General features: G+C 47.6%; 1 protein-coding gene across 1 annotated transcript; it reads left to right on the top strand.

The window, feature by feature from the left end:
- Positions 1-243: 243 nt before the first annotated feature.
- Positions 244-112,877, top strand: SppL (signal peptide peptidase-like protein). Its single transcript, XM_050172894.3, has 13 exons — positions 244-1,253; positions 81,716-81,793; positions 85,381-85,436; positions 89,894-90,013; positions 93,412-93,490; positions 94,727-94,839; positions 98,987-99,093; positions 102,914-102,985; positions 104,298-104,386; positions 107,248-107,293; positions 108,754-108,901; positions 109,356-109,465; positions 111,336-112,877. The coding sequence occupies exons 1-13, from the start codon at positions 1,237-1,239 to the stop codon at positions 111,402-111,404; spliced, it is 1,104 nt and encodes a 367-aa protein (XP_050028851.1). The 5' UTR covers positions 244-1,236; the 3' UTR covers positions 111,405-112,877.
- Positions 112,878-121,896: the final 9,019 nt, after the last annotated feature.

Genomic DNA, 121,896 nt, shown 5'->3' with positions numbered 1-121,896 from the left:
CGTGTACGTAGCGGCTGTAGCTATTTTGCCACTAATATGTCACCGATTTCTCTGCGCTGTCGAATAAACACAGGCGGCAACGCGGGGGATTACTTGGCTATGAACACGCGAAGCCAGAACATGTGTTTTATTTTGGCTCAAATTTATCCCGCTGTAGCGCGCGCGCAGCGCTCTCCATTGTTTGCGAGGAATTGTGGGTAGACATCTGAGGTCGCCATCTTTTTTTTATCACGTGACCCCCCGGTTGCGTAGTGAAGGCGAGGGAGGCTGGTAGGGAGGGCAAGGCGAGCTCGATCAAAAAGCTCGCCGCGGCCTTTAGTGGGTTTGTGCCGTGTTGTGTGACGCTGTGGTGGCTGCTGCACGAGAATGCTGTGATGTAAGCAACGAGATTGAGGATCGTTTGACCCGAGGACCGTGCTGCTAGCTCGCTCTGCTTCCTCTCCGTGTGTGTGTGTGCTGTGTTGTTGTTGGCCCCGCGCGCGGTGGTAGTATCCTCGCTTTTTATCACAGGGCGCTATGCGACTCTCGTGACCGTCGGAGACGCGGAGCATATCGTCGCCCGAGACGCTGGCCGAAGCGGCCCGCAGCGGAGGAGCTTTCGAGTTCACGCTCTGGCGACGCTGGTGCTCTAGCAGTCTGGGCTAACCCCGCCGGGCAAGGCGGCGACGGCGGTGGAAACAGTACCGGTCCTGTGCGATCCGCGGCAGCAAACCGTTTCACGAAGGTGAAAGACCTTGGAGAGAGCTGCTCGTCGTGCCGTTTTGTTGTCGGGCAGCGCGGATTCGTCAGCGCTCTGCCGTTAAACACAAGGGTAGACGGCAACATCGGCTGCAGGAAAGTGGCGCCCGCTGCTTGAAACTCGACTGCTCCTCCGATCGACCTTCTTTTACATTTTTTCTTGGTTCCGGGTCCGTCTGCACAACGGTGCGGGCCGAACGGCCACAACAAGCGTCGTCCCTTGCCGCGCCGCCGAGTTTCGTGTGTGCGATCGGTGTTGTGTGCATGTGCTGCGTGTGAGACCTGCTTGGATTCCCTGCGACGAGAAAGGAAAGCGCGCTGGCCTCGCGGTGATGTCGGCGGGCGCAACGGGGGGACAGCACCGGCGGAGACGCGAGTTTTGGCGGCGGACGCCGTCTACGGCCCTGTGATTGTGCTTCTCTCGAAGGGGGACCCCTGTGCCCCCCCAAGAAAGCATCCAAGCTGGCGTCGTTCAGTGCCCGAGAGAAGGCGGCCGTCATGTCTGAGTACCAATGGTGAGTTGCCGTTTTTAATCTCCCTTCCCCTCCACACTCCAACCGGACCAGCGCGCTTTGCAGCTGACCAGCGACGCCTGCCAAAGCTCGGTCGGTTGTCCCGAATGCGGCGAGATCAGTCTCGCGATTCCCACGTTATAGTGACAATAACTGTGCCACGAGCTCGAGTTGCAGCCTGTCGCAGCGACCATCTCCGTGTTTGATCGCCCCGAGAACAAAGGCTCGCGTACGACTCGATGTTGCGTGCAGCTGCTAAACACGGCGACCCGTAGCTTGTAATGGTCCGGCGTGTCTCAATTTATTTTCCCCTCCCTAGGCCTAATGCTGAGCCGAAACTGGCCCCGGCCGTGTGAACGGCGTCCCCCAAATGTGGGTCAGAGGCCGCGTACGTCAGACAGGTGTGAGTGGCCGCCGTGGCTGGCACTGTAGCACGCTCTATGGAAGCCGTATCCTGTGATGAAACGGGCCCATCGTACGAGCATCCTGGTCCTTGCGTTGTAGTTTTTGGTCATCCGCCTAGACACCCGGAGTCTCTCGGTATCGCGTGTTGTTTTGCTTGCGGAAATGGCATCGCCGGCGTCTAACATCTGCCCCGCGATGGGAAAGCGCGACGGAGAGGACTGCGCTGCTGAGAGGGGAAAGGGCCAGCCTTTGAGCGGGTGCGCTCTTTGAGAGGAAGTGCTGCTCCCTTGGGGTCTGTTTTTCTCACGGGTTCTTTTCACGTGAGAGCAGCGGAGCACTGTTTCCCAGATTGGATGTCTTATCTTGCATGCATGCGCCTCCATTGACTCCGGGCTCGCCGCTGGATGTGGTCGATGCGAGATTAGGAGGGCAACGCGTGAGACAGCAGGCACGGTTGGAAAGTTGACTGCTGAATCGGCGCGTTGAAACGACTCGATTGTTCCTTTCTTGCATCCTTCGGAGGCACCTGGCGGCTTTGTTCGCATTGCCTGTTGATTTCGATCGTTTCACCCTTTGCGTGGGCGCATCACACACGTCAAAACGGGTGGTTGAAACTACGTTTAAACATCTCGCTGCTTCATGTGCACTTGCCAATTTTGTTGTTTGGTTGTCTGTTGCAGACGTAAAACAAAAAGGAAATAAATAAAACTTAAATTTCGTCGCCGGTCGATTCTGCTGCCGAAAAAGAAAAGTTAGCAAAACGGTGTTATCGCATCCTGTCGACGATTGCGGATTACCTATCGTGGCTTGATCGTAGCAGCACTTTTGAACGGACGCCGCTTCAAGAGTGCGTCTGAGCTGGAGACGTGAGCGCCACGAGCGCTCCTCGTCATGTAGCTGAAAAAAGGAAGTGAACGGAGGCGTCGTTTGATGATTGAATCACCGCCGGTTGCGCTTCGTCGTACCAGTGCGTGCCGCGCGCGCTCTCTCGCAAGACAGTCCAGAGAACAGCCTGCCAGGCTAGTTGATTGTAGTACTATACCTTTGTCATCTTTTAGTGCTGGACAAATAACCAACTGTCGACATACCGCCCATGATTTGTCAACCGTAGGCCATGTGGCAACATAAAGACGGCTGCGGGGCAGACCGCGTCGTCTGCTCGCTGCCGCCCGGGGGGAGTACGAAGGATATAGAGTAATGAACCGAGGCCTTTCAGAAGGAGCGCGTGTGGTTAACGGGTGCCGTCAAAGAATAGCTCGAGCGCTTATCGCACAACCCATCGAGCGTCGTGGTCGCGCAAACCCGTCCTTTGTCAGGGCAGTTCGGTCAAGCCGGAAAGCAGCAGACGGCTCTCTCCATCGAGCGGCCTTCCCTTTGTTGTCGTTAACGAGCGCTGTCTCGCCCGGGTCAAGAACCCAAAGTAGCGGGACCGGTCGAACGTTTCGGCGTAGCCATTTCTCGTTAAAAAAATAAATAAATAAAGACCGGGGACCGTGGCCACGCCGTCGCAGACGGTTTGCTGCGCGCCCGACCTGGCCCTTCGTGGAATCTGGGTTGCGGACGGATTCTGCGGAAGGAACCCCCTTTTCCCAAGTTCGAGTCACGGAACCGTGCCGCCACTCCGCTGTTGCAACCCGCGTTGTCATCGCGAGAGATTGAATACGTGTAATTTTACACTGTATCGATAAGCATTGGCGGAACATAGCTGACATGGCTTCTCCGCGCGGTTGTCTTGTTCGGGAGTATTGAGTTTTCTCGCCAAGCGTTGCGCAACGCAGCGGACAGGCAGGCCGTACGTAAACGCGTACATCTGTGAGTCTGCTTGCAAGTCCAATAGAGGTCATTTGGGCTTGCCAGACCGATTATCTAAAGATAGCAGGCATCTACAAGACTGCAAGTCTCGCTGTCGCTCCGCAAGCCTTCTGGAAACGCCATTAGCTTTTTCGTATGCGTTAGATCGACAATGCAGTTAGAACAATGAAGAAAATGGAGTATCACCCATGGAATAGTGCAGCCACTAGCCTACTCGCAACACTGACAATAATAATACCGCATTTTCGAAACTCGCCTGTTCGTATTCTTCGTGACAGACCGCTACAATGGGCATCCTGTCCGCTACCTTGTATTTTCCACTGAAATCGATATCCTCAAAAGTGATCGACCGTTATTCAGAAGCATCCACACCATTCACAGCCGCTGAATTTAGAAATACTGACATTTTTTCTTCTCTCTCTCTCTCTCGCGCGTGCGTTATGGCAAGTGTCAGACTGCCCTAATAATACCGGTGTCAGGCGGTGCATTTTCGATGGGGATCGAATTTCTCGACCGCAATCGGCCTCCCTTCCGCAGCATGCGGAAATGAGTCAATCACCATCGACCGGACACGTGCCGCGTGACAGTAGTTTCGGTACTCTGGGTCGCGATCGGGGATCGTTGCTCGATCGCGCCCCTGGAGGTGTATGCGTACTGACGTCATTATACATTATTGGCTCGCTCTTTTTGAGGAGATTTAGTGGGATTTCGAGGGGATTTTAGCGCAGCCAAACTGAACTCGCCGGAGCATTCTTATTTTCTTGCTTTCTTCTTTTTATGTGTAACGTCGTTACAACTAGACCTGCTGCTACGTATCGTGAGCCAGTTTCACCATTAGTGACGACGTTATGATGACGTCGCTGACGCCCGGTCCGCCATTTCGAGACCAACCTTTGTATCGAATTAAAATACGCGCTTGTCAGCCTCCGCACCTGGAAAGCATCGTCATTCTATGCGCGAGAGACGTGCGGCAGAGATCCTACAAGTCCGCGTCAGTATACTCGTCTAATTAAAGCACCGAGCCCGCCCTCAGAACGGCAAAGAAAGGAAAAAGAAAGTTTTGTTGAACCGTGCGGATGAGCTGCGTTGGCAGCCGTGAGCCCCACACTCGGTACAACTGCTTCTGCTGGTGATCTGCGGAATATTCGAGATGGCGTATGCAAACGAATAAGCCTGTTATAGCGGTGTCTGCAAGGCGGGATTTAAATTCTCGAACTGCAGCTTCGTTGAAGTAATACGGCTAATACAGCGAAAGACGTTGGGCGTGTATACATGAACGGGAAGAAAGGAAACAGAGGGACCCGACTTTTATTAGTCATATCATGACGAGCCAACAAACAAAGACACTAACCACAGCATTGGGGAAATTGCTTGTACTTATTCATCTTATTAAAGAAACGATAAATTAATGTAAAGGAAAAATCGATGAAAAAACAACTGGCCGCAGCTGGCGCAGGTTTTTTCATCCACTTTCCTTCCTTGCCATTAATTTATCATTCCTTTAATTAAGAGGAAGCTCGGGTGCTTCTAAGTCCAGGTACAAGGAGAATTCGTTTTTCTCGGCAACCACTGCACCAAATTTGGCGAGGTTTGTTGCATTTTAAAAGAAAAACTTAAAATGTAGTGACTGTTGGTTTCGAATTTTCGATTTAGGTCGTAAATTTTTTATTAAAAAGTGGCAAAAATCGAACATTTTGAGAAAACGAAACTATCATGTTTACAACTCTTGTAACTCAGGTATGAAAAATGGCATCACAATTCTGGGAATTGCATCTCGTAGAACATCTAAAGGGGAGAAAATTGATATGCTACGCATGAATCTAAAAAAAAAATATTTGTAATATGGAAATACAGCTTTTGCAGAACCCTTGTACACAACGTAATAAATTCACGTAAGATATAAAATGACATATCAAATTTGTCCGCTTTCAATGATCTAGTGGATGTCGTTTACAGAACCGCGATATCTGTTTTTGATGCAGAGCTATTAATTTGTAAACTTCGTGCTTCTATTTTTTTCAAACCTTCAAATTTGTGAAAATCTTTTTAACAAAATTGAGACCCTAAATCGAAATTTCGCTTCCAACAGTCACTGCAATTTAATTTTCTCTCACAAATGCAAGAAATTTACTTAAGATCGTTTGAGGGGTTATCTCAGAAAAATGTTCTTGCGTTTTACATGTATTTGAATATGCCGCGTCGGTGTTGGGCCCTAGCTTTAGCTTCCTCTTAAATTAATAAGTACAAGTAACTTCCCCAATACTGTCCTTGTTGGCGTCTTTGTTTGTTGGCTTATTATGATATATATATATATATATATATATCGCAGATCGCAGGGAGAGGCCTTCGTCCTGCAGTGGACTTACAATAGGCTGATGATATATATTAAGAGAACCTTTATTGCCGAAGTAGTTTCATGTCTCGCTGTGCTTTTCTCTGAAAGTGTGAAAGCCGCATCGTGCTTCTGTCTGTATATTTTTCGAATTGAGTTCTTACTTTGGATCACCCGGTTAAAGTCCCTTTCGGAAGCGCAAATTACTTCTTATCGCAAGTAAAGAGAAGGCAGCCGAGGCATGTCTTCAATGTAAGGCCGGCCCATATGGATACTGTAGCTCCAACATACTGCACCAACAGAAGGTAACGTAAAAAAAGGAGAAAAATACATTCTTGGATATATATATATATATATATATATATATATATATATATATATATATATATATATATATATATATATATATATATATATATATATCACCGCACCAAAGGCAGGGAGAAGGAAGACACACTGACAAATCAAATCAGCAAGTTCAACTGACACAGGCGGCTAACGCAACAAAACCAATCTTGCCGTCGATTTCTTTCGCCGTCCGTGTGCTTCTGCGCGAATAATGCCGCACCAACTATAGCCCACCAGTCTGCCCTTTTGAAATTGTTGGGTGTCACGGGCGAAAAGCGCGATCTGATTATCAGGCGCCCCCCCGTATTGGGGGACCCCGGTTCTTTAGCGTGAGCCCAGTGCACGTTACACGGTAGGCTTTTGTAAAGCCTCCACCATTGCAGGGTTTACAGCGGTGATTCGCAGAGGAGACAGAGAGAAAGCTCTTCATTGAAAAGCACTTTAGCCGGCGTGTGTTCATGCTACTACGCGATACTCTGCAGGGAGTGGGTCGAAGGGAAAGTGAGAAGACACTCTACCCCATAGTCACACGGGACGCTTTGTATCGCGATCAAGCCCGATCGGAATCGAGATTTCTCGGTTGCGGTTGGCTCCCTTCCGGTACTTGCGCTGTAAGGAGCCAATTTTGAATGAGATGCCAAATTTATTTAGTAGGGCGTGCGTGTTCGGTGCCAACCACACATGCGTTGGCTAGCGCTTAGTGCTGCAATTCGAGCCTAAGTACAATGCGTTTCAGCGCCGGCGTCCTTGGAGCGTGGGTGTGTTTGTTGGCATAATTGTAACTGGGCTGCGAGAAAAAATTTAAACCGTTTCGTGCTATACAGTGCGTAGCGAAATGTTTTATATAAGGGTCACGCGCTCGATATTGTGCCCTACTGTTACATCTGCGTCGATTAACGGGTGGACGCTGTGCGTGTGTGACGTTCTGCATCGATTTCGCACGCGCACCACGTATCCGGTCACCGCCGGCAAACGACCGGCTTGCTTTCGTGAAGCTTCTTGGTCGCAAACAAATATCCAGTGGCAACCGCGATCGTCACTCCAATTTCCACTCGGGCTGCGCTATATTCTGCACGGGCACACCAGGCGAAATCGAGCCTTTTTTTTGCCGCCGCCGCCGAAAGCAAGCACAAGGATGTAAAGTTTCGTAGTTAGTCAACCTCGTCGGCCAAATGGCGGTCGTAATTGAAATTCCGGCGAAACCGCGAACCCCCCGATATTGTGTTCGCGGCAGCGATGTGTCACGACGCGATTTGCGCAGATTTTAGTCCGAAAGTTTTAACAAACCCTCGTTTGGCGCACAAAATATCGGCTGCCGTTTTTACATTGGCTTTATGGCGCCTGTGGCGACTACGAATAAGGCCGAATGATCGAGCTTGTTCAAGATATTGGTCGGTGAAGCAGATCGGATCCCAGTAAATATTTTTGATCCCTTTATCGTTTTCAAAAATATCTTAGACTGTTTTTCTCGGCGAGCGATGTGATACACTGGCCAACATGCAGCGACCAGTATTTCACATTTATACTGCGGTATTTTGCTTTCTTAACTTCGCGAACGGCGTTCACATTACCTTGCTGGGTGTTGTTCGTGGTGGTTAGTGTGAATATTTCTCGTTTCATTGTGCGCAAATACGTTTAATTAGCTTAATTTATAAATTCACCTAGTCAACGAGATGTCAACGAAAAAGTTGTGGATGAATTTGAGAAATGACCTATAATGTCACCCTCAGCTAACCTACCACCCGCCGTGGTTGCTCAGTGGCTATGGTGTTGGGCTGCTGAGCACGAGGTCGCGGGATCGAATCCCGGCCACGGCGGCCGCATTTCGATGGGGGCGAAATGCGAAAACACCCGTGTACTTAGATTTAGGTGCACGTTAAAGATCCCCGGGCGGTCTAAATTTCCGGAGTCCTCCACTACGGCGTGCCTCATAATCAGAAAGTGGTTTTGGCACGTAAAACACCATATATATTATATATTAGCTAACCTACCGTTGGTAAAGATTTTTTTTTGGGAAAAAGAAAGCCTCTGAAATAAAAAAGAAAATTAAAGACGCCGATGTGACCGTGACGACGCTTCCGCGCACCAAAGATTGCACCGATTTTTGCTCGACGCATCAGCAATCTTTTGGCGCGTATCTTCGGTCCTTATTAAGTGCTTGTCAAATGCGAGGTAGCGCGATCTTGTGACGGATCGCTTTCCGAACCGTTGTTAAAAATTATGGGGTTTCACGTGCCAAAACCACTTTCTGATTATGAGGCACGCCGTAGTGGGGGACTCCGGAAATTTCGACCACCTGGGGTTCTTTAACGTGCACCTAAATCTAAGTACACGGGTGTTTTCGCATTTCGCCCCCATCGAAATGCGGCCGCCGTGGCCGGGATTCGATCCCGCGACCTCGTGCTCAGCAGCCCAACACCGTAGCCACTGAGCAACCACGGCGGGTCCGAAACCGTTGTAAGACCGCGGCCCAGGTTTGCACGTTCGTAATATACGCAATGTACTAGATGACGACGTCTACCCCTGACACCGCTTTTATGACTGGTGCAGCGACGATGCATTGCCACGGTAATTTTTTTTTTTTTTTTTAAATCTCGAAGACTTTTGTTTTTTGCTTGGCTTGTTCTTGTAGAAAGAACGAACCACATAAGACCTAGGTTGCTGTATACGCTGTTATAGGTCATTGCTCGGCATATTGCACAACTTTTGCATTTTGCACTGTTACGGGGGCAGAGACCTCGTCAGGCAATCTTGCCTTTAGTCTCTGCCACCCGCAGGATGATGTGATTTTCCTGCAAATAAAAACTGACTGACTGACTGACTGAACCTTATTGAATAAGTAAGATTCTAAATGTTACCTCGTTAAACTTAAATATGTGTTGCTTGTTCACAATGAAAAAAAAAAGTGAGAAAAGCTCAACTGAGCATTGACACAAGCCTGTCAGCGTAGGCGTTGTTCACACAAAGGCCTAGGTTATTTTTTTCTTTTCCACATTTAGTTAGCACATCTGGTACGCAAATTAATGGGGGTTTCTGAGAAACGCCTATAGGCTTCCTTTGTAGTTTCGTCCTACAGTCGGGTGTATGACATTTTTTTTTTTCCTTGCCACGAATTTTTGTCGCCTAGCGGACTTCCGAAGAACAGATTTACCGTAACTTGGTAGTGTTCTGCAAAGTCAAGTGAACGACACATTTTCTTGATCTGCCTGTACTTCACTTGTATTGACATTTACCAAGTTGCGCCAAGACGCGTATTTGCTGCTCCAAAACGGTGAATTCATGCTCCAAACCTGTTCCAAAGTGCACAGTTTGCTGCTCCAAAGCATCCTTGGCCGCTTCCATCCCTGCGATATGCATCCCAATCGGACTCGATCGCGATCCGAAGTGTACACCCCGTGACTGAGTGGTTAGAAGGGGGCTACGGGGGCGATAACGCTCGCCTAGTTAAATTTAGGTGCACGCTAAAAAAGAAAAATAACCCCAGGCGGTCGAAATTAGTCCGGAGTCCCCCACTACGGCGTGCCTCATAATCGGATCGTGGTTTCGGCATTTCGAACCCTAGAATTTCATGGATTAGGAAGAAGGTGGGCAGCAGAATAAGGCTAGGTGATTATTACCGCGAACCCACTTCTCCGCGTCTTCTCAATAAATTCTCCCTTCCCCCCGTCCCTCTCTCTCTCTCTCTCTCTCTCTCTCTCTCTCTCTCTCTCTATATATATATATATATATATATATATATATATATATATATATATATATATATATATATATATATATATACACACACACAATCTTGAGAAGCCAACAAACAAGGACAACACAGGGGAAATTACTTGTGCCTACTAATTCAATTACAGAAGTGACAAATTAATGACAATGAAAGTGGATGAAAAAACAACTTGCCGCAGGTAGGGAATGATCCCACGTCTGCGCATTACGCGTCCGATGCTCTAAACAATTGAGCTACCGCGACGCGGTTTCCACGTCCACTTTCTTGGGTGGTGTTTGTTTTACTACTACAACCACCCTTGGGAGGGTTAGCCAGCGCCACCACTCACAAATCCTGGCACAGTGGTGGCGCTGGCTAACCCTCGGCTAACCCTACATATATATAAGGAATAACACGACCTCTTCAGCAGCCAATTAATTTTGTCCGTTGAAAATTTAGTTTCACCGCATTTTTCGCATCTTCAGGATCTTGAAAGGCGTACATCTGCAGAACGAATTAAGAATTTTCAGCTATTCAGCGAGTTTCGTCGGGTTTACGAAATGCGGACTTCATGTGAGAACTCTCGACAGGGGAACACCAGACTCTCGATTTCTTGCAGCTAACCTCCCTTCAGTGTGATAGATTGCCGGGGAGTTTTCGTAAACATTCGCGGAAGACACGGAAGAACATCGGGGAAGTTGAAAGTGGTGACGTAATAGACGCGCGCCCCGGGTTTGGTTTAGAACTGCGTAAAAAGTGGCGGCGATCTTTCGTTCGGGCGGCACTTGAACCGCAGAGCCAACAGCTGTTCACACTGAAAGGAGGAAAGCCCCGTGGCGTTGACTTATTCGTAGACGCGTAATGAAAGTCAGCGGGCTTGCATACTGTCAGTCTGGGTTATTCCGCGAACGGTGCACCCTCTAGCCGTCGCGTCGCCTTAGCAACCGTTTCTGTTCGCCATCCGCGGTTTCGCAATTGCCGCCGTGTCTTCCACTGTAGCCACCGGCACCCTTTGCAGGGAAAAAAAAAAAAAAAAAGAAACCATTAGTGGTGGACCCGCTGGGAACGCCAGCAGCCGTGCCTCGCCGGCCAGCGGGCAAGCGTGGTAACGATTATTATACGCGTCGTTTTGTGGCCCTCGAGGAAGTCGAGGAACCGCGTCGATAATGCGCGCGCCGGGTTTCCGAGAAGCATAACGGACCCCGAGGGTGTGCGGCGATCGCCCCCCCCCGTCGCCCGGCGCGCGCGCACGCACGCACCAACAAACCAACCCCGAATCGTGGCGTTATTTCCCGCTGTACGGAATTTGGGGCTGCGGGATAGCGCGTGCCGGAGCGACCCCGCGATCAGCCCCGTTTTCTTCGTCTTTTTCTTTTTTTTTTCCTCGCCGCATAAACCATATTTGGGCTTCCAGACACCTCGAAGGCGTCGGGAATGTGAACCATCCGTCGACTGTGGCGAGTGCATCGGAGACATCATCGTGCGACGCCGTCTTAAGCGCTATTCCGGCACAATTCGTTGTTCTGTCTCGAAGGAAGGAAACGGGCCGAGATGGTGGAAGCACGACGTCGGGCAGCCTCCAAAGCAAAGCAGCCTCTTCCTCCGACGCCGCCCTTCCCACTCCTCTCTTCGGGCCCTGTCGTGCGCGTTACCCGCCGTGGCGGCGCAGTCTCTCTGACATTGCGCTACTACTGAAAGCCCGAGGGCGCGGGATTGAATCCCAGCCGAGGCAGCCGCATTTCGATGCGGGGGGTGAAATGCGAAAAACGCCCGCGCGTTGTTGTGTGCACGTTAAAGAACCACAGGGGCTCAAAAAATAATACGGAGTCCCGCACTCCGGCGTACCGCGCAATCGAGTCGTGGTTTTGGCCCGTAAAACCCCAGTGTTTTATTTATTTATTTTTTGTCGGCCCGAGGTTTTGTCAGCCGGGCGGTGGGAGGCCTCGACCTAGGTTCAGAGAGGGATCGCGTGCTGTCGTTTCACGAAATCGCTATGCACTACCGCGAAGGTAGACAAAAAAAAAAGACCATCCACATAGATCGCAGGGTAAACTGCAAGAGGCTACCGGCAGACATTTGCGGACTGGCACATTTGCGAACCCTATACAAGTATTCACTCATATATCCGGGCTGCTTCTCACCTGAATGCAAAAAACGGCGACGCCCACAAGGCGGACCTGACACATATGTCGAGTGACTTCTCCGGGCTAAAAACATACGGCGGAACTCCAACTTAATGGTACTTCGGACGGGGAGGTAGCGGTGTCCAGCTCGGATCCCGCCGTCCAGCTGTGGACCGTCAACTGGGCTTTGGGGAACGCCCAAAGTGAAGGGCTTACGCCCACCTCACTTTGGGCGTTCACACACCTCACACCGCCTGCCAGAGCAGAGAACCCAGTAATTCAAAGAACTCTTCAACATGTGACGAAAGTAAAGTTCTTCCTCCCCCTGCTGTCCGCGCGTTGGCTCTTTGGAAGTACGCCTTTCACGGTTGTCGGATCTCTCGAGTTTTTATTTGCTGGGACATGTAGTTAGTGGACGCGCTCGTCACCACCAGTGACTCAGTCACTGAGGGAAATTTGTTGTTAAACTCATTTACCGTGGGCCCTCGCCACCCAAGATGCTATAGCTTTAGCTTAGCCGTTATTCGGGTAAACGCAAGCGTACTGGGCATTTTTCTGGAAGGGCCGAGGGAAACGTGAGCGGCCTGCACGGTGCAGCCACCTGGTGGCGCAGAGCTCAACCAAACACAGAGCTAATGTAACCAAGTGCATTTTACTTTGCTGCGGGCGTAAATTTTCGGCAGCAGCACGATTACGCCACTGGCGAAAATTTACACCCACAGCGAAGTAAAATGGGCTTAGTTACTGCAGTATTAGCTCTGTGTTTGTCTGGTTGAGCTCTGCGCCATCAGGCGTCTGCACCGTGCAGGACGCACACGCTTCCCTCTCCGCCCTTGCAGTAAAACGCCCAGTCCGCCTGCGTTCAACCTAATTCCGCCATGCTGTCAAATTCGCGATATTGTCAGTTTTGATTGGCCCAGAGGGCTGCTACGGCCTCTCTGATTCGCTCAAAATGCCGCCACTACAGAATTTGGCAACATGGTGGAATTGGACGACGTACAGAATAGGCAACTCCTGCTCTACTCCCCCCGCGCTCGGCTGCTAGAAGTTACCGCTTTGCCTATCACGTGGGGAGGGCCTGTTTGCCCCGTGAGCCTTTTCTGTATATTTTTTATCACTATACTTCAAACATTGTCACGGGGCGCTTCCTCCTAGTCTTTCTTTTTCTTTCATTCCTCCATGTATTCTGGGCACTTTCAAATTCCACGGTGTCGTGAATTCCGCCTCGTTGGCATTTTGAACCAATCAGGGAGCGCGTAGCAGCCAGCCCCGTGAGCCAATCAGAACTGGCAAGATGGCGGAATTCGACAGTGTCCAGACGCTGCCGGACTGGAGTACATAACTCCTGTGCAGCTCGCGTATAGACGCTAGTGCCAGAGTTTCCTCTCGTAATTTTTTTTTTCATACTATTTGGTATGGTCAACCGGAAACTACAACATGTCACATCGTGTGGAGGTGAATACGCTTCTCTACAGGACGCGCTACTAGCAGTCAAAGCAGCTTCCAGGGCGACCATCAGGGCGAGAGAAGACAAGGATGTAGCTGCAAATGCTCACATCCAGACGGTCTGGCACGAGTTGTCATCGCTAGATTTCGCTGGCGCAACCCAAAGGACGCGGCTCGGACGTTCCATGATAAGTGTCGTCACATCTGGGCTCTATAGCGATTCCCCGCGCTCTCACACATTTTTGCGCCGATGAAAACGATGTTTCGCGCACAACGGGCGCATTGCGTTGAGGCAGCGCACCATCTATAGTGGATCTCGAAACTTTTAAATACTGTTGAATGTCGAAATGCCATTCTTGAAAGCCTCGAAGATCCTCGCCCGAACATGTGATTGCCGTGGCGTGATGTTAAGCGGATCCACCAGTGCGCGGCCGGTCGCGCGGGCGTATCTCGGAGGCCATGGCTCGACATTACTATACGGCGACGTGACTGGAGCTGGAAAATGCGTATTGCAGCATTCGCTCCATAAATACGCGAGTGAAAGTGTGATCGCGCCTATACGCTGAAGTGCGTGTGTTGGGGCGTGTACTGACTTATTCCTCTCTCTCTCTCTCTCTTACCCCGCTCCTTCTCCCCCGAACTCGTTGCTTTATCAGTCACTCTTTATTTGCGTCGTCTTTTTTGCGGTCGAGGTTGTCGTCGCTTCAAAGTGCGATTCCTGCAGTAACCTCATAGCTGCACCTAGGAATGTTTTGCCTCTACACACATCTGCTCTGACTGCGAACAAAAAAAAAAAAAAAAGATGTTTACGCGGATGAGCGCGCACGCGCGCGCAGTTGCTGTGACGTGTTTGCATTTGCGCGTTGCAGCTCAATGTTTAATGCGCCCCGAATTTAACCCCCGGCTCTATGTGGGATAAGCACGCGCGCGCGCAGCAAATAAATAAACAAGTAGAAAAAAAGAAACAGAAGGACATGGAAATAAAATGGCTACCAAGTAAAAGAAAGGAAATAAAAATAAAGTAAATGAGGCCAAGAAGGTCGAACGATTTTTCGTTGCGGCGCGTTTTCCTTTATTGCGTCCCGCTTGCCTCTCTCGTTCTCTCCCTCTTCATGCGCGTTGCAGAGCACGGTAACCTCGATCGCTCCTGTGTGACGCGATATAAGCAAATATGTACAGTAAAAAAAGAAAGACCAAGGCTAAAACAATGCCCGGGCGTGCGTCCCGGTGCGAGCACAAGTCGTTTCCCTAAACCTATCCGACCCGCGGCATCCATTGCACACACAATTTCATATATATACGGAGAGAGAGAGAGAGAGATAACGACAGACAGATGACACCTTCCTTCAAAACGGGCCGGCGACAAACACTGACCAATACAAACCTTGGGCAAGTTGGCGCGATTTGGAAAACGTGATTTTTGGGAGCTAAAAAGACACCCAAGGGAGAAGAAACAGACACACACACTGGCGCTATGTGTGTGTTTCTCCCTTGCGAGTGTCTCTTTTTAGCGTCCAAAAATAATGTTTTCCAAACACTGACCTAGCCTATCTGATCTAATCAGGTTTTACTACATCTGTTGCAGTGCTGTATCTCCTTCATGTTTTCTTTCTCTGTATCGTACGGCTAATCAGCCATGCCTGCAACGCCCCTCGATTCATCGATCGAGGACCGTCTCGTTTCTTTTTTTTTTTTTTGTCCACCAATGTACTTTAAACGTTTCTTTCTTGTCTTGACCGCTCCCGAGTTAATCCATCCATCCGCTTTGAAACCGAGTGCTTTCGGCAGGTGAACGCTCTCTGTACGGTTTTTGCTGAGTGAATGGAGAGTTTTCAATTAGGGAATACGAGCAGCACCGAAGCGTTGGAGGACGCGCATTCCATTGTGGGCCCTTCGCAGTCTTTTGTGTTCGCTTTGGCTTCTTTGGGAAGCTTTGCGCGCCCGGAGATTTGCGTCCCCCAACGCTTGGGTGCGGCTTGCGTTCCCTATGTAAAGCTACCTAATACCTTGGCATTCCATTACGATGTGTCGAGTCGTCTCCTGGCGTTTGCGGCATCAGAGACAAGCCTCACCCTGTTGCGAATATTTCCTCCTGTGTGTTTTTTAGAGCGCAGCCCTTTGGTGCCCGTTCTTGCGTTTCGCATCGCCGTTGTGCCTCGCTGTAACCAAGGTCACCATCTGCGCACTGCTCTAGCTGCGCGCGATCCTGCTGCCATCTCTCGCGCGCGGCGCGAGTCTTGCTTTCCCCTTCTCCTCCAAAGCAGGATCACGTGTTCTCGCCTATACTCTCGCCACATTCCTCCGTGCAGCGCCGTTGCGGTGACTCGCCGCTACCGTCCACTTCGCCGTCCCTTCTCCCGCTGTCGCGGCACTGCCGAGGTGCCGGGGGCGGCCGCTCCTTGCCACCTCGTGCGTGATCCACGGCTTTCCACCCGTCAGTCTGCGTCGCGTGGCTGTAGGTCTTTCAGCCGTGTCTCTCGCTTCCCAGTTTGCGGGGCGCGTTCCTCAGTGACGTTTGTTGCCTGTGGCAGTGCTTGCGCCTGGCTGTTCTCCCGCCTCCACTCTTGCCCTATACCTCCCCTTTCCTGGCGCATTGCCGTTGCGGTGACTCGAAAGACAGTAATAGCGTTTCGTCCCCTTACTTCTACTTCCCACCCCAACCTTGTGCGGCCACATTGAAGCCTATGAGTGAATGAGTGTGTGACCTCTACTCAATACCCTCCTCTCCACCCGTTCCCTCATCCCACCTCAGAAGGAACATTAAATAATTGCTAATCTCCCCCCCCTCCCCGCGACGGTGACCCAGTATAATAGAGACCTTTAGCTTGTACGCTATTCCGGTAAACGGGAGCGGTTTGGGCGGATTACCGGATGGTCGGGGCGTAAACGTGAGCGGTGAAGCCGCCTTGTGTTGTAGAGCTCAACCAGACAAACGCATAGCTAAAACTGCAGTAACTCACCATATCCTGCTTCCCCACTCGTGCAAATTTTTGGCAGCGGCGTAATTGTGAACACGATTACGCCACTGTCGAAAATTTAAGCCAGCAGCTAAGCAGAATATAGTAATTAGCTCTGTGTTTGTGTGGTTGAGCTTTGCGCCACCAGCTGGCGCCACCAATCTGGCCGCTCACGTTGACGCCCCTCTAAACCGGAAAACCGCCCGCGCTTGCCCGAATACCGGACACGCTAAAAGTCTCTAATATGGCGCGTCGCCGCAGCGCCGGCTCGATAGCGGCGGATCGCGGAGTGTGCTGCCCAATCCGAAACGCAGAACCGCCTCTGTTCGGCACTGCGTGGTCTGTATGCGGTTGCCTGTTGTTGAAATAAGGCAGCAGCTGCGCTCAAATATCGCTTTACCAAGAAGCGTAATCGTCGGCCCATTTTGTTGCCCTCTGGTAGCCAGCTGGGGTCTCGAAAGGCAAGGCACTGCCCTTTGTAGGAACCGAAGTGTGTGGCACTCGGATTCTGCTTTAGGAAATCGGGACTGGCTCGGGTTGGGGGGAGGGGGGGTCCATACCCGGAACGATTGTCGCTAACCCTATCACTCCTTTTTTTCCCCGATAATGCAGGGGTCGCATTCCTTTTAATTTTGAAGCAACCGGGAATGCTCTTCTTCATGCACAGACATAATTGCTTCCTAAAGAAAGTACCGTTAATAAACTGTCGTTGCCAAGAGTTAGAAGAGACAAGAAAGTATACCCTAGAGGTAGATGTTTCCACGTTTGAGTACTTTTAGTCCCGTTTAGTGGAACAACCCTCAACTGTGTGGTCTGTACCCTCAGTACGACCTTCAGTTAATGTCTCTTCTTCTTTTTTTTTGGGGGGGGGGGGGGGGGGGGACCCACGCCTACTTGTCTGTTCTGCGGCGTCATTAATAAAATGACGCGTGTGTCATGCAAATGACAATTGTGTTAACATCATTTATGGTTTGCGGCCGACCGCTGAATCGATCTGCTCGAAGAGCCACATAAATGCGCCACTCTTCTCCCTTCTTTCTCTCTCATCCCGACTGGCTGCGCGCCTGCGGGTCATGTGGGGTGGCCGTCGAGGGATACATAGGCGCAGTTATGAAAGCTACGAGGGCGCGTAGTTTTATGACGCGCTTTACTGTCGCGGCCGGTCATTAGATATGCACCGACCTTCACCGACAGCCACTCGCGCGGCCCGCTCCACTCTTTTGAGATGACGCACGTCTGGAAGCTATTCGCCCCGCGAGATCGCATCGTCATCAACGCAGGCGCCGGCACCGCGCTCGAGCGTCGTGGAATTTGGAAGACGGGAAGAGGCGCGTTCGCGAGTCGCGTGGCTTCTGTCGTAATCGGTGCGGGGCCCATTTGACAGAAAACGTAGAAGGCCGCCGTCGCAACGAGCGCGGCGACCAAGGTTCCAGAGTTTTCCCAGCTTTGTTGAGGCCCGACCGAACCCCCTCGCGCTTTGTTAACCATTAGATATTGGTCCGGTTGCGAATCTCCTCGGTCGTACGATTCCATCAGCGGCGAAATAACTTGAATGAAATGTGACTGCGAAGATACACGAGTGGTTCTTTCTGCATTCCGATCTAGCATGCGAGTCCATCGTAAACTGTGCAACGCCGTAAGTCGCAGCAAGCCAGAAGTCTTCTTCATCACATTTAGGTGGCGTAAGTTATTGTGTGGTGTGAGAATTTACGTTAAGATCCTTTTTTAGAAGTCCCTTGGAGAAAGTCCCAAAATAAGAGGGCGTCCTTGCAGCTAATAAAGCAGTGTTCTATAGTTTCCGGTACATCGCAGAGACGAAAAACAACCCGCCGTGGTTGCTTAATGGCTATGGTGTTGGGCTGCTAAGCACGAGGCCGCGGGATCGAATCCCGGCCACGGCGGCCGCGTTTCGATGGGGGCGAAATGCGGGAACACCCGTGTACTTAGATTTAGGTGCACGTTAAAGAACCCCACGTGGTCCGAATTTCCGGAGTCCCCTACTACATTTTTTGAAACAGAACAGCGCAGTTTTGACGGGGACAAGCAGGGAGAAACGACACGGACGAGCGACACTTGGACAGCGCTCGTCGGTGTCGTTTCTCCCTGCTTGTCCCTGTCAAAACCGCGCTGTTCTGATTCAAATATGGCTTACCAACTCGCCCAAACGTCCGTTTTAACGAGTTCCCCTACTATGACGTGTCTCATAATCAGATCGTGGTTTTGGCACGTAAAACCCCATAATTTACTTAATTGATTCATAGACGAAAAGTAAATGTGCTGTGATGGTCTACGTAAATAACCACGGCCTCCGAGATCTTGAGGCTTGCGCTGTCCTTGAGAGGCAGAGCGCTCCGCCCCGATTTTGGAGGACACGGAATAACAGTCCTGGGCGTACAAACTGTAGCGACGACGCGAATCGCTGCTTTCGTCTGTTCAGTGCGAAATGAAATTTCAGGGCTCGAAAGGTCCCGCGGGTGTAGAAAAGCAAAAGTTTCGGGCCTGACCAGACAACGAAGCAAACAAATTTGGAGCACATGGACAGGAGCTGGGCTTTTACGTAAAGTGCGGTATCGTAAAGTATCTTCGTTTGCTATCGCTCTTGTTTTTTGCGTACTTGTCACTGTTCATTCGAGCTGACTGCTCAAGATATTTCTGCGCTTCTTACTTTCATTTATTCATTGCGAACGTTATTATTTTTTAAATTAATTTTTCTAATACATATCTTTAATACATTCACGGAAGGCACCCGACTGTTGATCAGCGCCCCTACTTGGTACGTCCCACTGCCAAGGTCATCACCATCTTCGTGACGTTTGCATTCATCGCGTATAGGGCTCGCGTGGCAACGCGTATGCTAATCCACGGCGCGCGCGCGTCGAGACCGGCCGTGGTTAATCGTGGCTAATTTTAGTGTAGCGTTTTTTTTTTTTTTCGGAATCCGTACGCTGCTGTACGTCAAGTTTTCTTGTTTTTGATGTGACTTTTGGCAGTGACTGAAAGGGCGTATTTGCCTTATTCAATACGTGGCGCTGCCGCCATGGCTTCAGAGCAGCACACTCTCCGAAGGACCTTTGCTCAGAGGGGAGTGCCAGGCATATGTAACGGCGTGGAAATTTTCTCGTTATCCGTTCTCGTATTCTTAACAGAACAACCTATTATTCGTTCTATACATTACAAGACCTGCCCATTTGCGCTTCTTGCTATTCGGTCTCAACTAGACTGTCAGCCACCCCCGCTTGCTCTGTTAAACGATGCGGCCGTCTTCCCTTCTCTGGAACGTTATACGCCTGTCGTTTAGCGTTCCATCGCTTGGTGCGCGGTTCTTGGTTTCGCCACAATGTTTTTTGTTTTTTTTTCCTCGCAGTTACGGCCGCGTACGTACGTTAGCACTGGTAGAATGCATTGGTTGTGGGCTTCGTATCAGTTTGTTCGTATCGGGTTTTACTCGAGTGTTTCCAAGGTCTTTGTCTTCTATTTGATGACCTTCTTGTTCTTTTTCTTTTTTGCGTGACTTGACATATGACACACGATAGTAAGGTCAAACGAACTAGTGTGTGTGTGTGTATATACACACACTTGGCATATCAAGTAAAACGACAGCTGAAAGCGCTCACCGGCGCGCACGTGGTGTACAATAGGCCTCAAACAAGTGGCTTTCACCAACAAGCACGAACACTAAGTATAATTTGCTAACGCAAATAACATGCGAAAATAAGCACTTGTATAAATTTTGCCCTGTTACAAATAGTACAAGATTTACATTTCTTTTACTCCGACAAGTTATTGCGCGTTATGTCCGGATATCATGAATGCGTCACACGTGGGTGTTATCTTTTATATTCACCCAAAATATTAATAAGACATTTGCTGTGAAAAAAAAGAGAGAGAGAGACTTCCGGTCAACGCTAAGGCTCGAACGCCTTAGTGTGAGCAGAGCGGGCGAAAGGGAACACCTGCTTTCCATAGCGCGCCAGGTGTCGCGTGAGAGGAGAGGGCATCGCCGCGACGCCACGTCACCCTTGTCGTCACTTTCGGAAGCCTCTGTTATCGGCACGTTCCTTGCCTGCGCAGATGCGAGCAGACGGCGAAAGCGATCGGGATCACCTGTGTTCCATGTGTTCCCATGTCGAAACTCAAATACACGGCGCGTCTCCGCCGAGCAGAGCAAGAGAAGCCGGGGCACACAAGACTTGCAGTTCGCCTTGGGCTATATTGGATACAAACAGCCAAAACGAGTACAGCTCGGGATCGGTAGTTGAAGCGTTAGACGTGTGTGCAGGATGGTTTTTCGCCCAACCATTCCGGCCTCGAGAAATCGGAATCGATGCCAGCGAAAGTGCGAAACATGCAATCCGTATAGCGTGGGTTGACTTGCGAGGATTGAGGGAGCGGGCTAGGTGAGGGCAGTGGATGGGAGTGGAAGGAGAGGGAGAGTAGGCTCCGTTTTTATAGCACGAGTTAAAAACGGGATTCGCAGGACTCGCCAACCCGGGGTCCGAGCGGTGTTCAAACTTTCATACTCAATCTTCTTCAGCCGTGCGCCCGGACCGCTTTCGCGTCGGACTTTCGTTCGGCGGACCCGTTTCCTTCGTGCTCGCCTTGATGCGCGCTAAATTTTAATCCGGCTCTGGGCTCGGCGTTGTGTCGTGGTTACGTGGGGCACGGGCGGTCGCGACCAGCGACGACTTCGCCAGAAGGCAACCGCAGCTTACTGCGCCTGTTTGTGCGTGCGTGGGCTGCGGCTTCGAGAGAAAAAAACCACAACGAGCACCCAGCAGGGAAAACCGACGAGGAAAGCTGCTGGCGGTCGTCTGCCCGTGGATGCATAATGCAGCAGGAACGCGCTTCGCTTTGCGCGGCTGGTGTGTTTGTGCGCGTTCACGTAAATATGGAAGCGTAGTGCTTTGCCCCCGTCTTGCCCGCCGGCCTCACTATACGCGTACGGGTGCGAATGTTTTCTTTCTGTCTATCTTTATCTATTTCGCGTGCTCTGAGGCTCGGCATCGAGACGTCGAAGGCGATTTGTCGTTTCTTTTGTTTTTTTAAATGTGTCTTGTCGCCTTCACCCGATCTTTCTCCTTTTGGTTTTTTCTCTCCTTTTGCTCCTTTATTTCCTCCACATCCTTACACGGCCCCGCTGAGGAATCGGAATGGTTGGTTGTCCGTGCCTTTCCGCTGCTAAGGCGTCGTTGATGCCCCCTTTTGAGCCAAGCGCTTGTACCAGCGATTGAGCCAGGGCTCTCAATCTCGTGGGTTCGGAACGGGAGGGTGCTGATGGCAACGTTAACGACCCTCGATCGGGGTGTGAGAAGATAAAGAAGAAAAATAAAGTAAACGTTTACCAGATGTTGACGCAGCAGCCGCGAGCCACGGTTAAGACACCGGCAGACTTCCGGCACCGTGGTCTCTGCTATTGTGTGAAGATGATGATGTTCTTCTGCACAAATGGCACGTAGCCACCGCGGGGGATCGGCCACGCATTGGGCGGTTTGGAGGAAATGGATGAAAAAAAGTTTAGAAAAAAAAAAAACTAGGGGAAGTTGGATTCTGCTCTGTATTCAAAGTGACACAGTCATCATGCTAAAGTGGGCCGAAAGATAGGTGAATAATTATTATAATTTACTGTTTTAGTTAGGAAGGCAGCCGATTGGTGTCGAGAATACAGGCCTTCATCGCGGTGCTAAACATCATCACGGCGTCGTCATCGTCGCGCGCGGATACGTGCCGGCACGGCAGGGAGGTCATCGTGACTGCGGGAAAAATCGTCCGATGGTCTATGAGGGAAACGGGATGTTCGCTACGTAAAAAAAAAAAAAAAAAAGAAAGAAACGATCACTCGCAGAATTTTTTTTTTTTTTTTTGTCGTTACGGGAAGTCGGTAGACCTCGAAAGCCCACAGAACAAAGCAGCAGACCTGAGCGATTCCTTCTACTTTGAACACATGCAACGAGACAGCATCATTCTCCCGCTTTAAAGACCGCCATGTTATTATCCGCACTTTTCTTTCTGTAATGTCACATTTATAAGTAGAATCGATACCTTTTCAAATTCTTGCCTTGAAGTGATTGATAACCGATTTTCATAATACAATTTTTTTAGTGCAGTAGAAAGCTTACCGGCCAGAGTGTCTAATCATGATAACGCGAAAAACGCCGTGGCACGTTATCTTAATTGCTCTGGAAGCATGCTGAAAACTGTCATATGTGAGCGCGATAGCGATTATACGCCGGCATTGGTGCGAAGCAGACAAGTGCGGCCGCAGCTGCGAGGAGGAAGAGGATGAAAATGAACGAAGGAAAGATAGAGAGGTCAACCAGACGTACGTCCGGTTTGCTACCCTACACATGGAAGGCGAGAAAATGTTATTCAGTTTATTAAGCCGATGTTCCTGCGGTTCATGTTTTCCAAAGTGTTAAATTGTTGATGCGAAAACATCGAATGGCCTGTCGAACGAAAGAGCCGACGTCTGTCGTCTGGCCGAGTGAAGAACGGCACCTAAATTCCACCGGCTGCGGCGCCGCGTCGGAGCAGAGCGGGCGAAAGGGAGCACCTGCTTACGCGATGGCGCTACAGGCGTTGCGTGAGGGGGAGAGGGCATCGCCACGACGCCACGTCACCCGCGCCGTCGCTCTCGGAAGCCTGTGTTAACCGCACGTTTCTTGTTCGGGCAAACTCTCGCCTGCGTTCCAACTGCGCCTCGGTGAGGCCAAGCCAAAACGTTCCAAGCTGGCCAAGCGTCTGAATGCGCTCGCTTGCCCGCGAGGAGTTCGTCGTTAATGCTTTCGCATTCTCAGCTCGTGTAAGAAGTGCTTAGGTGTCCTCGGTTTCTTTTTCTACGGTAATTCTTGTTTTCGTGGTTTACTGTTCTACTGATTTGGTCATTAACCAGGCAAGAGTGTTTTTTTTTTTTTTTTTTAGCCAAGCGTAGTTAAGTTCCCGAAAGCGAAATAACGCTTTTACCCGTGATAGTAGTTAATCGTGTTGCCGTAGCCACGGGTCTGCTAGTATTGTAGTGCCGGCACCCATTTACGGCACAACTATAGTCGACGACATTTTGTCTCTCACGGGGAGACCGCGCAGCTTTTGGTACTTTACTCGCAAACTCGCCCGCGCACAACGGCATGTGCGTTTCCATGCACTGTGGGAGTCATAGTTATACATGTGATATTGCGGAAGAAAGAAAAGTGCGAGCTATGAAACTTTCGTAGAATAGACAGTCAGGCTGCTGTGAGTCTTGTCAGTAATTCCTTGTCACGAAAAACACGATGGTTTAACACCATTGAACGCAGCTAAGGTTAACATGCAAATGCAACGTATAATTCCCAGAAAGTAATCTTGCACTGCTTTTCTGGACAACCGTGAGACACGTACAGACTTGTTTGCGAAACTGTCGGTAGCTTTCCCCCAGACGTCACGGACGCGGCATCTCACCCGAACATGGCGGCCACGATGACGTCATTGCACCACATGTCACACGTAAATCGTTTCGCGTTTGGACAGGGGCGCCATTTATCACGGGAACCTCACTGTTATCGATTTGTCGCTGGGCGCAAGACGCTACGTTCGTGCTGTCATGTTTATGCAGCTTCTAGACTTGATTGTGCCCCAAAATGGCGGCCACCGCGGTGAGGTCAATGCAATTGTTTAGCATAGGAGCCAAGCGGAGTATAGGTGTACGCTGTGTACCGCGCCGACGGGTATTGTACACGGCAACAATATCTTTTTTTTTAGCTGCGGAATCTCAATTTGAGATGCCTTATTCTTTCTCTCTTTCTCGCTCTCTTTTTCTATATGTGTTATTCTACGGGCAAGCGCTAAAATCGACGCATCTGAGGTCTAAATCACTGGTGCCGTTATCAATATCGTGGCTACGACGAGCGGCTCTTCTGTGAACGAAAGGGTACTTCCTTTTCTTGCCTGTCCGCATCTTGGAACAACGAACTGTCTTTGTCAAATATAACTTGTAAGAACTTGACCGCATAACTCATGTCTCGCGAGAAAATATACGTAAGTAGTGCTTACCTATATTTCCTTTTTCAGCACGAAATTTAGCATTTTTCTGCTCTACTGCTGCTGTGACACGCGCGATGTCGTTTTGCGATGACGTATACGTGGCCTGTCGAGGTTCGGTTCACGTAACATTACCCTCTTCCGATGAGGTACTACTACAAGCACTTTCTTTATATCTCCTTTTTATTTTTGCTTTTGTTGATAGCTGGGGGTTCGACAGTCACTACGTGTGACCTCAATTCCTTGAACGCGGAACAGGTCTTTAATTGCGCCTTCGTTCAGTGCGGCCAATTCATTTCGGTGCGCCCAGTGGAGCGCGACTTCGGGCTTGTCGAGCAGGGATCCTTCCGTACGTTACGGAAATCGGAGGTGGTCGCCATGGTCACGTGGTGTCGCGAACGACGTGCACACCGTGGGTTAGGGTGTACCCACGCGGGTCACTATTCCCCGACGCACTTTTTGGCAGGCCGCACCGTGGTCGTCCAGCGGTCTCGCCGATGCTACAACAGGGAGAGGGGAGGTGGATGCGAGAGAGGAGCGTCGCAATCGGAGGAGCAAGCTTCTGCGCAGAGGCGCAGAATTAACGGCCCATGCAGCACGGTGGGTGTGGCTCGCGTACTGGACAGACCGGACCGGACCATGGCGCCGAAATGGCCGGGGGGGGGGGGGGGGGGGGGGGGCGTCGGCGTTTCGCTGTGCCGCGTGACCGCCAGTTCCCATTTCCGTGGCGCAAACGAGCTCGACACACACACACCCTTCGTTACGATTCCGCGCTCCACTTGGCGCGCGTTTTTTGAACGGGTTTGCAATTGCCAGCCATTTGTTGCACCCGTTCGAGGAACTAAGCTCCGTGCCGTGATTACGGAGTCGGTGGCTATATCCGATAAAGCCAAAGAAAAAAAATAAGGAAAAGAAATACGCAGAGTGTCGTTACTATGTCATTACCCATATAGAGATTCCTTGAGTTACTATCGGGGCAACCCTGGCCCTGCGATCGTTCAGCTACTGTGGTAATGATGGGTAGTGCACTGATTTGTCTAATCTTTGCGCTTGGGGCTTCAGACGTTCCTGTAGCTTCGTTTATCACGCTCTGTGTGGGCCTAAATTGGACTAATTTTCGAAGCAATTTATACTTTCTTTTTAATGCGGGAAGTAAGACTCCGTGAGCGCGCATAATTGCTGCAAATTGCAGTGGTTCCGCGTGTCCATGCGTCTGCGGCGTAATGGTTTCAATATCGGGCTTATGTGCTAGAGGTCCTGCGTTCGAATCCTGCCGTCGGGCAGTTTTAATGCGGTTTATTTAAGTACCTATAACGCACTTGTTTCTTAAAGAATGATCACGTAGCCCCGTTTAAAGCCAGAAGGACGAAGTTTAGGTAAATCCATGTACTACCCGTCATTCCCATGCTGGCTATAAACGGCTCTGCTTGCTCCGTCCGCATACACTATCGCCACAGTTCCCGCTAGTAATTGTATGAAACTCTGTCACTACTCCTTCAAAGGATGCCAGGAGTGCGGTGTCCCCACATTTAGTCTGCGGGGCCCTGTAGATGCGAGCCTGGCCTCCGAGATCGGGCGGCGCGCACAGCTCGTTCTCTGAGGCCATGATGCGAACGTGGGTCTTCCTAGAATAGTTTCCAGAAGGAACACTGCCGCTGCGATCGTTCACCTGCACCGTGGGAATGATGTCTGCTACGCCACGCATATTTGTCAAATCTTTGTGCTTGTGGCTTCACACGTTCTAGCGGCGTTATCTATGACACTTTATAGTTCAAAGTTTTCCAAGAGATATTTCTAAACGCACGAAGGCCATAAGTTCCTGCGCGCACGAGTAGTCGTTGGGAGTTGTTGCGTTCGTAACGTAATGTCTTGCAGAAAATTATCGATGTGCAAAGCCGCAAATTCGTTTGGAGCCCGATGGGCGACGTTTCGGCCAGATCCGTATGCTAAACGATACAGAACAACTCAATCTAGAAGGTTTCGATATCTTTTTTTTTTTTTTTTTTTTTTTTGTACGACGAAAGGACCCAAATACGAGAAAATACTTAGTAATCCGTTACGTCACGCTGACGCATCGACTCTGCGTTTCGGGCGCGGAATTCAAGAAGGAAAATTTATACCTTCATTTCCCCCTCTAGTGGTAGTCAATGTAATCATCACTTTTCTGGCAAATGGGGTGAATGATTACGAAGGTTACAAATCATATAAGTATAGACTGATTTAAACCGAGAAACCACTTATGTATTAGCAACACTGGTGTCACGCGGTCACTTTCGATCGCGATCTTGATCGCAATCGTAGACTGGCGAGCATGTGGTCCTGAGAGTTGCAGACGATCGGCTGACGACGATAGCCAATTACCCACAATGACAAACGAAATAATATTTTACTGGACAAAAATAAAGAGGTTTACGTTACGATTTTTACAGCACGTTTTTACAGCTTTCTGTTGCTCAATACGTGCTACATAGAAGTGTTTTTCCGAGCGTGAAAGAAGCCAGCGAATACACGCAAAATTGTCGCGCGACTGGCTGCTGGAGGCACTTTGCGTGTATTCGCTGGCTTCTTTCACGTTCGGAAAAACGCTTTTATGTAGCACGTGTTGAGCAACAGAAAGCTGTATCGGTAATTTTTCATGTCGCTCTAGAATTTTCTCGTAGACAATTTTAATCTAATTGTAACTGTTGAGAAGCGAATTAATTAATTAAGACTAGTTATCTAATTAGGCGGACCGAAAAAAAAATTATTTGAGTGTCTCCAAGCGACGGCAAACAACATTATCATTGTTCTGTCCGGCTACGTGGCATTTGTATATTTGTAAGGTTTGGCTAAAGTTACGTGGGATAATACACCCTGTACAGGGATGCCCAGCCTCTATCCGGATGGTTGTTGGACCGCGTATAGCAGCGATCGTTGTCGATCGCGATCAGGAAATTCGATCCCAATCGGGCCCGATGGCGACCTAAAGTGACCGTGTGACACCGGTACGAAGCATCCAACTAAAGAATGAAATTATCAAAAGGAAAAAAAAAATGACAGGGAAGGAGGCTTGGCTAAACGAGGAAAGACGCAGGAACGAAAGACGCGTGACGGCGTCGCGCGCAGCCCGCCGTGACGTCACGGATTTCGGCGGCTCTAGGGTGTAGTAACCTTTTCGTGGTGAGAGCACTACAGGGGGGCTTCAGCCACCTTGGGTGGTATCACCGGCTGGCCTGGAAACGTGGGCAAATCCCGAAGGCAGTGCCGCTCAAAGCGCTGTCCCGCCACGCGGGAAGAACGCGAGGAACTGGACGTTTGAAAAGAGCGCCTTTGGGCACGAGAGAAGCGTGCGTGCGACGTTAAGAGCGTCGGGCTGACTTGCCGGACGACAGAGGTTCGATCCCACCCTTGGTCGCGCGTTTATTTATTTATTTATTTATTTATAGCGTTATAAACCGACTCGGCCCAATTTGTTGGAGGGTCATAGGGAACGCGAGGTGTGTCGAGCGTTACGCGTGACAGTGTTCACGAAATCGCGGAAGAGGTGCGAGCTGTCTGTAGAAACGTCGCCCTGGTAAACGAGAGTGCATGAAGTGCAAGGTCACTCCTGACGCACGCGCGGGCAGCCGTCAAGACTGTCAGACTCTTGGGCGCTGCGATAGCGATAACCGTACTTAGAGGGTTAGCGCTGCTAAGTTCTTGCCCAGTGTTCTCTTTTCTTTTCTTTTTTTTTTTTTTACCTGTTGGCATGGATTACAAGGCATTCTATGAAAGGGTCAAATGCTGCGCAAATTTTGATACGTTTTATTGCTCCGCGTCGGCCGAAATCGGAGAAAAACGCGTCAAAATTCGTGACGTCGCACTGACGTAGCGGCGCTCACGTTGTAACTCGAAATAAAAGAAAGATCGAGCTTATGACCGTCATTTCCTCCATCTCTTAATCACCCTCTTGCCGCGAAATCGACTAAAATAGCCTCTCGAAAGGCTGCTTTATCGGCCCAATCTCGTTCGGTGCGTCTCCCTTCGTGTGCGCCTTAGATGTCCACCCGAATAGGAGTGCGCTCGCATGCCGCGCGGCTTCGCTTCTTCTGAAACAGATGCGCGAGTGATCGCCCTTCGCCGCTGGCGGTGTCCACACAAGCTCCCCTCAAGGACGTCGTGCGCCGACTACGGGCGCGCAGCTGCCGATTACAAGACGCCCACGTGGTTGTGTGGCCGCCGAGTGGGGCCGGGATTGCTTCACGCAGATAAGGCGGACAGGAAAGGACGGCGGTCTCTGGAGAATAGGTTGCGGAGCACTTGGCAGTTCGCGCGGGGGGACATGTAGTCACATCTTTATGCAGAGAGAGAGAGAGAGAGAGAGAGAGAGAGAGAGAGAGCCGCGTAAGCTGCAAGTCGGCTGCAAGCGCAAGTGGTTTTCTAGATTGCTAAAATACAGGGCGACTAAAAGGTGTAAATGTTATAAATAGCATCCTTTAGCTTCTCCTTGCCGTGTTTTATTTTATTTTCCTCCCGCCGCGTTCGCCCTCTCTGCTTTCTCCAATGCCGTCCACTTTCTTTACCGCGCGCTTCCTCGGCCGTCGCCTAGAGACCGTGCGGCCAGCCGAATTCGCCGCTCCATCTCGTTCTGCTCACAACCGCAGGTAGCAAATAATAATAATTAGAAATGTTCCGTTAAGGTACGGGCGGTCGCCGGTGAGAACTTGTTCGGGTGGTAATTAATCTCGTTGAGAGGTCGATTCCTCGTTGTCCAGCGCATAACGTTACGGCTGAAGCCTCCCTCTCTCTCCACGACGTTTTCCGGCGGCAATGCAAAAAAAGCTGCCGAAGGTGCGGCGTCTTCGAGACCGCGCTGCACTTTCGGGACGCCTTCGCTATTCCAGTGCTGCCCCACGATAGAGTGTGTATGCGCGACTGAACGAGGGCGTATCAAGAAGCAGACACACAGAGAACAGCGCTATTTTTAACTGTCGATTTTATTTTCGCACTCATCGATAAATATATACCGTACGAGCGGAAACAAACGAGACAGCGAAAAAGAACATTCAGTGCTGCATGTCGATGAACGGTACACGTGTCCAAGGCATGGTCAAAACATACACTGCAACGGTTACAGCGATAAACCGAGGAATCCTATCTCTTTTTCAGATAGCGGCACTGACGGCTTGCTCACCTTTCCTCTAATTGTGCAATTTCGTAGGTATGCTGGCCTCGCGGATCGCACTTGACGGGATCAAAGCGTCCGCTGTCCAGCTAGATAACGGGTCGAACGCAGTTGAACATTTAAAACAAACTTTAATTACACTGAGAAGGTCAAAAAAGCAAGTTAGAAATACACAAAACGTTCAGTTTTAGCCCCGTAAAAAAGTGGTCCGGTCTCTAGGGCTGGTGGGGCGAGTCTGCCCGTCCCGCGCTTTTCCAACCGCAGTTTCCATCCCCGTCGCCGCCCCCAGGCCCGGGAAACAACACCCGACACCCCGAAGCGTCGTCACTGGGTCACTTCCAGGAACCGAACGGAGGGAGCGGTCCCTTTCTTTCGCGCACAGCTCGGAGTCCGCGGGGGGCCAGTGAAAGAGAAAGCAATAAAAGTAACGAAGGCTCGCTTCCCTCTTGAAGGAAAAGTCCGGCCGTGCATTCGCGATGCGCACAGAACACTCCCCGTCTGGTGTCTTTCGTTGTTAAGACGCCACCACTATATCACGGTCACAGCAAGCGCACAACTTCTGTTGTTGGTCGGAAGAATGTTTTCACAACCCCGTCTTTGGCTGTTTTCAGCTCGACCTTGCGCACCCTTCCATCTGCGCTGGGCAGGGTTCGTGTAATCACTCCGACGGGCCAGTCGTTGCGGGTTGCTTCTTTATCCCTGAGTAGAACGACGTCGCCTTCTTTGAGGTTGGGTTTCGCTGCTTGCCATTTCCGGCGTTGCTGCAAAGTAGTGACATACGTTGGGCGCCAGCGCTTCCAGAACTCGTCAGCCAGGTTTTGCACGAGACGCCAATGCCGTTTGTAGAGGTTGCTTGTATCTAACTGCCCAGTTGTTACAGATGCGCTTCCGTGTTTTTGGGTTAAGAGTGTCGCCGGAGTTAGGATTGTGGGATCTTCGGGGTCAGACGAAGTAGGAGTTATGGGACTGGCATTAATGATGGCTGCAACTTCTGCCAAAAAGGTTGCAAGAATGTCATGCGTGAGCCGTTGATGACGTGACTGCATGAGCATTGAGTCAAGAATTCGGCGTGCAATGCCGATCATCCGCTCCCACGCACCACCCATATGGGACGCGTGCAGTGGATTGAATATCCATTTGCAGCCGTTTCCGCTGAGGAACTTGCCTATTTGTGAGCGATGAATGCCCTCTGCGCTGATTCCCAGTTCTCTGCAAGCTCCGATAAAATTGGTCCCGCAGTCAGAGCGTATTAGCTTGATGGGCCCTCGCACTGCTAGGAACCTTCGGAAGGCATTAATGAAACTCGACGTATCCATTGATTCGATCAGCTCAATGTGCACTGCGCGAATGCTTAAGCAAGTGAACATAACTGCCCAGCGCTTGCTGTTTGCAACACCACCTCTCGTTCGGCGAGAGGCAATCATCCAGGGACCGAAAACATCGATTCCAACATTCGTGAAAGGAGGATCTGTGCTGATTCGGTCTGCCGGAAGGTCAGCCATCTTCTGGTCGTGAAAGCGCCCTCGCAGCTTCTTGCATGAAATGCATGCTTGCAGCATGGATGAGATGCACCTTTTCCCTCCGACGATCCAATACCCAGCAGCTCGTACGGCTCCTTCTGTGAAGTGTCGGCCCTGGTGTTGCACGCATTCATCGTGGTGGCGCACGAGAAGCGTCGCCACATGGTGCCGACCCGGCAATAAGAGAGGGTGTTTCTCATCGTCTGGAAGGTCGCTTCTGTTCAAGCGGCCGCCGACGCGGATCAAGCCGTTGGCGTCTAAGAATGGGTCAAGCCTTCGAAGCGAGCTTGTCTTGTGAACCTGCTCTCCTCTCTGGATACAGCATATCTCTTCATAAAATGCGTCCTGCTGTACTGCGCGAATGATGACGAGCCTGGCTTTGGAGAGCGCCTCAACGGGAGCTACCTCTCCCTGTGATGCGTTCTTTGCGCGATGGGCAACCTGGATCAGACTTGCTACAGCACGGGTGAGAGATTTCCAGTTCGAGAGCCTACGAAAGCGTTCGGCTCCGAGTCGCTGTCGCTTGTTCACCTCCGTGGCCAGAGTGCAGACCTCAGGGCGTATTTCTTTGTCTTCTTCAGGATTTAGGAGGATGAAGCTCGACGACCGTGCTTGCTCTTCTCGTCGTGAGAGAAAATCAGGTCCGGACAACCAGTTCGTGCTCTTAAGCTGTGCCGCTGGAATCGCTCTAGTGGCGTGGTCTGCAGGATTTTCGTCAGTGTGAACGTATTCCCATTGTTCAGGTTGCGTGCTGCTACGTATCCGCTGCACCCTGTTGGCCACGTACACGTAGAACCTTCTTGTTTCGTTGTATATGTAACCCAAGACCACTTTGCTATCCGTGTAGAACGTGACCGAGTTCGGCTGGAAGTCCAATTCTCGTAGTATAGAATCGGTCATCTCTACAGCAAGCACTGCTGCACACAACTCAAGCCTTGGGATGGTGTGTTCTGGTTGTGGAGCAAGTTTGGCCTTTCCCGTGACAAATCCGACGTGTCTGTTTCCTTGCTTGTCAGTCACGCGTAGGTATGCCACCGCTGCGACGGCCCTTGTGGACGCGTCTGAAAATACATGAATGTCCCTACGTTCGGCTTCAAGCGTCGAGACTGGCGCATACGTTCTTCGCACGTGAAGGTGCTGTAGTGTCTGGAGAGAGTCCTTCCACTCGTCCCATCTCTGCTTCTTCTCGTCCGAAAGCGGCGTGTCCCAGTCATAACCCTTCGTTACGAGGTCACGGAGAAGGTACTTGCCTTGAACCGTTATTGGAGCCACAAACCCTAGTGGAACGTAAAGGCTGGTGACGGTCGACAGCACTCCTCGCCGCGTATATGGCCTGCCCCGACGAGGAGCCCTGAAGACGAAGCTGTCGTCGCCTATGTCCCACAGTAGACCGAGACTTCTCTGCGTAAGCGACGCGTCTGTGCCGAAGTCGAGGTTCTTCAGTCCCTGGGCGTGGTCCTCTCGAGGAAATGCATTCAGCACATTCTGCTTATTCGAAGCTATCTTGTGCAGCCTTATGTTAGCTGTTGCAAGCATTTTCTGCGTTCTTTGCAGCAGACTGATGGCATCTTCTTCGCTCGGAAGAGACTTAAGCGCATCATCGACGTAGAAATCTCTTTCAAAGAACTTCCTGGCATCTTCACCAAATCGTGGGGCAGCTTGTTGGGCAGTCCGTCGAAGGCCATACGTTGAAACAGCTGGCGATGGGCTGTTGCCGAAAACGTCAACCTTCATTCGGCACTCTATGATTTCTCTGGAGATATCGTTGCCCTTAAACCAGAGGAACCTCAGGTAGTTCTGATGGTCCTCGCGAACCATGAAACTGTAGAACATTTGCTGGACGTCCGCTGTAACCGCAACTGGTTCTTGCCGGAAGCGTATCAAAATCCCCACAAGGTTATTCGTCAGGTCAGGGCCGGTCAGGAGAACGTTGTTCAGAGATACCCCTTCATACTGAGCGCTGGAGTCAAATACGACTCGGATTTGATCAGGCTTCTGGGCGTGGTGAACGCCGAATATGGGCAGATACCAACATTCTTCGTCCACGTGAAGTGGTGGAGCTTCCTCTGCATGACCCTTGATGAATAGCTCGTTCATGAAGTTCACGAAACGTTCCCTTGTTTCAGGATTTTTTCGCAGGGTACGCCGTAGCGAGAGCAGACGAGACAGAGCTTGTTCTCTGTTGTTCGGAAGTCGACTTCTCGGTGTGCGAAAGGGGAGAGGGGCGACCCAATTGTTTAATTTGTCTTGGGTGAATTCACTATTCATTATCTTGAGGAATGTCTTGTCTTCCATGGAGAGAGCACGCTGGTTGTCAAGTTCTGTTGTCTCGAAAAGATTCGGGGCGAGGGTGTCATCCAATGCTGCTGCCAATTGTAAATCCTTTGAGAACTTATCCGCAGAGTAGAGAATCGGCACCTCCCTAACAAAGAAATGTCTTTGGCACGGCTCAAAAAGTGATGGTCGCCCACTGTGCAGCACATGGGTCTTGAACACGTTGACGCTGCCCGTTTTCCGCGTTCGACCAACGCAAACGTCGCCGACAATGACCCATCCGAGGTCGAGCTTCTGAGCATACGGCGCGTCGTGGGGTCCGTTGATTGTCTGACGAACCTTGTGAGCTCTTAGGATGTCCCGGCCAAGGAGGAGCAGTATTCCAGCCTCCTCAAGAGGCGGAATGTGATTTGCTACAGACTTCAAGTGCGGGTAGTGCTTCGCAGCGTCAGGCGTTGGAATTTCATCTCTGTTTTCTGGAATTGCCTTGCACTCGAGGAGAGGCGGAAGAGGGAACTTAACTTCGCCTGAAATGCTCTGCACGAAAAAACCATGAGCGACTCTTCCAACCACTTCTCTACTGCCGGAGCAAGTGCGGAGCGTGTATTGCGTAGGCGTCCCCTTCACTTTGAAATCGTTTAGAAGTTCTGGCCTAACCAACGAGCGATTACTCTGGTCGTCAAGAATCGCGTACGCTCTGACTGTCTTCTCAGGCTGAGTCTCATGGGTCACCTCTACGAGGCAGATTTTAGCACACGACTTTGTGCTGTTGCCAGCGTTTGCCACTTCAGGACGCCTAGATGTGACTCTTCTTTCTGAGTCATCTGTGGTACTGTCATCAGACCCACTAGCCCTTGACGGCTCTGAGGTTGGCGGTGCTGGGTGAAGCGCTGTGGCGTGGTCGGCGCTTTCGCATATGAGGCATATCACAACTGCCTGACAATGCCACTGCATGTGGTTCTTGGATAAGCAGCATCGTAGGCAGATCCCCTGTTTCTTTATGAAAGATTGCCGCTCTTCCAAGGTTTTGTCACGGAAGGCGCGACACCTTTCCAAAGGGTGAGGTTTCTTGTGATATGGACACCACCTCTTCAAGTCCTTCGATTCCGGTTGCTGTTCGTTAGTAGTGGCATCTTGATTAATCTTGGCAGAAGCAGGATCCACTTCTGTTTTTCTCGCTGACACAGATGATCTTTGCCGCGTGGTCTTGGTAGCATTGTCTTCCTTCCTTTGATTGAAATCAGACAAGGCATTTTGTGGATGCAAGATGAAACTCGGGTCGTTCCTCATGCTGGCCTGATCTCTAACAAATTTGCTAAAGAAAGAAAAGGGTGGAAATGCAGTGTCATGATCTTTCTTGTATTTCGACCCCGCCGACATCCAATTTTCTTGAAGTCCAGATGGCAACTTCGAGACAATTTTGTTCACCCCTCTTGCGGTGTCCAAATAGCCAAGACCGGCAAGATACGGGTCAGCTTTCGCAGCCTCGAGTTCTAGCAGGAGGTCGCCAAGTTCCTGGAGTCTGGTATTTTCCCGGTAAGATATCTTCGGGAAGTCTTCCAGCCGCTTCAAAAGTGCATCCTCAATTGCTTCAGGGCGCCCGAAGACTTCGTCTAGCCGTTTCCACACTACGTTCAAGCCCGTTGAAAAGTCATCCACGTGCACCGATTTCAACCTCCGAGCCTGATTTGACGATTCAGGGCCAAGCCATTTGATGAGAAGGTCGAGTTCTTCCTGGGCAGAAAGACCTAGATCTCTGACGACACCTTTGAACGATGACTTCCAAGCGCGAAAGTTCTCAGGTCGATCATCAAACTTGATAAGACCGCTTGAAACAAGATCTTTGCGGCACAGGAACTTAAGCCCACCGGCTAGCTCGGAGCTTGAACTGTTGTGTGTCGGGGCGTACACAAGCGGCTGCGGATCAACTCGTAAGTCCATAGGTCGACTCGTAGCTCCAGCATGCTTATAACTTGGGTTGTCAGGGGCAGCATTGTAGTCAGGTGGACGTTCATCAGCTCGCAGACACATCGAATTATTCGTAGCTGCGTTGGCCCTCGGCAACGTGTGAGCATTGTTTACGTCGTCGCTTGAGTTGGTAACGGCCTCCTCAGTAAACACGAGCGCTGAGTTGCGTAGGGCTTGCTGCTCATCGATATAACTCCTAGTCTGCAGCGTTCGGTCCACAGGAGGGAGCGCGCGCATGCGCTCCCCGCCATCCTGCTCCACGGCTGCCTCGAGCGCATTCGCCTGTGCGTTTGCAGCTGCCGCTTCTTTTTCATGCTGCAAAATATCCAATTCAGCCTCAATCCTTGCCTTCTCAATACGCATAGCGGCCTCTCTGCGACCGAACTCTGCTCTGGCCCGGACGGCTTCAGCTTGTGCGCGTGCTTGTACGGCGGCTAAGCTGATTGTTGACGAGCCCGATCGTCGTGACTTCGAAGAAACGCTTGAGTGGGCCGATAGAGAATGCTGCGACATTACCTCTTGTAAGCGGTCGCGTTCTCGTTCTGTCGCCTCACGTAATTTGTCGCTCACAGTCACATAACGATCTGCGTCGATTGCTTTCTGAAGTTCTAATTCCTGCTGGGCTTCAGATCTGCTCGTTTTGGCGAGGAAGGTAGCGTATCTGGCGGCGGCGTGCTCGTAGCGCTCATAGCTTGCGCGAAGCTGCGTTGCGGCGTTGTTAACGTCTTCCTCTTTTGCACATGACACTTGGAAAATAGCTGTCTCCACGTTCTTCCAGGCAGCGTCTATTCTCCGGCAGTGCTCTTCGCGGCTCGTTTCATACGTTTCTTTAGCTTTCATGGAAAACGTAGTTGCTCTTTGTGGTCGAATATTTGCCGTGGAAGCTTCATGCTCTGCTGTCATAATTTGAGACGTTTCAGGCGTCAGCTTGTCCTGATCCATTTTGGCGTGCGTGCTTCACGACGTATCTCACTCAGAGCGGACGTATGCCGTGAAGCCTGCTAAGCTGCGCGATGAAATTTGAAACGAGCCCACCTTGTCGTTGCCCTGTGTGCCGTCAGCTGCTCAACTTGTAGGCGATGCCGTGTCCTTGCAGTAGGCGGATGTCATGGTCAAACCGGAGGTCTTGCCGTGCGACGTATTCCACTGCAGCGGATGTTGAGTTGGCGGCCGATGGCAGTCGACTTCACTTTTTTACTATGCTGGCCTCGCGGATCGCACTTGACGGGATCAAAGCGTCCGCTGTCCAGCTAGATAACGGGTCGAACGCAGTTGAACATTTAAAACAAACTTTAATTACACTGAGAAGGTCAAAAAAGCAAGTTAGAAATACACAAAACGTTCAGTTTTAGCCCCGTAAAAAAGTGGTCCGGTCTCTAGGGCTGGTGGGGCGAGTCTGCCCGTCCCGCGCTTTTCCAACCGCAGTTTCCATCCCCGTCGCCGCCCCCAGGCCCGGGAAACAACACCCGACACCCCGAAGCGTCGTCACTGGGTCACTTCCAGGAACCGAACGGAGGGAGCGGTCCCTTTCTTTCGCGCACAGCTCGGAGTCCGCGGGGGGCCAGTGAAAGAGAAAGCAATAAAAGTAACGAAGGCTCGCTTCCCTCTTGAAGGAAAAGTCCGGCCGTGCATTCGCGATGCGCACAGAACATTAGGCCTTCACAATTAATCTCCCTCGTCATCCTGCTATGAGCCCAATACAAAGTAGAAGTAATTTCAAACGTGGGTTTGCAGGGACAATCTCGGGAATTAATTCCCAGATGGCCCTAGATTATACCTATAGTGACGTTATATTTATGCTCTTTTAGTCTCTGATCGATGCATCTGACCTGTATAGCGAAGGATGGATCATGTCCCGGCTGAAATCCCATGTTTCCTACGTATGGTGGTCGCCCCTAAAACGAATTCGCCTCTACAGCGAAGTAATTTGATGTCCTCGGCAGCTGATTTGCTGCTTTACAACGAACGCCGCGTAATAGCGATTGCCGTGGCTGATCTCCGCAGACGTCACCGAGGTGTACGCTCTGCGCTAGCACTAACGGCGGTGCTATATAGATGCGTACTTGACGAGCCTGCCTATGTCGGAAGTAGTCATGCTGCACTGCTCAAAGAAATCGCTCAATTCGTATGCGCGGCTTATTGCAACGCACGAGCGGGTGCGACGGTTGACGAATACGTCGCTTTTGGTGACGACAAAATAATGTAATCGTGACTGACGACCGACGACGTCGCTAAAACAAACTAGGGCGGAAAGGACGCGGATGTGTATACGCAGGCCGGCAACAGTGACGAAGGTCCTGTAAGCGAACCGCGAATTTTGACGCCGAGGGAGGCGATCGATAGCAGCGTTGGGCGATTCGCAGCTTTGCTTTGCCTCCCGCTTTTCGCCGCTAGTCATGCTGCGTGAACCTCGATGCGATCAGGTTGGCCGCATTTGCCAATTCTGTCACATGGATTTTGCACACACACACAAAAAATGTTGCCCACCTATTTCACTAATTCTGTCTTGAGTTTATGCTAGATAAATGTTTCTGTTATTGCGCGTACCTGTTTCATCCGCATCATCATCACCATCAGCTGTTTTATATGTCCATTGCAGGACGAAGGCCTCTCCCTGCGATCTCCAATTACCCCTGTCCTGCGCCAACCGATTCCGACTAGCGCGCGCGAATTTACTAATTTACTAGTCTTCTGTCGTCCTCGATTGCGTTTCCCTTCTCTTGGTACCCATTCTGTAACCCTTATGGTCCAACGGTTATATAACATGCGCATTACATGACTTTCTCAGCTCCATTTTTTTCTCTTGATGTCAATTAGCATATCGTCTATACCCGTTTGCTCTCTGATCCAAACCGCTCCCTTTCTGTCTCTTAACGTTATGCCTAGCATCATTCTTCGTTCCATCGCTCCTTGCGCGTTCCTTAACTTGTTCTCAAGCTTATTTGTCATTCTCCAAGTCTCTGCGCCATATGTCAGCACCGGTAATATGCACTGATTGTATACTTTCCTTTTCAATGGTAACAGTAAGCTCCCAGTCAGGAGCTCACGATGTCTGCCGTATGCGATCCAACCCATTTTTATACTTCTTGAATTTCCTTCTCATGGTCAGGGTTCCCTGTGATTTGTTGACATAGGTAAACGTACTCCTCCACAGACTCTAGAGGCTGACTTGCGATCTTGAACTCTTGTTCCCTTGCCAGGTTATTTATCATTATCTTTGTCTTCTGCATATTAGTCTTCAACCCCACTCTTACACCCTCTCTGTTAAGGTCTTCCATCATATGTTGTAACTCGTCTGCATTGTTGCTAAACAGAACAATGGCATCCGCAAACCGAAGGTTGCTGAGATATTCGCCGTCGATCTTTACTCCTAAGCCTTCCCAGTTTAATACTTCTTCCAAGCACGCAGTGAATAGCATTGGAGAGATTGTCTCTCCCTGTCTGACCCCTTTCTTTATAGGTATCTCCCTGCTTGTGTAGAAGTAAGGTAGCTGTAGTTAAGATAGCATTAAGGTAGCTCCTGCGGTCGCTTGTACGACGTCATCGGTCATTGTGTATAGTAGTCGGTTGTTCCTTCCATCGCGATCAACACTCGACTTGCGCTCCCGCACCCGTCGTCGCTTTCTTCGCGGTCACTGCGTGCCTGTAGCCCGCGGAATGCACGCAACGGTGGGAAAAGAATGCGACTCGGCCGTCGCGCGCTGTTGGGACAAGCGCTCGTGAGGGCGAGGTCTGTTTGCCACACCCGGAAGATTTGAATTAAAAGAGTTGGCACCGAAGGCGAACTGGATGCACGTTCTTTTATTATTTCTCCCTCTCTCATTCTCTCTCGTTGCGTTTAAACTAGGTCGCCGGGGGAAAGACGAGCCTAGAGCGCGGCCGGGGTGTGATGCCCGACGGCGGCTCGCCACTTTTTTTTTAATTAAACGGCGCCGCTGCCCCTCGAGGAGGCGGATGGAAGGGGGAGGTTGTTGCGGCTGGTCTCGCCACGGGGTTCATCTCCTTTCGAGGCGGGCTTGTGCCTGTTTTGTTGCGTAACGAGCGCCGTGGCGCGTGCTTTCTGCGAAAGGCGCTTTGTCGCAAGCGGTCGTGTGTGTGTTTGTGGGCGGGTGCTTTGGTACGTGCGCGACTGGCGCCCGCCTGTCCCCGGGTACGCGGCGCTGGTCGTGCCTTAAACCATTCCACGGCTTCATTACGAGGAGGTCCGCGCGACCACTCTTGCGTCATTCGCCGACTTTGCTATGCGTCTTTCTTGGCGTGCGTGTACACACACACACACAAAAAGGAAGAAAAACGATAAAGGAATGAGAACGGAATCGACTTACACGGCGGTGTTGCCGAACGACCGTGTTCGGAGGCTTCGAGAGCTGTCGATGCTTTTTATTAACGCATGTAGCAGCGCCTATACTGGATGCCGGGGGACAAATACGATTGCTCGTTGGCAGGAAGTCTTGGCGTCTTGGCAGACCAGCTGCTACGAGCAGCTTTTATATTTGTACGAGCGTGAAGTAATAAACCAACAAACAAAGCAATGAAAAGCAGATTTAAACAACATATTGCTTAGTAGACGTCACCACGTAACGTGCTGGGATGATGTCTGCGGGACCATGTAACGAAACGACGTCTGCGACGATAAGTTCACTAAGCTACTACAGTCTCGACACCAGAAAAGGGCTACGGACTCTCAAGTACGCATCTGTTCTGCGAGGCAAGTACAAACACACACAAAGTGTGAACTGTAAGGGTAGGTGTAAATGATCTGACCAATTTGACTTAGTCAAGGACTCTCCGCGCTGTGCGATAGAGTCTGTCTGTGACCTTCAGAAAACTTCTGGTCGCTCATTTTCCGCACCTAGGTTTGCCAAGGAAGCAGAAGTGCTTTGTGACGTGTAGTTAACTATAGGCACATTCTTCCATCCATTCTTGATCCCGATTCATGAAGTCTGTGTCTCCTAGCACCTCCTCCTGCATTTAGAAACCTGTCGTAACAACATGTGTCAATAATAAAACTCGAGTCTGATAAGTATAACACGCCTCGGGCGTCGAGCTCATGTACGTACTTTCTTGGGCATATTTCGGAGTAAAATTAACTTATCACCTTTCTTAGCTACACAGCAAAATAGGTGCCAGTCTTGTGCTGTCAGCCTATTGCAACTTGCTATTCTCTTGGTTACTCGCTAAATGGAAGTCTAAACTGGAAGTCTTTTGGGACCTCTCGGTGTAATCGTGAAAGTGGTCTGTATAGCTTCGCAAAACAGTAGTCCTTTACTTCTCCTCCTATTGTCTCTCCCGATCCTTTAGTCCCTTCCTTAACGTGGTGTAACAGTCCACACCACTCGGGCCGACCTCGACACGTCTCTCTCTCTCTCTCTCTCTCTCTCTCTCTCTCTCTCTCTCTCTCTCTCTCTTAGTCCCATACACTCCCCACTCTGCAGGCCACCGTTCACCTGTCAGCAGACTCGGATACAGTTGCAGCGCGGCCAGCGGTAATTCACTCCTTCGTTTTCTTATTTTTGTCTTCCTAATAAATAAACAACAATTACTACTAGCACTACGAAGAACCGCGTCTGATGTGAAGCGGGAGTTTAAAAAGGAAGGCCCACGAGTATTTTCAAACGCAGTCTTCGGCCAATGCTGATGAATTCACATATATAAGTCGACCGTGAAAATGTTTACGCGATGACGGTTAGAAATTTTGAGTAAGCCCTTCGCCTAGTGGCCTCGCCGACCGCTTTTCCAGGGTCCCTTTAATATTTGTCGATTATACGGTTTGCAGGACTTTACCAGGCAGCCTTGGGGGCCTCGCTAGGATCCACACTAGGTCTACTCCATCTGCAAGTTTCCACACTTGTCCTGCCTGAAAAGTATTTTTGCCAATACGTTTACGGGGACGAAACCATTCAAGCCATCTAACGCATCGGATGACATACGTACAGTCACCCGCAAAAGTTTACGGGGCACGGGCTTCACGACAGATGTGCATTTCTGCTCTGTTAAGGCGTAGCGCTTCTAATTTAATGGATCACAGTGTAGTTCGCGAGAACTACCCGGCCCACGTGAACGATATAACTAACCAAGCGGGTTGCAACCCTAACGAGCGGGCCAACTGCCTGGCGCGTGAATTCACGAACCGCGCCCGAGCTAACGGTCCGGCTCTCCCACACGATTGCCCCTTCAACGATCCCCTTACCGCATATCACGAAATTACGTCGCATTACAGACACACCAGGAGGAAATTCCCTCCCCCCCAGCCCGAAACTGAACAGGGCTCGGACCGTTACTTTAAGGCTCGCGAGATCCTACCTCGCCCCCAGAGCGCTTAGTTGTATATTCCTCAACTTCCCGCAGTCGTGCTCCAAATGCAGTCACGCATGCTGCTCCTTCGACCACATGCTCTGGCTGTGCCCGTACAACGTGGGCTCCGACCTTCAATACAAGTCCAAGTGGGAGGCCTTGCTGAAGAGCTCGGATTTCACGAACCAACTACAGGCCGTCCAGAGGGCCCGCGACGTCGCGGAGAGTCGCCACCTCCCTGTCCCGTCGTGGGCGGAGCCACCAACTTGACTGGGGAGCCTTCGGTTCCCCGCTATCAAGTTTCTCAGGAAACTCCAATAAAGTTCTTGTCACTGCTACGGATCAAAGCTTTTAATTAGAGGCTACGTGCACAGGCTTCGCGGAAATTTGGCTCTTTCGCAAGTCCCGCGCCTCGTAAACTTTTGCGGGTGACTGTACATGCCTGCTCCGCGCCTGGAGTGCGTCAACGGAGGCTTCGCACTGCTGAGCTCGCTCGGCAAGGCGAAGTGAGAAAAAAATAAAGGCACGCCCTCGTGCTTATATTTAGGTGCACGATTAAAGAACACCAGGGGTCCTCCCACTACAGCGTGCCTCATAATCGGATCGTGGTTTTATTACATCAAACGAGAGAATGGAATCGCGTTACCGGAGGCTTTCGTTTGTGCGAGTGGACCATATGGAGAGGTCGGAGGTGTCGAAGCGTGCGTCGAGCTCTTAACGGCCGACGTAGAACTCAGCGCGGCCAAGTGAGCAAACAGCTTGCTTGTCGGCGTCATCGTTACAAGTGGTGAGGCAGAGCGGCGTCCCCGCGTGTATGCTGATGGAGGGCGAGTACGACGGGAAAATGGTTCTGGCGGCCGCTGCCACGGCTAGCGGTGTGTTGATCACCGAGCACGGCCCTCTTCAAATGCCGCGCTCTGCGTCATCACCTTGAGGCGAAATCCGTTTAGGGGGAAGAGGGCGAGGGGCCGTGCAGTCGTGATGGGGGTAGAGAGAGTCGGCGCCGAATGACGCCGCCCGCTCCCGGGTCCCTTTCCTGCACGGGACGGCCGCATTCCTCCGACACGGGCTTCGGTAGTGCGGCCTCCTCCTCGCGCTGGTTGTTCGGCTTTCGGGCTATCGGCCGCCGCAACGGAGTAGGGAGGGTGGGGGGTGCCGACCGGAGCGAATTTGCATCGGGAATTGGGTTGTGCTCTCGGGCCGGCCCGAGTGGAAAACAATGGCTCTCGAAAATTGAGTCTCGTTCCCTGGCCGTCTCTCTCTCCTGTTCGGCTTCGTGATTGGAAAACGGCCGACGTTCCTGTTCGCGTGGCATGCCGCGGTCGCGATGCAGTCTTGACAAATGCGCAGGGTGGTTTGGCGTCTCGTTTAACACCGTGTACGTACAATGGCTGCGCGACTTCCTTTTCTTTCTTGAAGCTGCAAACAATGATTCGTTTTCTTCGTATGAGCGGGCTCTTTCGTTTTGCGTGGCTCTCGTCTTATTTCGGGTGCTGAGAGACTCGTAAGCCATAGCGCGTCTATCTATGCAGGGCAATATAGCCAAATTGGAAACGCCTTGCAGGTCGTCAAAATAGAAGGGGGGGGGGGGGGGTGATAAGAAAAGAAAACGGAAACAAAAGAATTCGAACTGGTAAATAATGTTCTCTATACCCTGCGTCAAAATAATAATAATATTAATAATCAATGCAATAAATGAATAATGTACACCTTGAGTTGTCGATCTGTCCTGCTATAGAGAAAGCTTTTGCGTCGTCTTAAATCCTGCGTGACCTCGAGCTTTTGTTGAAACTTAATGCGCGGAAGTCATGTTATCATGTGTGGCTGAGCGCACTGGATTGGCATTCAATTCGTGCTTCTTCTTGCTTATTATTAGTTTTTTTCTTGTCGGCGTACGTAATATTAACATTCTCAATGTGAATTTATTCGCAAGGTCGTAGGACGACTGTTGTGAATGTCACATGCTTAATGCTGTTCGTTTACAGTGTCCTCCGCCGCTGTGTCGTTGCGCTTCTGAGCTCAAGGTCGCGGTAGCGGTAGCAATCGCGGCCTAAGTGCAATAACTATTGTGTACTTCGATTAACGTGTACGTTAAAGAATCGCCGGGTGGCCGAAATTAATCATGAGATCCCCGATGCGGTGTGTCTCATAATCATATCGTGGTTTCGGCATGTAAAACTCCGGAATTTAATCATTTATAATGAGTATCACCCTGATCCCGTAAGATAAGTACGATAGTTATACAGCTGAGCTACATGTTTGACTCATACTTTCCGGGAGGTCAGCGAAAGTACTTTGGCAGGACGGAAGGATTCAGTCATCGGTCCTCATATATACCCTTTGAATGTAAATATTGATTCAGCTGGTAGTTCAGCAATGCATCGCCGTCTTCCTTCCGTCCTGGAAGAATAAGTGTCTGCCTATTTCAGAGCTCTGCTCTTAAGCTCCCGTTCCTGCGTTGAGCGTTGGCGTGCCTCGGCTTCGTACCTCGCAACCGAGCATAGCGAAAGCCAACGCGGAGCGCAACGGAAGATGAAAGAAAGGCGCGCGAGGAGGAAAGTGCAGGCAGCAGCAGGAGGAGGCGGAGGCTACAGCGAAAGCATGAGGCGGAAAGGGCAGGAGCAGCGGAGGGGAGACGGCCTGCACATGCGGTGAGTTGCCGGCGGCCACAGTATCTGCAGCCGCGTGGGCGATCTCACCTGCGCCTCCGAGGGGGCGGCGTGAGGTGGGGAAGGCTACCTACACTCGTCCGCGGCGTCAGCTGCTGAAGTCAGTCCACGGCAAACCAGCGTGTGTGACGGGTTTCACTGCTCCTGCAAGGGGCGACGGCGAGCGGCTGCTAGCAAGGCTCGATGTGACGCTCCCTTGGGCGTTGTCGCCGCTGACACTGGTGGCACGATTTCGCCGCTGTCGTCGTTCGTGGAACCAGAGCGTGCGAAGGAAAGCGGTAGTGCCTCGCAAGACGGGCTGTGCGGAGACGATGGCTACGGGAACAAAGCGCTGCATGAGCTGCGTGGCGGCTGCTGTGAATCGCGCCCACGCGCTGCCTCTCGCGATCTACCCATCAGCGAGGTAGTCGCGCCATTCGCAAAGTGCCACACGAGACAGATTTTCCGCGCCAGCTACGCTACTCACAGCGTTCCGTTCCTGATACAAACCGTGTACGTATACAGCCATGATACAATATATTGACCCGCGAAATGAAAACACGTATAGAGCTGTAATCGTAATCGTACTCATTGGTTAATCTTTTTTTTTTTTCGGAAATTGTACGCAGAATATACTTGTCGGTGCTGTTTCGGTGTGCACTGTTTTCTCACGACTCCATTGTCAGCTCCTTTCTTTCTTTAGCTCTCTCTGTCCTATCTGGTATGAGAATGTGTTCAGTGATGGGGGGCAAGGGTTTCCCTTCACTCTCTTATCTTTACTCGGCAGACATCGCGAGGCGGGTGCAATGCCCTCCGCCCCCGGAGGACGACGCGAGCGCGCGATGTGAATTGTTTACAGCGGGCGTCGCCTTTTCGTTTCTTTTCTTTTTTCTGCACCGGCTTAGTAAACGTGTTCCGGTTGCAGTGTTGCCGCTGGCGTGCTACGATGTGAGCAACGCGGTCTTCAGTGTGCGCGGCGCGGGCTGTCGGCTTTGTTCAGCGCAGTATTATGGCTGGGTGATTGTGCCGGACGGGCGTATGACGGGCAAACGGGCTCCAATTAGAGTTAATTTGTCAAACGAAATCGATAAATTGTGCCTCTCGAAGAGCGATTAGGGGCGCTGTAACTTAAAGCTATTCCAAACTTTCCTATTCCAATTCTGCAATCAGCCCACCGCGATTGGTCAACAACTTTTTTTTGGACCACCCCCACACCACCTGTCTGTCACGCGACGTCACGAAAACCGTGATAGCTCCCCATCTGATATGACGTCTACACACTGATTATTCGCAGTTTGACCTAACAAAACAAAAATAGTTATTTCTGATTCGACGTCTTTCTGCCATTAGCCCTCGGCTATTGGCCAAAGTTTTTGGCCTGCACCCACTTCACCTGCCTCTCACGCGACATCACAAAACCGCAAAAACCGCGTCAAAGTGACACGTACGTGTTAAAGATGCATTAATATGCCGAACAAAACTGAATTTTCTTCCGAATAGCCGCAGGCTGCCCCGTTCCGAAAGGAATAAAAGATGGCTGCCGCCGATCGCTCCGGCACTGGCTACTCGCCCCTCCCGGAGAGCATGTGTTTATATGCGTGTAATAAAACTTTTTTACGTGGCTGTGTAACGTTTTCGAAAACTTTCGGCACGTTTACGACCTCCTTCTGCCAACTCTTCTTTGCTGAGGATTCGTTTTAGCGTCATTGTTAAGCTTCCGTTGCATGCCACCGCGATTGTCGACGAGCCACCACAAGCTAAGTAAGAGAAAGCGGACCAATCGTAGACGCCGGCACCACCCTACACATCCGGTTATCGATATTCATTAGACAGTTTTAGTATAGCGTAAAGCAGCAAACGCAAAGAGTTAGCGTTGCGTGCACCAGACTGCGCATGCGCTATACGTAAACGCTGCTGGAGCTCTTACGTACGTACGCTATTGGACAGTTTTAGTATAGCGTAAAGCAGCAAACGCAGAGTTAGCGTTGCGTGCACCACACTGCGCATGCGCTATACGTAAACGCTGCTGGAGCTCTTACGTACGTACGCTATTTTCAGGATTTAGCGTTGAACGCTAACGCACGCAAGGGGAGCCTTACGTACGGCAAGATGGCGGCGCCAGTCGAAGTGAGAGCAGCCCGCTTCGGATCTATCGAGTCGTCTGCCTGCACTGCTAGGCTCTATCCTTCCCCACTAATGCTCGTGTTCGCCTTAGATTTGTGTGATGATGCTTCGGCAGCGGCGCACAGGTGACAAATGGGCGTTGTTTGCGATATACGTCCTCGATTTGCCGGGCAGTAGGCTTAACTAGAGGGTTTGCTAATGTTTGCTCATGTTTGCTGTATCCGCCTCGAGATGACGCCCAAGTGTATTTCGCTCGTTCGCTTGGTGTAAAGCCGCATGTGAAGCCGATGCATGTCATGTTTTCCGCGGCAAAACACAGTAGTGTGGTCGGTGCTGTGGTCACAATGCGTGTGCGTTTTACCAACGACGACGATATGAACCTCGTGAAGGAGGTTTTCGCCTTGAACCCATTCGGATGGACGTCAAGGTGGGCGTCCGTTGCAAAAAATTGGAAAGAAGTGGGAAATCCGCTTTCTGGAAGCGAAATTGCCGGCGAAACGTCCCCTCCGGTATAGCTTCGACGTTGAGTGAATCTTGAGGACACGTATAACCTGCGCGGTCGCTCTCATTCCCGAAGCATGAGGGCGTCTATGTCATCCCAACTTAAAAAGGACACGTAATATGGGTCCCACAGAACACTCGATCGCGGCATGCCAAGATTAATCGGTGTGTTTCGCGACTCTCGACAAAACAACGCTCAAACCAAACACCTACATGCGTAATTAACGCAGCGACTGTGGCTTTCGATAAGCTTGACTTAGGGACACACTTGCGGATTCGGCATTGGATAAGCTCGACATTTCGTGTGGATTTGGCTTTCCAGTACTTTGTGTTTTTACATCTAGATGGCGCTGTATTTGTTTGCGTTAACGTTAACGCTTTTCTCCGTTCCGCTATTCTAAAACACTACCTTGTGCCGCGCAGTGCAGTCTTTCTTTGCGTTAGCGTTGCGTCGCACGCTAACGCAAGGATTTTACGCTATACTAAAACTCTCTATTGCAGTGGCTCGGCCCCATCGAATCCCTCTTCACTTGAGCATGCTCCTCGCCTCTTGTGAGCCAATTAGATAAGACAAGCCAATGTTATTCGTTTTTCAAGCAAACAAAAGTGACCTCCCATGTACGAGGCGAGCATTTGATTCGTTTGTCCAGAAAACCGTGCGGGTGACCGCCCGATGCTTGCTTCGGCGGTTACGCAAATTTGACGCCAGTAGAGTGGAATAGAAACATATTGGAATAGTTTTGCGTTATACGGCCCAGGTTGCGTCTTCTCGAGCGCGCACGCCCGGTATACAGTTAGGAAAGACGCCAACAAGGCGACGAGAGGGAGGCAGTAGAAGAAAGCAGAAATAAAACCAATGGGGGTTTGAAGAGAAACAACGCTAAATAAATTAAAGTAAGTGATAAAGTATTCTCTCAAATCTCTTTTAATTTTTTTTGTGTGTGTATGTGTTAAGATGTTTATTACTTCAAGAAAACTTGAGCTTCCTTTTTTTTTTTTTTTGCGGATTTTGCGCTGAAACCTCAGCTCGGTACGTTACTGTGACGTCACTGATTTCAAAGGGTGTTTTGTATTTTGGCTGTTGTAGCGCAGTAAAATTTCTCTAAGCTTTTCCTTTGGCTTCCTCTAGCTAGAATACACTGGTCTATGCTTACGTTGCCTAGGCCTGAGCAGACTACGTCAAAATACATGACGTCATGGTGAACTATAGTGCGGAAACTTGGAGGCTGAGTCGCCACCAGTCGCTTCTGGTTTATCGAGCACGCGGAGGTGGTCCAGCTAGCTGTGTGCACCTAAAGTTAAGGGGGACACGAATCGCCGGGCGTACACATGAATGAGAAAAGAAGGCATACAAAGTAACGTGGAAACGGCGTCAACGGGCATATACGTTAAGACGCTTGGATGCGTTATTTCTAAAACTCCCTAATGACTCTTTTTGTGTTTCGGTATTGTAAAAGAGTAATTTACTATTACAGCTCAACTTTTATTTGTCTCTGGTGCACCTATTACATCCCAAATTGGCACACGTGTTACGTAGTCGGGAGTATTCAGTGTTTAATTTCGACCACTCGCGGTCCTTTTACATGCACCTAAGAACACGCGAGCTTTTCTTTTTTTTTCAATCCCCCCCCCCCCCCTCTCATAGAAGTGCTGTCGCCGCGACAGGATGCTCTCGAAAGAAGAGAGAGCGTGCTGCGCGTTCCTACGCGCACCGTGTGCACCACGTATAACAACCATATGCTGCTACACGAGTCCCGAGCTATACTTGCTGTACAACGTGGCTCGGGCTTGCACGACGTGCAAGTGCGTGTTCTGCAGAGGCCCGTCGCGGTGTTGTGCCTGCCACATTCTGCTGCTCGCGGCGGCGAGACATAACACGTGTTCAGTTAAACGTGCTTCCGAGGGGATCGGCAGTATCGGCACTGCATTCAAGCAGTGAAGGCTGGCCGTAAGGTGATCTCGAATTGGCTACGCGAGAGCGTGTACAGGAACACTGTGGTAATTCTCGCCGCGGCTCTGTCTGGTGAAACCTAGGAAGCTCCGTAAAGGCTTCTTTCTTTTTCTTTCTTTCTTTATTTCTTTCTGAAGTGCAAGCTCCTGTAGTTTCTTACCAGCGGAGGTGAAGGCAGCTTCCGTTGTACTTCACCTCCGCTGGTAAGAAGCTACGGGAGCTTGCCTGATATGGAGTGCGCTCACATATCAAGGCCTTTAGTTCGGTTAATGTAATTGCTAGGTTATTGGATTAATGTAAGTGAATTGGTAATAGAATTGCAAGTGTAATTAACATACATTAATAAAACCTTGAATCAAGCCATAAAGCTTCTAGATACACGTGTCGTCTCACGTAGATGTCTCTAAAGCACACATATGTCTTAGCGGAATAGCGCATGATATTCAACGCTTCCTTTTATTTCCTTGTGTTTGGTTAGAACACGTTGGCGGGCTATAGTTGGTTTGAATCCACAACAGAATGTGTGAGCGCGACCGAACGAAGACGTAGAAGGAAACAGACGCACAGAGACGGCGCTTGCTCGGGCTGCCCCGTTTTTTTGCACCGTCGTACTTACGTGTGTGGCGCTGGGTGTGTGTGTGCCCGTTCCCGGCCAAGCGTCACAGCGACACAAGCTGCATGCTCATGTATTTTCTACTTCCCTGTGGATATGTACACCTCCCGTCCGTCACCATTTTTCACCCTCGACAATCGCAGGGTCACCATCGTGACACCGCTGCGTCGACGTCTCGCAGTATTTGGTGCTTGCATTTCGGCATTTCTTGCGAGAAGCTTTAGTTCAACGCCTGGTGGAAGCTTTGTCGGGCGGACGCACGCGTGGACTTGTCGAAAGGCGAAGGATTCCGCGACACCGTCGTTCCCTGTATGGACAGCGCAAGTACACCACAGTCCAGCAGATTCCGTTCGGTCATTACCGTGGCTTCGCGGCGAAGGCGAACTTTGAACATTATGCAAAAAAAGAGGTGAGGCGTGCAGACAGGACACAAGAGTAGAGAAGTGGACAACACGAGTTGTCCACTTCTCTCTTGTGTCCTGTCTGCACGCCTCACCTCTTTTTAGAGCGCAGCTCTTTGGCGTCCGTTCCTGGGTTTCGCGTCGTCGTCGGCGTTGTCGTCGGCCTCGTAACCAGCTCCGCCCCCCTTTCATCCCCCCAGCGCTAGCAGCGACCGACTGATACCGCTGGATGCCGCTGACGCCGCTAGAGAGTCAACATAACGTGACTGCATAGAACACCGTCGCCGCCATGCAGAAAGAGGAGGAAAGGGTCCCCCCCCCTGTTCTTGTGTGGCGGATAGGGTGCTCTTCAGTTGCCGACGCGCCGGTTATTTCACGTAGGCCCCGGCACGTCGACGAATACGTGACCACCTTCCCACGGCTAGACCTGGTTCTTAGCGCTGCGGAAGCGAGGGTATCATATTGTTTGTGTCGACATCGGCGGCGTTGTCCCTGAAACCAACTCCGCAGCTGGGGTTGACTCACTATCGGCGTCAGCGGCATCAGTCAGTCGCTGCTATCTCTTCCCTCCTCCCTTTATCGTGTTGTCCGCTTGCTGCGCGCGCTTCTGCCCCCATCGTTTGCCGCTGGGTGTACACGCCGCCCCCCTCCCCCCTCTTCCTGCGAGTCTCCGGTTGTCAAAGCGCCGGCTCGAACTTAATTCCTTTCTTCGCTCCTCCTCCAATGCAACCCCTGTGCGGTGGCAATCAGAGAGCCAGATCGGTGGCGGCGGATGTGTATATGTGCACCGCCCGAGCCGAAATTGCCGCTGCCGTTCGCCCTGTGCGGTGGCAATCAGAGAGCCAGATCGGTGGCGGCGGATCTGTATATGTGCACCGCCCGAGCCGAAATTGCCGCTGCCGTTCGCCACTGCGAAATTATCTTGCTGGTAGTAGCTGCCTACTTCGCCCCTACCGCACTCACGAAAGACGTCGTGCACTTCCTGCAACTCGCATTAACCGTCCATCGATCCACACCGATGTTAGTATAGTGGGGGACTTTAATGTTGACATAAAGACAAACAGCAATTTCCTAACACTTATGCGGGAGAACATCCCGTTCCTCTCGCTCGTAACGCGTCCCACGGCTGTGACAACCTCGCGAGGCACTTGTATAGATCTCGTCTTTGAGAATCAAGCATTGGTGTACCAAGTCGAACATATATCAGTCTATTTCTCCGACCACAAAGCTTCCTTCATGACTGTCAAGAACTGTTAGTGGAGTCTTTGTTAAAGGAATACGTGTGAAAAAAAAAAAATTATGTGATAGCGCATACATGTGTTGCTCGATTTCTTTGCCTCAATCTATCGAAAAGGTGAAACAGCTTATTTGCTGCGCTCAAATTTCGCATTAGGAAGTAACGTAATCGTCGGTAATTTTTTGCATAATGAATCCTTACCAACTAGCTCAGCTTTCTGTCGTTCTGAACTTTGAACATCGGCGGGGAACTATTTTTATTGTTATTATTATTTTGTATCGCGAAAGCATAGTTAGAGAGTAGGCGCTCTCCGGTTTTGTGAGTGGAGCTCGCGCTGAATGCTTAAGAGAAACCTTAGCGAAATTCTCTTCATTAAAATACTTTTTCTTTCTTTTTTTTTTTTGCTGGCGTGCCTATGACCGCTGACATGCTGCGTTGCCTATTATAATTTCTTATACGGTTTTCTTTTTTTCACTGTCCTCTGAAACACTTGGATCCCCATCCCTACCTACCTGATGAATTATTAGGTTGCCGCCGAGTATACTTTGCGTCGATATGCGGCGCTTATTGGTTGTTGCTTTCATTTTCGCGTTGTAAACCCACGCCTATACCTAAGGTAGGGTGGCTAGAAGGGGAGGTGTGAATACCGGCGGCGCAAACGTGACCCCACAGCGCACCGATGCCGCGGGGCGGCGCTGTTCACCAAGGCGGGGTAAGCACGCAGCCGAAATGAGCGCCTCGCCAGCCTCGCGTCGGCTGCATCTCTACCACCGAAGTGAAAGTGAGCCCGTTTCGGGTATCGCGCGCTTTCTGCGAGCGTCAAAGAATGAATCTTTATCATGAAAACAATGTTATGTCAGCCCACATCATTACTCCTGTGAAATTTTACGGGCCCAGTTCGCACTGTATCGAGATTCAAACGCGTTTTGTCTGTGCGCATTTCGTGAGCTGGCTTTGGGTGTTAGGGGCTAGTGGGGGGCTTCGAAATAATTTCGACCACTTCGGTTTCTTTAACGCGCACTGACATCATACGGCACACGGGCGCCTTGCATATCGCCTCCCTGAAAATGCGACCGTCGTCCTCGAGATCAGCAGTCAAACTGCAGACATTACCTGATAAAGTCTGGACGTATTTACAAACCACTTTTTGTCTGCTCTTGCAGACTTGTAGCATGTCATTTTGACGCTCATATAAGCAATTTACTATGATTGCAGACAGTGAAGCAACAGATCTGGTCATGAAATCGTTTATTTACAAGTGAGGAAAAGAAATTTACAACACACAAGGTTTCAGTGTTTTCCGTTTCTTCTCACTGCTCTGCTGATTGACACCTTTAAGCAAAAAGTGAATCCTTGTGAGGCAATAAAAACGTATAACTGAGGCTGTCAGGGTAGCAGAATGGTCTAAAGCAACCAATCTTTGACATTTAACCAATTGACTGCAAAATCTCGGCCACAGCTTTGGCATGCTAGCGTGTTACACTGAATTAAAAATTATGGGGTTCTACGTGCCAAAACCACTTTCTGATTATGAGGCACGCCGTAGTGGAGGGCTCCGGAAATTTTGACCACCTGGGGTTCTTTAACGTGCACCTAGATCTAAGTACACGGGTGTTTTCACATTTCGCCCCCATCGAGATGCGGCCGCCGTGGCCGGGATTCGATCCCACGACGTCGTGCTCAGCAGCCCAACACCATAGCCACTGAGCAACCACGGCAGGTGTCACACTGAATAAACGAGTGAGTTTGTTTTCAAGGGCATTGTCCAGCTTATAGAACGATTCTGAGGGATATAAAAGGCCCTCAAGGTCCCACTCTTTGGAAGCTCTCTGGGTACAGTGGCTCTGGGTACAGCTACTATACTCTGGGGATATTGCCTTTATGGTGCTTCGCAGTCTTCATGAACAATGTGTGGGCAAAACACGCCTTCTCGCCACGTAACCTGCAATGTAATAAACTAGCCGTGCGTCGCTGCGGTGCTCAACATAACTTTGGTGGTCCACAGCATCTCGCCCTCGAATGACGGAATGTCGGGAGGAACACTCCAAAACAGGCGACGAGACCAACTGACAGCGGAGGGCGCAGGCCAGCGCGGAAGTACCACGCCGTAATACGGTAATACCACACCGCGAGCAGCAGCGCCGCGTTCCCCCTGGTGGCATCGGTGCGCAAGGGGGTCACGCGCGCCCGCAGGAAAGCGCCGCCGGTATTCACACCTCCCCTTCTAGCCACCCTACCTAAGGTTTCAAGCTCAGGTTGGCAATATTGAAACATTTTTAAAAATATGCCCCTGTGAAGAAAGGAAATGGAAGAGGCCGGATTTTGTGCAGTCCTCCATTTTGCCCTTTTCGCAAGAGGTGTGCTTAGCAGCGGCTCGCTGTGCCAACTGTTCGCGCGCCCACTGCGCTTGCATTTTATGCGGGACGCTGTCCACGCGGGCGCGTGTTTAGACCAGCTGGCAATGTGACTTAAGGTTATGAAGGTATTTAGACATATACATTCAGCACAGTGTTTTGAAAGGGCGAGCTTGAGTTTAATATTTATTTGCAGCGGTGTCTTGCTTATTACATCGTGTTACCTATACCAATGTTTCTTATATTTCTGTGTTGCTTTGTCGCTGACTGACCATTGTATTACCAGGGATGTTGACCGTTGACACGAGGCATGCAATGCTTGACTCCTTTTGTCACAGCTCGTGGACATGTAAAAAAAAAAAAAAATGTCCGAATAAACTGAAAATCAAATTGGGTGGCACGCATACACCGCCGTTACCACGTTTCAAAAGGGATACTCTCATCATCATCATCATCACTCCTGAACTATAGGGGAGAACGAGTCGCCCCTTAGGTCAAGTTGGGCCGGCCGCCAAAAACTCTGGACACTTGCAGGTTCCCGCCGCGGGCGCGGACCGTGCAGCGTTGAACAGAGAACATTGTTGGGCGGCAAGCAGCCCACGAGAACCAATTAGGGCCGATTTACGCTCAAACCGCCCATCGCCGCACGCCGCACCGCATGCATGCGGTTCGTGAAAAACGGGCGGTCGTCGCGATCGGTCACAAAATTGCATTTACGCTCAAACCGCATGATGCGGTGCGTTTCGCATGCGCCCTCTGGTTGTCCAAATAGGTAGCCAGCAACTGGCAACATGCATCAGCGAGTTGGCAGTCTCGTGTGCTGGCGACCAGCAAAATTTCGCGCCGTGCCAGAATTTTACTATTACGTTTGCTGTGTTATTAGTTATTTTTTTATTATTTAGCTCGAGCGGTTCGAATGCGCCTGCATCCGCACTTCGGTTTGGGGACGCGACGTCTGTTGAAAGCTGGCAAACATTCGGCAGTGCGCAGAGCAACACTTCGAAGTCGGCAACTATCGCCAACAGCAGACGACACTAGTATATTTTTGTCGATGTAGGTTGAAGCTTCCGCATCGTGGTGAAAACGCGACTCCTGCACTGTCACATTCTGTGCTGCATGTGTGGCATTGACGTGGTGACCCACCTTTGGAATACTGTGCAGTCGTCTTACCTGTGCCGCTTTTTTGTTATTTGTTTATTGCTACCGCATAATGTTGCGACAACATAGGTCACTATGTGCTCGGTTGTGTACGGCGCGCTGGCGCACTTTTTGTAGCTGTGCTAGCGAATGCTTGTGTTGTGGACAAGCGACGCACCATCGCTCCTCGGCTGGACGAAGCACCAGCGCGGAGAAACGGGAAGCGGCACCATCCCGAGTCGAGTTCTGAGAATCCTCCGTCGCCCTCAGCGTCTCGGCTACCGGACAGGGACCGAGAGTTTGCCCCCTCGAACACATGCAGCTCTCGCCTGCGTCTTTTGTAGAAAATAAACGCAGTCTGTTTTCTGCCACCAACCGATGCGCACTCCTTTCACGGATGGGGCCAGAACCCGTACGTAACACTGGCGATGAGGCAGGAGTTGCGAAGCGGATAATTTTTCGACCGTGGCTACAGGACGAATGCACGGCGCTGTCGAGCCTTTCTCGGGCAAATCATGGGAATCGTGGATCCAGCGCCTCGATTTTACTTCGTGGCGAGCGACGTCAGCGACGAAGCCGTGTTGAGCCGACACTTTCGAACACCGTGTGCGCGCGCTGATAGCGCCGAAGATCCCGGCAGAAGTCAACTTAAATGATTTAGTGACACTTCTTAGGCGTCGCTTCGACAACAGGACATCCGAGCTTTAGAGCCGGTACGTGTTTCAAAGACCCGACCAACGGCCAGACGAGTCGATCAGCAGCTACGCTGCGGCCCTCGGAACCTTGACAGCCGACTGCAACTTCGGAGCGCTGCCTTCGGCTACAATATCGACGACGTCACCTAACACCCAAACAACCGCTTCAGCGGCGAACCCAACTATGCCGTCCCAAGATGTGATACTGCGGGACAGGTTCGTCCGCGGCGTCTGGGACGAACATCTTCCGCAGAGACTGTTCGCAGAAAAAGCCTGACATTTCAATGCGCTGTGGACTTAGCCTTGTCAGCGGAAAGTGCGTCAAGGCATCAGCGAGATATCAAAGGAGTGGCAAACTCGGGGGAAATTAACAGGACGTCGCAAACCAAGCCAGGAGGCAAGCATACGTCAGCGCGACATCGCTATCGATGCGACGGCTTGCACGACCCTGAAACATGCAAATTCAAGACAGCCGAGTGCCGTTTCTGCTCCAAGGAAGGTCACGTCGAGCATGCCTGCATCTCAAAGAAAAAGAAAAACACGGAACCACGCTCCGACAACTAGCAGCTACGGGCACACAGTGCCAAACCACCACCTGTCAGCAAATCCTGCTGCAAGCTGCACACATATAGTGTACGTACACACTGCCCCAAGTCCCTCGTGGACTTGATAGTGGAGGGAAATCCAGTCCAGTTTGAGGTGGACACAGGTGCGGCATGCTCCCTGATAAGCGAGGACACGGACTACAGAAGGTGGAAGAAAAACACTCCGTGGTTTTCATGCGAGCCGCTCGATTTGTGCACATGGTCAGGTAAACAATTGCACGTCCTGGGCTCCGCACAAGTTCATGTGATGTTGAGATCAAAGGACTATCTGCTGCCATTGTTGGTTATGAAGGGCACCGGGTGCAACCTCCTAGGAAGAGATTGGTTTTTGGCACTTCAAATTCAGGTGAAGGGGATCAACCACGTTGGAGAGCCAGCACTAGAAATTACAGAGGTCGTGGGATGACACCCAGATGTCTTCAAGGAAGACATTGGAAGCTATACAGGTCCTTTAGTTCACCTGGAACTCGAAGACGGTGCGACAGCAATGTTTTGCAAGGCTCGTCCGATTTCAGTGGCGCTGCAGGCGCTTATGGAACATAAGCTTGACCATCTACAGCCCCAAGGCATCCTAAAACCAACGCAGCATACCAAATGGGCAACCCCATTGGTACTTGTTCAGAAGACCGACGGTACACTCAATGTCTGTGGTGACTATAGGAGTACTGTTAATACTGTTACTGTTAATGCAGCAGCGAAGAAGGCATCTTACCTGCTACCAACTACAGATGAAGTGTTTGCAAACCTACATGGTGGAACCCTCTTTTTAATGTTGGTACTTTATCAAGCATATCAACAACTGAAAGTTGATGAAGAAACAGCAACACTGCTCACAGTGAACACCACAAAACGACTATTCAGGGTGGAATGCCCCCCGTCCTGAATTTCCGCTGCACCAGCTATCTTCCAGTGCCTGAGGGAGACACAGATACCTGGAATTCCAGGGGTGAGTGTTCACCTTGACGACATCATTGTCAACGGGAATAGTGCAAATGAGCACGCACAGCGTCTGAATCAGGTTCTGTCGAGACACTGAGAAAGGCTTACGCCTCAAGAAAGAAAAGTGCAGGTTCGGAATTACGTCAGTTTAGTTCCTGGGACATCGAATTGATGGCAGTGGTGTTTTTGCAACACCGAGAAAAAGGTTGAGGCTATACTTCAAGCACCCAAACCATCTAACAAGACATCCCTAAGGGCTTTTCTGGGCCTTATTTCATTTGACGACTGCATTTTGGAGAACAGAGCAATGGTCGTGGTGGAATTGTATAGGCTCCTAAAGAAAAACACGCCCTGGAAGTGGAAGAGCAAGCATCAAGACAATTTCGAGGCACTTAAGGAGATGATTCATGCATCTACAGTGCTCGCTCACTACGACGGGACGAAGCCCCTTCTTTTGTCTGTGGACGCATCGCCGTACGGTGTTGATGCCGTCCTCGCTCGGGAAGATGCTATTTGCTGAGAGGCGCCCATTGCATTCAGTTCATGAACACTGGGAAGTGCCGAAAAGAGCTACTTCCAGCTCAACAAAGAAAGTGCAGCAGTAATCTACAGCATCAGTCATTTTCATAAGTACATAGCTGGCTGGCATGTGACCATAACAGATCGCCAGGCATTGACTGGAATCGTGAGTGAAACAAAGCAAGTACACCGAGTCTTTTCATCAAGGATTATGCGATGGTGCCTTAAACTAGCAACGTATGATTAGAAGTTGCTGTACAGGCCTGGCCTACTGCACCAAAATGCGGACACTCTAAGCTGACTTTCACTACCGGCACAAGTTGAACCTTATCCCCCAAGAGACGTGCTCATGTTGGGTACCATGCTCAGCTTTGAGCATTCACCGCGTCAACTAACACGAATGACTCGAGAGGACTCAGTTCTGTCCCAAGTGCTGGAGGCTGTTTCAAATGGTGAAGTTCATAAACTGCCAAAAGAACAGTTTTCATCGTGCCGGAAACTGGAGACTGAGCTTTCAGCGCAGGAAGGGTGCCTTGTTAGAGGCTCCCGGATGGTAACTCCAAAACAAAGGCGAGAAACTACCTTCTTAAACTCGCACCTGCAAACCACCATATAATTGTGGTCATGAAGGCATGTGCACGAAGGTACTTTTGTTGGGCAGGCATTGACGCAGATATCGAACGGCTCACTAGAAACTGTGCAACTTGTTGTCAACACCAAAGGGCACCAGCCAGGGCACCAGTGCCCAAATGGGAATGCACCAGAACGCCTTGGGACACAGTTCACGCAGACTTCGTTGGTCCCATAGAAGGCAGAATGCTGGCTAATTGTTGTGGACACATACAGCAAATTGTTGGAAGTGTGCTCCATGCATAATACACAGTCTGCCACATTGATTGAGGAACTCCGGAACCTTTTCGCAGCTTTTGGGCTCCCCAAAAAGCTTGTGACTGATAACGGGCCATCCTTCGTTTCAGCAGAAGTTGAGAGCTTCCTAAAGAAAAATGGCGTGACCCATGTAACAAGCACACCGTACCATCCTACAACAAATGGCCAAGCAGAAAGGATGGCTTTTGATACAAAACGAGCATTAGCCAAAAACAAGGACAGAACATTCGCATGTAGGCTGGCCCACTTTTTCTAGAGCAACACACCACCATCTGCACATCAACGGGTGAAATGCCAGCTGCACTTGGGTTCGGGCGTGAGCTGGATACAGCTCTCACGTGCATTCAGCCCCAAGTAAAAGCGAATAAAATCCATACGAACTGCAACAGGGACACAAAGTCGACAGTACTCGCTGTCAGACAAGCAGTTTTCTTTCGAAACTTCGGAGGGAATCCGATCTGGACAGAGGGAACGGTTTTGGAAAAGCTAGGCCATAGATCGTGGCTCATTAAGGGCCCCAACAGGTTGGTGCAATGACAATGTGACCACATCAAGCCCCGTGTTTTGAGACACCCCACAGAAGATGCGGCGACACAGGATAAGGGCTGTACGCTAACCGCGAGCAGTGTCCCGCTCCCATTTATGCTTGGGGTAAAAGCAGATAACTCCACGTCGTCAGAGGCCACTCTCTCAGGAATGCTGAAGCCTTCGCAATCATCGGTGACCAAACCAGAGATTGGCACTGCCCCTGAGACCGTGCCAAACACAACTGCAGAGTCATGCCCGCAGCGGTAACGACACCCTCCGGATCACTAAGGCGACTCCATCTGAGAAGGGAGGAAAATGTTGTGTACAAGTGATGCACCACCACTCCTCGGCTGGACAAGGCACCAGTGCAGACGAAACAGGAAGCGACCCTGCCCCAAGTCGACTTCCAAGAATTCTCCATCATCCCCAGCATCTCGGCCACTAGACAGGGACCGAGAGTTTGCCCCCTCGAACACATGCGGCTCTCATCTGCATCTCTTGTAGAAAATAAACTCGGTCTGTTTTCTGCCACCAACCAATGCGCATTCCTTTCACGGATGGGGCCAGACCCTGTACGTAACAGCTTGGAAGAACGTGCATACATGAACACACAGGTGTATCTAAGCCAATGAGCAAGGGATCTGTCACAGCAACAGCGTAGCCTGCTGAAGCGCCGCAGCATTATCTATTAACATACTCCTATACAGATGGTTCTATTATCACAGAATACAGCTGTGTTGATTGACAAGTCACTTCGTCACTGAGCACGCATGTGAATCATCAAAAGTGGCTTGTTGATTTAGTTGCACTTTGCTGCTGAGGTCTCTTTAGTAGCTGTCAAGTTAATAGTGAGCCTACAATTGCTTACATGATGTAATATGGCATCGCACTTCTGAACAATGATGTAACACCGAATGAACATACATGAGCGCACAGAGCTAGCATTTGTTCATACTATGTTACATCATTATTTCAAAGTGCACTGCCATGTTAAGTCATGGCTAAACAACTAGCCATCAGTACGTCCTGAGCAATTGATTACAATTATGACATACATAATAGTGATATGTACATATCACAGTTACTTCTTCAGGCAGAGATGCTTGTCAGATATGCTTTCAAGAGAAGAATGTTTGCATGAAAACAAATATTAATTCATATTGCTGAAAAGACACCCCATATAGGCGTGAATTCACCTAATGTTTACATTTCTTGTTGCTGCTAAAGATGTCCCTGCCAATAGAAGTAGTGTTATGTCATTCATGCCTTAAGAGATGACAGAGGTTTATGGGGCACGCAAGGCAGCAATGCCCATGCATAAAGGCCTGGGTGGCCAATCTGCTGCCCCTTCACTATTTATCCATACCTCTATCAGCATTTAAACAATGTACAGCCTGTGGTCAAAGTGAATACAGGCATGCTTGCTCTCTCAGCAATGGCGACAATCAAGGATGATTGCCTTGAGACCGTTTGCTGCTATCAACATCATTTATGCATGCATTCTCTTTTTATTCTTTTCCCTAGATAAAAAAGAAGCTTGCACAGTCAGTGAGCTATAGCAAAGGAATGTTATTTGATAGCGTTAGGCATGGCCCTAATCTCATTCATGTAGTGACAACCTAGCTAGCTAATGCACAGCCACATTAAAAAGAAAGAGAAGTGCATAGACTAACAAATAGGTGCACAGTATGTGTACTTCATCTCAAAGCAAAGCAAGATTATCAAGCGACTATAGAGATCTAGATTAAGGGGACACAAGCATTGGGGCCCCCTAGTACTTAGAGCCTCAACGATTGCATCCTCCTGATCTAAAACTCTCTAATAAGCTTTGCAATGAGTGCAGTGATCTTGCATGTGAAATGGTTGACGTAGTAAGTCGTTTTATATTTGCCTTTCTGAATCAGTAACAGCTTAAACAGGTACACGACAATGAAATGAAATGCTGGCTCATGTGGTGCACAAGACACAAGCAGGGGAGAACATTTACCATGCCTGCTGTAACACCAATTCCAACATGCAGTAGCTTGTAGGCAATGAATGCATGTTCATTGTGTCAGGGCAACTTGCACCTGCCCCTAATGAAAGAACAGAATGCCTGCATCGTAGACATTAGTTAATTAGCAGCATTTACGGGGCAGCACAAGAAAGTAAGGGAATGTTTGTTGCCATTTTTTGTTTTCATAACCAACAGACAGTTTCTCGGGTGGAGCTTTACGATGAATTCATATTCTGTTCTGTGTAAATCTGTAATGTGGGCATGTTCTATTGTCCAATCACTTCATAAGTAGTCAAATGAATGCAGGTAGCCCCATAAACACTGTGAAACGGAACGCAGAAATTTCCAGTTAAGAAGCCATAGTGACTCACACTCTGTGCTGAACATAAAATAGAAAAAATGCGTAGTGGCAAATTGGGTGCACATTCTCATCTGCCATACAAATCCATATATTACAAGTAATCTTTCACTCGTTCTCGTATTGCTTACAGTTGCACAAACCTTACTGCAGCATCCTCTGTGGAGCAAAATAATCTTGCCAGTCACAGCTACTTGTTAACTCTATTAACATATATTAGCCCCCAGGCTCTCCTGTATTCCTTCATGCATGCTACAATAGCATGGCTGTGCTCAATCACCTCTTTCCATTCCACTGAAATGAAGATGGCATATATTTGTTACCAAAATATGCTCTAAAGCATAACTGTTTATCACTCTAAGCCTCTGAGAAGTAAAGATGGATGTTCAGCCTTGCTGTAGTGGCATTTCATAGGTTCTAACTCACCATCATATTTCTAAACAAGCAATGATGAAATTATATAATCAAGCCATACCATTAGTACAACTGAGGTATTGCTTTCCCAGGGAGTCTCACTGCCATCTCCCCAATTTCGTAAATAATTAGACATGTTGACAACCTCGACATGTTGAAGTTACCTTCACAGCCTGTGTTTTAAAACGACAAATAAACCAGATTAACCAAACAGCCCTTACATCATTCTCTTAGTCACTTGATATACTAACTAGCACATGGCATTATGGTCATATTATATTCTGTTTGTATGTTTGGTGAATTGCACCAATCATTTTTGTTGCCCTTACAGCCTAGCTGATGCTGTCTTTCTTTATAACAATGAAGCAACCACCTTACTTGGTGCATTGCTGTGAGAACTATAACTAGCTTCACAGTAGCACTGCACATGTACCCTCAGACCACATCATAGACATGCTTCTGTACATACTGGAGGCTAGCCACAATCAGCATAATTTTGAAATCTGGATGAACAGGGTGCAAATTCATGTGTATCAAATAAATGTCTGTTCCATTGAGAGGCTGTGTGTATGCGAATAGTTATCAGTTCACTATACTTATGGCAGAAGAACAGAATACACAGAACAACAAAATCAAGTTCTCTCTGAAAAGCTGCTTTTTGCCACTATTATATGCAGCAAAGTAAGACTTCAGAAAGCACAAATATGGGTTAGAACGACAGAAAGTTGAGCTATTTGGTAAGGATTCATTATGCAAAAAAGAGGTGAGGTGTGCAGACAGGAAACAAGAGTAGAGAAGTCCACTTCTCTGCTCTTGTGTCCTGTCTGCATGCCTCACCTCTTTTTTACATCACAAATATGGCTTGGGCGCATCTTCGTGCATTGTGAGGTGGGCGAATGTTAATTTTTTTCAAACAGAAATTGAACAAAAATAGTAAGTGTCAGATATTGAATAGTGACACGACGACGTGAGTACTTGTAGTAGCAATATTTATTTCCATATATTTAGGTACTACATCTTAACCAACTAGTGCAAAATAGAGCTAACTATTGGGGACAAAGGATAAGTTTTAAATGCAAGGCTACTAATGTTATATAAAAAAAAAATACTTGAATAGTGTATCAACAACTTTACAGCCTCGTTGCAAAGAAGCTTTCCAAGAAATAATGGCTGCTGTATGAAGAGCTTCCAAAAATGCAAAATAAATTGTTTCCAAAAAAAACATGAAAGTTGTAGAAAAAACAAACATAATGAAGGGCCAATGTTTTGCAGACACATGTAAAATGACTTGCTGCAAGGAAAACAACACAGACTTGTCACATAAAAGATAAATCTTCTAGATCGAGATGGGTGGTTGGCTTTAGGCAAAAAAAAGCCTATTGGAAAGTTTTGTGCCAATACGGCTAAAAGATACATTCGTTACCGTGCTTGCCTTTGGAAGGCTGCATACGCTTGTTCACCTGCAAGTACTTGTCACATATTCGTTGTTAAAAAACTTCCAATTTATATATTGACACAAAAGCCTCCTCTGATCACGAAAAAAGAATAGTATTGTCATATAGTATACATTAACATTTAGAACATCAGGCTACTATTTTTCACATTATGCAAATACTCATGAAAGACAAAACTGCAAGAAACAGCATAACACTTTGGCATAATCCGTAACTGATTATATCAATGAGTTTCCCATTTCATGAGGCAAACTTGCATAGGGCAGATTGGATGTGATATCTGTGATTCAGAGATGCGTTATCGTATCTGAGCACAAGTATTATACAACTGATCATTGTGGGAATAAAGAAATAACAGGCATTGATTACCAGTATGTCATCATGTCACTTCTATCTGAAAAGTGACTATCATATCAAGTCAAACTTGCAACTGGCAAACTTGCATTGGGAATGATGTTTATGTGCCCATATATGTGGGCCCCACGAACCGTTGCTTTAAGTTATGACCAGTGTCATGTCATTCCTGTATGTAAATGTGGTTTTGCACTATACAACTATAAAACTTTTGATCAGCATCCTAGTACATTTCCTTGAATTTGCACCACAGGCTTTCTGTCGCAACACCCTCTTCGCACCCATGATAAATGCTGCAGTCAGTAAAATAGAGCTTTAGATTATTTCCTAAACTGCTTTCATTCCAGCAAGTAGATGCCGAGCAGACGCTGCGCCGCAAGTGAACATTTATGAGGGCGTTCATACCTGCTGTTTATTAAGGTGGCTGCAAGGTAAATGAAGGGAAAGTGTACAGGTTAAGCGAAGCTCCGCTGTCGCATGCACGTAAACAAGGCTTCTGGTTATGGCGTCAAAACATTTTTTTCGTCAATCCTCCAACAATGGAGCATGTAATGACAGGATGGAAAGCAGACACCGAGCAGACGGTGCGGTGCGATGAAGACACCTTGAGGGCCATTCAGCCTTCCTATTAACTAAGGAGCCCTGCAGCTTCCCCAGTGCGGCAAGGAACTACTGAGATGGAGTACAGCTCACAGAACAAATTTTGAGCGTGAAAGGTTGGTGTCGTGTTCCAGGGCTTCCGTGAACGAAGAGGCAGACTGAACTTGAAACATGTTTTATTGCATGGCAGCAACTTAACGTGGCAGAATGACAGCCAAGGAATATAAGGACAAAAAAGTACACCACAGCTTGGCAGCCAACAATTATATACACATAGTGAGCGAGAGTGATGTGATCGCAATATGGCCCGCATGACAGAAAGGGAAACGCTATCACACATGTACACGTGTACAGATATGCGACGGTTCGGCAGTGGCAGAGAAGGTGTTTTGCTGTGTCGCCACGTGTGCAAAAGATTGCATAAGGAGCATTTGCATAGCTTACATTACAGCACATGACACCTAGCACAAAATGAATAATTGCAATACATGGAGCAGTGATATAACTTCTAAGCTGTTCCGTAGCCTCCCCTCTTCATAAAGTGTAAAATGTGCAGAGACAGCTCTGGAAACAAATGTGTACAAAGCAAGGAATCTGCTTTGATACAATACCTATATTGAGAGGCATAAGAGCATAAGCGACCAACGATGCTTCTGCAATGTTTATTACTGCACAGCACATGCAATTGACAGAAAAAAGTCACAGACAATTACGATACTCCCTAATACGAAATTTTAGTGCAGCTCTACATGTGTTGTCATTTCACTGGCAAGGACAATCGGTCTCGTGTGGCATGTTGCAAACGGAGCGAAGTGTGGCGCCACTGCCTTGCCAATCTCGAATCGCGTGAGCCAGCGCATGGGTGATGCGTGGACGTGGTTCACAGAAGCCACCGCCAACAAACCTCCCAGACATTGCGTGCTACTCTGGCACCATCTCGTAGCTACCGTCACTGCACTTCGCTTTTATTCGCACACTTTTGCCATACACTCCTCTCCTTTCCGCCTCATGGTTATGCTGCACCTTCCTATCCACTTTCCTCCTCATGCCTCTTCTTACTTGCCGATTTTTTAATCTCCCACTGCATGCTGCCTTCGCTCTCATCTTTTGCTGAACTCGTTCGCTCAGTTTAACCGAGCGAACGAGTGGTCCTCACAGCACGACAAAAGCTAAAGGAAATGTGCTCAAAAGTAAATGGAATGACCAGCGAAAGGAATACCCTGAATGCATGCACTATAAACCACATTAAAGGATTGACTGAGTGCACGATAGACATGGTCTACAAGATACCTTTGACACGTGGGGCTGATTACATGCGCCAAACAGGCAGGTGCGTAAATGATTGGCTGTGCGACCATCTATACAACTGCAGTCTGATACAAGCACCCAGAGACCTTGCCATACATTGCGCTTCATGCCGTATCTTCCACAGGATGGGGATCTTGCTGAAATGTAGTAACCAAAGAAAAAGAAGTCATGGAAGCTTACAACATCAAGATGACCCCATGTGCCATCTATATCACTCAGCAAAGAGATTAGCTTAATGAATGACAATAGATGGCGTGGTTAGACTGGGAAGAACATCCCTGAACATGCGAGTAGGCTATATGAAGGTCTCATTTTCTGAAAAATAAGACAGTTGTTAGTTTGCACTCGGGTGTCGTGCATTGTTTTTCTCTCTTAAGTCCTGTCCCTTCGTCACTTTGCGCAACAGTGTTATGTCGAATCAACTAGCCCACTGGGAAATTTTCTTTAATTATATGTAATATGCTCTGAGTGCACATTTATGTGAGTCTTGTTTGCAATGCACATGTGAAAGGCAGCACAAAAAAGATGCAATATTACAGGTGAGCAAATAAGTATTTTCAGGACCAAATAGTATAGTGCCAGAAGCAAATTGAATTGAATACTTTTCTAAAAGCGAATAGCCATTACCATAATTAATACAAACTGATGTTTACATCCCAGTATTTTTGAAGTTAGAAAGTTTCTATCATATGGTACCTTATTAAGTATGGTATTTGAAAAACACAAATTAAGCATTAGGAGCAAACAAGTACTTTATTCGCATGCACGGGGTCCTTCAGAAGATGCAAATGATGCAAATGCAAATGACCAACAAGCACACTGCCGGTGGCCTTGACAAGGAAGGAAGTCACCTTTTTGAGACAGCCTCAGATATATGAGAAGAGATATGGCGATGAAAAAAAATTAGAGGGAATTTCAATAAAGAAATCAGCTGACAGTGCAGCTGTGTCCTTATCTCCTCGTTCTTTCTGTGTCCGTGTTCCTCAAGCTCTGCTGCTACTATCCTCAAAGAATGGAACAACTGGCCCCGTTAAACACCTCTTTGACATTCATTTTCAGCACTCTCAGCATTTCTACTTGTTTCCTGGATCTGCTTGACTCACGACAAATATGTCTTCACATTGCCTTCTTCACTTGCTGGGCCCGCTTATCCTCATGTTGCATCAAGAAGAATGTTTCAGTGGAAGACGTTAGGTTGCTACTCAGGATGTTGTCGCCTCCCCAAGGACACGCAAGAAGAATTATGAAGATACTGCGGGCTGATATATGGAAACAGATTCGCCTACTCACCGACTTCCTCAAGGTGCAATCCTCTGGCAAAAAATACTATCGTCTTCACTTGGCCAGCGGCAGTTCTAACACTGAACACATGTGGCATAAGTGGTTCCTGCCAATTTTGAAGTCAACAATACAAGGTCAAAAAGAGTACGAGAAGATAAGCAAGAACCCAGTGGTCACAGTAGGACAGGTGCAGCTCTCACAACCTTCTGAAGTATTGGAACTCTGTCCAAAATTTGCGCTTCCCCTGAGACTAGACGCAGCAGTGAAGCTTGCCATTATCAGACGAGTAGCAGAAAAAGCGAATGAAGAGGACGCTAGCAGAGTTGTGGCTGACAGAGTAGATACACTGGCTCATTCAAAAGAATGCAAATGCCATGTGCACAGTTTTGTTAAAACTGTAAAGGAACTGAAAAAAGAAAACTTCATATTGTGCCTTTCAGACAAAGAGGGATTTGTAGTATTTGATGCCAGCAGCTACAATACAAAAGCATTAGAAGCCATCAACAAGAACTTCTGCAAGGTAGAAAATAAAGACCTAAAGAAAGCGAAAAGAAAGGTCAAGATGCTTCTAGGAGAAACAACTAATGGTAGCCAGCTGTGCAACAAAACCACCACACTGTCGGTGTTCTTCAGTGAAAAAAGCCATAAAATTGGTACGTGGCAATTGCTGCTTTCAGCACACCTTTTCACGCAACTTTCTCAAGTTAGGGTAGAAGATCAGTTCATGATTAGGAACTCCGCACAGAACTAACCTTCGAGATAAGAATGTACGAAATGAATGATTGGTATGGGTCCTCGATTGACATCGAAGATATGTATTATTCAATACCGCATGTGGATTTGATGAATGTATTGAGAGAGACAGTCATGAAGCAAGGAGTCATTCCATTTCAAAACTCTGTAGGAATGTCTGTGGAGACCTTCTTGGAGCTGTTGAGCGCCTATTTCGCTGCCACAATCACTGTACATGATGGTACCTTGTTTGTCCAAAACAGAGGGGTCTGCATTGGATCAAAAATAGCCCCAATCCTGAGTGACTTGTACTTGGCAGCATGCGACAAGAAAATTCAAGGATCCATCAAGGAAAGGCGTGTCACACGGATCTATCGATATGTGGACTTCTTGATACTGTGCCAAACAGAGAATGCAATAAAACATGTTGTGGGGCTAGTTGGTGCATAGCTTTCAATAGATGAAGCGCCAATAGTGATGGCACACTAGGAAGGAACAAAGACAGGACAAGGCGCTACTTGCAACTGTTTATTGAAATCGAAGGAGGCTGGTTATATAGCCATGGGAAGAGGGGGCGAGAAAAGAGGAACACTGATTATGTGAATGCGCACGTGCGAGAACACTGAAGATATATATGAAGGAAATCACATTTAATCTAAATCTAAAACTTATCTATGAACATGCTTTCATTTGTGTAAATATTCAGAGACGGGGTGCTGACACAGGCGTCCCCTCTTTTATTAATCTGGTTGGCCTCCAACAATTAATGCGCCACAGAATCTTTACTTTTAAACATGATTGTTGTATCATGAAGCCTTGCTTCACATACTTGTTTCTTCTCATTCCCGCAGGCCTTTCAATGAAGCGGCAAGTTTGAACCTTATCAATTTTTCAATGAAAGCTTATGTTCCCGCAGGCATTCATTAATACATCGGCCAGTTTGGCTGATATACTCTTTCCCACACTTCAGCGGTATACAAACCCTTCTTCACACTTAACAAAAAGGTTCGTATGTTTAATTGAGCTTTATTTGTGCTCAACAGCTGTTTGTTTTCAAGGCTAGTTTTATGTGCAAAAGAAAGGAATTTGTATTGGCTCAGGCGTGGCTCCCGTACTTTGCAACATTTTCCTTGCGGGCATCGACAGAGTGCTGTCCAAGGTGTTTGACGGAGGCAAAGTGCTCAAGGTATTTAGGTATGTTGACGATTTTTAATTTTACTGACGGAATGATCCCCTGTGACTTACTCGCATACTGTGCAGGGCATTTTATCTGATTTTAAACAGAAAGGCAAAGGCTTAGATTTTACTTTTGAACTAGCCAAGGATAACAGCTTGCAGTTTTTAGATCTTGACATAACCCTTACTGACAAAGGTTCCTGCTGGATGTGCTGACCCTGCGCCCGCAAGGAATTGTTGCCGTATGAGTCTACACACTCCAAGACTGTTAAACGTGCGACTGCCAGTATGTGCCTCGAATCCGCACTGAAAAATATCGTGCTGTCATAAGGCACAAGCAAGCTTTGACAAACAGATTTTGAAGTTGAGGAAGGCTGGCTTTTCTTGCTTGGTTTTAAGCGCAGCTTCGGAGACATTATTGAAAAAGGTGAAAAAAGAAAGAAAAAGAAGTGAAGGTCAAACATTCGAAAAGAAAGCTAAACCAGTGGTGATACCATAATCTCATAAAGTGGCGCATAATCTTAAACACATCGCCGTGACATACAAAATTCCTGTGGTTTTTTTCTGCGCCCCGAAAACTTGCTACTTTGTGCCGCCCGATTGGTTCAGATGGCTCTAAGAAAGTCGGGTGTTCTATTAAACATACGAACCCTTTTGTTAAGTGTGAAGAAGGGGTCGTATACCACTGAAGTGTGGGAAAGAGTATATCGGCCAAACTGGCCGATGTATTAATGGATGCCTGTGGGAACATAAGCTTTCGTTGAAAAATGGATAAGGTTCAAACTTGCCGCTTCATTGCAAGGCCTGCGGGAATGAGAAGAAACAAGTATGTGAAGCAAGGCTTCATGATACAACAATCATGTTTAAAAGTAAAGATTCTGTGGCGCATTAATTGTTGGAGGCCAACCAGATTAAGAAAAGAGGGGAAGCCTGTGTCAGCACCCCGTCTTTGAATATTTACACAAATGAAAGCATGTCCATAGATAGTGCACATTTACATAATCAGTGTTCCTCTTTTATCGCCCCCCCCCCCCTTTCCCCATGGCTATTAATCAGCCACCTTTGACTTCAATAAACAGTTGCAAGTAGTGCCTTGTCCTGTCTTTGTTCCTTCCTAGTGTGCCATCACTATTGGCGCTTCATCTATTGAAAGAGAATGCAACTGATTACCAACAACTTGAGGACACCGTACTGGAGTCCTTTCGATCAACGTGCCCAGAGTTGAACTTCCCTTATGAGCGTCTGAACCACAGTCCCCTGCAGTTCCTCGACATTTTACTAGAATTCCAACCAGGACATCTACACTGGGGGTTCGAGCCCAGAGCATAGAGACAATTTCTTCCCTTCACGTCAAGCCATTTCAAGACTGTAAGAAGGGCAATAGCGAGTGCAGAGTTTAGTTCAGCACTAAAATCATGCCAGCATCAAAATGAACAAAGTTTTCAGCGGCAGTTAAGTAGGCTGAAAAATGCAAGGAAAGACATGCCGTGTGAATACTATGCAGCATAGCTGAAGGCCTCGTAGAGAAGACTAAAAGAAAACAAGAAAGCAAAAGCGGATCTGAAGTTGTGGATGCCAAAAACAATTCTGCAAAAATTACATATGTGCATGGACTGACCCAGAATGTCATCAAGGTTGGTGAAAGACACGGCGTCCGAGTAGTGTGCTCAGCACCAAACAAGGGAAAAAGTATGTGCTCATGAGTGAACCAGGAAAAAAAGGAACCACAATGCCAGATCATGCACCAGAGCAGATACTGCGATTGTGTCAAAGGAGTAGTGTACGCCATCCTCCTGTCCTGTGGAAAACAATACATAGAGCAAACAGGAAGATGCCTTAATGTTCGAACAAGAGAGCACGCATCATCACTTTCAGGGACCCCTGGCAGCAATCTGGCCTTGCACTGCAAATGTTGCAAAATGAACATGAGACAAGATAGCTAAGTAAGCACATGCACCTCCAAATTTCGTTAAGTGCAAGTCCTGAAAAAGAACAACAATAGGCTAACTCATGAGATTCTTGAGGCATTTGAGATGAGTAAAACAGGAGCGCAATGTGTAAGCACACCGTCAGTCGCCTTGACAAGAAAGGAAGTCACCGTTTTGAGACAGCCTCAGACAGATAAGAGATATGGCGACGAAATAAATAAGAGTGGTAATTTCAATTAAGAAATCAGTTGACAGTGCAGCTGCATCCTCGTCTAGTCGTCCATTCTGTGTCCGTGTTCCTTAAGTTCTGCTGCTACAATCCTCGAATCATATATTGACCATACCAGTTGTGTTGTCATCTTCATGCTTTGTTACATGCATATGGCTTTTTATCAAAAAATGCAAATTGTCAAGAATCAAAAGGAAGTATGTAATTTTCACACATTATATGCTTATCATGCCGTGCCACTGGTGTTGGCACTAACAGTGTGTACTCAGATACTAACAAGAAACAAGCAGCTGAATTTCTTGCACATGCAAGATGCTCACATCCCTCAGTATTAGACTGCATAATTTGCTTAATCTAGAAATATACCTCAGGAATTTTGCTGTTCACACCAGTGTCCACATGACAAAAATGAAGGGTGCCCGAAATTTGCGTTCATGAGAACAGTGCATAAGCGCGCCCACATTTCACGACAGCGCGCATGTACTTATGTAACTTTTAAGCTGTTCCTTATATTGCCCTCATTGATTACAAACACCTTCATAGCACGGAAGTAACTTCTGAAAAAGCACACAAGATACGTGAACGAGGCAGAAAGGGCCGGAACCAAAACTCACCCGCAACGCTTATGCACGGTTCACTTCAGAACATATGCATATTGCATGAAACGAACACTTATACGCGTAGCACCACTGCGACACATTGCACGTACACATCACAGTACACTTACGCTTCGTAAAAGTAAGAACCCTAGCGCTCGAACGTTCTGTACGTGTTCGCGGTCACCAATGCGCATCGCAGCCCGCAAAACAGCTCACACGAAGGTAGACACAAACAGCACATTACGAATGACTGCGATGAGGCGATAATGAAGCTCATCGCTACACATCGTGCCATCACTTCTGAAACACAAACCAGTACTGCACAAACTTGCAATCTTCGTATCGATGAAGCGCGCACACACAACACCTACGAACACCATATGCTGAGGAGGGCGATCGCAATCTTTTCATTTTGCCGCGTACCAAACTAGTGTCAAGCTCAGAATGCAGGTGTATACGATGGCTTTCGCGTTTGTAATGCACATGCAAAAAACGGCAAAACACACGAAATCGGCGGCTCCATAACTTCCGACCCTCGCGTAAGCACAACACACATCCGTCTGTTTCCTTTGGCGATCGCACGTACTGAAGAGGTCAGGAAGAGTACAGCTGCTTGTTGCATTAGACAAATAGCTTTGCAGGTGCTGAATAGCTCTTGCAATGATCACAATAAACCACACAAAAAACAAACTGCCGCTGCAGCCTAGGGGCCTAGGCCTCGCGCTCCGCTTCGCTTCGAACCAGCGCCATGTTTAAGCGGTCGCCGCACGGAGGCGAAAGTTCACGACCGCCCCTCGTGACGTCACGTCGGCCATTACTGGCGGACCGCTGGCTTGCGGTGCGGCGTGCGGCGATGGGCGGTTTGAGCGTAAATCGGCCCTTAGGCAGCAGCAGCAGCAGCGGCTCCTTATCAGCGGTCGTGCAGCCCCGCATGCCGTGCCGACGGTGTATTATTCAGGGTTCCAGGCTTCATTCCCTCCTCCCTGCGCAGCTGCCGTGAAAAATGGAAGTAACAAGCCCCTTCGTCGTGCTCGTTTTCTTGCGTGCGCGCATTGTTTTCTTCACTCCCCCCCCCTCCCCTTTTATTTTTTTCGCGCTGCTTACCGAATACAGTGCGTACGGTACATATGGCAGCATGTAGGGCGAAGCATTGCTGCCGTTGCTGCCTGCGTCCGGCATTCTCGAGAAGTCGTCGTGTCTGCGCACTACTCTGAAGTACTGGTAAAAGAAGGGTGACGTCGTGGTCGAGGGGGGAGGGTGGCACGCGCACAAAGGACTCATTACGAGAGACCGGTGGCTCTCTCGCGAGCGCCCTTTTCTTATGCAGAAGAGGGTTAGCGGGGCGGCGTCGTCGTCTGTCGGTCTCGGGGACGAATGCATCTCTACACGCACACGCGCGCGCTCGCCTCGTCGTCTTTGTCGTCGAGTTTCTTTTATTTATTGCCTTTTTTTTTTCGCGGACACGATTTGCTCAGCCCCACTGCACCACTAATTCACGTTCACGCCAAGTCATCGGGGCCACGGAGAGAGGGGGGGGGGGGACGCGGTTGAGGATGGTAGGGCAAGATTTCTCAATGCTCAGCCGGAGGTGCACACAGGGTCTTGTCGCAACGGCGGGACGCCTGTGGCACAGCTTGCGCGACTTTCGTTGCTGCTCCGGGGGAGGGGGCCGCGAGGGAAGGTGTCGCAAGCAGACGTGCGCAGGCCCGGTGTTGGGACAGTGCCGTGGAAGAACGACGATGCCGCGTACGCCTGTCTCGTTCGTCTGCTGCCCGCCACCCCGTTAATGAAGGAAGGAGTGGGTTGGTGGCGAATTTAAACAACTGGGAACGCGAAGTACTGCGACTAACGTGTGCGCCATGAGCAAAGAACGGAGTCGGGGAAGTCTTTTTGAGCGGCGTGTCAGCCGAGAGCCAAGATCGGTGCGGAAAGAAGCGAAGACGTCGACTGTCTTTGCCTGCACGTGGGAGAGCCTTTGGGATGTCGCCGAGGTGGCGCGGGCTTTATAATCAAATCCGGGCAGTGCTGAAATTAAGCTTTAATTTCCTCGTCGCTGCTCTCGCCTTCTCGCGCGCTGTCAGTTCGTAAGCGGATTTGTGCCGGGCGCTTTCTCATAATTAGCGCCGGCGTTTCGACACGAGCGCGCACCGGTTTTGTGTGTGTGTTGGTGTACGTCTTGTCGCAAGTGGGGCGGATTTGACTCTCTGGCTTTAGAAGTGGAGACGTTCGCCGTTTCCTTTAGATGTGCCTGGGTTCCTGGTGTTACGACGAGAAGCGACTGCTCGGTTTGTTTTGCATTACTGTCCGGAGGATCCGAAACTTCTTCGCAGGAACTGCTCGAGTCGACGGCGCGCCGTAATTACGCGATACGGCAGGGAAAAAAAACAGAAGAACAATGCCTAGGAACAAGACAGCAGTGCGCTGACTTTTCTGGTCCCGAGGCCTTAGCGCGTTCTGGAAACGAGTTAATAGCTCTATCCAAGAAGCGATTGGTGCATATGGTATGTTATGGTACATTCGACTGGTCGCTTTAGCGCTCTGTGTGCGCGCTTTACATTCGACAGGTCGAAATCGAGCGTTCGGAACCCATTCGTCTGGTCCATTCGGAGCGCCCCACTCCAGCTTCGAGCGCGCGGAGGTGTCCTCATCTTCGAGATGGGAGCGCGACCGAGGTTCGACATGGCTCCTCCGATTGCTCTGAAGGTTCGGTTTGTGTATGCTTCGTCTTTATCCAATCTGGTGGACTCCGAATTGCTGAAAACCAAACGGAGCGCGGTAGGAACCAGTCAAACGTGTCCCAAGGATGCCGAAGTGCGGAATCACGCTGCATAAGCTTAGAACATATGCGCCATTTGGCCAGTATTGCACCGCACCGGAACTCCACAGCTGGCGCGTCACCCAGTCGGAAGCACGGTTGTACGAATGCACGTGACCCTCCGCGTCAGGGTGTCGTCGTCTGCTCAGTCGCGAGTAGCAGGAGGCAGAGGTTATTTACAGCACGTTTCCAGAAGGGCCCCGCTCCTGCCCGTGCACGCTCCTCCCAGCTGTTAGCTTCTGTGCAACCGTTAAACGAATATATTGCACGACAACCAAAAAGGTGCGAGGTTGGGGGAGTGACAACTTATCGTTAAGCGGCCTCAATACGTGGCCCCTCCTTGCTCTGTCATGGAGGGTTCCGCTTCCGGCCAAACCTTATGGTGAAGCATATAAAACAAGAACGTGTGCTGCAGAAGCCAGAGCATAGTGTACTAGAAGCCATCATTTTAGTGTCCATGGAAGAAAAAAAAAAGGATGTTATACAGATACGGGTCTTTCGTAACGTGCTGTAACGAACCTTTCCTGCAGCAGGAGCTTGTCTGCAGCGATAAATTCCACTCGTCTGCACTTGCTCAAGTGGTCGAGGAGGCGCCTTTCGTTCCATCTCGGTGAAGGTTCGTGGCATTTCCTGCACTTGAGACGGTCGTGGAGCGCAGAAATAGTGCAAGGCGCGTGCAGGAGGTCGTGCCTGCACGAGCTTGAAAGTGGCACTGAAGTTGCTCACGAAGTGCTAGGCGCATTCGAGGGCCTGTACTTACTCTGAGCCCTGCTTGGTAGGAGTGAGTGGACAGCTAGAGGTACTGCGTACGCTCGGAGGCCTGAGAAAATCGATCCTCGCGCTCACTGCAATTTGCGAGGCTTCTTTAGATGTACGTTTCTCTCCAACGATCACCACAATTTTAACCAAAACAAGCTGCCTGTGGTTCCATTTTCTTGTACTGCTGTCGTGTAGTACGCGTGTGTGGCTTCTTCGAATCATTTATTCTATTTCTGCAACCATGCACAGAACACAGGTGTCCACTTCGAAGTCAGCACATATGCCTACATTCAAACAAGAGAAAAATTACTCGCCATCCCGGTCCTGCGGCAGTGGGTGTCCAGCGAAGCTGTGGAAAACCGCCACTACAGCCGCTGAGGGGGTTATTCTTTATAAATACGAAATCATTATACGGCCCATGACGCCAAAAATCCGACGTTGACATCCGCTGGTACCAAACTCATTTGACCAAGCGCTGACGTCACGTTCGACATGATGACTAATCGAAATTGCGTCATCACCTTAAACGTCGCATGGTGACATCGCCACGTCAAACGTTACGTTACGTGATCACGACATCGTCACGTCACTATATCACCCAATGAGTTCATCTCATCAAACGTGACGTCGTCGTTATGTCACCCGATGACGTCATGTGATGCCTCTTGGAGAAGCAACACACTGTGCGCTTCTCGCTTTTTTGGACTGTCTCTGGGATCGGCCCACATTTTTGGTTTAGTAGAGGTTGCGCACGCAGACACGACAAATCCCCGACCAACTAGACGCTAACAGCTTCGCTGTGAAACAAAGTGCCAGATCAGACGCCGAACATAGGCCCTAGCTCGATAATAAAATGAATCTATTGCTGTCCCTTCACGCGCTTCGTCAGTGGTTCCAACAGCGCTTCGTCTACATTAACGCTATAGGATCGTGAGCGGCGATCGAATGATGAGAAAGCAAGACTCGATCGAAAGCAATAGTTACCTGATCCCAGCCCCGTTATCTTGTAATGAAATGTATTAGTCCGCATATTCCTACGGCCAAATTTAATCGGTTGTAGTGCCTGAATGGCCAAAGCGCTCCCGTGTGGCCTCCATGGACATGGAGAACCTAAGCCCTCTGGCGCGTATCTGTTGTCTGTGCACAAAGGCCTATAAAAGCCCTTGAAGCCTTTACACTGCTCTCAGCACCGTTGCACTATACTTTATCGCCATTGTATAGCTGCGAGCGCTTCAGCCTGGGCGGCGGATACTCATGCATGCAGGCAGTCGGCTAGCTCTTTGATCTCCGTCTCTTCGGAACACCACCGCCAACAAAAAGGTTTTACCGTATCTTCCGGCGTATACGTCGCTGTTCTTTCTCAAAATTTTCGCGTATTATACAACGGTGCGACATATATACAGTGGGATCATTTTTAGCTTTACAATATATATTTTTTTTAAACACGCCTGCTGCAGATAACATAATTCTAGTCCGTGAGCTGGATTATTCACAGAGGCGGACATTACATGCACGAGAATTCGAAACACCTATTCAAGTAGTTTTCAAAAATTCACCAATTAACTTCTGAATCAATAAATTTACAGCACATATTGCAATTTACTAATTGTAGCCGGGGAGTTGGCAAAGTGTATCCACGTGGAATGAATTTCCAGAACGACGCCAGTTTGGAGGTATGCACCATGAAAGTCGCCGTAAAAATGCACTGTTGTTCCACTTCAACGCTCTTATATGCGTTGGAACACAAAAGTAACTGGAACGCCCATGCATTTCGTCCCACACATTGGGAAATATCTCGAAACTGGTGGCATCCTGGAAATTCATTTCAAGTGGATACGGCTACAATTCGTTAGTTGCAGTATGGGCCGTAAAGTAATTAAGAAATTAATTAGTGAGTTTTCGTTAACTAGAGGATTAGGTTTCTCGTGCTAGTAATTGTCGCCTCTACGAGTAATCCAGCTGAAGGACAAGAATTATGCTACCTGCCACAAGTGATTTTTAAGAATTTCATAACCCGCCGTGGTTGCTCAGTGGCTGTGGTGTTGGGCTGCTGAGCGCGAGGTCGCGGGATCGAATCCCGGCCACGGCGGCCGCATATCGATGGGGGCGAAATGCAAAAACACCTGTGTACTCAGATTTAGGTGCACGTTAAAGAACCCCAGGTGGTCGAAATTTCCGGAGTCCCCCACTACGGCGTGCCTCATAATCAGGAAGTGGTTTTGGCACGTAAAACGCCATAATTTTTAAGAATTTCATAAAACTTAAAAATGATCATCCCACACACGCACGCACGCACACACACAAACACACACACACACACACACACACACAGCATGCGTGCTGGTGCAACCAATATCTGTTTCTTTTTTTTTTTTTTGCCTAGTGCAAGAATCCGTGCGCGGAACCATTTTAAAAGAAATGGAATCTTGTATCATCAACAGTGACGTTGGTGAAGGTGTGTGCAGGGAGCGCGGCGGCGGCAGTAGGGTCCAGCAGCAGTGAAGGCGGCCACAGTGGCGTCCGTGATATAAGTGCTTCCCTTATTGGAGGTCGTGATATCATAGTGTAGTTTTTTAAAGAAAAGGTTAAACCCGCAGAACCGACGCAATAAGTAGCTAAAGGGTGCAGTAATTCTTTTACTGTTACGTTGTGTCGCACGTGTTACAGAAAGCACCACTTGATTATCATCAGCATCAGTTACCCGTGCGACAAGTCCCTGTACTTGCGGCTTCCGGTCGCCATTTCGCTTTAATTGTGATCGCAAGTATATGGACACTCCAAGCGCATTTTTTCCGTCGCCGTGATGTTGTGTATAAAGTCTAAGGGGGGGTAACACCGTCGCCGCGCGGTGTGCGAGTGGAAAGCACGCGAGGAAAGCGGGGAGGAAACGCGCCGTCTTCCGTCGCGCGAGAGACCGTGGGGGGGATGGGAGTGGGCGTTGTGCTCCGGCAGCAGCTGCGCATTTCGCGACCGGGCACGAGGGGAACTCATGATCGCGGCTCAATTGGCTCAATCTCGCGCGCCGTTGGGGGCAGGCGGGAAGCCAGCGTGGGAGGGAGTGCGGGGAGGCGGCGGCTTCGACTCCGCCAACGAGTGTGTGCCTTGCACGGTCGCGCGCGCTGTGTGCTCTCCGCTCTTGCGTCGATGCGGAAGACCGCACAAAGGTCACTTCGCTCGCTGCTGCTACCGCGTTGCTCACACCAGCGTGTTGACAGCGGCTGTCCGCGCTCAGCGTGTGATGTGTTCATGTTCGCTGGTGCGCGCTGATACCATATGCTTGTCAATTCAGTTAGTAACTGAATGTTTCTAAGTTTATGCGGCCGCTAAAGCTACTATGCCTACTTCCTATAGCTGTGCACTAATTTGCTATCGTAATCGAAGGTTCGCCTTGCGGGCGAAACTGCGGCTTTTTGCATGTATGTGTGTGTTGGAGTAGGATGGCTAATTAGAGGGAAGTGCAATAAATATTGGTTTAAGAGGAGCGTTGGGTGTTGGTTGAATATTTTTCCTGCTAGAATTTGCGACTCGTAAAAGTTTTGCTTATAAAACTTTTGTGTTCTGAAATGGGTAAGTGCGGAATTTCGCGAAGAGTGTGCCTACGGGCTTGGTTTCATTATGCCGAGCGAGTTAAAATAGGCCATTTGCTTTCTTAGGAACTCGAGAAAAATGGCAGGGAGTGTGGGGGGGGGGGGGGGGGTGCGACTTACAATCCGGAAAATACGGTATATGGAGCCTCTACTCCAAGGCCCATACGACATCAAAGTTTCCGCTACGGCGTAATAAAAAAAGCAAGAAAAAAGAAAAGCACTGGTGAGAAAGACAAAGCGATATCCTGGTGCGCCTTGCCTACAACAGCGGCGTACGATAACATTTAGTAAAGCAAGCAGTGAGTGGCGTACGATAACGAAGCCTTCGGCCGCTTATCTGGCTGTCGTCTCTCCTTCCATACCCTTCCATCTGCGGCGGAGCGGGCGACAGCAAAGCGCGATTCTTGACCTCGCCTGCACAAATCAAGCACGACATCGGATTGCATTGAGCACGCTCGTTTCGCCTAGGGTGCGCGTCGGCAGGGTTGCCAGATCTTCGGGAGAAAAAGTAGCCGAACATTTCCGGAATGTAGCCCCAAAAAAGTCGCCAATTGTGGTAAAAGTACAGTTTACTATAGCAAAAGCTTTATTTGGTAGCCGACAAAGTAGCCACAATCACGACAAACCAAGAATTGTAAATATTTGACACAAAAAGAAAGAAGGCAATAAAGAAAAGATGTAGTTTTCTGCTTCACTTAGGGCAAACGAGAATCGCAGAACAATAACATAAGCTCACTGTATGCTGTCCTTGCACCGCTACGACATCTCTCCAAATGTTCCCATGCAATCTGTATGACATAACACACATTCTACTCTCCCTGACATGCAGTTGCAAGCACCTCTAAAGGAAACTTGCATAGACACTGGCACCTGTAGTGTCATCGCTGCCATGACATGTTTTCGGCTGTTGTAGTCATTCTTGGTGCCGAGAAGCATGGTCTTCAAGATTCGCTATTGAGGTAACTGTTGCTGGGGGTGGGATTAGGACAAGTCGAAGAGGCCAGCTGGTCATATGGCAGCTATGATATATTTTCAGCTTCTAAATTTGCTTCCGGCACTTGCAAAACACAAAGTCATTGACTTTGAGATCTAGCTTTTGGGGCTATTGCTTCAAGGCAGCCATCAGAGGGAGTACAATTTGAACCTTACCTATACCAGTTACCACCGCCAAAAGCAGCCAAGTCGCTAACTACAATTTTCGGTCACAAGGAGCCTCTAAATATAGCCAATTTGACTAACAGTTGCCGAACCTGGCAACCTTGCCCATGGAAGAAGGAAAAAGACTAGAAAGTAGTGTCGCAGGATAATTTTGAAGCCTAATGTCGTGGCTAGGGTGGCTCCTAGTCGTTGTCCACGCCACGCTGACGTCTGGTTAGGAGGTTTGACACGTGGCAAACGTTAACACCCTTGGTGGTGTTGAGACGTAACTTACACTAGTCATGAAAAGTATTAACGAAAGTTCATGGGAAATGACCCCTAACCTGCACAGAGAGTATGGGGAGAGCTGAGCGGATGGCGAGGACTGACCTTCATAGGGCGTCTCAATATATACTGTAAGGTTCGGCACCCTTGGATTGCCTACTTCCCAATCGTCAACACGCAGGTAGGCCCCGAAGAGAGGGAAGGACGGTGTCAGAGGAGGTTGGCTTACCAAGGCTAACTGTCTAACATCATTCTCCCTCCTAGTTTTTTTTTCTTGCATGTATGTATTCTAGACACTCAAATTCTGTGATGTTGTCAAATGCCGTCATGTTGGTGTTTTGAGCCAATGAGATTGAGACTTAGCAGCCCTGTTAACCTATCAGAGCTGACAAGATGACAGAATTGCACGGGTGGTAGCCACTATGGTACCTTCAGATGGCTGCACCTCTACGGCGGTTATGGAGGCGGGGAAGGTTTTGTAGCATAGCATAACCAGATTATAATGATGTCGAATGGAACCGAATACCACGGGCAAACCTGAATTTTGGCAGGCGCTGGACCTGAACCGAATTTCTTTGAATGTGCCAGAAAATAAAAGTACACCTAATAACAATTGCCACTTTGGAACTGGATGTTTCAGCTATGGTGGGTGACAGCCTTCTGTTTTCGGCTTTCTATCAGTGAGCACCTTGTGCACTTTTACAGCATAGTATTTATGTTTGCTCACATAACTAGCAAGCGAGGCACTGTCCTGAGCATGGGAAGCAAGATTTGCCTTTCTGTCATGTAGTACAGTGTGCAGATGGTATATCTCTTTGTCGTCATTGCCACGTGAATGTGGGGAGGACACATGCTTAATGCAAAATAAAAAGTGCGTTGTGTAAGCAGTTCCGAGATGCAAACAATGTAAGATGTCAGTGTGTTGTGGAAACTGAGGATCTAGCCTGTACTCAAGATGTGTGACAACTGCATATGAGATTCCTAAGGCCTTGTAAGATGGACTGTTTGTCAAACTGAGACAGGGGATTAAGGCAGGTCTCCAAACTGTCATGAGCCGCTTTTGTAGATGAATCCACAATTTCATTTTCTTTGATTCCGCAGTAGTTTGCAATCACTGAAATACTTTTTGTTGTCTTAACTGTGCAGCTTGAGGAATATCGTTTAGGGATGCGTAGGTCACACACGTGTCTATTTGTTCTGAAGTGGTGTTTTCATTTTAGTTAAAGCCACCAAGGATTCTGTGATGATGACCCTATTTCACGGCTTCTTTGACAATTTGATGAGGCCGAAGGCTAGTAAAAAGGGCTATAAGCTCTGATGTCGATGAAGATGAATGTCCTTACCAGCACACATATTCTTCATGCAACTCTGGAATGACAAATGCCAATGTTTAATTTCCTGTGGTTTGGTTTTTGGTTTCTCAACCATGAACGTGACTTCATAGGCTGGACCTTTTTAAACAGCAGCTGCGGCAGATTTTTGCCATCCATGCTGATCACTCCAAGGTCGCGAAAAAGAAGCTTAGCAAGCATGTTCAGCACACCAGTGAATCGTACACTTCATATATAGAAGATGTCTTCGCCCTTTGTCATCGTGTCAACAGCTCCATGGTGGAGAATAACCACGTGCGGCATTTACTCAGGCATTGGGACCGTTGCATTGCATTGCATTGGAACCCCACTACTGTAGCCGACATAATCGCTACATGCCAGCACCTCTATGAACTTCCTTGTCATATGTCATTCACATGTCAGCCTTGTCCGCATGCAAACCAATTGGTGGGAGAAAAATAGTTACCTTCAAGTGTATAGCATCTTTCACAGAGCCAGTTGCAGCATTGGAAGGTAGAACACTGCAAGTTAAAAAAATTTTTACATCATCTCCATCTTGTGATTGTCTTGTGCTGTTGTGCTCACTGAGTCTGAATCTTAATACTGCTGTCTCTCTCTTTCTTTTCATTCTTGCCATGCAGGGCGTACTCCTTGGTGGACTCATCACGCGTCTCCACCTTCCTCATCTCCATTCTGCTCATGGTGTATGGCAGCTTCAGGTGAGGCCACTTGTCATGTGCAAGCCACTCAGAATGTTGGTTCGGTACTCTTGTCCGGTCTCACGTGTTTGGGTGTGAAATTGTTTTTCTTTTTTTTACTTAGTCATGAAAGTGAGTGACAAAAAAGTACTGACACAAAAATATTGTGCACCGCTTTTTTTCTTGCTTTCTTTTAAATGTCAAAGCATCAAATGAGGCGTTAAGCAAGATAGCTGGCATCTGTCATCTGGAGCAGGGAAACTGCACCTAAATTGCCATTAACTGTGCCGCTGCATCACGAGCGTGCCTCAAGACTGAGCAGAGCAGATGAAAGGGAACACCTGGTGCCGCGGTAGCACGGCAGGTGTTCCATGGTGTAATTAATAGGTAGATAGCTATTCAACAAGGAAATAAATATTGGACAAGTATTTTCTGTCAGTACTCTTTTAATACAACCTGAGTGCAATTTTCTACAGATGTGCGCGGTACTGTCAGGAATGTATAAAAAATTGCATTGCATTTAGATGCCATTGCTCCGTATGGTCAGTGCCAGTACACATTTATTTGTGTGTTGAAGGAGCATGTAGGAGGCACATCAAACCAGCAGCAAAAATATATCTTTTATTTGCGAGCACATGCGGCTTGATGAATCGGCATAGTACCGATTCGTCTGCTGGATGCATAATTAAGAAAAATCTAGTATAAATGACTTGTTAAATTGAACTACTAGCTCTTCTACACCCATGTCTCGCTCAGAAGTGTCATTGTGCAGGGTTTTTTTTATTTGATATCATATTTTAGTGCTGTACCTGCCTGTATTGTCTTGAATTGCCATCGTTGGCATTGGTGTCAGATGAAAAGTGTAGACTTTCTCAGTGAAGGAACGGTGCCACCACCTTTCACTGTTATGGCAAAAGATGGGGTACGCCACAATATTTGTTGTAACAGGGGAGGATGGCACCACCGTTTTGTAGAGGCAGTTTTTCAGCCCCGCACGATGCATAGTTGTAGTTTATTCTGGATGAATTGGGTAATTACTGCATCCAGACAATGGTATTAAACAAAATGCGCTGCAAATTACCTTACCTATATTGCACAAAGCTTTGTTACAAGCAAGCGAGTGGTTGATCTAGATGAGTACTGTACATCCAGCTCCCTTATTTAAGCATGAGTTGGTAGCAATATGCCAAGGGCTGAAACAGCCTTATTTAACTCCTATTTAAGTCCTTTGCTCTGCAACTGCCTGTCGTAGAATGTCTCCAAAGCATTGTAAGGACACACTTTTGCTCGTCAAAAACTAGTGTCATTGCGGAACTTAAAGGGGTCCTGCAACATTTACAATGAAAGGCATGGAATGTGTCCACTTTAAAAAGAGCATCTCCTCCTAAAGCTTTTACATCAAAATGTTTTTAAATGCACCTTGTACTTATGGTACTTACTTACTTACTTGCTATTGCTTTTTTCAGTCTTTTTTGTCAATTATATGTTGTGTCCAAAGGTGTACCACCACACTGTTGTGGAATGACGCCCACTTTGCTCTGGCTATCACTGCACTGAGCTTTGGTATCAGCATGGTCTTCCAGCATGAAGGCCATAGTATATTAGCACAGTGGTATCACTTTGCCCATCTGGCAGGAGTATTGTTAGACAGAGATCACGTTTGTAGTGTTATTGTATTAGTTGTTTCGAAATAGGTCATTAGATAACATGTTTCTATTGTAGTTTAGCAGTGTATGTGTTGACAACAGACTGAAGGAAAAAACATAGCGGATATAATTATTAGTGTGCAGTGCTGACAAATAAGTGCAACGTTGCTCACATGCAGTGCGCAATGATTGCTCCTGTTTCACATACACATATAGGAGAGGGAAGTACCATATAGATTCGTGAAAGGGCTGGACGCGTGGAAGGCCACATACGTGCACTGGTGAATTTTCGCACGCTTGTACTTCTGCGTGCCACTACTAGATGGTGAGAGCTGCGCATTGACCTCTGATGCAATAAACAGTGCATCCGGGGATCCGGTGTGTGCAGAAGTGAAAGCTGCGCTGGCACAATTTTGACCAAATGGTTCAGTCTCACGTGAGAGCCTTACCTCAACAAAATTGTTTAAAAAATTCACTGACTATTACAATACTCTCTAATGCGAAATTTGAGCGCAGCTCTATACATGTTTTCATTTCACATTTCAATATTTTGTATTATGATTATATAGGTACACAGTTTATATTAGGAAGAGAATGCTGTGAGGAGCATGGCTGGCACGGACAATCTGTCTCGTGTGGCATGTTGCAAACGGAGCAAAGCGCAGTGCAACTGCCTTGCTAATCGGGAGATCTCAAGAGCCAGCGCGTGGGTGACACGCGGGATTGATTCGCAGCAGCTGTCACAGGCAGACCTCCACTCATGCAGTGCTTTGTTTCTATATATGGTATCAGTGGACGCGCTCGCCGCAAGCCATGGATGAGGCAGATGACAACGTACTCCTCTGACACCATCTCGTAGCGGTCATCACCGCAGAGCCTGTCTTGTGCGGCACTATGCCTTCATTCTCGCACTTTCACCATACCCCCTCCTCTACTTTCCTCCTCACGCTCACCACTGTTGCCATCTTTCATCCACCGCTGTGCTTTGCGTTCGTTCTTTCATCTTTCGCTGTGCTCGGTTGCTCGGTTATGTCAAGGGACATCGCCGAGTGACGCCGGCGCTCAGTGTAGGAACAGGCGCCAAAGAGCTGTGCTCTAAAGAAAGTGCAGCCTTTATGTGACTCTATACGGTATGCACACTGGCTCTGGGAGAAATTAGAAATGTGCACTAAGATGTTAGTGAGAGCTGCGCTCTAAAAAAAAAAAAAGTGCGGCCCTTACACAAATCTATACGGTGTGTTCACTGACTTACGGAGAAACGAGAAATGTGCTGTAAGATGTCAGTACGCTTTGAGACCGCATAGTTGACTTTAGACTTCTGCTTAATATGTTATAGTGAGTTTCCCTCTTATGGAAATATGCATTGCTACAAGCAACTTAAACATAGAAGAAAATGTGGGGTGCTTTTGGCAATCCTCCTTTGTGCTTGATGTGTCCTCACTGCTTCATGCAGAAACATCAAGAGTAAATTTGGAAGTTTTCATGTCAATACATGTTAGTCCTCGGTTATTGCAAGAAGCAGCTAGTTCATAGAGAATAATTCTGGGCATTCTTCTCTTCTGACTCATAACTACTGTCACTGCAGGTTAATGTGAATCACAGTGTCTCCAGCACTGTCATCGTGGTATTTTGGTTTCAGATAGGTCACACATTGAAGATGTAACTGTAGGAGGGCACAAGTGGGGGAGGGGCTAGTTGTTGAAACTTGATGTTAAAATTTAGAATAGCACAATGGGGCACAGGACAGTAGAAGGACAGGACTTTGCAAGCACTAGTTTAGAGCTGAAGGATTCTTTCAAAATGCCCTCTGTATACTTGAAGTGCATGTGGGGACTGAGCCGAGGCACTATAGCAGAAATGAATACTGTATTTAGGTGTTGCAATAAAGGTTTCGCACCTAGATGCACATGGTATTGCCGTGTTGCGTAATGGAGTAGTAAATGGTATCTCTTTTCTACGCAGGTCACTCAACATGGAGCAAGAGCAGAAAGAGCGCAACGGCCAGGGAGCTGAAAATAGTTAGTGGCCTCCTTTTATCGTTGCTTTTGATTTCTGTTCAGTTCTGAAGCTTGTGGTCTCCTTGCGATGCTCACGGCGCTCACGCTCCGATTCCGCGCGTGCCGGACGACCACCGCGGGTTCGAGCACTCCGAGCCGCCATGCGTGCAGGGCACCGCGGCTGCGCCTGTTCCGGTCCCCTCCGTGTGCCGACGCGCAGCTGCGCGCGTACGCGCCCCGCCGGCCCCACAGCTTAGGGGAAGGCGAGACCACGCGCGCAGCAAGGGAGACCCTAGGCAAATCTCTCGAGAAGTCATAAAGAACATTTATTGAGCTGGGACTCAATAGAAACATCAGTTTTAACGTCACGGCCGAATATGAAGCTAGTTACACAAAACATAGCCAAACGGTCGCCGGTGGCCGCTAACGGCGCACCGCGACAGAGAGAGAAACAGAGAACAAAGAACCCAGCAGTAAGAGGCTGCCTATCCTTCAGTCAGCGCCTGCCATCGCGCACCCCACAGCAGAGAAAAGGGAAATAGAAACGACAGACGAACAGACGGGGGCACGATCGGCAGACGCTGCCTCAGGACATCGAGACGACGGAAGAGTGCGCGCGCCCGCCGAGGCCGGGACCCCGACGAGCCGAAGCAACCATCGGCCAGCGGCGGACAAAGGGGGCCGCCGCCGGCAGAGAGGAACACGTACGCACCTTCAGACGCCCCGATGTGGTCTCCCCGGGCCCCGTCTTGCGTGCGCTTACCCGGAGTGCACGCAAGCAGGGCCCGAATCCCGCCAAAATGTCGGCCAATGGGGAAAGCCTGATGACCTTCCCGTGGGCGGGATGACAGCAGAGTGACAGTGTTTTATGACTCTCTGCCACCCCGTCCAGGCAAGGAGGAGAGGGACACGGAGCCCCCGGCAACACAACGCAATGGCTCCACACAACCACCGCGAAAGCCCGAAAAACGCCGCGAGAGCCAGAAACCCCACAAGCTTCGTGTGCTTGCTGTTTTATTCAAGCGCTGCATTTAGTGTTGCTCACAATGCCATGATAAAAACTCACATGGAAGCGATTGGTTTGGAGGAAGGGTGAGATTACGATTTTTGTGTAGAAGATTCAATGGGACACCTAAGAGAAGTATTATTTGAACGAGGTAATTAGATTACACTTCTGGAATACTAAATGATCTGCCATTCTTGCCTTGATTGTAGGTCTAGTAAGCCAGATAAGAAATTAAAGAAAAGCAAAAATGTATGGCGAGGCCGCATTGAAATTGCTGCACCAGCTCTCCGTAGTGTCAAGGACTTGCACAGCACCTGTACAGGACCAGTTAAGTTTTATTAGTAACAAAAGATTAGGACACATCTGGAAATAAGCAGAAGCTCTGCATTATAACATTTGTCACTTTCTTTTTTTGCATTAAAAGTGCAAGTGCACAAGAACACCACAAGATTCATGATGTGCTGACGTCAGTGACAGTGCAATTTATGTCTGAAAAGTGTGGCTTCCATTTTCTCCCCTATTATTCAGCCTTTCCTTACGCCAGGAAATGCATATGAAGTTCTGAGAGGATGCTCTGCTAGTTTAAATTGATTTAGCCTGACGTTTTAGTGTCCCTATAAATTAGTTAAAGGTTTCAACGTTGTAATAGTAGAACATGCAAGAGATTTACTGTGTGCCGTGATGAAGCAGAATCACAATTGGGTAGGTTACATTGAGTCACCTTCACTCTTGCAATGGATATTGTATCTTTAGAGAGGAAACTGTCTGCTTATTTGTGTGTGTGGTCAGTTGTGCCATGCCTATTTTTGTCACGGCTTCCGTAAAAGTAACTAGATTGCTGTGTTTGTTATCTTGGCATCAACAATCCAGTGTTTGTCTAGCAAGAGTAGATATTGTTCCTTTTCCTTTTCTTCCCTTGATTGCCTTTGTACCTGAGGTTGTTATCTAGAAGTAGCTGTGTGATTCCTGATAATACGGGGCCACAGACTTCCAATAAATGAAACAGGACACTGAATTTTTGTACTTGCATTCTCTTTCTTCCACCTTTACCCATAAAATGATGTGAAATGCATCATTGTATTCAGGATTTACATTTATTCACTACAAGTCTTTTGAGTGTGAAATGTGCTACAAAGGCTAGGGTTAACAAATTGTAGAAGTACCGTGCTTAAAAAAAAAATTCAGATTTGCCTAAGGCAGCATTTCAGCAATAAAGAAGGAATTATGGGTGAAATAGTGGCTCAAATGCAAGCCTAGGTTTTGGTTATGAAATGTAGATTACACTGACTAAAACACATGTATCATGCATGTTTTTGCCAATAATATTCTATATTAACTGGTTGTATTGGTATGTGCTGGTTTTGTTTGCATTTAGTTTCCTGCACCTAATTACCAATCTTAGTCACCATTGTAAGCTTTTCTCATATTAATGGGCCAATTTTTCAATGGTGCTTTTGATCTCGTGAAGAAATCTGTCTAGGTGTAACAGAAGTTGCAAAATGTTGACAGGTCTCTTTGAGGAATGTGTGTTTCTTTGGCTGGCTGGTCTTTGTACTACTTGTTTCTTTTGGTTGTTTCTATTGCAATTTGAGCCATTTCACTGGGCACTCCGCAAACATGAAAGGTGCAATCCATTGCATATACAAGTTACAACACTGTGAGCAGTGTGTATAGCTGTGTAATTTCTGTGTAGCCATATATGTAAGTTTCCTTTTGCTGTTTCTGCTGTCGTCTCATAACTCGGCAATCTTCATAAATCTGAAGGTTGCATTTCATCTTTCATTTGTCATTTAACCTCACATAACGGTTGCCTGAAGTATTTCACTTCTGTTTGTTTTCAGTTTAAAAAAAGGAAAGCGTGAGCTTAGACTGAAGCACCTGTAAACTCGACAGAGGCTCTGACTGTCAATAATAAATTAGTACAAGGGTGTAAAGGTAAAACTGAACAAATGTACACAGGAAACTGGAGATTTGAAGTGATGAACAGGGCTAGAACAAGGTGTGTGACGGTGAGTATACTTGTCTTTGTCTAGGCAGACCCTTCTGAAGACAGGTTCATTTGTTGGAATGTTTAAAGCTGCCTTGTGACAGTGCCCTTCTGACAGTTTCCTTGTCACGTACAAACAACAACCATACAGTGACAAGTCCCCTTGTCACTGTTGATCAGTTCAAATGTAGCAGTTCTTGCTAAATCATAAAAAAGATTCCTAGAAGCTTATGCTATGCAGAAAATAATGTATGAAAGCATGTCACACATTGCAATTTGATTGTTTGATAACACTTTGCCCTAGGTGCTGAAGCATTTCTTCTATATCCAATACTATAAGCTTTACAGTGTCGCTATAATGCCTTGCCATGTGATGCTGAATACACAAGTTCTTGTTGCATCACTGAAGCAAACCAGTATTGTGTTTGGATAGTACCTAGGTGGGAAATGCCGATGGCTCCCTAACTACCACGAAATAGTTAAGATGTCGAGCTGGAGCAACATAATTACGGTGTCATTGGCAGGTCTTGTTCCTCTGCCTGGACCCTTAACAAACATTGTTAGACAAGTTTGAACAGTCTCTTTGTACAGTGCAGTACCTACAATTGCAGTACACCATGTAAACTATGCACATTCATTTGGAAAGATTGTGTGCTTGTTGGAAGGGCAGGAAGGAAAAGATGTGTGATGAAACGTTCAGGGCAATTTCTTATGGCAAAACCGCCTGTGCTTTAGCTTAAGTTTACAATGTGCAATTTCAACTGAAAGGATAGACACAGGCATGGCAGTGGTACTGATGTACACAATTTTAAAAGCCATCAGCTGAATGTTCCATGCTCTCTGTGTAGGCGAATGAGATAAACGTGGCACAAGCAGTAAAAACAGATAAGAAAAAAGAAAATTAATTGTGGACAGTAAGCTATGAACATGGCTTAGTAAATTGAGAGACACAAGGAAAGCGAGAGTGGGCAAGTACCAGCACTGTGTCACATAAGCATATCCATACTGAACAGTTATGCCACCACCTTCACACAACTTTTGCTATAGTTCATAATCCCTCTCTGTGGTGGCTCAGTGGTCGTTATGCTTTGCTGCTGACCACGAAGTCGCGCATTTGGTTTCCAGTGGCATCGACAGCTGCACTCCGACAGAAACAGAATGCAAAAACTTTCCACTACAGAGTTTTGGGGGCACGTTAGTAAAGAAAATATTTTGATGCGTGGAACTTTCTTTGTCCTTGATTTTTTTTCTGCTAGTAATTAACAATTTCTCACGAAATAAATGAAATTTAAAGAAAACTTCACAATTCTAAACTGATTTATTCTTCCCATTAAGTGACCTGCTAAAGACCATAGATAAGTGAGGTCTAGCCCCATAACCACCTAGTCCAAACTTCTGTTAATCCTTTGAGTTGTGTTTACAGCTTGGCAGTTACATATGGCAATGGTCTGACCATGGGTTCTCTCCCCCTGTGTGTGTACGCAGATGTGCAGACACTGGACACGATGCAAGCTCTATGCCTTCCACTGGGCGCTTCCATCTCCCTTCTGGTCATGTTCTTCTTCTTCGACTCCATGCAGATGCTGTTTGCCATCTGCACTGCAAGTGAGTGCTGCACCCCGTTAGCCTATAATTGACATAGTTTAAGATTTTGAGTTGACAGCAATATTATGGCATTTTGAGATGAATAGGAAAGGGAATGCTTGCAATGTACAACAGTTGATCTCAGATATATCAAAACTCGGATATATAGAATTATTGTCTGTATTCAACAGTTGTAAAATCGCCTTGAATCCTATGCAGAGGTATAGCGATGTACTATGCATACATCTAACTCCTGTCCACCGCCACATTCTATATACCGAACGCTGTGCTTCTGCAAGTGTACTCCTCCCAATGACGTTGTGATAACTTCTCGCATCATCGGAAACATTCATGCCGACGAAACGGCACTGTTTTGGCACATGCTGTCAAATAAGGCATTTAATGTGAAGGGCAGTACATGTCATGGAGGAAAAATTAGCAAGGTATGTGTCTCAATATATGGATGGCTCCTGCATGAAGGGTCTTATTTGCACTCCATAATGGAAGATTTTCTTTAGTAAGCTTCGCCGCACAACACAGTTGTGTAATGCGGTGAAGCATACCAGTAGAGGAAAGAACTAACTGCCGTGCAGTGAAGCACACACTACCTGTGGCCTTCTGTTATTGGGAAGGATATCGCCATGGTACTTCAATATTGCAAAAAGTTTCCCTGTCCAATACGCACATTCCACAAGAAAGCGTGGATGACACTCAATATTTTAAAGTTTCTGTGGAGGACATCTGACCTCAACTCCCACTTGGACAGATCTTTACAATACAATTTGGATTTAACAAAACCACTGCGCGCCATATCCACCTCTCCTGGAAAGATGTACCTGTATGTACCTTATTTTGACTAACAAAATATAAAGGCAAAGACTTTCCGACTCGCTCTCATAAATGTGCAAAGCACATCAAGAATAAGCATAATCAACAGAAAGAAAAACTTTGCAGATATTTTTTCAGTAATAGAAGGAAAACCCCAGACATGAAACTGGAAGTCCGATTCACCCCAAGCTACCTGAGGCTTCATTCTCAATTTGTATAGACAGATCTCGTCATATGTGAACCATAGGCGTACATTTCATTTGCTTTACATCACAATGTGTGACACCACTGCATCAGGATACCTTGCATCACCCCATCTCCTCTGACCTTACTTTCAAAAGACAGTGAGTTGTGTGGCAAACTTCTTTCTCATCCTGTGTTCCTGTTCTAGTCCAATGAATGACGCTTGCTGTCTGTCATTCAGTGTTGGCCGAATACATTTAGCGAGAAACTTTGTACTGAATACTGAAACTCGACAAGAAAAAAAGAATTTTCTGGTAAGTTCCCTTTAGTAGGCAACACTCATGAATACAGGGTTAAATGTTTTCAGTAATCATACAAAATTGTACTTTCTTGATTGATACTGTATTCTTATTAGTACTGTTAACCTCAATAGGACGAACATGGGTCCAACAAGTTATCTGATATAACAAAGTAAATATAAAGTGTTTCTTTAAGATATGATGAGGGTGTTTTAGTGTTTGATGTAGCTTCATTATCACGACGTTCAACTCTGCAAAGCCTACAACAATTTTTTTATTCAGATCTTGTAGGGATGCGTGACTCACGCGTCCCCTGATTTCTTGTTTTCCTGCATAGCTCCCGTCTCCTGTAACCCGGCTTCGCCGCGTGGCTTGGTGCCCGCGGCAGTCGGTGTGGTTGAAGTGCATTGCGAGAGATGGCACGAGTGTGGCTCTGCTAACGCCACCTAACAGCGGGGTTACTTGGGCGCGGAAAGGAGAAGGCTCTTCCTCTTTGGCTCGGGGTCGGCAAGTGGCGCGGACGTTCTGCGCATGCGCTGATCCATGCTTCTACGAGACCGTCTCTCGAAGCCTACCCCAGAATGGACGAACACAGTCGTTCGAATGCACCACCATTCGCTTGACCGTACGCACGAATGACCAGGCGTTGGTGTCCAGCATGGGGCGAACATATTCGCTCGCTATCTGGTCGCGGTGAGTCGGACTTCCGCGATTTGTCGCACGCCCATCGGCATGTTTTGTGGATAGCAACTCGGCTAGCAGGCATTAGTCTATGAAAGGTGCAATAAAGGCCCTTGTGATTGTTTGCACTTACTGTTTTGTCATTCCTTTGTCCCTAGAGCACGGGTGAAAAACCCACAATATTTTCTTGTGTCTTAAGATTATATCGGTACATATTTTACAGTGAAGCTGTAAATGGATAGCTGATTCGTCCGTCCATCCATCTGTCGGTCGTCTGTATGCCAAATACTCCTCCGATGCAACCCCATGCTCATGTGCAAAAAAAAAAAAAGAGAGAGAGAGAGAGAGGCCAACACCTAGATAGCACAAGGCCAGTTTACTCTGATCCATGACGTCACGCTACCTGGCCCGAAATTTCCATTGACAAAGCTGGCTTGATGAAAGCGGTGACATAAAAATCACTGATGCCTAATTGGGAGCATTCCCATTAGATTCTATCGCAGTCAGGCCAGGTAACATGACTTCATGGATTGGAGTGAAAAGGCCTTGTGCTATCCAAGTGGTGTTGGATTAGCTGCGCCAGTAGGGACGTCGTCGTTCTCCGTCGCAGCCTAATGCACGTGCAGCAGTTTTGCTCCAACTCCAAAATGGGTAGGCCGCACATCATACGTACTCCTTAGGAGCAGGCAGCTTTCAATCAGCAACGCCGCGAGCAGAACTGGGAACGAGCTTGTCTTCACTGTGCCGATGCTGCAGCCTGGGCACAAGAACAGGCTTGTGTAGCCAAGTGCAAGCAGTGACTGCGTACAGAGGATCCGGCAGACTACCAAGCCGTCGTTCAATGAACCGTCGGGATTAACCCAATGATAAGCACCTGGTCCGCATGTTTCAGCGTCACTGGTTAACCATCTATACGGAGTGCTTGGGAAGTGATTTTTTCTTCTTCAGTATTCCTTGCGGGCATTTCTGATGAAAATAGTGAGCTCTGTTTGTTTAGATAACCTTGTGGTCTGTAATGCTTAAATATTATTTGGAAAATTTGCCTTCATTGTATAACTATGCATCTCTCGGAGTGCACGAGAGATGGAATGGGAAAGGATAGGCCTAACATTTAGAAATATAGACAAATGGCAGAACAGATTAGAGAATAAACGTTGGTAGCAGGTATTTTAGTTGAAATTAAAAGGTAGAAAGGCAGGTCATTACAATAACCATTGTTCTCACCTACAGCAACAGATTGGGTGCCAAGATAAGCACAGTCGAGCGTAGCTGGGGACTGATTATATGAATGAAATGGCGAGATTAGGAAACTTGCAGGCATAACCTGGAGATGCCTGACACCAGACTGTGGTAATCGGAGACCTCATTGGTCTGATGATAGTGATTATAATGTTGTGACCCTCGTGTATTCATTTTTGTTCTGTGCAGTAATCGCCACCATTGCCCTAGCCTTCCTGCTCCTGCCCATGTGCCAGTACCTCATAAGGCCCTGCTCCAGTGGCAAAAAGTAAGTCAGCCCCATACGTACGCCACTCGTGCCTTCAGTCGACAGCCGAGTGTTCTGGCTGCCTGAACCGGTCAAGCAGGTCAAACAGCCAGTTAATTGGGTACAGCCAGACATATATGTAACCCCATGCCTAATGACTCTGTGTTGGTATCCCACAATGCCTCTGGGGTTTTAAACAGCCGCTCCCTCTGCACACTGCATCTCCTGCCTTATGACTGCAATTGCAGCATTACACAAGCTGACCTCGACAGGCTCGGAACAAAGGTGTACAAAGTGGCGGCTGGAAACTGTCACCAAAAAGTTGCACACACATACTGCGCTAAGGAATGCGTCAAGTTCAACTTGCCACACAGGAATGCAAGAATCAAGCATGTCGCAATTTAAGCCTCGAAGCCTTGAAAACAATGTTGGACTCCGAGGCCTAATTAGGACGTGCCCAACACAATTGTTCCCGTTATGCTGACCTGGATTTTGCGGAATGGATCCATGAGTATCGGTTTGACAAACTGGGCAAGGAGGAACACACGGTGTTTTGCTTCTCGCTGAAGACAGCTGCTTTTTTATATTTGCTGGATAGTCACCATATCAAGCCCTGTTCAGTCCAGACATAGGTGGAAAAGAAGGCGGCATCTAAGTCTGCAACAGTGCAGGACACTCTAGCAAACTCCATTAGCAGTTTCACGTAGAGTGCATGCTTATTTGCAACATATGTGTAATGCTGAAGTAACATGTTAGTAGGACAAGAAGAAGGTTATAACCACGGTGCCTGGTTTTCGTAATTCACAACCACATGAAGCCAACAGACAATGACAACAAGAAAAGCATAGGGGGAACTACATGTTTGGGTAATTGGAAATGTAGAATTTTAAGATATATAAATGAAATTGGATGAAAAAACAACTGACTGCAGGTGGTATATAAACCCACATCTTCGCATTACACGTGTGAAGCTTTTACCAATTGAGCTACCGCAGCGCTGTTTTCCTGTACACTTCCATAGGTATTTATGTACATGTACTAAATAAAGTTAACCATAAGAGTGTTAGCCACCGCCACCACTCACGGCCTAGGCGAGAGCTGTACATCATCTCTGCTGCAAGGTGTCACGTGATACGTGGAGGTGTCACGCATCGTGTGACGCCTTTTGGCAGAAAGGATTTTTTACATGGTGCTGCATGGTGGCGCTGAAGTTTCCTGTTGCCGCTGAGATCTGTTACTCTCTTCTTCCTATTGCAGAATTTCATTTGGAACGTGTGGCCGCTTCACGGCAGCAGAGCTGGTCTCTTTTTCCCTCTCCGTGGCCATTGTGTGTGTCTGGGTGCTCACGGGACACTGGTTACTCATGGACGGTGGGTATTGCCCAATTACTTCCTGTTCTGTTTTAATAAGCAGGACGCCTTTGACAGCTTATAACGGTTACCAACACAGTGTAGCATACTCAAAAATGAAGCGCCGAGGCTGTCAAGATCAGAGTGAGCTGAGAGTGGATGCATTTTGAATGATGCAGTCGGTCGAGCCACAGCATGTTGCGGGTCTTGTACGTATGCGCATAGTTCTGAATTTGATAAATTTGTGCACTGTGGTTTCAGTTGTCCAGGTAGAGGATATTCAAAGCCAAACTTGTGTGCATTGTATTCAGGCTCAACATCTCACAACTAGTTTATCTAGTGTGCAGTGTTTGATGCAATATTTTCTGCAATGTTTCCTGAGAGAGCCCCAAAGCTTGTTTTTTCTTTATTCTCATTCTTTTTTCCTTCTGTGCTTTGGGTTAGCATGGAATTTAGTAGTAAAAATTTCCTTTCCTTGAACAATTCTTTTGCATGCTCAATTGTGCATTGGCTTTCATTAGCGTTGTGCTAAGGCACCAAAAATGTTCACTAACTTGACAGTTTTTCCATGCCTCACAATTTTGTGTCTTGAGGCAATTGTTTCACTCAAGAACTTGGACATTACATGTTTAAGTAGTGGAGGTAAATGTTACCTATGTTTCCTATGGTTACAACAGAAAAGCTTAAAACTAAAAGTAACATGAAGAAAACAATAATTGAGAAAGAACCTAGAGAAGTCAAAGTGGCAAATGTCAATGTCTGATGTCAAAGCAGTATTGAATTTCTGTCAAATTAGAGAGAACAAAAATTCATAGTGAAACTGACATTTGCATGCATATTATGCTCATTGCTATAAGTGTATGTGAACAAACATACATACAAATAGTATATCTGGCCAGTTTTAAGTAATAAATAGTTGCATCATTGAGGCTAATATTGATTAAAGTAATGTAGGCTATATTTTTGTCACTCAACTTTACCTAATAGTATGTGGCTATCAAGTTGCTTATGCCAGTTCAGGGTGCAACTGTGGTAATGAACTGCCATTTTGCCTTTTGGGACCAATGATGCAATCTAGACTGGCTAGGTACTAACATCTCTGTTCATTGAAGAATGTAGATCTTGTAACGGCCTTATGTTGTTGCAGATGCAATTATTATCTGCAAGAGCATGCATAAATCAAGTTCTCATTTAAAGTTCTTCCAGTATCAGATTGCACTATCAAAAACAGTATTGCTTATAGTGATGTCTTAGTGCACCTAAATTTTAACAGAGGAGGATGTCACTGCTACCATAGTTAAAGTGCACAAGACCGCCCTTTAGCTCGAGGTCACGATTATACTGTAGTTGCATGAGTAAAAGTCTTTTCCAACAATAATTTCTTGCAATGTATTTTTATCCGTTAGCAACAAACAAAGAGAGCTATAATTCTCTAAGCACAACACTTTGTTTTGTACTAACAAAAAAAAAATTTTTTTTCAGGTCCATTTACAACACAATACCAAATTTTAGTAAAAGTGAACATGTAGATTACATAAGACTCTGCAATCAATGACAATAATCTCTTTGCTGTTTGTCCTGCATAGTTTGCAGTTTAGCATTAGCCAATGCTAGATATCTTAGTGGAACCTTGCCCATGTGCCTATGTTTAGTTCATGACCTCTTTTGGTACCTCTTTTGATTGACATCCCTGCCTGCTTCTTTCTGTTTTCACAGGGCAACGGTAAGCTAAACTAATCATTTTTGTATCCTCGGGATTTTCACTGTGCATGCCGGAGAGGGAGAAAAAAAAATGCGGGAAGTGGTGGTGCGTGTTTGCCTGCCGATGTTTGGGATCACTCGGGTTTGATCATGCAAGCTGTGTCTTGGAGTGGATTGCCATGCCTGCACAATAGAGAGCTGCGAAACATTTGTGGTATTAGGTGTACATTTCTCAGCTGCACTAGCTTATCTAGTTTCTGGCATTCTAAGCTCAGTGTCTTACCTGGAGAATATGTGTGTAGGACATAGGCATATGGGGCTGAAGGGGGGATTAGGGGGAACGTGATGGGATAAGGACAAGGGATAGAGTCTGCAAATGGTAGTCGGGGGCAAATTGTATATTGCTGGAACAGACCTTCGTGCTTCAATAGATGCCAAATAGGCTGATCATGTTATGAGGACGATACCACAGTATATCATGAACTAGGCTGGGAAATGCGAGTCACTGTGTAGGCCTCTTGATTGGCCAGCTTGACCCCTTCACAGTGGGGATACACTTACGGAACACTTGGAACAGAAATAGTATGTGCAGGTTAAAGTAACGAATACTGTAGTAAAACAGATACCTGCCATTGTCCGTGTTCGCTTTTTGCCTTGATGTCCTTTCGTCTTGAGACGTTTTCTTTTTCGTGAGTACGCAAAATGTACCATTTCTAGCATTCGCAGGTTAAAGCAAGCAGCTTTGAATTTAGTGCCATGTACGAGTAATGTTACTATCCCAAAATGACACATCTCAGCACAGCCGCACAATGCACAATTCCTGCCTTAGAATCCTGGGTGATGTTTTGTGTGGTTATGCAATTTTGTTTGTGTTTATGTTCCTTAAGGTCCTTTATTTGTGGAAATTTCTTGTTTACAACATTGTCATTTCGTTTTTGTGCATTCACTGTGATCAATGACTGCTTGTTCCTGCAGCGTTTCGCAAATCATGGTGGTGCAAGACTTGCTAGCTAATGGGGCAAGAACAGGCATTGTGAACAGGAACAAATGCCGCAAATTACCAGCTTGCCTAAAATTACTCATTGCTTTACAGAAACAGGACTTGCGGTCAACTGTGGCGTAAAAAGAATGCAAAATTTTTTTTGCCATAGAAGCTTGTATTGCGCCATTATAAAAGGATGGGCTTCATGCATATTCAGGCTTCAAGCTACAGCTACCTTATCACATTCAAATCTTTTCGCTGTTGGTTAACTGTAGTACTTGGGAAATTTTGTCATTTTCGTCGCTTATACTCTTTTGGCCTGTTTAACTGAGAAGCAGTTTTGGAAGTGTGCTGTGTAGAGTGTGGCAAAGGGCATACCATAGGAAGCTTCCTATGATATAACTATTAAAAATTCGGCCCTTCTGTTAACCCCATTTCTTCTCATTTAAAGGGCATACCAGTGACTTGCAACAGTGTTTTGCATTTTGCATCCATTTCTGATGCCACTCGCATAAAATGGTGGACCACTTTAAAAGGCAAAAGAGCACTAGGGGACCTTTGGTGGGCCCAAGTATCAATGTTGGTAATTTCCATTGATGATACTAGGACTAACTTGTTCTTTTATTAGTGCTTGCTTGCTATTGTGTTGTGTTAGCGCCTATGCTATCGTCTGTTGCTGTCTACTCTGCCATTCTGTTCTTCTTTTCTTGCGTTAATTTTTTTATTTTTTAGTGGTTTCGAGACATCTGGGCAAAATGGAAGTACATCTGCTTTAGCTTTGCTTGTTTGTGCGAAACCTTTTCCTCTTTCTTTTTTCTTAAGAATAAGAAACACAGTGACCATGAGTTGATCAGTTCATTTGACCAGCATTGCAAACTGTTGCCACAGATGTCCACAATGTTCATGCATGAGCACAGCACAAGAAGTTTTTGAATAGTACCGTGCGTGTCACGGGTCACCAGGTCAGCCAGCAAGAAAGTGGGCCAGATTACTGAAACAGTGCGTGAATAACATCTAGGAAGACACAAACTGGAGTGGAGCTAAGCAGAGGGAGAGAGCCAGGAACGATTCAACATGCGGCGTCTATGTTGCACGACGCGTCTCGATCAAATGCACTTAAGGCGCCGAAGTCGGTGTCCGTGTCTCACTTCATCATTTTTGTTTTCTCTTCGCAAATAAGGCTGCGTGACTTACCACAACTGCGAGGGCCATCTTTCAGTTTGGCTATTTGTGGCAAATCATGCAAACAGAACAAACAGCAAAAACGACAAAGACATGAGAAGTGCTTCCCTTATCACCTCCTTTGTCGTGTCTATTCTGTTTGCATTATCAGCCGCGAACATTGACCAATGGGTCCAGTCTTGAGCGTTGTGCTGTTTTGATTTGTGTTTGAGCACACACATTTTGACCACTGCAACTGACTCTGCCCCCTTTGTTTTCCTCCCCCTCCTCTGCCCATCTCCATCCACTTTCTTGACAATGCAGCGATGGGAATGGGTCTGTGCGTGGCGTTTATAGCATTTGTGCGACTGCCCAGCCTCAAGGTGTCCACCCTGCTCCTCACGGGGCTCCTCATATACGATGTCTTCTGGGTGAGTGTGAACGACCACAGAGTGCAGAAGGGGGGGGGATCTTTGACTGCGCCATTTCTGTGCATTCTGCATTACGTACCCATCATCTATAAAGTTTTGAACGTCCTGAAATCGAAGTTTGTTATGTAAAGGAAATTTCTGTGTGGAGTGTTTTAAAGCTGCCCTTCGATTTCTGCAAGAGAATGTGATGGTGCTGTATGTCAGCATTGACCTAGTCATTTTTCGGCACATCAGTGTGCCCTGTGGTGCACTGGTTCCAGCATGAAAGTTTTAGTTAGATGATACGCTCATATATTTTGATATATGGTAGTAAAGAAGAATAAATGTCCCGATATTGTAGCTATTTGTTTCCTCATGCCTCGATTACGGAAAAAGTGATTTTACACTGGGGGATGAATGGTGGAGAACATTGCGAAGGACCCCTGGTTCTGCATGAATGTGTTCCTGTATCCATTGCTGCCCGCTCTCTGGAAAAAGATTAGTGCGATCATCCTCTAGCTCTTCAATTGAGTCTTGAATACAAGAGTATGCTTTTTGTACAAACCACACCAATCTGACTGCTTTGCAGCATTGTTCAAATTCGATGCATCTGTGTTCGGCTGTATTGGGAGCAGTGCTAACAGTAGCAGGGCTAATGGTACTGCGCTTGTACGCACGCATGGCTATGTCTAAGTAGTGCACTTCCTATGTTTCTTAACTTGATCATGGGTACCAAAATTGGGATTGGCTTAAAAAGTAAAAATTATGCATTCGAAAACAAAGCACTATTTGTTGACCATGCTCATGAACACCCAGCGGTCCAGGAGTGTGAATGCTGTAATTGAGCTACCTGTGTCATTATGACCACATTGGTGCCCAAATGCGAAAGTTGGATGCATTCTCCCTTTTTGTTTTCTTTAATAAATTCTCTAATTTAAATTTTTCTTCTATACTAGTTATGCATAGAAAGCATAAGCATCCATAGCTGGTCTGCAAACAAGGTGGTCAGTGCAAAAGTGGAACGCTTGTAGGGCTGACGTTAAAGAGACAGTAAGGCAATCAATAAATCAAGATGAAGCAGTAGGTTATTGTTGCAAGGTTTACAGAGCAACAGTTTTCTTTAAAACGGAGCTTTTGAAAGCAAGAAAATTACATAGTGATAGGACTAGGACAGGATTACCACCGCTGCTGAGAAAATGTGATGCCACCTCCCTTGGATGTAACATTTTCCATTTATGACTGGCAACTTGCAGTCAGCCATTGATAATAACAAAAGCTCATTTCAGTAGACTCTTGTTAATACAAATTCAAAGGGACTATGAACATTTATTTGTTTTATCAGAAGTTGGTTTTAGCAGATCTACGATAACTCAGATCCGTTGCACCAAACTGTGTGCAAAATAAATCTGTCAACTGAAACAACATTAAAACAAAAAGCCAGATCTAAAAAACAAAGTCATTGGATTTGCATGATACAAAGGATTGCTTTATGCAACCCTTATGCAATTGCATAATTCTTTCTTGTGGACGCTGTGCAAACCTTTGCATTTGCATGAAAAGCCGACAACTCGCCTTGCTTGCTCGGAAAATTCTTCAGTGCCCTTATGAAGAAAAGCGCACAGCAGTAGTCTGGTCATTTTCAGCTGCACCATGTGTGAACACCACTGGTTCTTGTGGTTTATGGGTATTATCCTTACAATAATTATTGGCCTGCAGAAGCACCATGAGCATCTCCTCAGTTATTGTTTCTGTAGTGTTGGCCCTGCAGATTTTCACATTATCTTCAACTCTGGCATAGCTGTTAGGGCTCACTGACACCGGCAACTCGAAGAAGTCGTGCAACCATGTTTTTCGTAAAGCGGCCGGTCGCATATAGTCGCTTTGGTCGAAAAGCGACTGTTCAGTCGCTTTTCGACGAAAGCTCAGTCGCTCGGTGCTCGACTTTTTAGTCGTGCGACTGCTGTTAGAAAACTGTCAAACGAATAAGCAGTGCAGGAGCTGAACGTTTGTATGTGCCTATATTTATTTTGCATGGCTATGGTGGCACAAACGGACGGAAATGGTGTCAATCACGAGGCATTTCGGTGTGGTGATAGGTAGGTTGGGCTAGCCAGTGTGAACATTGGTCACCGTGCGTTGCCCTTTGGTCGCCCGTCGTGGTTGGTCGCACGACTTCTGTCAATCACCAGTGTGAATGAGCCCTTAATGTTCACAAAACACCATTTGCCTTTCATAGCTGCATGAAAGGCAAATGGTGTTTTGTGTAGAATCCCTACCTTGAACTCTGCCCATCTGTGCCTCTCGCTGAGTCGAGCATCAAGCTCCAATGATGGCTGCAGAAGAAGTTTGGCTCAACTGAATTAGGAGTTCATGTTAAGCAGAATATCTTTGTATTAGGTCTTTGGGGAACCAAGCAAACGTTCACACACTGTTTGCCATACCTGAAAATTTGGCTCGACTGGGTTCATCTTAATGGCAGTCTACTGTACATTGCATTTTGCAACGTAAGTGTGGCCAGTTTTTGTTCAGTTTTCCTGTAGATGAAGTCACTGCTGTTACCTCTTTGCACTGTTGTGTCTGCACTGATTGCAATAGCATGGCGCCCTCTATGTTTGAGCCTTTGACTCGGAAGCACATGGTAGAGCCGTGCAGAACATGACCTAGGCGACCACTGGCATGGCTGCATGAGAGGCCTCGGCTAACATTCTTACTTGCTGACATAAGAAGCTGACACATGAAGTAATCGAAGCGTACCAAATCCATTCAAAAAAGTTTGGAAGAGCAGATTCCAGCTAATCGTTATGTTTGACATATTGTTAGTCAAAGCTGGTGGCAACTGGTGAACAGCACTTATGAATGGAAAGCTTTGTGATTTCGGTGCCCCATTGTTTGCACATGCTCAAATTACAGAATAAGCTAGCACTCCATTTTGTTGCAATTTTCTCTGTGTCTAAGGCATCCCTTGTGGATAAAACAAACATTGCGGGGATTCTAAAAGGGTAGTCAAGTGTTCTAGATTTATTTGATGCTTGCCTTTAAGCCTTCAATGACGGCACAGATAAATACCCCCCCAAAATTTAAAACTTTTCTGTCTAAATGTGCAAAACACACAGAGAATAAGCATAATCAACGAAAATAAAAAATAATTTGCAGAAACTTATTCAGCAGCAGGAGAGAACACCAGGCAGAAAAGTGCAAGTGGGCTTTGCTCTAAGCTACCCATGGCTCCGTTTGGAATTTGTACAGACAGCTCCTGCCATATGTGAACCATGGGTGTACATCTCATTTGCTTTACATCGTGTGTGTGACATACTACGGCAGCCTGAGATCTCACATCGGTCTGTCTCTTTTGACCGTGCTTTCAGAAGAAAGCAGCTCTTGTGCCAAACTTCCTCCTCGCCCTGTCTTTCAGCTCTGAATCAGGAAATTATGCTTGCTGCCTGTTTACTCCGCGGCAGCTGAAGACATTTAGCTAGAAACCTTTAGACTCAACACCGAAACTCTGCAAAAATATAAAAGAATATGTATATATATAATATATATTTGTGCAGTGTGGTATCTGCAGGCAACACTCGTGGGTAGTTATATCCTCCCTTTAATCTCGGCAATCTCTCCTTTACTTTCTTTTTCAGCTTTCTCAACGGTCACTGTTCACACTTTGTATTGTCATTATGGAGGCAAGCAGCTCAGGCATGACCTCTGCTAAGAGTTACTGTACTAATAATAATCTACGTTGGTGTGACAGGGTAGAGTTACTGCATGTTTTAGGGTGCCACATCCCGTGCTCAACCCGTGTGCTCCCTCAAGCAGCAATTGTCTTTTTGTCTCGTTCTCTCCGCAGGTGTTTTTCTCCTCTTATATCTTCAATGCCAATGTCATGGTCAAAGTGGCCACGCGGCCAGCAGACAATCCTGTGAGTGTTTGCGTGTTTGGTGTTTCTTGTCACGAATTTTCGTAGGTTACGTATCTGATTTCAGCAGGTTTCTGCGCTGGGTCGGTGTCTGTGTGTGTATGCATGTGTGCACACGTGCATGTGACGTCTCGAACATGAACTTTTTTTTTCTTACATGTTTGTTCATGGTTAAAGGGATGATAATCACATTTCCAGACCTTGTGGGTAGTACGCAATCAATTAGCAAGTCTTGCATCCTTTGCCAACAAGCATTCCAAGCAAATTGTTTAGCTATCGCTTTCTGAAACCCTGGAAGTGGATGTCACAGAGAATAACAGTGACATCATGTCAAGAAATGAAATGCTGTCTCTTTATTAAAAGCAAGTCTATAATGGATGGTTTTGCTTGGTTTTGCTCCTTGCTGTGTCTTTTTCCTTCCTATTGCATGACGGTCGGCACATATATCCCTCATGTGCAATAAATATCTAGGAGGGCCAGCATTCAGTATGAACAAGCTTTTTGGATGTCACTTTAGGATGATACCTATTGACCAAGACATTGGGCAGAATTCCCACCACTCTAATGAGGTGCTGCACCGCAAGCCTCGTTACACAAAAGTTTTGTCCATAAAAGTGATTGGTCGAGAATATGGCTCCAGTTAGTAGTGCTCTATTTTCATCTTTTATGTCATCTTCAGTGCCACCTTGACACCATGCTGTACACAACGATATCGCAACCAGTTAAACATTTAAGGTGTTATATCGATTTACGTGGTCTTTGAAGACATTGATTGTCCAAATGTGTGTTGTACTTGATGTGGCCTCTTGAATTGCATTGTATTTTCACTAGTTGCATGCAGGGTGCCAACAACTCTTGCTGCATCTTAACACTAGGGCTCTGGATGACCAGATTGATTTGAGAGCAAGGGGCAGATAACCTGCTGAAGGCAAGCCCAAATAAAAACAAATCTTGCATAGAAATATCCCAATATGTAGGATGTCGCATCAAAGTATATTTTAATATACCACATTGTTCTGATTAAACATACTTACTGAATACTATACCTATATCTATGTAAAGTTTGCATGAACTGTGTGGCAAAAGCATAGAGAGAAAAATGGCCAAGGTAACAGTCATGTAGTCTTTCATGAATGCCACCTTGTGCCAAGCATAGATGAGGAATCGGCTTTGGGTTGCTGTCCTTGTTTCCGCCACAAAATGTGCTCCTGTCCAACTGAAACTGAGTTTTGGCTTCCAAGCCAGACTGCACCGCACACAGCGCTTGTGTTCTGGTGATGCATACTCACTAACTGCCCTGTGTTTTGCCCCCCAGGTGGGCCTGGTTGCCAAGAAGCTCCACCTGGGCAGCATGGTTAGGGAGGCCCCTAAGCTGTCGCTCCCTGGAAAGCTGGTTTTTCCAAGGTGATTAACCACACGTGCATCTCATGTGGTACGAGGAGGGTCGCATGTTGTACCGGACTTCGCAGGACCGTCCTTAATGTCGCCGGAGAGTCTTGACTTTTGAACTTGTGGGGACATTCATCAGCCTGCGGTTGAGGCACAGTGAGGCGCAGCCAGGTGGGCTAGTTGGGAACAAATTGGCAGCTGTGTTTAGCATGAACAGAAAACAAGGACAAGTGACAGAAGACAAAAACACAAGTGCATGTGTTATTCCCTTCTTTCTCTTGTGATTGTTTTTTTTTCTCGCACATACACAGTTGTGAATCCCTTCAGAGCAGCTTTGTGTGGGCTCCATCTGTGCAGGTTGTCTTGAAATTGTTGAAGCTGTTGTTGAAGCTGCTTTTTCTGTACTCGTCAGCGATGTTCCTGCGCAGAGAGTATTTTGCCTATCATGAAAGGGTTTCTTATAGAGGCAGCATTGCATACGGTACACATTATGGTAAAACTTAGCCAGTCAACATGAGACAAAATGTGACCAGTTCTATGATGCTGTGATGTGAAGCTCTCAATCAACATTGAGACCTCTTCAGTTACGGTGCTTTTTCTTCTACCATTACCTGCGTCCGGGAAACTAAGAGCCAGTGTTCAAGTGCACACGGTCTGCAAGTCGTTACTGCACTGTACGGCCTTGACCACGTGATGTCTGACGATTGCTCGATGGCACCGCGGTGTTTGTTAATTGTTGTGGCATTGAAGGCGAATTTGAAGTAGTGTGAAGCTTTTACAATTATGGTTTTAATGAATTCCTTGACAGAAAAATGGGTGTTCCTTTCTGTGGCAATGTTGATTGTGGGTCATCAGTAGTGTGTAAATTTGCGATGGCAGAATATTTGAAATGGAATCTTCTGTTATGGTTATCTTGAAAATGTAATGTACAGTATGGTCAACCGTTTAATGTTAACGGGAGCACCCACTTGGCATTCTAACATCAGTTACGGCCTAGATATGACATGGAGGCGTGCCGAAAACACATGCTCATACGCACGCACACATGCACGCGTAGTTCTGTTACTTGCAGGTGGATGACAGTACTATTTCTCTTTTGTGAAACTTTCTGCACTTTGTTGGCTTTCGCAGCTCTAATTCGACCTATTGGATAAATGTTTCAATTATATTGGGGATAAGTAGGGGTGTGTGGATACCGAGTAGTCGATTCTGATTCGAATATCATGCCGAATCAAGAAAAAGAAAAGCCGAATATCGAATCGAATATGATATCAAAAAAATTTTCACAAAATTTATTGCTTACAAATTTTGAGCAAGAAAACGTGGCACTACACATGCTCGGGAGTCTCCTAGCATTGCATAAACAACAATGTAAACAAGCTGTCAATAACATAGGGACATAGAGATCAAGTTATACAGTGCGGTCTACCCTTATTAATGGGAACACCAGGTTAATATGCCAGCGCTGACCACAGCTCAGTTCTAGAATAGGAAGGTCTGGAAATTTTTTTTTTTTTATAAATAGAATTTCTCTTGAATAGAATCAAGTGCTTTCTTCTTCTGAAGCTAATGAATTAGCGACATTCTGTTGTACTGAATACCAATGAGGTTCTCGGTTTGATAGTGGACATGTGTTTTACAGCAGTCTTTCATTTATTGCATAGAAAGTTTTGCTTTCCTGATTTTCTCCAACATGCAGAAGGACTATGCCAACTTTACCGCAGGCGGGTTATTGTAAGGCCAATCTGCGCGACGAACGAAAGAACTGCGCATCACGTGACTCAATCAGCACTCCGCATGTAGCTGCCACTCGTTCGCACATTCGGTGTTGTTTGCCACCTGTCAAAGAATCTGAATTCTGGAGGGTCACGGCAAGTTCATGACGCTTGCGCCGAGCTCGATGCAATCCATGCATCGGGCTGGTGTCGGGAAGCGCTTGTAGTGACGAAATTCCACTGCCCCGTCAGCCGAGGCAGCCTGCCCTCGCGCACCACGCTCCCCTTTGGCCGAAAACAAAAAGAAACGCTCGCTTGGGCGGCATCGAGCACGATGGGCTCCGCGGTGCGCATGACATGTGGCGCCGTGCGAGCCTCTATACCAAATATATAGAATATTAAAAAAATTGAATAGTAGATAATTCAATTTGGAAATCAGCATATTTGGACATTCACTATTTGATTCGATTTGGTGATATTCGATATTCGCACACCCCTAATTATAAGTGTTCCTCTGCAGGAGTGGGCTATACTACTGTGCAGCAATATGGTAACATGCAGGCTTACCATCTTTTTATTCACTCCTGGTTACCTTTTATTGCTCAAGTTTGCTTCTATTACACTTGTGTGAGTAATACCTAAGAACATCTGCTTGGAGCCTATGTTTCGACATGGGGACTATACTTGATAGAGGCTTACGAGGCCGCTTGGCTCTGGGCTGAGGATCCCCTCATTTGCTCATTGTTGGTCGATTCATGTCTCCGGCTTCCGATGATCCCTATGTCATACGTAGTGGCAGGCCAAATAGAGTTAGAGAGAAAACGAGTAGAATAGAGTGAAAACATAAGACTTCTATTTTGGTTCATTGATTAAATGCAGGGTGATAGTGATCCTGGCCGGGACAGCATGTCAAGTCTGTTCCAATTGTCTTCATTTTAAAGCTTTACCAGTAGTCTGGGTGGGCCTTGGCATGTTCGACTGGTTTTAAGCGGTGGATGATAAGAAAGGAATACAATCAAGTGAAAGGGGTTCTTACATTGTGTGCTGGCGCGTATTATACAAGGGATCGTTGCCTTTTTCTTGTGGGACGTGTTTAAGTTTTCCTCCCCCACACGCCACATTTTCTCATCCTTGTCATCTCTTTCCCTCTCTTGGCTGCAGTGTGCATAGCAGTGGCCACTTCTCCATGCTGGGTTTAGGTGATATCGTGAGTACCCTCTCTCTTCATCTTTTTTTCCCCCCTTCATACTTTTCCAGCTTGAAGTAACACTAAAAGATATGCTGCCCATTCTAATAAGTCACTCCTCCCGAAACTATCACTTTCGCTTTTTTGGTTGAAAAAATATAGGTTATATTAGTGGAGAAAATGAAGGCCAAATGTGCCGTTTCTTAATTTGTTGCCCGAATTGTGGCACGATGGACATCATTATCGCGGCACTTTTCGCCATATCTTCATGTACAGTTGAACTTCATTTAAATGAAGTAGCAGCCAACGTGAAAAGGTCTTTGTTATTTCTGACATATGTTATAAGCACATATTCATTGCATGCTGATATTGCCAAGACACACTTCCAAGTTTCGTACTTCATAATATCCGATAATTTGTTACATCTGTGCTGGTTATATTGAGATTCGATTGTATTCAGACCCGTTCAGCGTGTGAAAAATCTAATAAAGCTTGTCATTTCAGTTTAAGTTTACCATTTTTTAATGCAGCATAGTGCTCCCTCGTAAGTGAATTGTTAACGTGGCTACTAGCACCTTCCAAAATCTTTCAGTGTTAACGAAGACTTGGTGTGGCTATATTGAGGTGACATCTCCACGTGCCTTTCATTCTTGCATCTTTTTCACCGTACCAGGCTTCCACTGATGGTAAAACAGACCTGTGTGGTGTTTTAGAAATGCCTTCTACTAATATAGCTTAACTTCATACCTTCTTAATTTTGTAACGTCATTTGGTAGTGTAATTTGGCATATTGCGCCCAAGTCAACATTGAAATCGCTTCAACGCAAAATGTCTTGCAAGTGCTTATCACATTTAAAATTTCATGAACTGATGTTAAACGCATGCACTTTTTTTTTTTGTGTGTCACCATGCCTGCAGTCATTGCGTGTCACAATCTTATTAGAAGTTTAATAGCCATTGTACCAACTGCCATGCGCAGCATTTTTTTAGCACCAGTGGTAACCGAGCAATGACTGCTGCACCAGTAAATATATTGGCACACACTTTCGCAGCTCTATACATGCTTGAGAGGACACCGAGTTCTCAACAAATGTTTGCAAACTTTGCGGTCATAATGAGCCTTTTGTACATTACATAGCTGTCATGGCCTGCAACGTGCTTAAGTATTTACGAGTCGTGGAATAGCAATTTGTATTTGTAGTGCCGCATTTGTGCTAGGTATCCTACAATCACGTGCGCAAACTACACCTTAAGGTTCGTTGCGCCCGATACCTCGTGATTCGGTACAGTATGTGCTTGCCTGCCGAGCTCTGCCTGAAGGCACAGTTCACAGTGTCCTTCTGTCAGAGAAGAGGGGGAGAGACATTTGCCTGGTGATTAGCAGCACATTGACCTGCCTTTCTAAGCTCAATCTGGGCGTGGTCGCCCTTGCCGGTTTGAGGAGGCGTAACGCCGCTGCCACGCTCGTGTCGTTTCTGCAGGTGATGCCAGGCCTGCTTCTGTGCTTCGTGCTGCGCTACGACGCCTACAAGAAGGCCCAGCTGAGCTCGGCCGAGACGGGCGTGCCGCCGCCCAACCACCTCAACAAGATCTCCTACTTCCACTGCTCCCTCATTGGCTACTTCCTGGGTGGGTCTTTCCTCTCGATGACGTCACCGTTGTATCATTTGCGCCTAACTGCACAGAGAGGCAAACCCTGCTACATCCTGCTACATTTCAGCAACATATGAGAAGCAAAGAGAAGCATAGTGCAAGATTATTGTGTCACTGCACCCTTTATGGCCATGGCCGACTGTTTTGATAGCAGTTGAAGAGAGCTCAGTAAGGCTAGGAAGCCATGGGGTTCAAGTGTCGTGTTACCAGTTGAGGCATGGCCCCCCTCCTTGATGCTGACTGACCATTTGATTTCTTGGCTTTGCTACAACTGTTTTACAGTGCTGGTGGTGATAATTCTTTCTTGCGTTTAACATGAATGCTTTTCTCTGAATAAAACCTGTTTGAAGTTTACCACTGTGTTTCGTCCTTTCTGTGCCTCTGGGTGTTTTTTTTTCTGCGCCTTCATGTGAATTCTTTAAACTGGCAGGCCTGCTGACGGCCACGGTGTCCTCGGAGGTGTTCAAGGCTGCCCAGCCTGCGCTGCTCTACCTGGTTCCTTTCACATTACTTCCGCTGCTGACCATGGCCTACCTCAAGGTGAGCTCCAGAGGGACGTGTACCGAGTTTGCTGTCCAGATGCCCTTACTTATGCGCACATACATGCGTGTGTGGTCTGTTCTGTTTATGGCTCACTTGAATGCAGTAGGCTGATCGCATGGGCAGCAGGCAGAAGGAAAACATGAACTTCACGGAAGGAGAAAGGATCGGTGCTGGTCTCATTTCGAATTTTGAATAGTTGGACAAGGACAAAAGAAGTGTATGCACACAGTGCTAACTTCTAGCAACTTTTTCATTCCGAAAGAGCAGATATACAGGCAAACCTCGATATAACAATAGTCACGATGTAACAAACTATTTTAATTTCCCGATCTTAGTTCCATTGAAAACTGTTTTTTTTTCCTTTTTGCAATTTAATGAAGTAATTTCGTTACACGGTTTCTATTTAACAAATGTTTAGGTATTTGAAGCATGTACTTGGAGCCTGTATGGCTACTGAATCTAGCAAAAAACTATAAACATGTCCGCCTAGGCAAAAGTTATTTCAGGCGTCCTTCCACATCAAAAGTTTGAGTGGCAAAAACAGCATCAGAGTGCGCGTGCCGAGACGCTGTAGGCAGGAAACACCGCTGCGTCATTTGTCGCGGGGCACGCGACAGCTTGCAATGCTTGGAGACATGATCAAGCATGCGCTAGAGGGCGAGGGGAGGGCATAAATGTGCGCCTCTCTGCCCTGTCACTGTCCCCCATCACTTTCTGCCCTCTCCCCCATCGCGTGCACATCTCTACCTTGCACGCGACCATGCGCAGGCCACGCGCCATATCTTGGAGATAATCTCCCTGCGGCGAGTGCAAAGTGCGAGCCGAGACGGTTGGTGCATTGGTGCGCATTGGGTTCTTGATCGTGTAATGCTGGCGGTCACATAATCTCAAGTTTCCGAGACACAGTGCGAAGTGCTCGTGCACGTTGTGACAGTGAGTTCGCGGTCATCGAGTGAGATCTGGTAATGGTTGCCAGAGTGCACGTGACACCAATAAAGCTATGACCCTTTTACTTCGTGCAGTTGTCTTTCCGATATATCGCCATCAATGCTTCGTCTTTTTTTGTTGTTGTTGTTGTTGTTGCTCAGGACGAATATCCGTATCATTGTACACTTTTGTTTGTAATTTGTGGGTGCCGGCTATGGACACTAAGTATGGTCAGCCATGGTGTCCATGATTTACGGCGCCGAGCGATGCAGCGCACGCAAATCTCGGACGCCATGAGCCATGTCGATGCATTACTCTCGGCGCAATTTGCACCGCAGGCTCTGGCGCTCGTAACCGCTCTATATTATGAGCTGTCCTTGTGGCGATTTGTTTGTAAGTGCTTACTAACACGATACTATCCCCCAGGAATGCTTTGCGAATTAGTGAATTTGTTTTTATGGCTGAAACTCTAAAACCTCGAATTAACTAAATTCGCAAGTTAACGAAGTTTTGTGTTGCAAGTTTAGCTTCATTGTATCAAGGTTCAACATATATAAGACAGATAGAAATAGAGAACAAGCATGGGAATATGAGATTGATTGAAACTTATATGTAATCATGTCATGTCACTCTTGCCATAGACGCCCAGATAATGTAGCTCTCCACTGGGTAGTGCAAGGAAAGACTGGTCTCACTTGCTTCAAGGGTTTCACTAGTCAACTGATTGCAGTGCCTGGGAATAATCTTCATGGGCTTAAGGTCCAGGCTGCCACCACACTGCTGGCAATGACTTACCATTCTAGTATTGTCCTCTTACGTGCAAGGAACATATGTTAGAGTTTCTACAACCTCAAAGATATGTCAGTACTCCTTCAAGCTGGACAGGTGCTTTCTAGGCAATGATGTGAGCTGAAGTTCCCAACCTTGGTTTTTCTCGCAGGGTGACTTGAGGCGGATGTGGAGCGAGCCATTCATCAGCAGCCCGCCTTCCAAGCATCTGGACGTCTGACAGACCTCGTGTGCACGTCTGTTTCTTCTGCCGCTGCCGTTCTCGCCTACATGCCCACACATCTGAGCACATGCGTGTGTGTGTGTGTGTGGGACGTTGACTGACAAGCTGCATGCGATAGTGCTCGGAAGAAGAATGCATCGACCTCATCACTTCAGCACCTCACGCAACCTGCCTCTCATTGTCATCTCCCCCTGGGGACAATGACCGTCAGCCGTGACTGGAAGTCATTGCACTGCGGCTGGTCTGTTGGGGTGGGAGGGTGGGCACGTGCACATTCATCATCCCTTCATCTAGAGGTTTGGCTTAGACTTTGCACCCATCTGTGACTGGCTGGCACATTGCTCGTAGGCCACTGTGAGGGGAGGAACGGAGTGCGGCGGAACCTGTGCGCAGTGACGTGTCCGGAGTCATGCCGCGGCTGTCTTGGGCAGATGTTTGTGTTGACGGGTGAAAGATGGAAGTCGAAAAGAGGCGAGCCTCAGGTGCATCCTAGACAAAAGCTACCCCATAGTTCGTGCCTGTCATGCGTGGCATTTTTTTTTCTTCTCTTTAGTATTGTCTGTTATCGACCCTAAGTGGTAGACGTTAGTGCACGTGAAAGAGTCCAAAAAGAAGAGAAAGAAAAGAAAGCGACAGATTATAGAAGGACGGCGAATCAGGGACATTGGAAGTTTTCCGTATTGTAAGCATCACACACAAGAACGAGCGCCCGTCTTTTGCTCTCCTTGAGACGACCTTTCCCATCTAAGCACTGCTTCCAACATGGGTAACTTATACTAGTGTCACACGACCACTTTTGATCGCGATCAAGCCCAATCTGGATCTAAATGCTCTATGGCGATTGGCTCCCTCATGCAGCTTGCTAAAGGAGCCAATCACCGACCGAGAAATTATATTCGAATCGGGCTTGATCGCGATCAAAAGTGTGCTGCGTTACACCTGCACTACATATTGCCTGTTTCAGTAAGCTTCAACAGTCCAAAGTAGTAGAGTCGTGTGTGTTCTAAAGCATTTAGAAAAAAGAAAATGAGGAGGATGGCATTTTGGGGCATTCTTGCACCGGGCTGAACTGCACTTGCCAGTGCCATCTCGAGCTCGGAAGAGGCTCCTATGTGCTCTGTATACTGGGTGCATTGGCCTGTCTTGTTACAAAGTCTGAGATGGCAACAGGAAGCAGGGAAAGTGCGCGGTTGATAGTGTTTCTGTTGCTTGCCAATAGGTCATGTCCAAAACATGATGACCACGACCTGTTTCCAGCTCTGAAGTCACTTCCGACACATGCTGTTCACGAAAGCAAAGCCTTCGAGATCTGTTTCAGTTACTGCGGAGATACGGTCGCTGAGGGCTGGCTTTGAATGCTACCTGTTCCACCATTCTCGCTTCGTTTCTCCCGTTGTTGTAGTGCATGCTCATGCTCTGTGACCGTTTAGCGTGGAAGGCAGGTCAGTATGCCAAAAAAAAAAAAAGAAATACTTTTTTCTAGCTCGATTTTATGAGATGTGGAAGGGTTGGACCGGCAACCTGTCCTGTTGGCGAGCAACAGGAGATTGACATCTGAAGACAGTGTGCTGATCTTGCCCATTGTCGTCCCGCCTGTGGCCTAAGTTGGCAGAGCAGAGAGAGTTGCCGAGCCGCTCAAGAAATATGAATAGTCTGGAGCACAACTAAACACTCTTAGTGACCCCGGAGCCACACTACCTGCATTTTCTATTCACAGCTAATTTTCTTTTCTTTACTGATTTGCAAGCCTTTATTTGTTTTCTTTTTTCTTCACAGTAGAGCCTTGCAGGTATGATTGCATTTCTTTGAGGATGCAAAAGCCTGTGCTCTTTGATTGCCTCCTGAATCACCCCATGTAGTCGTGAAAAGATACATACTGGCGTGTTGCATTGGTTGCACCTTTGCTGTTGAAATAGCAGGGCCAATTTAATTAAGTATGTATCTTTAGTCGTCTTGCCAAGCTGACTCACAAGAGCAACTGCAGGGCATCATGCCATCTTTTGTAGAAATGTTGCTATCAACCAACATCTGCAATATGTTCGTATTTTTCAGGAAAGCACGTAGCAAAAGCTTGAGCCTGGACACCTTGGCACTCCCTATCGCTCAGGTTGATTAACTCTATTCATCACATAAAAGTTACTGAAAACTTGTTCATCAGGGTCATGGCGCGGTGTTTCTATAACACTGCACGTAACAGTTCCAGGACAGGCACCATTCTGCTTGCTTTCCTGTGGAAGTGGCACCAAAAAAATATGTTGTTTCACCCTAAGTATGAAGCAGTTGCAGTGATAGCTTGCATCTGTGCATTGTCATCTGCTGCCTGCCAAATGATATGCGCATTGTATTGGAGAACTTTGTCAAAAATACCTGATTCGCATAAAGTGCTGCAATAGACGTTATGCAAAATCTGCAAGTGCGCTTCACCACACATCTTCCTTTCACGTAACCAAGATGGCAGACTTCTGGCTAAAATCGTAATTGAAGTGCCAACATGCTGGATGGTGACATCATTCCTGCCACCGTTAATTCCCCGCACCGTCCAAGCTTTAGAAACACGTGTCTCAGCTTTGACAGCGCTACTAACGTAGGAACGCGGCCACATTGGTTAGGGCAAGGCAGCTGTGTGGGAAAGCCTGCGTACGGACTTTCACATATCGTCTATTTCATTCTTTTTTTAAGTATGTTAGCATAGACTAAGTCAAAACAGCACATTCTGGCTGAATGTAAACATCATAGCTGACACACAAAAAATTTTGTCTCAGCTTCAATATGTCATCATAGATGCTGTGACACAGAGTCAACTGTCAGGCGACATTCAACCTACGCGTGTTGCGGTCATAGAATGTCCAAGATTTATGGGTACTGTCACAGCGCTGTGTGCATCTTGTCTCTCAGTCTCAAGTTGGATTGTTCAAAAATGCTACAAAGTACTGTGAAGAGCCCATAATAGCTGTTGGACCTTTAAGGAAAAGTGAATTGGCATGCATGTAACATGATCCACTGCCGCTGTTTGCAAAACGAGCATCTTGCTTTTGGGGCAGCGGCACTTGCCCCGTCAAGTTTCTCCGTTAAGCCTTCTGCCTGACACGGCCACCTCGTGCAACCCCTTTTGTGTGCTGCGACTTATTTATGGAACCATCGTCATTCGTCATGTCCGCTCATTTTGCTGCAGCTATGCGCATTTCTTGTGCCACCTGCTGCAAGGTGCAGGAGTGGCCAAGAATCTTGCTGCTGAAGCATGCTGCCACATTTGCCTTGGGTACTATCGGTTCTTGGCGTGCGGTTGACGAATGCCTCACTTGGAGTGTATTTGCCGAGCACAGTTTGCACAGTGCCGCATTTAGTTTTTCTGGTTCACTGCCAGGTTCAAATGTGCTTGGAGTGCCTAAAGTAAATGCAATGGCCAAATGTACTGTACTCGCTGTTGAGTTCGCCAGCTGTATTGAGAATCATTAAGCTGAAACTGTACTCGTGCTTCGATGCGCAGTGGAGGCGATGAAAGAGCCCGAGACAAGGGACTCGAAGCCTGATGTTCACCCCATTTGAAGAGTTCTGTGGTGTTATGTGAAAATTTAGGATATCAGCACTTCATCACACTTAATTACAAGGTAGCTGTTGCTACTGCATTTTTGTGTAGATCTTTAAGCATTGTGGTGTTGTGGAAGCAAGCCTATTCTCATTAAGCATATCGCATTTCTGTACACCTTTAGCCTTTAATGTTAAGCAACATAGCTAAACACTAGTAATGACACCTTTTGAAAACTCTGGATTAAGGTCTACAGAAGCTTCCAAATCAGCCAGCCATCAGCACGTCAGTTACGCCTTGTTATGTTCACTGCAGCTTTCTGGTTGCATGAACAACATATTCGCTCTCAGTTTCCCTCCTGTCCTTTATGACCTTAGGTTTTGTCATGGCAGCACAATACAGCATATCACCTACTGTGATGGTTGTCTAAACGCTTAATACCAGTATGGTACAGGTCCTCCGCACATCATGCAGACTTCGACCATCATGCATGTTCAGTAGTGTAGTCCAGGCCATCAAGACCTAAGCCAATGGCACCCATAGCCAACTACAGTAAACCCTTGTCATAACGAAATAGCTTTATTCAAAGCTTTAGAGCACAGCTCTTAGGCACCCGTTCCTGCATTGAGCGTTGGCGTACCTCAGTGTGAGGAGGAAAATGGAGGAGGAGGATATGGCGAAAGCGTGAAAATAAATGCATAGTGCTGTGCAAAACATGTTCTGCGGCGACGATCCTTACGAGATGGCGCCAAAGTAGTGCGCATCGTCTATTCACCGATGACGCCATCGATAAGGCATGTGGCGAGCGCGTCCTCCGATACCACATATGGAAGCAAAGCGCTGCATGAGCGGAGGGCTACCTTCGGTGGCTGCTGTGAATTGCGCCCACACGTCACCCATGGAGTACCGCTGCCTCTTTCGATCTCGTAATTAGCGAGCCAGTCGTGCCACATTTCAGTCCGTTTGCAACGTACCGCGCGAGACAGATTGTCCGCACCAGCCAATATATCGCAAAATGAAGACACGTATGAAGCTGCCCTCAAATTTCACATTAGGAGGCATCGTAATCGTTGGTGAATTTTTTCGTGGTTCCGACCAAGGAAGTTAAAGAACATCTGCTGGAGTGGAAGTCGCCTATGCCGGCCTATGAGCTCAGGTGAAGCTGGTGGCAGCAATCTTGCGGAAAGCAGGAAGCGGCCTGCCAAGAGCTTCGCAGCGTTTTGCACCAACTTTTCCAGCAGTGTTTTAATTCCTTAATGAATTTTCAAGTTCTAATGCAACACTGTGGGCTATGAGGCAAGCCATATTGCAGGTCTCCGGATTGCAGTTATCCGACTGTTGGGGCATTTTCCTATCTTAACGGCATCAATATGTGGCTGCCGCAAAGTAGAAAAAAAATTCATGCAATAAGCATTTATTCTCTTTCTTTAATGCAGTGTAGAAATTGATCAATCGTGAAAGCTGTCAGAACAAAAAACAATTAAAAACTGAGAATGTAGCATGAGAAGTAGGAGTACATGCAACAAACATAAGTATTCATTATTATCTTCATTATCATTATGGTCTTGCCAGTGCTTTACCATCCTCATTGGATGGAGCGTCTCGGAACTTTGGTTGCGACTGTTTCCTTTTAGCCTGGAATATAAAATTTTTCCTTTAGTCTAGAGCAAGATAATGCTAATCTGCAACGTTATTTAAATGAGAAGAATAATGTTAACATGTCAACTGCTTGTGCGTCAACTTTCCCATATACACCCGAGCATGCTAGCACATTTTGGGACCCGCACGGCACCGCGCATGGCGAGATACAACGGCCCGAAACACATGAGCTGCAGTGACTGCCGTGCTTTTGCCCCCCACCCCACCCCTCCGCAAGATGGCAACTCAGCGGCTTCACTTCACAGGCACTCACTCCACTCCAGTGGTTTTTCTTTAACCTCCTTGGTTTCAACTAAATTACTTGCTTTGTAGATTGGATTAGTATTCGGAGTTATGATTGGCACAGGACTTTGGTTGGTATGAAGTTCGGAGTGGGAAAATTGACATGGGGCCACTCATTGCAGCAAAGACAGCGACACTTTGGTTTTCTTTGTATCAACCTGGAAAGGCAAAAAGCCCTGTAAAGGCGAATCTGCCATGTGGCGGCAGCTCCTTGGGACTATGACTTTGTCATGCCATGCTAGCAGACAGATGAGGCAGCTCTTCACTGTCATCAGCAGAATTTTGCCATCATCATGTTGTATTGTAGTTTTGTCTCTACATACTTTGTTATGTCAAGTGTTCACAGTTTTCTGACTTCTCTTTCTACATGTTCTGAGCACAACAGTGACCCAGTGGTGCATACCTCTATGCATGTTGCCCTGCAGGGTAGCATAATGTTCATTCATGTGCATTTGTTTGCTGATGTAAGGGAAATAGCTGTGGCTTTTTTCTCCTGCATAAGATTTGCGCAGTTCGGTGTAGAATTGTTTGCTGGCCTGTACTTCATTCCAATGCTTTTATTTTCTGCTTTCAGACCTTGGCACAAAACTTAACAGGGGTATTAAAGGCGAACATTAAGTCAAGCTGGAGTGATGGAATAGGGTTCCAGAATGTCCGAGTGTCACTTTTATTGAGAACAAAGCTTTTTTGCAAGTGAGATAGTGACGTAAACATAGGACAGTGTTCGCTTCGCCATTGTGAACGTATGTCTCATTTGTAATTGCTGAAGGGTAACTAAGTAGGTGTACAGTTGTTAAATTCTGGTGTTAAAAATATAATTACGTTGCAATCGAATGTAAAGAGAAATGCATTTGCTGAATCAAATATAATGCTGAAGAAAGAGCTCCTTTTCGAGGCAGCATTTGTTATGTGGCGCCCCCTTTGTGTGCGACCCACTGCAGAAATTGGTGCAGAGCGTGGCCTCTAAAATTGTCAGTGCAGAATAGGACATATGCATGACGCAATTTAGCCTAATCTTTTCATGCTGTGTGCTTTGCACAAAACATGCGCCGTTTTTTCAATGTTGTTTTTTTGAGTGACTAAGTGGTGTCTTGGCAAAGAACAAGTGAACCATAAGCTATGTCACTCTAACCTGACATAACGTTTGCCTTTAGTACCACCCGAACCTTCGGAAGCGTGCACAAATTTTCAGCGATTCACTGCTTGGATACTAGCTTTGTGATGGTGTTATGAAATGCACATCCTGCCTATCAAAGTCTGCATGAGACTTTAAGTGACTAAAGGCCAACACACCTCAGTGGTTTAAATCTGAGCACACCTCATTGTGTTACCAGACGTTAGTGCACAAACTTTTGAGGCTTAGGTACCCCTCTTGACATAGCAGGTGGCCTTTTTGATCTCACCTGCGCTGTCGGCACAGTCCAAATGTCCAGGCTAACTTAGCGCACAGGGAACCTCAAACTCTTCTCTGCTTTTAAGCAAGAACTTTTTTTTCTTGCACCATTTTGCCAGAGAAGTCGGGTGTTCTGCAGAGTGTAGGCCTTGACAGCTAGCAGATGGGGAACTTGGCGCAGAGGTTGCAGTTGCAGAGCCCCAGATCGAGCTGTATTAGAGAGTACAGTTGAACCTCGCAATAATGAAATTGGCAGGGAATGCGAAAAAATTAGCCTTTGCAAGAATTTTGTTGTTGCAAAATGAGACAGCACACATAGGCAGTGCATTGCAGAACGAAACTTCACTGTCAAAATTTTGCTAGCTTACATTGGCAAGCTTTACTCGAGGATATAGAGCCACGTTGACGACAGTACAAAGTGTGCCGCATGCGTTGATTGGCATGGCAGTGGCAGCACTGCCGTGGAGCAGTATTCTCGGTCACTTGCTTTTTGCGATACGGTCACTTGAGCGAGATTTTACATAACTCGACACTGGGCGCAGAGCAAGCATCCACGCCATGTTGCCATATCTATTGGCGAGCACAAATGTGATCGTATCTTGTATAACCGAAGGCAGTCTAGGTTATGGCCCCTTCGCGCGAATGTACATATGGCACTGAATCCGCATGCGATGCCTGTCGAGTGGCGCCAAAACCAGCGTATTGAAGCAAGGGATGTGTATTTCCGGACGACCACTCAATGACGGCCCAATGTGAGGCACTCCATGCTGCGACTGCCATTTCAAGCACCGTAAACAATTCCGCGTAGGTGGGACGGGGATTTCCTTGTCATTGCTGCATTTTTCTCACTGGGACGCACATTACACACGGCACAGGTGTGCAAAAACTGTCGTCACATGCTTATAGCAACATGCGTGCTGCTTCAAACGACATGTTTCCAGTGCACGCAATCGCTTCCGGCGCTTGGTTGTTTTTGTAAACAAAAATGGCGGAGCCCGTGCAAGTGTAAGGCAGTGGTATGTTACGCAATTTTAGTGTGAAGCAATCACATTTGAGCACATTTGGAGCCTGCTAGCCTTGCGCGAGTAAGTAATATGCGGGGTTAATTTCTGGCAAATTTCGTTGAAGCAAGATTGTAGTACAGCAACATTTTGTTGTCGAGAGGTATGAAATGCATTGAATCCTATGGGCTTTTGCCATGGGTACGAAAATATTTCATTGTCGCGGGATTTCGTTACCGCGGGTTTCGACTGTACTAGCAGCCATTGCTGTGACGGTTGAAAAAAAAAAAAAAAAGCTTGCTTCTTGTGATCAGAGGCCGCAGCCACTAAAGAGATGAACTGCAGTGCTTAGACAATGCTTCTTGTGAGGATACAGCATTGGACGTGCAGCTTCAGCCACTCCAGTGACTGCAAATCCTTCAGTCCTTCCCCATTGCACATTTCGTAGCAGACGTGCACACTCGGCACGCCTTATTTCAGTTGAACGCACAGGCCTCTTTGTTTCTGCTACCAGAAGGCTGGAGAAAGCTAAGCTTAGGGGTTGAAGTCCCGCAACCCTCTGACCCCCGGTCACATCTGCAAGCATCGCTAGTCCGCCAGAGATCATTCGCATTGTCGATATTTGATAGGTTCTTGCCCCTCTGTCTAACAAGGCCACTGGCCCGCTTGCAATTTGCAGAGGACGTGTCTGTTGTGTGGCAGCTTTGTGATCTTTCAGTCAGTCAGTTGGTCGTCGCAATCGTCTAAAGCATTTCGTCTTTCCCAGTCTTCCCGGGGTTTCTTAGAAACGCGCCAATGTGATGCGGCTTTCTCCGAGTGTTGTTCTTTTTTTTGTAGGTCGTTGATTATTTATTGCATTCCTGTACACACAGTTGAGAACCAGGTGACAGCAGCTCTATGCGCGATATGTGATGCTGAGGGCACCCCTATCTCTCTCTCCTTTGAGACTCGGATCGTTTCATATTAGATTATACATATTATATATATATATAAATATATACATATGAAATGTGTATATACATATGATGAAATGCGAGTTTGCGGCTTCCAGTTGGACAAAGCCACGGCGATGTGCCACTGCGACTTTTATCGTTGTACTATTGAGATTAGCGCTTGACAAAACATAGAGTGAGCTGCAGTGGCAAAAGGGTTTTATATCCATGTGTCTGTGTGTTTTGTGGCTTGTTCCTTATACATATATATATATAAATATATAACAAATGTTGTAAGAGACCTTAATTCATGTGGAAGCACAAAAAGTATATGTCATGCCTGATTGTGTGAATTGCGTGGTGTAGGCTATGGTGTGATTGATCTGACGCACACCTCAGTGTCTCCTAATTAAAGGCCAAGCACAAAAAGTGTGTTGAGACGAATGGACTGCTGTTGTTTTAGACTCCTTTCTTTTTGTGTGTCTGTGTGTCTGTCTGGTTTTTTTAATAAAGCCTCACTGCTGCTTGTTCCCCGCTGCTTGTTTTGCACTACTCGGCATTGCCGAGAATCTGTGCCATTTCACAAAAGTGCCTGCATACTGTTGCTGCGATGATGTGTTATGACGAAACTCCCAAAGTCTTCGGGAACTGAGCTGAGCAACGCAACGCCAACAAAAGTGTTGGCACTGCCCCGTTGAGCTCGAGGTCACAGTTTCGATCGTGGCTGCCGCTTGTCCGTGGAGGCGAAATACAAATCCACTCGTGTACTCGTGCACTCGGAGTTGTTGGAGTCGACCACTGCGGCGTGCCTCGTAATGAGATCGTGGTTAAACAACTTTCATCTGCTTACTATCAGCTTTATGAGTGACAAGAGAATTGTGATTGGGTTAGTTATGCACTAAAAGAGAATTCAATTATAGAAATGGTAGAACAGTTGATCTGAAACAGTGTGCACTGAACTCTGCACGGCAGAGGGAGCAAAGGAGGGATGGTGATGACAGCAACAAGCGATTTACTATTAATTAAGTCTCATAGAATGAGAATAACACATTGTGCACTGGTTGGAGTGTTCCATGTACAAGCTTTAGTCTATCTTCATTCGGTTGCTATGAATTAAGTATGACATTTTAATTTTATTTTGATACCGCCTTCATTCTAATGTTTCGAGGTTTGCAGTGTGTAGAAGGAATACTTGCTTATGTGTGATGTCGATAGAAAATTAAAATGAATCTAATTGACTTTGTTTGGACCTTTGATAATATTGAGTACGGGTGTCAAAAAAACGTAGGATAATTTAGTAGAGGCCTTATAAATATTTTGTAAGCTAATAATTTGATGCCACTCGTAGATAATGTTTCCCTCAGGTAGCCATGTTTCTTTATTGACTCTTTTTTACTGTACAGTACATGGCTGTTTCATTTAAGGTCTGACGTGATCACTAATCTGCAGTATTTGTACTCGCTGACAGAAGATAAACAATGACCGTTAACCGGGTATACATAGGATACTGGCCTCTTTTTTCGTGTTCTTGTTGACACTGTTTAGTCATGGACTCCCATAATAGCCACTTGCCTAACTCAACAAGAATTATTTTTTTAACGCAGCTAGCATTCTTTGGGAATTTCATGCACTATAAGGGGTCAATCTATCTGCACCTCTAACCGTTTTCTTGGTGACTTGCGTCACTGGGTAATTC

This window comes from Dermacentor andersoni, chromosome 3 (genome assembly GCF_023375885.2).
Source record: "Dermacentor andersoni chromosome 3, qqDerAnde1_hic_scaffold, whole genome shotgun sequence".
Taxonomy (NCBI): Eukaryota; Metazoa; Arthropoda; class Arachnida; order Ixodida; family Ixodidae; genus Dermacentor; species Dermacentor andersoni.
Note: the sequence above shows the minus strand (reverse complement) of the source record. Positions and strands in the feature narration are given on the sequence as shown.

Excerpts from the sequence above, each read along its gene's own strand:
- SppL (XM_050172894.3), top strand. Across the intron at positions 90,014-93,411 it reads GTTTGCCATCTGCACTGCAA|TAATCGCCACCATTGCCCTA; the intron begins GTGAGTGCTGCA and ends TGTTCTGTGCAG. Across the intron at positions 99,094-102,913 it reads TCATATACGATGTCTTCTGG|GTGTTTTTCTCCTCTTATAT; the intron begins GTGAGTGTGAAC and ends TTCTCTCCGCAG.